General features: G+C 40.0%; 3 protein-coding genes and 1 pseudogene across 8 annotated transcripts; 3 read left to right on the forward strand and 1 right to left on the reverse strand.

The window, feature by feature from the left end:
* Positions 1-33,340: 33,340 nt before the first annotated feature.
* Positions 33,341-43,978, forward strand: ASDURF (ASNSD1 upstream open reading frame; the record flags this gene model as incomplete). Its single annotated transcript, XM_084779535.1, has 6 exons — positions 33,341-33,424; positions 35,445-35,567; positions 39,017-39,265; positions 41,010-41,063; positions 41,744-41,819; positions 43,839-43,978. 6 exons carry the CDS (start codon positions 33,341-33,343, stop codon positions 43,916-43,918), a joined length of 666 nt encoding a protein of 221 aa, XP_084635661.1. The 3' UTR covers positions 43,919-43,978.
* ASNSD1 (asparagine synthetase domain containing 1) lies at positions 43,931-47,990 on the forward strand (the record flags this gene model as incomplete). Its single annotated transcript, XM_084780755.1, has 3 exons — positions 43,931-45,382; positions 45,599-45,780; positions 47,649-47,990. 3 exons carry the CDS (start codon positions 43,931-43,933, stop codon positions 47,896-47,898), a joined length of 1,884 nt encoding a protein of 627 aa, XP_084636881.1. The 3' UTR covers positions 47,899-47,990.
* Positions 47,929-101,532, forward strand: ANKAR (ankyrin and armadillo repeat containing). Of its 5 annotated transcripts, none has more exons than XM_084780748.1 (24): positions 47,929-48,066; positions 52,224-52,859; positions 60,990-61,427; positions 64,053-64,216; positions 65,047-65,150; positions 71,637-71,817; positions 73,341-73,560; positions 74,023-74,061; positions 75,192-75,393; positions 76,674-76,882; positions 80,570-80,674; positions 83,058-83,299; positions 84,464-84,632; positions 87,924-88,165; positions 88,340-88,493; positions 88,571-88,732; positions 90,577-90,683; positions 92,572-92,694; positions 93,337-93,495; positions 94,113-94,230; positions 94,948-95,057; positions 97,258-97,454; positions 99,540-99,586; positions 101,210-101,532. In XM_084780748.1, the coding sequence occupies exons 2-24, from the start codon at positions 52,259-52,261 to the stop codon at positions 101,455-101,457; spliced, it is 4,341 nt and encodes a 1,446-aa protein (XP_084636874.1). In that variant the 5' UTR covers positions 47,929-48,066; positions 52,224-52,258; the 3' UTR covers positions 101,458-101,532. The 5 variants fall into 5 exon arrangements, with proteins under 5 accessions (XP_084636874.1, XP_084636876.1, XP_084636873.1 ...); XM_084780747.1 differs by lacking the exon at positions 47,929-48,066 and adding an exon at positions 48,150-50,959; XM_084780749.1 differs by lacking the exon at positions 47,929-48,066 and adding an exon at positions 48,150-50,959 and having other exon boundaries at positions 74,026-74,061.
* On the reverse strand, positions 68,037-70,479 carry LOC311595762 (histone-lysine N-methyltransferase SUV39H2-like; annotated as a pseudogene). Its single transcript has 2 exons — positions 70,408-70,479; positions 68,037-68,646 (listed from the first exon to the last, which is right to left on the reverse strand). The product of its transcript is annotated as a histone-lysine N-methyltransferase SUV39H2-like (transcript).
* Positions 101,533-103,113: the final 1,581 nt, after the last annotated feature.

The raw sequence follows: 103,113 nt of genomic DNA on the forward strand, positions 1-103,113 counted from the left end.
AGGCAGACTTTTACAATCCACCAATATTTAACATTTTTAAAAATGTGTGATGGTTCATTGTCAAAAACTTTGGTAATACTGCAGCTTCCCAAACTAACTTAAGTATCTTAAGAAGTGGCCTTCTATCAGGTTAGCCAAAAGCAAGGTGCATTTGTATTTTTTGAGACAGAGTTTTACATGTAGTTCAAACTGGTTTCTGACACACCCTGTAGCCAAGGCTGTTCTTTTTGTTTGTTTGTTTGTTTGGTTTGTTGGTTGGTTGGTTTTTTTGTTTTGTTTTGTTTTTTTGGGGTTGGTTTTTTTTTTTTTTTTTTTTTGGTTTTTTGAGACAGGGTCTCTCTGTGTAGCCTTGGCTGTCCTAGACTCACTTTGTAGACCAGGCTGGCCTCGAACTCACAGCGATCCGCCTGTCTCTGCCTCCCGAGTGCTGGGATTAAAGGCATGCACTACCACGCCCGGCTGCCAAGGCTGTTCTTGAATTCTGGATCCTTCAGTCTCTACCTCCCATATGCTGGAGGCCACTTCACCTAGTTTTGACACCTTTTTTCAATTTATAAATCATTTAATTTAATTTAGTATATCCAAAACATTAGCATTTCAATGTACAATCAATATAAAACCATTAGGAAGGTATTTTTGTAATATTTTCAACACATATTCATGGTACAAAATGATGGGTTTCACTATGGCATTTTCCTACGCATATATTATGTACTTTGCTCATGGTCAACCACCCATTACTCTTCCTTTTCCCTTCTCTCCTGTCCTTCAGGCCTCTTCTACACTAATAATATGATGCTTCTTTCTCTTTTCCAATGCCCTGAGCTCTGAGCTCTGAGCTCTGAGACGACCTCACACATTTTGTGTAGTATCTACTCAAAAGAAATTATTTTAGCTTTTATATATACTATAAAATAGCACTTCTTTTTATTTTATTTTTAGTGCATTTATTGATATTTTGTGTGACTACGGTACCTGTGGGTGTGTTCATGTCACAGTACGGTGTGGAGGTCAGAGGACCACTATGTGGCCTAGGTTCTCTCATTCCCTTTTGCATGGGTTTGGTGACTCAAACTCAGGTCATTTGGCCTCTCACTAGTTGAAGCACCTTGCCAGTTCTTCAGAACAAGATCTAAGGTAGTTTTCTACTCTGAGCACAATGTTGACTGAGGTTTTGACTTAGATGATGGTGACAGCTTTGTGGAAGGAACAAATGCAGCCTTGCACACAGGAAAGCTGCACGAGTTACTCATCTCTATCTCTAATTTACATGTTAGGTATTCTTATTTAATATTCTGTATTTCTACAATTTAATTTTAATTTCTTATGATTTAGGTATTCCTAGAATTTTATATTATTTTTGGTTCATCTTGAAGTCTATTAATTTTTAATTGTTTCATTAATGAAGTCTTTAACCAATATGCCATGTGTTTAATCTCAAATATATAAAGAGACACACATATTAACATATGTAAATACACATAAGTACACACACCACACATTTTTAGCATCCATTTCTGACTCTTCTCAATATAACAAATATACTTCATAATGATAATAAATTCTTTACTTGTTTATATATATTTTTTAATTTAGTCACTGTACAGCCTCTCCTCCCGGTCCCACCCTCATATTCCACTACCCCATTCCCCCATCTCTTTTTTAGTGAAAGGGGAGTCCTAAGGGTACCAACTCAGCCTGGCCTCTCTAGTCACAGCATCCTCTCCCACTGAGGCCTGACAAGGCAGCCAGCCAGGGGAAAGTGATTCACACGCAGGCAACAGAGTCCTTGTCAGAGGCAGCCCTTGCTCCACTTGCTGGGGGACCCACATGAAGAACAAGCTGCCCATCAGCTACATATGTGCAGGGGGCCTAGGTCCAGTGCATGAATGATCCTTGATTGGTGCTTCAGTCTCTGTGAACCCCCATGGATTTACGTTAGTTGACTTTTTTGAATTAAAAAGCCCTGTCGCTACTTCAGAACAGTTTGAAGAGAAGAAAAGATTTAATAATTTAATCAATTTCTTATGTATTAAAGTAAATAGTTAACAGTAGCTTTTTAAAATTTTATAAATTCAAGTGTCAGTTTGGAAATCAAAGTTTTATTTCTCAAAACATAATAGTTGTTCTCAAATTGTCAGATTCAGTTTTTGTTGTTTTATATGAAAAAGATTTTTTTAAGCAGAGAATAGAGTCCCTTGCTATTAATTGCTGCACCACCAATAAGTTTATTATTGGTACGATTAGAAGCCTATGGAATTTTCCATCCAGGTGGTGCTCTTATGTGGGTCTCAACTACAGTAAAATGTTGAAGCTTTTGTTGCTCTGTTTCATTGTTGTTGTTTTATAAAATAAAAAGAGAGAAAGAAAGAAAAAGAAAAGAAAAAGTACAGAATAAATAACTTCTAATCCTTTGGACACCACTAAAGTTCCTCACTTAAAATTATATGAGTTCTGTTTTGATGTGTTTTGGAGTTTGTGTCTTCTTCAGAGAGGAGGTGATAGTCATTTCCAAATTGATGAGCAAAAGATGAAGTTCTTTGTCTTCATCCCATGCAGCTGTTGGCACCCAATAGCGCCAAAGAAGTGGGAAGACTTCCGGCTAAGAGCAGCCTTCCAGAAAAACTTCTCCATTCTGTCAGGAATGGGTGTGGTGGTTGGTTTTAAAAGTGAACCTGACATCTGAGCAGGGAGCCTCAGCTGAGGACTTATCAGCATAAAGTTGAATGTCTGCTGGGAAGTCTTTTGTTCTGACGCAATCACAAGCAACTGTGCCTAAAGGTAACCGAGATAAAACCGCACAAAGAGGAAGGATGCCACAGGCGGTCCTCACCTGGCGCTCTCTCTCTCACTGCCGAGTTACCCCATAGACTCGCTTCTGACTCTTTTTTCAGTACAGGACAAGGCACTGATACATAGGGGATCCACACGCTTGACCTTCCCACGTTCCAGAGCCATAAGCAAACCAAACTGGCTCACTGTAAATCACCTGGGCTCTGGAGTTGTGCTACATAGAGCACAAGACGGGAAAAGCAACCCGAGGTTTTGTTTTGGTTTGTCATAGTTACTTTTTCACATGAAACTGTGATCATTTGAATAGTCGCTTAACTACAGCTCGTAGCTTATCATACTTCCCTGTTAGCTTTTCTATTCTGGACGACAGGGCTGGACTCTCACGGAACTCAATCTACTCCAAGCGTAACTGCATCAGTTCACTTAGGAGATGATCATCTCTCATCAGTCCCCACCACTGAGCATTGGTGATCAAAGCAAGTCAATTAAAACAATCCCAGACACCCCTAACCTCTATCCTCCTGTAAGCCAATCGCACACACTCCTGCTGTCTGCCCTCCACTAAGGCAGTCCGAGACACTCCTCCCCTCTGACATCCATTTACAGAAACTATCTCCTAGATTCAGAACCAAAGCCCAGACAGTCCCCTGTAGAGACTAAGGTCTCGGCTACCACCTTCTGTTGTCACTTCCATAGTGTGTGCTTTACACATTTCTTCACTCCCCAACATCTCAAATCCCTCAGTCCCTAACCCCCCACACCCCAATGAACTTATTATAATTATTCATCATGCCTGTGTAAGGCAGTGTCTTATGTCTGGAACCTTATGAGTCTGGCATTTTATCCCACTTGCAGGTTACAAGTTAGTCATGGATTATGACAGAAGGACATGAGGCACCTGAGTCAGAGCAAAGTATAGGTTACCGCAGCAGTGGCCAGGGCATCAAGCATTACTTCTCTCAATTCTCATTCCACAGTGGGATACGACGAAGGCAGCTGAGATCAGTTGCTAACTATTCGAGCAGAGACAGCTGTGCTAAAGGAACCTACCCTGAGCAGAAAGAACCTGGCATATCCTTAGGGGCACTGAGCAAACCTTGACCATTGTTCTACAGGAAAACATGTTCCCTTTCTTAGCCTAGACAGAAACAAATGGGATGTATACTCAGGTTTTTGTATGAGCATTTGTTTGTTCCTCTTGGGTTAACGCCTAGGAGGAGGACTTCTGGGTCCTTGAGGAGAGCCATCACCAATGGCCAGAAATGTCTCTTCTTGCAAGACATGGAGAAATTAGAGAGATCTATTAATACTTGTCCCCAGCATCTGAGGCCAATACATAGCAAATGGTAAGTATTCAAGCAGACAATAATTATCATTTCATGAACACTGCTGCCTGTGGCTAGTGCTGGGCAAGGTATGAGAACAAGAAACAGATCTTGATGAATGCTAATTCCTCTTGTCATTCCTCTACATTTAATGTTCCTCTCTAATGGGGGATGTCCATTTCTACTGGAAATTTTCAGTCTTCTAGGAGATGTTGGTATAGAGTAAGATATGTTTGCCAGGTTGTGAGTGCCTGCTTGCTTGAGACTTGATGCTATCATGTTCCTTAGCTAGGAACACCCAGTCAGTCATACTGGGCAAAGCTGGGGATGTCTCTGTTTAAACAGTGTCACGATTTGAGTTTTCTCAGAAGAACACATGCTGTTTATTTTGTTTATTTGGGAATCTATTTAGTTTTTTGAAGTATTACTGGTCAGCAATACTAATCATTTCTCAGAATTTTCTCCTGGCTCTTGCTTTCTCATAGATTATCTTCATTTCAGCCTCTACATTTTTGTTGTAAGTAAGTTTGGTTGAGGTATCATTTAGATAATTGAAATTTTTTATGTTTATGTGTTCAATTTCATTTTTTTGATAAACACAAAGTATAGCTATGATCACTATCATAATACAGATTGATGTATGTAACACAAGTTTGCTCTTTTCATTGCTAAGTACTGACTACTCAATCACATTAATAGGCCACCATCTATTTAGTTGATAATCAATTAATAAATATTTGTGTTGTGTTTTGTAGCTTAAGTAAACTCCCAAAGGCTTCAATAAAAACGAATACTAACTACTCAATAAAATGTGCTTAAAGATGTTATTAAAATACCAAATCAGTTGATTTCAAATTAAACAAAGGAAAGGTTATTAAATCCATGTTTGACTTAATAGAAAAAGCATGATGGAAGAGTATCAGTGAGTCCCGTGAGCGTGGGCCATATCTGTGTCTGGAGCGCCCTCCTTTCTCCTCTGAATCTGCCTTTCTGGTTGCTGCTTGTGGACAGGAAGCTTTGGTTCAAGCTGTGTGGAGGAATGTCTTGAATGGTTGTAACAACTGTCAATAAAGCGCTGTTCAGCCAATAAGCTGGGCAGAAGGACAGGAAGGGGAAGGTGGGACTTCCTGGAGAGGGTGGCGACTCCAAGATTGACAATTGAGAAGTAGGAGTCAGTTTACTGTTAAGGAGGAGGGAGGGAGCCGGGCGTGGTGGCGCACGCCTTTAATCCCAGCACTCGGGAGGCAGAGGCAGGCAGATCGCTGTGAGTTCGAGGCCAGCCTGGTCTACAAAGCGAGTCCAGGACAGCCAAGGCTACACAGAGAAACCCTGTCTCAAAAAACCAAAAAAAAAAAAAAAGGAGGAGGGAGGGAGAGAATTGGCCTGAGGATCACCATAGGGGCAAGTGCTTGGGGTATATGTATGTTATGAGGTTTAGAGTAGTTTGTTTATGTTAGTTTTAGGAGTAGATTTGTATCAGTTTTGATTCTGCCCAGTGTGGCGCTGGCAGGTTTAAGTTACTCTTAAGACTGTCATTTATTAGCCATCTTAGGCTGAACCGATACATTTTAATGTTACAAAGCTGTACAGTGTTTCCTCCTAATATCCTGTCAGTGGCAAGCTTCTCCTGGTAACTTCAGAACTCTTCTGTTCAGATGTCTTTGTGTGTGCTCTACAGGTTTTTTTAAATGTATGTAAGCTAATTTCTGTGGACACTTATATCCATATCCACACATAAAAGCACTAATAGTAAAGGAGTTCTACTCCAGTCCGAAATGATGCATATTTAGTAGTATAGATTCGGCATAAAATTTATGTGTGCGTGGTCCTAAAGGTGAGGAGTCAACATCAGGCTTTGTCTATTGGCGGAACAATAGCTGTCTATCTTGTTTTCTTCCCCCAGGTCTCCCAATGGGAGACAAGCCCCATGTCCTCGCTCCTCCTGCGCAGGAATTACAAGTATGTACCCACTACACCCAGCTTACTGTGTTTGCTACCGATATCAAACTTGGGTCCTCATGCTCGTGTGACAAGCACTTTAATGACTGAGCCCCTTCCCCAGCTCAGGTTTAATATACAATTCAACTACAGGTGTTCAGAGTCAGCTTGGCATTTTTAGAAATTCATTACTTAATCTAATATGGTAGGTTGAAAACCAGGAACGGGTGTGATTGCATACACTTTCAGCTAGTTCCTCCAAGATGTGATTTGCTCCTTGGATCCAGACAGCTGACACTGTGTCAGTTATGAGTCCTTAGATGTCAGCTTTTTATAACCCATGAACTTGGAAATGTATTTTGGAACATAATAAAAGATGAAAGCATGTCGTCTACCAACAATATTTAACTAGAGTGCCAGCTCCTTTAGACGTGTCAGAACTACAGGCGTGTTCTCATCTGTGCTGGAGACCAAGTGCGTAGACATGTGAGAGTAAGCACATTTACAGTTGCGTTATGTTTTTGTATACTGCTGTTACACCGCGTGGTCATTCTTGGCAGATGACTTCCTTATATGTGATATGCCAGGTGTGTTTTCAAATAACACTTCAAAACTGGCCAGAGAGCAATTCAAACCCAGCCTGGGCTTCAGAATTCACTGAGTGCCAGGCAGTATTGGAAACAGGAGGTGGGAAGTGTACCCTTGAGGAATGAAGGCGACAGGATGAAAAACTCCAGAGGCTGGGAGGTCTTTGCCCAAGGGAATTTACACGGCTTCTAAAAGCTGGAAGACACAATGGATCCTCTCTACTTTGGAATGTAGTCTAGGCTCCAATGACAATGACATTTTAACAGGTAATAATATATTTTTTTCTCTCAATGTGCATATTCCTGATACTTTATTTTCATAAAAGTTAAGATAGCACATGTTGCATAAAGGACATCTGAAGAATATCAAACCTTGAAAAAGTTGCATAAATTCATGTGCATTACACTTGGCCCCTCTTCATTTGGACTCTCTTGCTCAGCCATATTGTATCTAGATGGCAGAGAAATGGTTTTTTCTAACATCTAAGGGTAAGTTACATACAACCTTTCCCCCTAAAGGCACAGAATGCTACAGTTTTATAGTGTGTGTGTGTGTGTGTGTGTGTGTGTGTGTGTGTGTGTGTGTGCACTTGTCCTAGTATTTACAGGAGCTAGAGGTTGGTATCAGTTGTCTCCTCCTTGTTTTCCATCTTCTTTTTGAGGGGACAAGGTCTCTCTGTTAACCTGAAGAATCACTGTTTCAGCTAGTCTGGGTGGCCCCTCCCTCGCCCTGCCTGTCTCTAGCACTGGGGTTACAAGTACAAGCTACTGTGCCTGACTTGTTGTTTTATATACATTGGGGCTGAGAACCTGAACAGTTGTCCTCATAGCTTTACAGCAACCACTTTATCAAGCTATTTCCAAAGGCTCTAGTTTGGGTTTTTTGTTTTTTGTTTTTTGTTTTGGTTGTTGTTGTTTTTAAAAGGTATTTATTTATATATATAGCACATATAAGCTACAATAAATTTATCACTGATAAAAGTGTTAACTCTTGGTAATTTTGCACAGTAACATTGGTTTGCTCTTCTGTTTGGATGGGTTTGGGACTGGCTTTTAGGGTTTTTATTTGTTTAGATTTGGATTTTGGTTATCCAGAGTATGATCTAAAAGAGCAGTTTTTTTTTTTTTCATGTCTCTGGACATCACTATGCTTGTCTGATTCACAGATCAGCACTATATGTAGGTCAAATGGAAAAGTTGCAGTGAGTCTGTGTTCTCAACAGGACCGTCTACCACCCGGGGAGGCTCCATAGGCTTCCTCCTCACTGCAAGGACAATTAGCAAAGAAGTAATACCCAAGAAAGGAAATTTCCTGTACAAAAAAAAATGTTCTTACATAATTAGAGAATATTAATTAGCCATATGATATCACATCCTTTGAAGAAGACTCTCTTATATTGCCCATAGCCAATGAAAATAGTATTATCATACTATTATAATATTATTGGTGTTAATAGTATATTAATATATAATATGTGACTACTCTCTGACCAGCTGATCAAGCCAGCCAGTATCTTCACCCATAATAATAAGCAGATTCTTTGAATTTAAAACAGTACATAGACAAAGAAATTAATTTCATTTTAATTTATTCCCCCTGATAGCAAGGATAAACATTACTTTATATAATAATAAATACTATAATAATTGATGTATTACAATATCAACACTTTATCTTTTACTAATGATGTACTATCTTCCCGGTGTGCTGTTTGGATTGTCAGCTAGGGAATTCACAAAGGCGTGCTTAGAGGAAGGACCACTTAGCTCTTCCTGAGGAGGGCTGCTTCGGCTTCTCAAATGTAGCACTGGGTTGAAAAAAAGAAAACATTGACAGGTGCTTTCTCCACTCTGCTAGCTTGGTGATACATAAAAGGGTGTGAGGGAGGTCAGGTCTCTCTCTCTCAATTATATGAAAAGTCGCTCATTCCCAGCAGACCTTTCTACATGTATGCACCGTAAGGTTGCCTCATGATAACAGGGTGGAAGAAAGGTGCAGAGCAAGGTCTGTTATCTCTTGTGCCCCTCTATATCCAAAAGACCAGGAAGGGCAGGAAGGTACCCCAATGCAAAGAAAACCTGAAACGACCAATCACTCTATATTTTTCTGTAGCACTCTGATCATTTTCCACAGCTGGAGTTGGCCTGGATGCCAAGCTTGTTAAATAGCCTCCTCCTCATGACTTTGGCCCATTTCCTCTCCTTTCACCCACTTCCATTTCAAGAGAACCCAGGTCCACAGTGATACAGGGCAGAAAACATTCCTGAAAACAATGGGGCTTTTCCACATTCAAGAGGCTCCCCAGCATAGGGCTGTGCATGACTGGGTGGAGCTGTCTGGAGAGTTAGAAAGTCGAGTTAACAAGCTCATAATGTCAATACATTGCCAAATGTGTCTCCAAATAGTCTTGTCTTGTTTTTTTTTCCAATACCATTAACCTTGGTAGGATACAGTTATTGTGAAATAGCATGGAAGTTTAAAACAGGTTCTTGTTGGCTTGCATGCAAATTAGTTATATGGGGGTATAGGTTCTTTTTTTTCCACTTGCTGATCCCTCTCATGTGCCTTAATGAAGTAATTGTTCTGCTAGCTTAAGTTCTGTTAACATTCTGAATGTCTACAAGTAAATATACTTTTAAAATTAATATCATTAAAAACAATGGTTTTGAGTAGTACATTTGGTTTTTTGTTTTTGTTTATTTTGTTTTTGTTTTTTTGAGACAGGGTTTCTCTGTGTAGCCTTGGCCGCCCTTGAGTTGTTTCGTAGACCAGGCTGATCTCCAACTCACAGCAATCTGCCAGCTTCTGCCTCCCTGAATGCTGGGATTACAGGCGTGCGCCAGCACACTCGGCTGAGTAATACAATTCTTTAAAATAAATCTATCTATGTATTTTTATTTAGTTGGTTTATTTTTATAAAATACACAAAAAACTATTTATTTAAAATAAATAAAATTTAAAAATAAATAATTAAATTAGGTACACCAATAAGTTAATATAATTTAATGTGTAGAGTAGCATAGTATTGATTTTAATTGATATTTGTATTTTTCCAACTTTTAAAAATAGTAAACAGGTGTTCCCTAGTTGAATAAAGGTAACAGTCCCCTCAGTTATGGATTTGCTTAATTGGCCTTCCTGAGGTGGAAGCATCTGGCTAAGGTGCTGTAGGAATTCACAGGAGCATGCACACAGGTAGGGTGAGCATTGAGGTGATGGGGAACATGCTGTGAAGTCCTGAGAGGAAACGCTAATGACTGAATATTAGAGTCTGTAGCTTCTTTCTCCATTGGGAAATAGTCAACTCCATACACAGCCATGCTGTGTTCAGCCACTTTTATAACATGGGATTGGTGCATGGGATAGCAGGTGCACAGCGCTATGGTGGTTCATCGATAATTCCTAGAAACTGAGAACATGCACTGAAGTCTGTTCATGTAGGCAGGCCAACTCTTTTACTCTTTATGTAGACAACTAATATTTCTTCCAGTCTCATTTAAGATTTTTCCCATAAATCTTCTCTGATTAGACTCTCTCGCTGCATCTGGCTTAGGGCTCCTCCAACATTCTCCCACATCACACTGTGTCCTCCATGCCACTTAAGAAAATCATTCTCTGGTCACCTGTCTCCCTGGCTACATCACATGCTACTTGAGGCAAAAACCTCAAGTCCTTTTCTGTCCTTCTCAAAATTACTTTCCCAGCACCTAGTTTAACACAAAGTGGAAGCCAAAACTCACTTGTGGAATAAGTGAATGCTATGTACATGCTCTATAAGAAATAGCACACCGGTCTCATGTTTTCATTCACATTAGAGTTAGAAAAGTGCAAACAGTATATGTCTCCAACATAAATATAGAGATCTACAAAGATAAACATGTAGGCTTTTGAATCTATTTCACCATGAGCTGGGAGATTTTAATTTTCATTCCAGTATCCATGCTACTAGTATTGATTTTGTTTTTGTTGGGGAGCGATTGTACTGAAATTTTAAAAGGAGTCAGAATGCTAATACAGAACACAGCTGGCAAACAGCATAATCAGGGCAGGGAGTAAGAGAGGGATATAGAAAAAGGTCCTGAAAACAAATTGAACAAAACAGCATCCCAACACATTCTTAGACAACAGCTACCACCTCCAGAGAAAAACAAATGATTTAAAGCCACTCTTTGTCTGAATTTTAACTTTTTCTAAGAAATCAAGTAGCAAAATAATATTTGTTTTTCTTTGGCAGATATTTTAACAAAAAAAATAGAAAAGAAAAGAATAAAGAAACATGAAGGCACAGGCTCAGTAGAAACAACTGTAAAAAGGTAAAATAAAGTAAAAGAATAAACTCCAAAAGTAACAAAAATAAATAAGAAAAGCAAATTTTGATATGTAGATGCGATGGGTATAGAGAAGCCAAACAGAAATACCAGGAAAGGAAAAGATTAAATGAGCTGAACATCAGGTATAGAGTGGAGAAAAATGCCTTTAGTTATTAATCTTGATTTTGAAAAAAAAATAAAATGGTTTTAATATTTAATAGTCTTAGGAGAGCGTGACCCTTCACTATTCCAACTGGGTAGTTACAAGAAGAGCTTTAGGTAGTAACTGTCTCTTCCTAAAGCTCACCTGTCTTAATTACTTTCTATTCTTATGAAAAGGTACTATGTCCAAGGCAATTTACAGAAGAAAGAATTTATTTGGGGCCTGAAGTTTCTAAGCATTAGAGTCCATGATAGCAGAACAAAGGGACGGTGACAGGAATAACTGAGAACTTATATTTTAATACAAAAGCAAGAAGCAGAGAGCACACTGGGAATGATGTAATTCTTTTGCAAGTTCGAAACTGACATCCAGAGACCCAGCTCCTCCAACAAGGCCACACCTTCTAATCACTCCCAAATAGTTCCACCAACTGTAGAACAAGTACTCACGCATATGAGTCTATGGAGACAATTCTCTTTCGAACCACCACGTTCTACCCCCTGGCCCCCATAGGCCTGTGGCCAATTTGTATGCAAAATGCATTCAGCCCAACTTCACAAGTCCCCATAGTCTGTCTTTAAATCTCCTCAGTCAAAGAAATTTGTTCATTGATTTTCAATTTAGCCTCAGGCAGATTCTTCAGATAAAGGCCAAAGGTGGCCACATTCTTTGCCAAAGTACGGTCTCTAGGTTCCGCTCTGAGGACTCCTGAGCTGGGCCTCCATAGTCTGCATTGTTCTCAGCACTACCAGTTTCCAATCTCCTACAAAGATGGCCCATTAAGCTCTGCTTACAGTGTTCAACTGCTTTCCCAATCCAAAGCCTAAAAGTCTTCCACATTATTCCAAAACTCAGTATGGTCGTGCCTATAATAATAATAATAATGTACCCCATTATACAGACTTTTGTCTTAGTTACTTTTCTATTGCTGTGATTAGAGACATGACCAAGACAACTTATGTAAGAAAGAGTTCATTTAGGGCTTAGAGTTCTAGGGTCAAGGTTAGAGTTTTAGGGTCTGGGTTAGAGCTTATGGTGGAGCAAAGGCACAGCAACAGGGAAAAGCTGGGAGCTCACATCTTGATCTTCCAGTAGGAGGGAGGCAGGGAGACAGAGAGACAGAGACAGACAAAGAGAGACTGAGCATGACACCAGACTTTTGAAACTTCAAAGCTACCTCCAGTGACACACATCCTCCAACAAAGCCACATCTCCTAATTTTTCCCAAATAGTTCCAGCTGGAGCCTATGTATTCAAACATATAAGCCTATGGGGGCTATTCTCATTTAAGCCAGTCCTGACCCTGGCTATCATACTCACTTTTGTAGACCAGGCTGGCTTTGAACTCACAATGATCCAACAGCCTTTGCCTCCCAACTTGGGATTAAAGGCATGCACCACCTCACCCAGTTGTGATAGCTATTCTTGATTGTCAACTTAAATAGATATGAAATTAACTAAACCCCAAGTGGCTAGGTATACCTGTGAGAATTGTTTTCTTAAATTATTTGAAGTAGAAAGACCCACCCTAATTTAGTTCTTTTGAGGTGTGAAGATACACCTTAAGTCTGGGCCACAGCTTCTGGTGGGGGCCTATATAAAGAACATAGAATAGTGATTCTTTACCTGTGACCCCTTTGAGAGTTGTACAACCCTTTCACAGGATTGCCTAAGAAAACACAGATATTAACATTAAGACTCATAACAGTAGCAAGATTACAGTTTTGTAGTAATAACAAAAGTAATTTTATGGTCAGGAGTCACTACAACAAGAGGAACTGTATTAAAAGGTTGCAGCATTAAGAAGGTTGAGAACCTCTGACATAAAAGAAGGCATCTCTTCAGTCTTTGCCTGCTTGCCATCTCTCTCCCTGGCAATTTCATTTCTTCACCTACTTCTTTGGTGTTCCAGTGTATACTGAAGAGCAGCCTCATGGACTGAGCAAGTACTGAACTCTTGGACTTTCTGTTAGTAGACAGCCATTGCTGAACTAGCTAAACCACGGCCTGCAATCTATTTTAAGAAAGTGTGTGTGTGTGTGTGTGTGTGTGTGTGTGTGTGTGTGTGTGTGTGTGTGTGTTTCTAACAATTTTGTTCCTCTTGAGAATCCTGACTAATACAGCCCTCAAGGGAAAGGTATCCAGTCTCTGAATTCAAAGCAACAGATAGTGAGATTAATTCTGTTTAAATTCATCCCCCTTGACAGCAAGAACAAATTCCTGCTGTTCACTGTTCAATTGCAACATGGTAAGAAAAATAATTATTAAGGAAGAGAGGGAAAAAAGGAGAAAATAAATACCTAATATATACAAAGCATCAAGTAAATGCCCACTGATCCTAGATGTGTTCTCACACGATTCGACATATCTGACCTAGTGAACGTGTAGTCCTGTCATTGATAGTGAGCTTTTATAAATATGTAGCAATTTATTAGTCTTGAGATCTCCAAAAGGAGTTTTGCTAGTCCAATTAAGAACTTTTGTTGAGGCTGGTGGCTCATGCCTTTAATCTCACTTCAGAGGCAGAGGCAGGCAGGTCTTTGAATTCAAGGCCAGCTTGGTCTACAAAGCAATAGTGGCCTTCCTCTCTTCCCTTTTCGGGACCCCTGTCCTCTAGTCTTCCTTCTTCCCAGGATTCTCTGTCCAGCTAGGAATCCTAGCCACACCTATCTCAGTTGCCCTGCCCAGGTGGGATGACTTTTTATCAATTAGCATCAAAATACATCAGACCATCCCCCAACAATTCCCCTTTTCTGTCTAAATAAAAAAGGCCATTCCTTTTTTATATACAGTAAGTACATTTATGAAAAACTATGAAAACCAATAGGTAATATTTACACACATAATGTCTAATCAAAAGATATTTGGCAACTTGCAAAAAATATTATCTATTCTATCTCGGTAAGTCTGAAGTTTTGAACCTAATCAATATCTATCAAAGCTCAAATCTATCAATCTAAAAATATCTATATAGATTTAAAAGTATCTTCTTAACTGCTAAACAACTAAGCTTAATTTAAAAACAACTATCTGGTCTTCAACCCCATCAGAGACTTGAGAAGAAATAAATTTAACTAACTGAGTAAACAGGAAGTGCAAGTTGGCAGCTTCCAAAATGAAAAAAAAATGGCAGAGACAGTTTACTACCTGACAGGTCACCCAAAACTCTATATAACATTGGAGCATCATCTTCAGCCTTCTGGCCCAGTATATCTGACAGACATTTTTGTGAAGCAGGAACCATTGAGGACTTGCTTACCCTGTCTTGGCAGAGCTTGGCTGTCGACTCTGCCTGCATCCAAGCTTGCCCATTTTCAGGCAGAATTCTGTCTGTGGGAGAAACAAGGACATTTTTGTCCTATGGCTGTTTTGCCACACTCAAAGCCATCTCCATAAGGAGATTCTTCTATGCTCATCATATTCTTTGTGGTAGACTTGGTGCTGCCAGAAGTTAACCTGCCTTAGTGTCAAAGAATCCTTAAAACAATAAAAACATTTTTAAATGCCATATTCTGTAGGTCTCTGAGGTTTTTGAACACCTTATCTAATATTTTACCTTATCTATTTATAGAATTATATCTGTTAAACCTAGCATGTTTATTTTTATACTTGATATAACCATGAATTGATCAACAATTGACTTATATTACTTAATTATCCTAAACAGCCTGCAACAGCACTATCAGAGTATTGGAAGTAAACCATTTATTGATTGAGTTGTATACGTATAATACCTCATATTAAAGTAGAAATATGATGTGTGAAGAATATTAAATGTGAATTATGTTTGAATGTATCAAAATTAAACTTATTTTGTATCAATATACAAAATTCTATATCAATGAATTAAAATTAACCTTATTTGTGAGTAACAATTAAGGCCTAAGTTGAGGAGTAGATTGAATAATCTACTTTCTGTCCTATCATCCCTACATATCTCTATGCTCCCCTTTCTTTCTTTGCAACCCCTATCTCCATACCTTTTAATGACAATATCTATAGCCCAAGAAAGCAACCAAAAACCTACCCAACCCCCCTTAAGGGAAACGGGGCATCTTTTTTTTTTTTAAGTTTCTTCAATCTAATTTGGGGTGGGGAATACCTATATAGGGGACCCAAATAAAACTGGAAAAAATGGTTAAACAAGCTAGGAACAGTATTTGTTGTCTTGGTTATAAAATGCATTGCACTGCAGCATTTACTGGCTTGTCTGATTCTCCAGTTGATGGAGAATTATCTGTGGGTTGTATTTGTTTTGTTTTGTTTTGTTTTGTTTTGTTTTTGAGAGAGAGGGGGTTGTCACTACCTGGCCTAGATTGGCTTTTATCCTTACAACTCACCTTCTTTTATACTGTGATTACATGTGCCACCATGCCCTACTTGGGAAGTTCCTGGAAAGTAAAGAATGGGTCTGTAGCCTCGATGAGGAGGAATGGTGCCAAGCATAGAGTAGTTACCTAAGAAGTCTCAGCCAAATAGGTTCTAAGTACTTACTTAGGAAAATTCAGTGAGATGCTTACCAAATGCAAGTCTCCTGTGTACTTTTTTCTATGTATCACACCGCAGGTTGGATGAATAGCTCATTCTGTAAAAGCATACAGTTGTTAAATAATTACATCACATGTAAGGAGCAACAATCTTGGAAGCCCTTGGTGAAGAAACATGTATGTCAAGTGCTCTCACTCCATGTGGGTTTAAAATCAGTGATGAGATGGTTAAGTGGCTTTCATTTGGGAATTATTTTCTCACTTGGTGACATATGCCAATGTCCAGGACCACTTTGAGTTGTAATAACTTGGAGGAGGAGGCTACTACTGGCATCTTGTGGGTACAGATCATGGATGCAGCAGTGCATCTACAAACCACAGCGCAGCCACCACAACAGAGAATGTTGACAGACAATATTCAAAAGCACTCCAACCACACAGCAAATCTGAAGCCAGCCTGGTCATCATAGTGAATTCTAGATCAGCCAGGGGCCACATAAACCCTGCTGAAGGTGGGGGAGAGGGACTCTTAACCTATCTGTTTACCTCAAGAATGGTGTTTTACCAGTCCACGTAATGACATTGAAAGATGGTAGGTTGTGCTAGGCTCTGAGGTAGACATGACCAACCCACTAGTCACCTTCTAGGAATGTATGGCTTCTAAAAGAACTATAAAGAGCTGAACTCTGATCTAAGGGAAACAGCAATCTCAAGAAACAAAGGTTGGGTTTTTTCTGTCTGCTTTGATCCCTAACAGTTTAAGCTCTGCTAAACCAATCAGAGGATAATAAACATAATCTCAGAAACATTGGATGAATTATTAGAAAGTATTAATCAAAGTATTAGCCCTGATAGAGTGGATAATTGCTTTACAGTAGTCACCGAGCTACTTGAGCAGTCAGCTTGCCAACCTTTGTGACATTTAGGACTGCATGTAAGAGTCAGCCTGTTTAGCCACTCCCAAGTTTGTATTAAGACTGTGGTGGGAACAGCAGTATTCCAAGACTGTCCACCTACTCCTATGCTGTGGCATCATGGCACAGGCAAGTGTCTACTCCCACCTTTAGCAGCTGAATGACAATACTGCTCTGATCTACAAGCAACCATGGCTTTTCATTTCCTTTCATCCCTGATTTTTGTCATTGTTTGGTTGGTTTTAGGCTATTGTTGCTCTTGATGGTGTTTTTTATTTTATTTTAATAATTTTCATTGTGTACTTTAGTCATTGTACATAGCACTGTTCCAGACACCTTCATCCAAGTTCATAGTGTGTGTTGGACACATTTTCCCTCACATTCCTGTGCTCTGGACTAACCACAAAACTCATGAGCCTCCTGACTCAGCCCCTCAAGTGCTGGGATTATGGGTTTGTAGCACTTTGCTCTGCTTCTAAAGCCACTACCTTAATGAAGGTTCTTAGCATTTCAGCCTGGATTACTGTAACCTGGTGGGGGCGGGGGAAGGGGGGAGTCCTTTTATCTTTAGTATCTCCTTAAGTCACGCATGTTTTTACATGATGATGTAATAACCAAAGCCACATAATAATGACGATGATATCAATTCCAGGCTGGTACAGCTTGAGAGCTGATGGCTCCAGTTTAGAGGCTAGATTGACAGGATTTCAAGCACTTAAGTACGCTAAGGCATTTAATCCTTCCAACAACTCTGTCTCTCTCCCTACTCTATAGGTGAGAAAACTCAAGTGAATAGGTCAGAAGCCATTTGTACCAGGTCATGATTTGGTCTCAGTCTGGCTCTGTTGTCACTCGGCACTTGGTGTGTCCTACATCTATACCTGCAGGCATAACTGAGCCTAACACACCAAACTCATGTTTTCAGAGTCCCTTTTGCATGTAAGAGCTAATTGCCTGCATTTTACTTTGGGTTTGGCAGTGAGGTTTGTACAATTCTTCTCAGGTAGTCCAATTGGTTTATATTTTATCTCTTCACTAACACAATGTTTAAGCTTGACTTTTCCATGTGCAGAAGGGAGAAGGAATAGACTTAAATTATCAATGAAAAAGTTCAGCTTTGTTCATTACTGTTTATGATTTGCCTGTCTTAATTAGCTAGAACAGATGCAGCTTGTATCAGCAAGTCAATTGGCTTAGGCAATGAATGGATGCAGGAATGTGCATCCATTTGCCCAGGAATAATGACTCAGCATTATATGCTGTATTCATCGAGTTGCCAATATAGTATGGTAGTTAAAAAATAACTCTCTGGATTTAAACTGCTTGGATCCATGTCCACTATTTATGCTTAGGAGAATTAACTTCTCAGATTCCCAGTTATTGACCGGTGATGTGTACATAATGAAAGAGACCATCTTCTATCAGACTTCTGAAGGGATTAAAGAAGAAATTAAATGTAACTTAATTAGTAAAATATACATATTATGTGGTCTAAAAACCATAGCTATTTTTGAGTGCCCTACTGTATGCCCAGGAGGTCTTCATTGGTATCTTTAGACTACTTCTTGCTGGGTAGGGGTGTTGAATTCCTTGGGGAAATTTTGATCTTCATCATCAGGATATCTCCAACCAGTAACCAGCAACAGCAACCAGGGCAACAGCAGGGGTGCATGAGCTACCTCACTTCTTGGGGCTCTGGCATTTATATACCCTCTGAAGAGTTCCCAGAATTCCAAACATAAATTATCTGCAGCTGAAAAATCACACCCCTGCCAGAGCACAAGACAAATTATATTCTGCTGTTGTGGACAGTCTGAAGCAGCCCCATATCCCACATCTGAAATTAAAACAAAAACATACTCTCATAACATTTCTATGTTTTTTAAAGAAGAATAATTGTCACTACAAGGATAATTGTCACTATACCTTGATATAAGTATCAGTATGACATCTTGAAAAATGCCACCTGGAAGAGTAGGTGAACAAAAAATGTAGTATCACAAAAATAAACCACAGAATGGGAATTTGAAATATATGAAGTCCCAATTTATTGACTACCTTGTCCCCACTTTCTCTGCCAAGCCCCTCACGCAACACTGTGGAAGCTGTTCAGCTGTGACTCTTTACCTTTTTACTAACACCTTAACCTTATTTTTCACAAAAGCTTATTCCGGAAAAACTGTAATGTTACTCCTTAGATGATGTTCCAATAAAAGCACAAATAAATCCTTACTTCTGAAGGGACATGTTTAAATTTCACGATTTGACATTCAAGGTGCTTCAAGCCTCATTTCCCTCTGGTCCTTGTTTCTCCCTCCTCTACTAAATTCCTCACTATCCCACATCTTTGCTGATTAGAAGCCGTCTTTCTCATGCCTCTCACCCTGTTGTTTGTTCATGTCTCCTTTCTTTGTGTCTGTCTAGCTCCTGGCCACTCTGAGGCCTAGGCCTGTCAAGACCACCCTGTAAAAGCATTTTCTAACTGCTGTGGCCTCATCAAGGTTGATGTTCACAGTTCTGATGGTCTGTCATAAAGCCACCTTTTATTTCCGTTTGAACTCTGGTGTCTTCTGCCAGGGTCTCTGTTTTTCACACAGGCTGTCATTGTGTGCATGGTGCCTACATGTCTCCTTACTAATGGGCTGCAGAAGAACCTTTACCACTGCAGCAGTAGTCAGAACAATTCAGAGAAATACGTGCCTCTGATCTTATCTTTATGTCTGGGGCTCCACCCAATGTGAGATCACTGTTTGAAGACACCATTAACAACACACTGCTATTTGCCAACTCATTTCTAGTTGGGCCCTTTACTGGCCCTTGCCTTTCAAGTCTTCAGTCTCCTTGACTTATCAGCACACCTTGACTTACTTCTGCATCACTGGCCTTTGACACTGGCCTCCTTCCTTGGGTGTGAATGCAAATCACTTTGCTGAGGTAAGCTCTTTATGGCCTTTTTACTGGCACCTGAAGATGGAAATTATGACATCATTTAAGCCAATGATCCCCAAACCTAACAGGATAAGATCACTTATGTGCTTATTAAACCAGGGCCTGGGTCCTGTTCCAAGCCTTTTACAGCAGAATCAGAAAAATTAATAAGCATCCCATTTTTTCTAAAACATCCCAATAGGATTCCCCTAATCAGATGAGACAGGGAGACTCATCTATGGCACTGGGCAATGTTCACCAGCTAATGTGATAAAAAACAGTTTCTATTGTCCATCACAAAGCCAGTGTTTGGAGAAAAAAGAGCATTGATTTCAGAGACTTAGCATTATAATTCCTTAACTTCTATTTGTAGCTGTCAACATAAGTACCGACAGACCACTAATACAGAGCAACCTCCCTAGGACCTCTGAAGTTTAATTTCTCCATATTGAAAAAGAAGAAGAGAATGAGAATGGCCCCCATACACTCATGTATTTGAAGTCTTGGTCAACAGTTGATGAAAGTGTTCGGGGAGGATTAGGATGTGTGTGTCACTTCAGGTGGGCTTTGGGGTTTCAAAGGTGCATGCCATTTTTAGTTAGCTTCGTGTCTCTGTGTCTCTGTCTCTGTCTCTGTCTCTGTCTCTGTCTCTGTGTCTCTGTGTCTGTGTCTGTCTCTGTCTCTGTCTCTGTCTCTCTCTCTCTCTCTCTCTGTCTCTCTCTCTCTCTCTGTCTCTCTCTGTCTCTCTGTCTCTCTCTCTCTCTCTCTCTCTCTGTCTCTCTCTCTCTCTCTCTCTCCTCTCAGCTGCTGCTTCAGTGCTGTGTCTAACTGCTGTCATGCACCCCCCCCCCACCATGATGGTCATGGACTAACCCTCTGAAACTGTAAGCAAGCACACAAACACTTTCTTACATAAGTTGCTTTGTTCATGATCTTCTCATGAACAAAAAAGTAGCTAAGACAGAAAATAAGAAAAGGGAAGAGGAAGGAAGGGAGAGGGAGGAGCTGTAACTCATCATTAGCTCTCCTTCATGGATTCTCACCAGAATAACTTGAAGGATGTACTGGAATATTACCTCTATTAGTTACTCTTTCAGTGCTGTGATAAAATGCCTGGCAGATACAACTTAAATGGAACAATTTTATTTAGGCTAATGGTTTCAGAGGGTACAAGCCCCTTGGAGTGAGCAAGGCATGGACGAATGGCTCCACAGCAGCAGGACCAGGAAGCAGAGGAGACCAGGAGCAGAGTTGTGAGCTGACATGTCAGCCGCCGTGGATCTGATAGCCTGGACTCCCAACCTCCTCCCGATCTCATCCCGATTTCCTTGCTACCTCCCCAGAGGGCACACGGGATAAGATGCTCAAACACAAGAGCACGAGGAACACTACCACAACCATAACATTCCCAAAGATATTAGTTAGGTTAAGGCAGATATACTATTGAAGTTAAAGTAAAGTAAAGTAAAGTAAAATGCCTCCAATTTGATATGTCTTTGATTTAATATTATATAATTTAAAATTTTTGTGCCAATGATAGGCCTTTTGTGTGTGTGTGTGTGTGTGTGTGTGTGTGTGTGTGTGTGTGTGTGTAGAATTATAGAAACATATAAAGGACATAACCTCTTCTGTTCCAGAAGACATATAGGAAGAAGTAATGGTAACGATGAAACACGAAGAATGAATTGGAATTAAGTAGGTATAGAGGGCGTGCGGCCCTGGTGCTCACTGATAGCACTAGGAAATCCAGATATTAAACACGGAGGCTATTCTCTTCAACAGAAGCAATTTATGCCACTCTTTGCCCTGAAATCTAGGAATGTATGTAGCTAATAACCTGGTGATTTTTGCTATCTGTAGCACAGGCTTCACTTGGATCCTCCAGACTATTATGTTTATCCAAGATCCTTTTCCCCTAGACCTTTATCCTGAGCATTGCTTCTCAGTCAGTAGAGCCTACTTACCACTGAAACGTGTGGCAACTGAGACCCTTAAATAGAGCAAATCTGAGCCGTGACATGCTAGAATTGTAAAATGCCTAACGGATCTCGGAGGCAGTATTAAGGCACGTGAAGCACCCCTGGGAGGCACCACTAGGGAGTTTTCTAAGAAGTACATGAAGAAACACAATGCTTTGGATATATTAGCTGAAGTGAAGAAGCATATTATTTAACTTCACCTTTTAAATTCAGCCACTAGAAATGTTTATATTAAATATGTGGCTCATAGTTTTTTAGACAAGAAAGATAAACCACATAAATTCATTCCTTATGTATGACTTGATCATTATTTTAAACTATTAGCTAGTACAGAGAAACTAAAGCAACCACAATCACCATTCTTTGTGATAGATAGATATATGTATATATATATATATATATGTGATTGGAGAAATTATATGTATATATATAATTTTAAATAAATATCTATCATGTTATATAATATATAAATATATAATCTTACTGGACATTTAAAATCTTATTTGGTTTTTTGAAAAACAGAGACACAATAGTCTTCAGGGATGAGCCTTTTAGCTGCTCATTTTCTATAAATTGGTATCAATTATTTATATTCAAATATGTGTGTGTGTTTTTGTATGTGTGTTCCTAATGTGGAAGTAAGTGTAAATGTTGTCAGAATATTGCTGAGTGCACATACTCCAGAGAGCTATGGACCACAATGTCCAAGGGAAACTTTTAAAAGTGGTGGCAGCAATATCAGCAGCTGTCACTTGTCATTTAACAAGATTTCTAGAAACAAGGCAAAAGTGTGAGAGAATGTGCCTTTGTGTGTGTGCAATAACCATCAGTCTCTAAAGATTCCTTTTTTTATACAAGGTTTTAAAGTGTGAGCATGTCTAGAACATTGCAAATCTGCATTGGCTTCACTTCTGTGTTTCCTGGCTCTGGTTTCTTTCCTTTGCTGACTGGGCACACAGCAACTCTGTTGGCCTGCTCAAAGAACGAACTGTTGTTTCTCTGACTGTTCTCTACCTTTACCTGTATTGTTTTCTACCTTCTGTGCTCTTTAACTTAATTTGCTTTCCTAGTTCAAAGGATAGGCTAAAAGTTGTAGACATGCTCTTTCATCTTTCTCTTACGTGTATTTAGTACTATAAATTGTCCTCTACTGTTCCCGTTCTTGATTCTGCAGTAGAGATGGGCACATGGGAACTGAGCATAGCTTTGAGTAGGTGGAGGAGGCTGGCAATGAGCATCCAGCCACTGAGCAGTGCGTTCTGGCCTTCCTCACTGCATCCATCAGAGGCAGCAGTGCTCCTCTCTGCTCAGCTCCTCTCTGCAGTCTCCTTTTGCCTCTGGCCCAGCACGTTCAGCTTCTGGCCTACAGTACACAGAAGTAAGGAGAATCCTTATTTCTTGTAAAAATTGCAAGACCCTGTTTAGTTCTGTACCCCACTTTCTAATTGGATTATTTGGTTTGATGGTGTCCAATTTCTTGAATTCTTTATATTTTGTATATTAGCCCTTTGTTGGATGTAGGGTTGGTGAAGACCTTTTCTCAGTCTGTAGACTGTTGGTTTTGTTCTGTTAACAGTGTCCTTTGCCTTACAGAAGTTTCATGAGGTCCCATTTATTAATTGTTGATCTTAGAGCCTGAGCTGTTGGAGTTCTGTTTAGGAAGTTGTCTCCTGTGCCAGTGAGCTCATGGCTCTTCCCCACTTTTTCTTCTAACAGATTTAGTGTGTCTGGTTTTATATTGAGATCTTTAATCCATTTCTCAACAGAGGAATATTGAATGGGCATGAAGCAGTTAAAGAAATGTTCAACATCCCTCATCATCAGGGAGATGAAAATGAAAACAACTCCAAGATTCCATCTTACACCTGACAGAATGGTTAAGATCAAAAACTCGAGTGTCAGCACAATCATGTGAGGAACACTCCTCCATTGCTGGTGGGAGTGCAAACTTGGACAACCACTTTGGAAATCAATCTGGCGCTTTCTCAGAAATTTAGGAACAGACCTACCTCAAGACCCAGCCACACCACTCCTGGCCATATACTCAAAAGATGCTGTACGATACAATAAGGACATTTGCTCAGTTATGTTCATAGCTTTATTGGTAATAGCCAGAATCTGGAAACAACCTATATGTCCCTCAGTTGAAGAATGGGTAAAAGAAACTGTGGTACATTTACACAATGAAATACTACTCAGCTATTAAAAACAAGGAAATATTGAAATTTGCGGGCAAATGGATGGAACTAGAAACAGATCATCCTGAGCGAGGTGACCCAGACCCAGAAAGACATGCATGGTATATGCTCACTTATAAGTGGATATTACCCAAATAATACAGGATAACCACAGACCTAAAGAAACTAATAACAAGGAGGACCCTAGGGAAGATGCTTAATTCTCATTCAGAAGGAGAAATAGAACAGACACCAGAAGAAGTTGAAGAGAAGGAACAGGAAGGGAGTCTATCATAGAGGTCCTCTGAAAGACTCCACCCAGCAGGGGATCCAAGTGGGTGCTAAAACACACAGCCAAACTTCGAGGTGGGGAGCATTTTATTTATTGTTTATTATTCTTTGACAATTTCATACATATATATAACATACTTGGGTTATTTTCATCACTGTTAGTATCTCTCATCCCCCTCCCGCTCCCAGAGAACTTCTTTTCTTTTTTCTTCCCAGGAAATCTCCCTCCTATTTCCCTGCCTTGGTTTTATGACCCGCTCAGTTCTCGAGTGATGCTTACATGAGCACAGGAGGGGATTATTTACTGTAGAGTGGGCAAATTATTTCTCCTCCTCCAGCAACCATCAACTACCATAGCTCCTCAGGGAGGGTGGGCATGTGTGCCCCTCTTTTGGTTTACAATTCTGTTTCACCTTACCTATCTGTTGAACAGATCTTTTTCAAATTGATAATGTACATCTCATAAGATTTCTGTTAGTTAGCTAACATTCCAAGTATTTTCACATTCTTTATCTAATGTTTACAAAGTAGAATGAGCTGGGCAGTGGTGGTGCACACATTTAATTCCAGCCCTGAGGAGGCAGAGGCAGGCAGATCCCTGTGAGTTCAAGACCAGCCTGGTCTATAAATCGAGTCCAAAGGTGCTTCACCTTTGACCATGTCCCCTGGAGGGGGAGGCCTGGTGGCACTCAGAGGAAGGACAGCAGGTTACCAAGAAGAGACTTGATACCCTATGAGCATATACAGGGGGAGGTAATCCCCCTCAGGAACAGTCATAGGGGAGGGGAATAAGGGGAAAATGGGAGGGAGGGAAGAATAGGAGGATACAAGGGATGGGATAACCATTGAGATGTAACAAGAATAAATTAATAAAGGAGAAAAATGGAAAAAAACCAACAACAACAACAAAAAACACACACACACACAAAATAAATAAATAAATAAATAAATAAATAAATAAATAAATAAATCGAGTCCAGGAAACCCAGGGCTCCATTAAGCAGAGAAACCTTGTCTCAAAAAAAATCAAAAAAGAAAAACAGTAGAACAAGCCAGGTGTGGTGGCACAAGCCTTTCTTTAACCTCAGCACTTGGAAGGAGATGGATGTCTGAGTTTGGGCCAAGCCTGGTCTAAAGAGCAAGTTCCAGGACAGCCAAGGCTACACAGAGAAACCCTATCTAAAAAACAAAACTAACAAAAACTTCTCTCAGTGCTGACAGTGAACTGCCTCCAAATTAATGATTTGTCCAAGGTCACCTAGCTTGCTATTGCAGAGATGGTACTGGTGTACAGGACTATCTGTTTGCTTCCTGACCTTTTATCAGGAGAAAATCCCATGAGCAAAATTGTGAAATGGTTTGTAATGGCTGCAAAACTGAATTCAGTGGGATTCAACAAATATTTGAAGACCTAAGAACAGGTGCCAGGCATTTTTTCTAGACAGTAGTGGCTGCAGAGCATAGGTCTCATCACTTTAATGTCTAGGGAACACCCTTGAGTTCTAACTGAACAAAATAACTTTGATCCAACTTTTCTTATATTCAATAATTTACAGTGACAGTTTCAGTATGACACTGCACTTGTGCATAAACCTGCTAATTTCATGTGTCAGCTTCCTCAGCAAAGAAATTGCTAGTATCTGCTACCATATCTGCCTGTTTCCTTCATTTTTAAAACATGAAACAGCATAAAAAAAAACAGCATATCTGATTAATGTAACAAGTTGTTAAATCCTACTAAAAACTGTAACATTAACATGAAATATTATCTTAACACTAAGTATATGCATTGACATAATTACCAAAAAATTATCAGTTGTCATGCTTCTTAAAATTTAATGTATAAAGTAGAATTATACTATATTAATGTGCCATTATATTATTTCATTACAGAACCAGATTTTTATGTCAACTGATGTTGTTTTATGATTATGTAACTCATTTGTTACTAAACAGAAATTTTATTTCTATTTTACTATAACCATCTTTATAAATTTTCTCTGTACATTTAGAGTAATTGTATTTTACCCAATATTATTTTTGGATGCAAATATATTCAAGGAGTTACTTTGATTGTTTTTGGTCCCTGGAAAGTTTTGCTATTAAATAAATTCTATTATTTCTATTAACTAGAAAATAAATTTTCTACTAAATAAACTTCTATTAAATAAAATTCGGATTTATTTGTTTGCCATTTAGATCATCAAGGAAATGTATTCTTGTGCCTTGGAACAAATTCCACTTTGTTGTAGCTCTCCAGCCAGTTTGATAATGAAGTCAAGAGTCTAAGTTTTTACTTGAATATTTTCACACATAATCACCTGTTTGGGGAAGTTTCTTAGGTACTTTTCAGCACCATGAGAAAATACCATGACAAAGGCAACTTATATTAAAGAAACTGTTTATTGGGACTCACAGTTACAGAGGGTTAGTGTCCATGATCATCGCAGCAGGGAGCCTGCTGGCAAGCTGGCATGGCTCCGGAGCATAGCTGAGTGCGGGCATACTGATCCACAGATGGTAGGCAGAGAGGGAGGGAGGGCGGGGGAGAGGGAGGAGAGGGAGAGGGGGAAGTGGGAATGGTGTGAGCTTTTGAAATCTCAAAGCACATGCCCAGTGACACACACTCCTCCACCGTGGCCGTACCACCTAATCCTTTCCAAACAGTTCCGCTAACTGAGGACCAAGCACTCAAACAGATGAGCCTACGGGGCCATTCCCATTCAAAGCACATTTTGGGATGAAAGTCGTGCTGGCTTCATAAATTAGATTTTTCCACAAGTTAATAGTAAAACAAAAATGATGCAGATTAGTGTCTTTTAAATATAATATCTCCAATTATCTTTTAAATCTTTCCATTTTCATTCATTTTATCTATTTACTACTTCTTGAGTCATTCTTTTCCTGCATAATTTTTCAAACACAGAATTTATTAATTCAATTTATTTATTTATTTATTAATAGATAAGTTCATTTTACATAACATTGTCACTTGAAAGTTTTCTTTCCACCAGGTACAGTGGCACATGCCTGTACTCCCAGCACTCAGTGTTGGGGACAATAGGCCATATGACCAATGTTCAGCCATCTTGTCCAAGTCTGCATCTTTAAGTCTCTGTCTTTCCCAAGGCTTGCCTTTCACCAGAAACTAGCTGACCCTGTTGTGAGTCAGCAGTTAGACTAAAGACAGATAGAGATGGAGCGACCCTGTTGTGAGTCAGCAGTTAGACTAAAGACAGATGAAGACAGAGCAAGATGCCCTGTGTGGCAGGACATTATGACCCTGCTTGGAATTCCCTATTTTTGAGAAAGGCCTGCAGTTCGATTGCTATAGCAATATGCTCCCCTGCCTTCTGACTTATAAAAGCTGCTGCCTGACTAATAGTTTGAGAGTTTGATCAATCAGACTTGTTCTCCTTCTTTGTGTCTTGGATTTTCAACAGGTGAACTCCATCCCAAGTTTTAGTCAAACACCACAGGCTGGGGCAATTCAGGAGGCAGAAGCAGGCAGATCTCTATGAGTTCGAGGCCAGCCTGGTCTCTACAAAGTGAGTCCAGAACAGCCAAGGCTACACAGAGAAACCCTGTCTCAAAATAAAAACAAAAAACAAAACAATCTTTTTTCCCAATCTTTTCTTTTTTTTTTTCTTTTTTTTCCCCCAATCTTTTCTATATGGATTTAGTCTTCCTTAATCCTAAACTTATACCCTTAGTAAGGTAAATTAGTATTTTCTAAGAACTCAATTTTTTATTTTACTTGCTTTTCTATTTATTCTATTTCTTGCCCAATTTCAATTTTTATCTCCTTTAACTTCTGTTCCTAATTCATTATGGCTCATTGTTCTATTTTTCAGTCTCTTAAATTATTTGAATTTTTAAGTTGAAAAACAATATATCATTTTCCACATTCTCTTTCTTCCCTCTAACCTTTTCATATCAACTTGCTTCCTCTCAAATTCATTGCTTCTTTTTCTTTCATTATTATTGTTAATATGTGTTTATAAATGTATAAATCCAACTTGCTCAGTACATTTAGTACTTCTATATGGATATGATTTCACAGTTAACCACTTTGTATCAAGTAACTCAATCAGTTAGGAGTCTCATCACTGAAGACAACTATTTTGTTTCTATTTTGCAAATAAACAAATAAGGCTTTAAATGCCATTAGGTAAGGAAGGAAAAAGATGAAAGATGATTTTGTTGATGAGTTTCTTCTCCTTTTTTCCCTTCTTTGCTCTCTTCTATGTCTTTTGGCTTCCGGAGAAAATATAACCCTGTGACTTGGCATTGCCCACTGCTCACTGCCCAGAGAACTGCTCTTGCTCTTGCTTCTCAGCCCACTCTGCCCAGCCTAGGCCTGCCTCAGAACAGGCCTAGGCTTGCAGGTCCTTGCGCACCATTGCGGCTGGGAGATTGGGATGCCTGTGCAATAGGCCAGACATTCTAGAAGAACTGAAAAACACGCCGGAATCCCATTTGGCAAGCTATCTGATGTGGAAAGAAAAAAGTGTCCGCATGCTTCGTGCGAGGGGTCGGGGTAGAGACGACAGAGAACATATCACCACACCTTCAGAAGCCAGACACTGGGGGAGTCACCTGAGCTTTGAAGTCTTCTGCATGCCACCGCAGCATAGCTCATGGGCTCCGTGAGAAATGGGATTCAGGTCAGCATTCTCTACTTAAAGAGATCACTATGTTCTGCATTCTATGGAAGTCGTCCTTGTGCCAGAAAAATATGCTGTATTACAATGGGATCTTTGGAGAAGACGGTGATCCAATTCTTAAATTATTCCGAAGAACTTGAAGAGAAGGAATTATCCTCCTAAACTCATTCTATAAGGACAGAATTACAAGGATATCAAAATAAGATACAACAACAAACAAAAGCTGCAGTCCAGAACCTTAATCAACTCAGACACAAAATTCCCTAACAATAATATATCAAACCAAATTCAATGGCACATTAAAAAGGTCACTCAGTATTGTCCATCCTAGGGGTCCAAGGATCATTCAGTATATATGAACAGATAAAATTACTATACAAATCAACACAATAAAGCATAAAAATCATATGATCATCTTAATGGATACAGAAAATGCATTTGATAACACATTCAGCTAGAGATGTGGCTCAGTACAGAACCACTTGTAATAGCATGTGAAAGCAGGATAATAAATAATTAGAATATAACCCACTGCCACTTTATGATTAAAAAAAAACCACTCTGGGAAAAATGGCTATAGAAAGAATGAATGAGCCTCAGCAAATTAAAAGTATGTATAACGTGGCAAAGGCCGAGAGCTGTCTTCTCTGAAGTGTGGCACAGGATCAGGACGCCACTTTCAACACTTTTACTCAGCATGGTACTAGAAGTCCTAGCCAGAGCTCTTAGGTAAGAGGAGGAAATGAAGGGCATTCAAGTTGGAAAGGAGGAAGTCAAAAAGAGTGTTTGCAGATAGTAAGATGTTACATTCAAACCCCAAGGAACCCACTAAAAACTTTCAGAACGAATGAATTCAGCAACATTTTAGAACACAAAGCTGACTAACAAAAATCAGTAGTGATTTATCTGAAAAATCAATAAAGAAACCTCATTTACAGTAGCTGCATTGTGTTAAACATTAACTATCTAGAAATAAATTTAACAAAAGTGAAGCTTCTAGACAATAAAGCTCTATAAAATGTTGATGAAAGAAGAGAGGAAAAAGGGAAAGACACCTATGTTCAAGTAATATAGTTAAAATGTCCATAGTACCTAAAATAACCTATAGATTCAATGAAATACATATCAAAACACCAAAGGCATTATTTCTAAAGGTAGAAAGAAATGTATGGAAACACACACACGTGCACATACACACACACACACACACACACACACACACACACATGCACACATACACACACACACACATACACACAGAGGCATACACATTTGAATAACTAAAGTTATGTTAAGCAAACAGAACAAAACCAGAAGAATAATGCTACCAACTTCAAAACGTACCACAAACCTGCAGTGACAAAACACCATGGTTTTGGCACAGAAACAAACACAAAAAACAATGAAGCAACAGATAATCTAAAAATAAACTCTCAAGTCTCCAGCCAACTGCTTTTTGACAAAGATATTAAAAACACACAATGAAAGGGGATTTTTTTTTTTTAACTAGCAGCTTTGGCAAAACTGGATACTCACATGGAGAAGAAGTAAGCTAGACCCCTACCTTTCACTAAATGTTTAAAGAATGAATTGAATGTAAGATCTGAAAGTACAGAAGAATACAGGGAAGCACACCAGAGCATTGGAATGGACAGGAGATTTGTAGACACCCCCTCCCCCAAAGCACAGGAGATAAACATGCATAAATGGCACGCACCTTTAATCTCAGCACTGCAGCCGGATCTCTGTAAGTTCCAGGTCAGTCTGGTCTACAAAGTGAGTCCAGAACAGCCAGGGCTGTTGTACAGAGAAACCCTGTCTCAAAAAGAAAAACAAAACAAAAAATTTAAAAATGCACAAACGAGATGACTTTAAAGTGACAAACTTCTGGACAGCAAAAGAAACAGCTCTCAGAGGGAAGAGGCTAATTTAGAATAGGGGAAAGTATTTGCAAACTATATATTTGACAAAGGATTAGTATCTAGACCATATAAGGATATCAACAAATTTGGTGGCAAAACCCCAAATAATCCAATTTTTAAAATAGACAATACACTTAAGTTGACATTTCTCAAAAGAAGACATGAAAAAGGCCTGTGTGTCCCTCCCCTCCCCTGGTGGTCATTGGCCACTGGTCCCCAGAGACAAAGGAAACAGAAGCAGTGAACACTGAGTTAGGAGTAGACTTCCAGGATCAGATTCAGGGACACTATTCAACCTTACTCAGGGCGAACAAAGGTTATATAGTTCTTGGGGGATGGGTGAGGGGTTCGCAAGGTAGGTATACACTCTTGGCTCGGAGTTAAGGTGCCAGGAAAGCTTTACATTCCAGGAATTACAGAAATGCTTAGAGACATTCTCCAGATAAATTCAGGAAGAGAGAAACAAGACCCCTGCTGAGAAAAGGAATCCAGAATCCTCCATTCTGTGTGAGTTTGGAAGAGCTGTCGGGGACTGTGACTTCAAACAGCAGGGTCTTCTATCATGCCAGGAGAAGTAAAAATCATGTCCAATATCCCCAGTCACCAGGGAAATGCAGATCCAACCACAGGAAGATGGTAGCTCACTTCACTAAGGATGATTACAATCAACGGGCACAGTGGCTGACATCCCAGTACTCAGAGTGGTAGAGGCAGGCGGATCTCTATGAGTTTGAGACCAGACTGCTCTACAAATCCAGTCCAGGACAGCCATGTTTTGCAGAGAAAGTCTGTCTCAAAAACAAACAAACAAACAAACAAACAAACAAGTATGACTACTGTTAGGATACTGCCCCAGTCTGCCTAGCAACCTATGACTTTACTGTCTACCCTGTCACTGGGCATCCCCTGCCCAGGAGTTTATACAAACTTACCTACCTCTCTTTCTTCTCTGTCTCTGTCTCTGTCTCTGTCTCTGTCTCTGTCTCTGTCTCTGTCTCTGTCTCTGTCTCTGTCTCTGTCTCCCTCCCTCCCTCCCTGCCTCCTTCCCTCCCTTCTCTCTCTCTCTCTCTCTCTCTCTCTCTCTCTCTCTCTCTCTCTCTCTCTCTCTCTCTCTCTCGGGCACTCTCCCCTTCCTTCTCCCCCCCCATGCTCATATAATAAACCTATCCATATACTCTGTTGTGTGGTACATATCTCATATTTCATATCTTATTTTTTATATTTAAAATTAGTATCCCTGTACATGAAAAGCAACCCCATTGTCTTTACCACAGGAACTTTCTCCACCAGCACACAACAGATCTACTTTCTCTAAACTCATTCCTTGCTGCTACACTCTGAAGCTGGCTGACTGTAGCTCCTGTGTGCACCATCTCATCCAAAGCTCGTATCCTGCCAGATTTCCTACGTTCAAGACAGCACCGAAACAGTCATCCATAGCTGCTCTAGTCCAACCACACAGATGGTGTCAGCTGGACCTGCATTTCCCCTCCTAGCCACAGATGTCCTCAGACCCTGGACAGCAAATGTAATAGCCTACTCTCTGGGACCTGGCCTTTTAGCCCCCTGTCGCCACCTACTGTCAGCAGGAAGCAATTAAAGACACTGATTACTTCATGCCTTATCCATTTACAAAAGGCTGAAATGGTGTCTTCCAAACCCCGGGACAAACAGCTCCAGGTTTTCCCAGAACTCCTCAGACCCTACCTGCTTCAGGACATGGCTGACATACCCTACCCTTTACCCTGAACTTTCAGGAAAGAGCTTTTCCTTCCCCTTCACCATATAATCTGGACTTTTTTTTTTTCCTTTTGCTTTTCTTTCGCCCTCTTTCCCCTTTACATAGCAGCCAAAAGCTGCTTCCAATGAACCGACGTATATATATTTTAACTTACCTTACATAAAAGCAACCCAACGTTCCTCATTTTTTAATTATAGGAAAAGGGAGGGATGTTAGGATTCTGTTTTAGTCTGCCTACCTGTGATGTCATTGCCTACCTGCCACCGGGTGTGGTCCTACCCAGGGCCATATAAAAGAACAGACTCTCTCTCTCTCTCTCTCTCTCTCTCTCTCTCTCTCTCTCTCTCTCTCCTCCCTCCCTCCCTCTCTGTCCCCCCCCTCTCTCTTTCTCTTCCCCCTCTCTTTCTCCCTCTTACCTTTTCTCTCCCTCCTCCTCTCTCTTCCTCTTTTTCTCTGTCTCTGTCTCTCTGTTTCTCCCTGGGGTACCCCTCCTCCCTTCTTTTCCTTTTCTCCCCCTGCCCATTTAATAAACTTCTTCATTTAATATCTGTGCCTGGCATCTTATTTTTTAATAATTAAAACTACTATCAACAGATAAAGAAAACAAGTGCTGACAAGGATGTTGAGAAAATGGAGCCCTTACACACTTCTAGTGTAAATATAATTTACCACAGCTATTGTTCAAGAAAGTAGTGAGTTTTCTCAAAAAAATTAAAGCCAGAAACTATTATATGATCCCAGATAGGCCGCTACTAGACATATATCCAAACAAGCGGAAATGACTATGTTGAAGAGACACACTTCTTCGTTTATTGTAGCACTATTCATAATAACACATAACTAGATGTTCTTATCCTTTAGCTGATGAATGGTTAAAGAAATTATGGTATGTAAATCTGTATAATACTACTCATCCATTAAGAAGAACGAAAAGAAAAGAAGGAAAAGTTGTTACTTGTGACATGGATGAAAGCGCAGGATATGATGTTAAGTGAAGTAAGCCCAGAGCAGGAAGACAGGCACCAATAGTCTCATGTTTGACGTAGCTCTCACTCATAGAAAAGTTAACTGATTTCTTTTCTGTTCCCTTATTTAAAAAAGCACCTTATCTCCCTGGATGCAGCACCACATACTGGTAATTCCAGACCATGGAAGGCTATGGAAGGAAGATTTCTATATCAAGTTCTCCATGGGCCAGACAGTAAGTTTTTGTGCAACCTGAACTACATAGCAAGACTCTGTCCCATCGAAGAAAAAAAAACTTTTTAAAAAATGGCATTCCTTATCTCTGCCATTCTCTTTTTCTCTCCCCATTGTACGTAGTTTTTCTTAGATTTCTGTACAAGTTGGGAGCAGGAGATCATCAGGCCTTTCTGCCACAGTTGGAGACTGGAAGCCATGAGTAGATTTTGTTGTATGTATGTATTTACTCCTTGCTCCATTGGCTGATTCGCGTCTCTGACATTTTACAGGCCTTTTTCAACTAGTTTACTTGAGCCAAGTAGACTTTGCTCATTGTTGGAGTTTGACCCTCTTCTCTCCTTTAGGCGTGGAGTGTGTTCTGGTGGAAAATCCGACTGTGTGTAAAATGAATATGCAGACTGTGTATTCCCCATGAAAAAAAATAAGAAACACCTCAGAGTTGTGTATATCGAGTGCTTAGTATTGCTGGAGTGTCCAGGGCTCTGGCTCCACCTACCTACTGTCTACCATTCCCTGCAATTTTCCCAATTAATGAACTGTCTTTACCTATTGGCCTTGTTATTCCGCGATTAATCACATTTCTTCCCGATTCCAGGCTGCACAGGCTGTCCTCTCAGAATGCTTGCTCCTCCTCTAAGCCCGCCTGCCTTGCTACCCCACATGTGGTTTAAGCTCCACCACCATTCTTAGAATGACCAGAAAGTTTTCCTGCCTTTTAAAGCCTGTGTATCCCTCCTCTTTGAAGGTAGTTTCTCTTTCTCCATACCTTTCACCCCTCGGCAATCCAGCCAAGTTTCTATAATATTCACAAAATTCTGGTAAGAAGTAATGACTGAGAGCTTTGCATTTTTCTTATAAATGAACTAGCTGTAACAGGTTCTAGGACAACAACTAAAAGTAAATACATAGATGTGAGTCTTTCAGAAGCTTCCCAGGTTTGTATGGGCAGCTGTCTTTATTCTTTTAAAAAAATATTTATTTATTTATTTATTTATTATGTATACAGTGTCCTCCCTGCATATATGGTTACACAGCAGAAGAGGGTGCCAGCCAGATCTCATCATAGATGGTTGTGAGCCACCATGTGGTTGCTGGGAATTGAACTCAGGACCTCTGGAAGAGCAGACAGTGCTCTTAACCTCCGAGCCATCTCTCCAGCCCCTGTCTTTATTCTTAAAGCAATGTCACTCTGTGTTTATAAATATATTGAATATCTGTCCAGATTACTATCTTGTTGCCCTTTGTGAATTTCTTGCTTGTTCTCTCAAACAAAATGTACTTTTTAGGTTATTTCAGAAACAAGTCTGCATGTGAAATCTCAAACTACTATACTTCTAGATGTGCAAGATAAAAGGTGCTGTGATCATGTTTTAACAATTTCTTAGATTTAATGCCAAAAGTACTCATATCCTATAAACCTCTGCTCACTGAAAAGAATAGGAAAAGATCCTCTGCCTCTGCCTCCCGGCTGCTGTGGTCACATGAGCATGCCACAGTGCTCAGCCACATCGCCAGGGTTTTTATTAAGACTGTGTTCAACTGGGCAGGAAACTGACTGCATGAATGATTGTGATTCCCAGCAAGAATAGTTCTTTCCTAATGGGCTCCTTTCTGGTTAGTCATATAGTATATGCTTTTCCTTATATTTCTTTTCTCCCTTGTATTTCTTAAATAGCATAATATTTTCATTATTAGAATTATAAAAAGAAAATTTATTAATGAAAATTACTGAATTCAATAAAAAGGGGGTGAGGATCTTCTGACTCTTGTGACACAAATACTTAAGTCCAGATAAAAGTTTCTTTAAATAATTGAACTAAACTCTTTTGTTTTAAAGCCCCATGACTGATATAAACCACACAGACTCCATTTAGTTGTTCTCAGCTTTATTCATTTGTCTCCAAGTAAAATCACAACTAGCTTAAATATTAGTGCCAATGGAAAAACTATATTAAATTTTCAAAGTTTCCCATGTTCTATTTGTCCAAATTCCCTCCCTCTTCCACTGCTCTCTGTAGATCGCACTCCTGCAAAAGCCACCCTACAACTGTTTTCCCAGGTCTCCGCAGCATAAGTGCAAGTGCAGTGGCAGCCACATCGATGATAAGAACATGACGCTAGCACTAAGTACAGCTTCTGTCGTACAGAATTCAACCTTAGCCTTGCACACCAAGCTTCAGCTATAAAGTCATTTGGAGCTCAGGTACATAGTCATGTGCTGTTTTATTTTGTATTTCTAGGTCAAACTAACAGTTATTAAATAATGATTTTTTTCTTTTTTAGTCAAACAGAATGTGCCAGCAAACCCAGGTAAACTGAGGTAGCTTGCTTACTTACACTGTTACCAATACAGTAGAATTTTCCTACCTAGTTGCTTCACACACACACAAGAAATTAAGACTCCCCCAAAGGCAGTATTATATTTGGTTATAAATACATTTCGACTGATGATTTGATAAAAACTTAATTACTACAAACAGTCAGAACTAGGCTAAAATTGCCCTAGCTATAATTAATTCTGCCTGAGAATGACACACTCTACGAAGAAAAATACCACTTGAATTTGTAGGGTTATCACCATGCATCACATAGACTTTGTCTTTGTTAGTTCGTTCAGGAGAACACATTCTACATGCTCTAAAGGCATCAAAATGCCAGCTTGGTATTTGTAACTCCTCTAGCAGTAAACATTTCATAGCCATTTTTAGTGACAGCCAACTTGTAGAGATGACTGCATCTACTTCACTCACACAGACCTACACATGTGAACCTCGACCTTTATCTTTGGGAAGGTAAGTAGACAGTGGTAGTAATGTAACAGAAACATAAAAGAAGCTAATTTTGATCAATCTTTCTGTAGCTGTCTGGGATGCTGAGGTATATCAGTCACGGGCAGCTTGCATGACTTACGCTGGTATTATTCACAAGCGACTCTGACCACTAGATTGTGAGATAGAATCACCAACAATGAAATCTGTCGCATTACCCTGACAGGAGAGCAGAGTGGCGATAAGGGCAAAGCATGGGGCATCCAGGGTGAGAATTTGAGGAGGTGTACACACTGTCAGGACCCTGCGAGCAAGGGCAGCTTTCTGTTTCATCTCTGACATTCACTCACTTCATACTCAACCCTTCTGCATGAGAGCTTCAAGAGACAATGGCAGCAGGAAGTGGGGTACTTGAGCTTCATACCCTACTACTGAAGTGAGGCTCCAGCAGTAATATTATTACCTCAAGAAGAAAAGATGTGATCATCTCTCACCTAGTACTTGCACATTTCCCTCTTTGCAGTGGAAAATTGAAGTGCTTTGCTCCTAGGCAAAGTCCCTGCACCCCTCCCCCTATGCCTCTGGTGAGGATGCAGTGATTCCTTTCACAGGTCCTAGAGCTCCTCTGGTCAACAACAGTTCAGTATATTGAGCTCAGTTACCTTCGGATAGAACTCTTAACCCTATGTCTTACCTGTCCCCACTTTTACACTCCTACTCCTATGTCTGCCCCACTCCTACCCTATACAATGGCCAACACTATCTCCTACTCCTGTGTCTGCCCCACTCCTACCCTATACAATGCCTGACACTATCTCCTACTCCTATGTCTGCCCCACTCCTACCCTATACAATGACCGACACTATCTCCTACTCCTATGTCTGCCCCACTCCTACCCTATACAATGCCTGACACTATCTCCTACTCCTATGTCTGCCCCACTCCTACCCTATACAATGACCGACACTATCTCCTACTCCTATGTCTGCCCCACTCCTACCCTATACAATGCCTGACACTATCTCCTTACTTTGATTGCACTGTGGTCTGCTAGTTCTCTACCTTAAAAATATCCACTCAGCAGAATGTGGTTCAGTCTGTCACCTTACAAGTGGCTCCCACTTTACCTTACTAAATTTTATCAGAATTAATTAAAAACCTCCCATCATTGTGGCAACCAAAAATGCCCTCATATGTTTGTAAACCATTAGCTATGGACACTCTAACCATGTTGAAAATTACTGGGGAAAAAAATGTATCTTTAATATGAAATAAACCAAAGCAATTCACACCCCCAGTATCTTTCTGTTTTATCATTGAGTTGCTCTTTCACACACTTCTATGGACCTTAGTTTGCGCCTGAGACTAATAATTGGCACTACACAGATATTTTTGATCTTCAAAATAATCCTTTGAATGTGAGACAGATCTGTGGAGAGCAGAACGGGTACACAGGGTGGTATACACATGCAAAAAATGTCAAACGATGAATTTAATTAATAAAATATCAATGAATAACAATTACTAATAAGCTCCAAAGTAGGAAATTGTTTGACATTCACATAGTGAGATGTAGTGTGCATTCTAACATATAGACACACAGACACACAGACACACAGACACAGAGACCTGAGTGCTTCAGTTCAGAACTTCAGTCGCAGGCTGAGAGTAAACGTGGAAACACACAGAACCAGTAGCCCCGATTTCCAGGAACTGGTTTCCTATAATGGGCCCAAAGTAGTTGACAACTGAATTATCTACCATAGCTCTTCTAAAAGATATCTGCCATCCTGCAGCTGTCAGTAGATGGTTAAAATGTTAAACTCAATTCTCTATCATCATTGTTTCCAGTGTGAAATAGTTTAGCGGGGATGTGCAAATCAGAAACAAAAACAAAGGTCTAAATAACAAACAAAGAAACAAAAAAAACCAGAGACAGAAAAAAAAATTACATTTAGTTCTATAACCATTTGAGATATACTGGGAAGCACCAGTGAGGGGCATGCATATGGGCTTAACTCACGATGTACACGCCTTTAGCCATATAGGTTGTCTCCATTACCAGTTCACCTGGGCATTTCAAAACTTGTAGTCAATTCACTAAAGAATAAGAGATGTTACAACACAATCAAAGGGTACCCAAGAATTCTATCAATAAAGAAATGCCAAAACCACAGTGCTAGACACACTACTGATTATTGACTTACAGTACAAGTGATCGTAACCTGTGAAGGTTTCTAGTTTATCAAATTATCCATATCTGAACAAAAAGAAAATCCACAAGTTAGTCTCTGCTGCCCTCTTACACCTCTGTGGACACCCAGTCAGCAGAATGTCAAAGCTAGATCAGCTGAAAGAGCTCATTAATTTCTCTTGCCTATTCTCAAACTAGAGATATTGCATGGAACAAATAATACAAAATTCATGTTTAGCTTCATATAAAGCTGTATTTCACAAGTTGCCAAAAAACCTTGACAACTCTGCACAGCACTGTTGTCACAGAGTATCTGAACTCCGTTCCTCAGATTCTTATCTTGTCTGTTATTTTTACTTTCATAGTTTATTTGGATGTGAGAACGCGTTATTATTATTATTGTTGTTGTTGTTGTTGTTGTTATTATTGTTGTTGTTGTTATTATTATTATTATTATTATTATTATTATTATTATTATTATTATTATTATTATTATTATTAACAACACCAGATCCGCTAGGGGACGACACAGAACATTGATAAACTCCGCAGACGCTCAATTCGGCGTCAATTTGCGCATGCGTACAACTACGCTACCCTTAGCCTTTTTAACCCCTACCCGCCTAGCGCGCTCGCCCGCCACTGCGCAGGCGTCAATGTCGGAACTCCATTGGCCGGCGTGACGGAAGGGGCGAGGTCCAGTGCAGAGGCCTCGCGTCAGTTCCGGTCCTGCTGACGGCCGTTTCCTCCTCGGCGCAGCCTCCCGCCATACATCGCTGGGTGGAGATGCCCGGCCGCGGCGTGTGCCCCGACGACCGCGCCGCTTCGGTTCCCGCCCCTACGTCGGCTGCGCAGACCGCGGCCCTTAACAACAAGGTGCGGTGGGACGCCGGGGAGCGCCTTGGGCCGGGCCCGGGACGGTGGGCGGCGGTTCCGGGGCCGCAGCTGCCCAGTTGCCTCCTCCCGACTGTTCTCAGCACCCGGCAGCTGGTGTTCACTCTTTCCTGCAGACTTGCGATCAGGGAGGCATAGACGCTTGCCCCGTGAGAGTAACAGAGATGACGCTGGGGCAGAGGTTTTCGTTACGCTTTTGCACCGCTGTCCCCTCTTCAAACATAGGTCCGTTGCTCAGTGGTTATGCTTCATCCAGTTAGCCATGCACCCGCCTGGGCGCCATCCTTGACGTCCATCACGAAAGTTTAAAAATCTGCCTGGATTCTTCCAGATACAATGACCCAGGCAGAAGCTGCTGAACTGGTTGCCCTCAGCTGCCTGCTACCCAGCTTTGAGTGATTCTAAAAGCACTCATCTGCTCTTCACTCAGCGAGGGCAAATAGGACCCTAGTAAATTAATCTTTTCTTTCCCTTGTTCCTATGGAATGAGTCTCGTAAGTAGCTCAGATCCCTTATGCCCTTGCCTAATAGCCAAGATTTTAGGGATGCGCCCCCATGCCTGAACTATCCCATTAATTTTAACGTACAGTTACAGACAAAATCTTTAAACATGTATAGTGGAGGGGTGTGGGTATAGGCTTTTCAGGTATCACATGTCCTGATTTCTACATCCCCCCCCCCCCAAAAGGACATCTTCGGTAAGTGGCCTTATTGCCGCTGTATCAGTGTTGTGTGGTGCCAACTAAAGTGAGATGAATACCTGTCGTTCCTGTAATGAGCATAAAAACCCTGTACACGCAAACTTGGATCTCAAGGAGGATGCACCCATGTAGCTTGGTAGTTCATTAGTACACCTCTCCCCTCTGCAGTGTGGAGACATAGGAGTGCACACTCATCGGGTAGGCGTGAGTTTCCAGAATACTCTGGCCAACACTATAAGAAGTCTCTTAAGACTTATGTGTGAGCACTTCATAGAGTTAGTGCCTAGGCAGACATTCATCTGATGGCCAGGAACAAACCTAGCTTAATGAGAGCAGCAGAATGCAGTCCTTGGTATGCAGTAAGAGCGATACAGGGCGGAAAACCGATGTTTTATCACCCAGGTAGGGGCATTCAGTACCATTTGTTTTATCTGAATGGCTGGCTGTCATCTAGTATATACATAAAAACCACTGGTTGTTGGGAAAGGGAGAAAGCAACATTCATTTTATTTCTCTTTTAATCTACAGCAAGACTCCACAAAATTAAGTAAAGGAGTGGTGTTAGTTTGAGTAGACAGTGTCTTACTTTGGTTAAAGGTGTGAGCCATATGGTAACTGGCCCCTGGCAAGTTTGTCAGTTTTCCTTCTCCAGCTGTTTTCTACTGAGCCCAGACTGAGTGCATTGCATCTTTACAGTGTTCATTTATACAGGCAGTCCATGACCAACCCAAGCCCATATCTAGGTTTAAAGCAGTGACTTAAAATGTCCTCACTAGGGGCTGGTGAGATGGCTCAGTGGTTTAGAGCACTGACTGCTCTTCCAGAGGTCCTGAGTTCAATTCCCAGCAACCACATGGTGGCTCACAACCATCTGTAATGTGATCTGATGCCCTCTTCTGGTGTGCAGGTGTATATGTAGGTAGAGTACTGTATACATACTACTAAATAAATCTTTTTTTTAAAAAAATGTCCTCACTAAACATACTTCGAAAACTTACGCTTTAGGTTTTTCTTTATTTTAATAGATTAAAGAACAAAAAATTATTGTGGATGAACTTTCTAACCTGAAGAAGAATCGGGTAAGTTACTATAGGAATCGAATAGTATACTATATATTAAAATTACAGGTTAGATCATTTATGCTAAATACAAAATTCTAACATCCTAGTTTATTTTTCTGTATATGTCAATATACAGATCTCAGTAGGCACATATAGATCTCAAAGTTGAAAAACCCTTCCCTCTTAAAGTTTAACAAAAAGAACAAATTAGTTCCTTTTCCACAGAAAACTTTAATATTCCAAATACTTACCCTGTTTAATGCCCTTTTAATGAATGTGTTCATAAACTAGCTACTGTTTCATGCTTAGGTTTAATGTGAAAAATTACATCTTAAATGAAGAAATGATTTTGAATATAGTAAATATCTAAAGACAGCAACGAACTATAGTGTTGTGCCCATGTGGTAATGAAAAAGAATCGTCATTAGTCAGAAAAGGTCCCCATGTATTATTCATTTATAAAGTAAATCATAAACCTGTAGCTAGGATCGCCTTTGTTGCTGAAAGTAAAGTGGTATAATGCACATGCTATCCAAGCAATCATTCCTGGGTGGCAGACTATTGAGTGACTTTGTATTTGTCTATAGTTGAAAAATTATTCTTCTGAATATTCCTGAAGTTGAAGAATAAGTGATAATAGGATTCTATTCAGCATCACTCTGCAAGTCACATCCTGATAATGTAAATTTCTTTTGCAGAAAGTATACAAGCAGCAACAGAACAGCAACATATTCTTTCTTGCAGATCGAACAAAAATGTTTTCTGAGAGCAAAAGTGAGTAGTCATCTTTTTGGTTCTCTTTTGAGTTATATATGGAATGCTATAGAAAAACCTTTTGTAGGCTTTTTGTGAGAATTCGTAATGGTTCCTCAGTTAAACCCTATCTGAGTGTGTGTGTGTGTGTGTGTGTGTGTGAGTGTGTGTGTGTGTGTGTGTGTGTGTGTGTGTGTGTGTAACAGTGATCTGTTTCCATTTAGCCTTCAGAACTTGTGTACAGTTTTTTTTTAAAAAGGCTCTTCAGCTGGGGTGGAGTTGGGGTTTTGATTGGTTTGATCTTGGGCAACCAGCCACAGCTGCCGAGAGCTCACAGTCATAGCAGCTCCCGCAGGTCTGAAGACAGTGTTTTGCAGCTGTCCCTCGTTGCTGCTGTGATGGTCTTCTTGGCTCCCCGTCCCCCTTGTGCTGTGATCCCCGAGGTGTGATGTAGATGTCCGATTTACAATCGAGCACTCCGCCGTCACGCATTCTCTGCACTCGCACTAGTTGTGGCTTTCTGTGTTAGCTGCCATCCACTGTCAAATGAGATTTCTCTGAGGAAGGTTGAGAGCTGAACTGATACGGAGCTGTTGGCAGTTGACGGCTGCGAGGAGAGGGTATTCTCCCAGGAATGTGGCTCCTGGTAGAATGCCATGGCCCAGTGGAAGGAGATGGGTAGGGTGGTCTAACAGGAACTTTTGTTCAACTGCTTCAGTTGGTGTCTGGGAGGCTTACTTACTGCCTCTTTCTGCTAACCTAAGCCTAGTCTTGGAAGCTTCTAGCCTCTGTATAATCTAACCTAGGCCTAGAACATTTTCAGCCTCTGAGACTTACTGCTTAGTAAGCTCACCCTTTCTTGTTCTTACTGAGCTCTGGGCTGGTTCAACTCAGCTCTTCTGGCTGTAACTGCTTTCCTAGCTGACTTACTCAGTCTGGCTTCTCTCGGCCCCTGAATTGCGCTGCTTGGCCTCAAACTAACTCAGCAATCTGTTTTAATCTTCTGACTTGTTCTGTCTTCACAAGCTCGTGTCCAGCTTGTTTTCCCATTCAACCTCCCAGTAAAACTCTGTCCTCTGTCCTCATCTCTGTGCTGCTCCCTTCCTTTTCTTCTCTCGTCTCATGAGAGTTGGGCGTATCCTATTCTGTCAAATCTTCTCTGATTTGCCACCTTTTCTGCCACTCAGTTAAACATCACTTTCAAACATGGGTGCTTCCTTCTAAAAACTAACTTTACCTTCACTGTCTGGGATTAAAGGCTTGCACCACCGTGCCTGGACCTAAGTTTTTCTTTACCTGAAACTTGCTCTATACCAGGCTGGCCTTGAGCTCAGATCTGCTTGCCTCCGTCTCCTGTATTAAAGTTGTGTTTGTATTCCAGCTGGATCACACAGACCTAGAAGGTCTTTGGATGTGATCTCTTGACAGAGCTGCCATGTTCTGAATTAAAATTCCTCTAAAGGGTGGAGTACGAGGTGGCTGTGACCAAAAAATATCATAAACATGTATTAAAGTTGAAGAAATAGAAAAATTACTTCTAACTTTAAGATGTGTTTGTTATAGTGGCTAAGTAAGATAGACATGTATTTTTAAGAGCTTGACAAAAGTTTGAAAAAACTGAACTTGTGGGTCAAGACCCCTTTGGGGGTAACATATCAGATAATCCTGCATATCAGATATTTAGATTATGATTCAAAACAGCAAAATCACAGCTATGAAGTTCCAGGAAATAATTTATGGTTGGGGTCACACAACAGAAGGAAATGTATTAAAGGACTCAGCATTAGGATGGTTGAGGAATACTGCTCTAAGGTCTTGAAGAGTTTAAAAATTGTGTATGTAAAGTGCTTTGCCAAATGCTTGGCCCAAAATACTCAGTGAAAAGAAACTATTACCAAAATACCAGCATTCTTTGTCACTAAAGCATTGTGAGTTATTACTCATATGGTTTAATGTTGAGAAGTAGCCTGTTTTGTCTATGACTTAATAGGTAAACATTTCTGAATTTTTCAATATTTTTTTCTCACTTCCTCCTAACAGATACCTTAGATGAATTAAGAAAAGAGTACCAAGCATTAGAAAACAGTGAGACAACCAAAGTTAAGACACAGTCACCTTGACTTCACATAACCATGTGTGGCATTTGCTGTTCCGTAAGCTTCTCTGTTGAGCACTCCAGTAAAGATTTAAAGGAGGATGTACTGTATAATCTTAGACGACGGGGCCCCAATAGTAGTAAACAGCTGATAAAATCTGATGTTAACTATCAGTGCTTATTTTCTGGTCATGTTCTTCATTTGAGAGGTGTTCTGACACCCCAACCTGTGGAAGATGAAAGTGGCAATGTGTTCTTATGGAATGGAGAAGTTTTCAATGGAGTCAAAGTTGAAGCGGAAGACAGTGACACTCAGGTTATGTTTAATAGCCTTTCTGCCTGTAGCAGTGAGTCTGATATTTTGTCGCTCTTCTCTAAGGTCCAAGGTCCTTGGTCTTTTATATATTATCAAGCCTCTAGCCATTCCTTATGGTTTGGTAGGGACTTTTTTGGACGGCGTAGCTTGCTTTGGCATTTTAGTAATCTGGGCAAGAGTTTCTGCCTTTCTTCAGTTGGTGCCCAGATATCTGGAGTTGCAGACCAGTGGCAAGAAGTCCCAGCATGTGGGATTTTCCAAATCGATCTTAATTCTGCTGCTGTTTCCGGATGTGTGATTTTAAAATTATACCCTTGGAAATACGTTTCTAAGGAGAATGTTGTTGAAGAATGTGCTAATGATCTGACTCGGACTCTAGCAGGATTGCCAGCATGTGTATCAGTGGTAGCAAACGAAGGCAAGCTGTACCTTTCAAAACCTATTGTTCCCTTAAATAAGAAGCTGCCTCAGGTTCCATTGAAAACTCACTGTAGGAACAGTTCCAGCGTTCCAGTTACAAGAGAGATGCTTGATGCATTTCTTAAAGATGAACATATGAAAAAAGTAGTCCAGCAGTTCATTGAGGTCCTGAATGTTGCAGTCAAGAGACGAGTCTTATGTTTAGCTAGGGAAGAAAACCTGACATCAAAGGAAGTTTTGAAATCTTGTAGTAAAAGAGCAAACGTTGCAATCCTGTTTTCTGGAGGCGTTGATTCAATGGTGATCGCAGCCCTTGCTGATCGTCATGTTCCTTCAGAGGAGCCAGTTGATCTTCTGAATGTGGCTTTTGTGACTAAACGAAAGACCAAGCCACCTATTCCTAAAGTAGAAAGAAAACAGCAAAACTCCCACAACATCCCTTCTGAAGAGCCCTATCAGAATACTGCTGTGGCTCAGGATCCCGATGACGCTGAGGTGCCCGACCGAGTGACAGGAAAAGCAGGACTAAAGGAACTACAGTCTGTCAACCCTTCTCGAACTTGGAATTTTGTTGAAATTAATGTTTCTCTTGAAGAACTACAAGAACTAAGAAGAGCTCGAATATGTCACTTAGTTCAGCCATTGGACACAGTTCTGGATGATAGCATTGGCTGTGCTGTCTGGTTTGCTTCCAGAGGAATCGGTTGCTTGGTGACCCAGGATGCTGTGAGATCTTATAAGAGCAGTGCAAAGGTATGCTCCAGGACTGTTGCTCTGAGTTTCTGAGACCTAATTTTGACTGAATACCCTTTCTAATTCAGTGTTTATTATATGTTTTTTGATATTTTCTGACGTGTGGTTTTCCTCCTAAAATGTTAGGACTGTAACTTTTTAGGCATTATGAGAAAAATAGAACTTATTTTCTTTATCCTCTTTGTCGTGTTCCTGGCTTTCTTTAATCTTCTGTAGGTGATTCTCACTGGGATTGGTGCAGACGAGCAGCTGGCAGGTTACTCCCGTCATCGGGTCCGCTTTCAGTCTCTTGGTCTAGAAGGGTTGAATGAGGAAATGGAAATGGAACTGGGTCGCATTTCTTCTAGAAACCTTGGTCGTGATGACAGAGTTATTGGTGATCACGGAAAGGAAGCAAGGTAACTCATTACTGAATGCTTTTTAGTGAAAGTGTGAAAGGAGACATCACATTCCTTTTCCTTGGAAACTGGTCCAAAACAGGATTACCAACACTCCTGTTACATGTTTAACATTTACATTACTTTACATTATAACCAAGTCCAGAACAAAGCTGAAGGAGCCAGGGAGCAGTTGCTTCCTAATAAGCAACTTTGCAGTCATGTTCTAAGATGATAGAATGACTAATTCTTTTTAGGACCATGATGAAAACAAGACTATAGAAGTGAAAGTAGTATGGTGTGTTTCCAAGCTCAGGCAGTTGAAGGCTTTGGTTTTTGCTGTACAAACCCACCATGAGTTTCTCCTCCCACATTGAAACATTTGGTTTGTCTGTGTAGGCATGTCTACTGTGGTGCTCTGTGGAGGTTTTGTGTGTGTGGGCATGTCTACTGTGGTGCTCTGTAGAGGTTTTGTGTGTGTGGACATGTCTACTGTGGTGCTCTGTGGAGGTTTTGTGTGTGTGGGCATGTCTACTGTGGTGCTCTGTGGAGGTTTTGTGTGTGTAGGCATGTCTACTGTGGTGCTCTGTGGAGGTTTTGTGTGTGTAGGCATGTCTACTGTGGTGCTCTGTGGAGGTTTTGTGTGTGTAGGCATGTCTACTGTGGTGCTCTGTGGAGGTTTTGTGTGTGTGGGCATGTCTACTGTGGTGCTCTGTGGAGGTATTGTGTGTGGGGGCATGTCTACTGTGATGCTCTGTGGAAGTTTTGTGTGTGTAGGCATGCCTACTGTGGTGCTCTGTGGAGGTTTTGTGTGTGTGGGCATGTCTACTGTGGTGCTCTGTAGAGGTTTTGTGTGTGTGGACATGTCTACTGTGGTGCTCTGTGGAGGTTTTGTGTGTGGGGGCATGTCTACTGTGGTGCTCTGTGGAGGTTTTGTGTGTGTAGGCATGTCTACTGTGGTGCTCTGTGGAGGTTTTGTGTGTGTGGGCATGTCTACTGTGGTGCTCTGTGGAGGTATTGTGTGTGTGGGCATGTCTACTGTAGTGCTCTGTGGAGGTTTTGTGTGTGTAGGCATGTCTACTGTGGTGCTCTGTGGAGGTTTTGTGTGTGTGGGCATGTCTACTGTAGTGCTCTGTGGAGGTTTTGTGTGTGTAGGCATGTCTACTGTGGTGCTCTGTGGAAGTTTTGTGTGTGTGGACATGTCTACTGTGGTGCTCTGTGGAGGTTTTGTGTGTGTGGGCATGTCTACTGTGGTGCTCTGTGGAGGTTTTGTGTGTGTAGGCGTGTCTACTGTGGTGCTCTGTGGAGGTTTTGTGTGTGTGGGCATGTCTACTGTGGTGCTCTGTGGAGGTTTTGTGTGTGTGGGCATGTCTACTGTGGTGCTCTGTGGAGGCCCCAGGCCCGGATTTGAGTCCTTTGCATGTTTTCTGAGCATGGTTTAATACTGTTGTAGATGGCCTAAAGTCTTCAGAGACCAAGCCACTTTCATAGATGCTTTTTAAATCTTTAGTTTATTTTTACCTACAGCATAATTCTAATGATAGTAAAGGCATACTTAAATGCAACATCTTTAAACATTAAGGAGACAGGAAGATGTAATGGTATGAAGAGTAGAACTATGGAGCTAGATATGGCAGTTTACATCCAGTAGGCAGAGTCTGGAAACTCATGGGTTCAAGACCTGGCCTACATAGCAAGGCCCTTTGTCAAAAGTAAAAAGTGAGCGAAACTGTTAAGTGGCATTTTCCTAAAAGGATTTGGCAGGCAGGCAGGAGCTCACATAAGCCTCATGAGAACAGGGACACGACAATGCACACAGTTCTCTCTGTCTGTCTGAGAATTGTCTCCAATCTTTATTTCATGCTTTTTTTTTTTTTTATGAATTTTAGATTTCCTTTCCTGGATGAGAATGTTGTGTCTTTCCTAAATTCCTTGCCAGTCTGGGAAAAGGTAGACCTGTCTTTGCCCCGTGGAATTGGTGAGAAGCTTATTTTACGCCTTGCAGCTATGGAACTTGGTCTCCCAGTCTCTGCCCTTCTGCCAAAACGGGCCATACAGTTTGGATCTAGAATTGCAAAACTGGAAAAAACTAACGAGAAAGCATCTGATAAATGTGGAAGACTCCAGATCCTACCTTAGAAACCTCTCAAAATTACATCATAATATGATTCCACCATATAACAACATTTTGTGACAGTTAACTAAAAATAAACAACTGCTGTTTCATTTTGGGTTGTAGTGCTTTCACAGTTCATTATGTAAATTTTTACTTTTCCCATCAAAGCTCCTTTTGACCAAACACATGAGGTAAGTTAGGTGGGGTTCCCTAGATGGCCTCAGCATTGCGGTTCTTAGAAGAAAGCCCAGATATCTGCAAGGTTACAATTGGCCTTTCTGGAAGTTTCACCCAAGAAATGGGGTGAAGTAGGCTGGAGATGAAACAGCATCCAGCTCTTTAAAGACTTGAGTTCTGCTTTGCGAATGCATGATGGGGCTTTTAGATGGAATTGTAAAGAGGGCATGGAAGGTTGCTTTCCCACCCTAGTACCTTGCCTTACCCATCTCTTCATCTGGCTATTCCTGTGTTACCTCCTTTTGGATGTAAATTCCTGAGTTCTGTAAGCAGGCTGTTAACACTGTTAAGAGGAGGCTTGGGAGAGTTCAGTTCACATGTGGCTAGAGAGAAGGAGCAGGGGCCCTGACTTGCACAGGGCCTTTGAAGTGCCAATCTTGAAGGACTGAGCTCTTAACCTGGCACCTGGCACTGACTCCTGGTTGACAGTGTCAGAATTGAGTTAGATTATAAAACACCCAAGTGATGCTCAGAGAGAGGGGGTGGAGTCGGGGTAGGATTAGACACGTCATCGTGTAAAAGCATGGATAGATTGTTCTCCTATGGCCTTCATTGGAGCCATATCTGCAAATAACTCAATTTGCTCTTATCTTCAGGAGCCTTGGCTTGGGCTTTGATGTTTCCAAACCAAAATTTTGAGTAGCTAAACAGTTTGAGATTCATATTTCTGAGTCTTAATTCACGTATCAGCTCATTTTCCTACTTGACCTTTTAAGACATCTTAAACGTTCTCTGGGTCCCCAAATCTACTTGTCATGTCCCATTCTTAAACATTCACAGAAAGATCAGTTAATTCATCCAAGACTTGTCCCCTTCACAGCATCAGAACTCTTAAACAAGTTTATTTCTCAAGAGTTCTGGTGAGTGGAACCCAGGAGCAAAGGTAGAAGTGGTTTCCTGGAGTCATAGCCTGGTGTATATTTGCATCATGATTTCCAGATGACTATAGGTATACCATCATTTTCTTTCTTGCCACTAAAAATGGAAATGACCATCTACCCATCGAAAGGCCATTCTCTGTCACTCACTGTATGGTATAGCAAACTAAAAGCTAACTGACCAGCTCCTGCCTAACCCCTATCAAGATCTCACCACAGGTCAGTATCACTCCTACACTCTTGAACTGTTAATCACTTTGTAACGTTACTGTTGACTATCTCGGGCTGAATACCTTTCTGACCCTTTGATTTGGAGTAAAGAATTGTTATGAGGCTGACAGACTAGTCTGACAAAGCCTTTCCTGTGCCCTGAGTTCCTGGTAAATGCAGTTTCACGCATAATGCCTGAATGAATAGGAGTTCTGCTCTAGTCACTAGGAATTTCATTGCTCAATGTCAAGTTCAGAGAGAGTTAAACTCCCCTGACCTGGCAGCAGCAGCTAACAAAGTTGGCCATCCTCCTCCCTTATTCATCAAACAGATTCCTTAGCTTCTGACAGTTGTGGCTCTCCTGCTGATCCTAACATCTCTCTCTCTAACTGCATTTTCTCTCTCCCTTTCTCTCTCTCTCTCTCTCTCCCTCCCTCCCTCCCTCCTTCCCTCCTTCCTTCCTTCCCTCCCCTGTCCCTTCCTTTTCTTCACCCCATCCCTCCACTCTTCTTTTGAGACAGGATCCTATTATATAGCCCTGACCTTTAAATGTTAAATTCCCTAGGCTTCTGTCCTGGATGTCAACAGTATACCCTCCCTTGGTGATTTCAACCACCCTTCTGGCTCCAGTTACTTTACGCTTACATGAATTGGTATGTCTCACCTCAGCTGCCATGTTTAAACCCCTTCTGATACCGAAGAGATGTGCCTGACATACCTTTGTTTCTCTAGTACTTTAAGGTGAATTACGTTCACAGCTGAACTTAATCTTGTTTTGACACTCTGTAGCTCCTGATAGAAACTCAGGCGTCACCCTAACACTTTTTTCAGTACATTGAAACCCCATAATGTGTTACCAGTAGCCTACCTCCCTCAAATTTCCCACCTAGCCTGCACTGACCACCATTGTTACTATCTTAGCCCCGTTATCTGTATAAACTCAGGAGCACACACTGTCCCACCCAATTTTACATACTCATTTTGTGCCCATGTCCCTTGATTTCAGTGCAATGGTTTGTTTTCCTCAAACTTTCAACAACACTACCCTGCCCCGGAAGAGCCATTTCAGCCACTCTTTGTATGGATAACTTATATCCCAGACTTGTTTTTTAAAGTCACTCCACAGGCATCTGAATGAACGTTTCTTTTTGGTGCTGTCAACATCTTACACCACATTGGCAAGCCCTTGGGGTTTTACTGTGGTCTCTATCCTCTGGCCTGGTGGTTTGCTCATAATTGATGTTCAGTAAACGTTTGTTGCGCAATAGGGTTCCAGACTGGGACCCTCAGAGCCCGGCACTTCCCCGTGCCACTCAAGGGTTTCTGTTTTTGTTTTTTGTTTTTTTTATAAGCAAATGCACAGTAGCAGAGACAGCGTGGGGCTGGGCTGAGATCTAGAGAGAGGTTAGAGGACTTGTTCTCATGGGATCAAGCATAAGGCTGTGGCCTTGGGACAACATGTACAGAGGTCGCAAAGCGCAGACCACACTCGCGCTTCAACTGAGGCACAGCCTGCGCGCAGGAGGCCCTAGGACAGCTTTACCAGGCTCAAGAGCTTTCCAGGAGTTCTCGCCAGCTTTGGCCCTCAGTACAGGAAGGGCCCTCCCCCAGCTTCTCTGAACGCCTCGAGCTCTGGGGTTCTGGTAGGGAGGTTGAGAACAATTGAGAAGCCATCCCTAGCAACGGCTGTCTGCTCCGCAAATACCTTAGAGGACCATCGCGGAAGCAGCTCCTCTCTCCTAGACAAAATCACTTCCAAGTAGGCCTTCTCTTTTCCCTGTCCCTTTCCATCTCCTGCGCGGTCGCTGCTAACAATATGATCACAAGTCTTGGAGCGGGATTGTGGTTCTGAAAACTGTGAGCCCCCGTCATGCCCTGTAATCTCCTAAATTTACATGTTGGCATCTAGGAAGTAGAAAAATACCCCCATAAACTGGATTCTGTACGCAGTGTCAGAATTAACTACAAAATACAATTTTTCTGCCTCAACTCGGATCCAGAAACAGGTATTTTTAAAAGGTCTAAGTGACTTTGGTGCTGGCTGCAATTTAAAAAAAATCTCTATAATGGAGACTGATGGCATTAAACAAGTAAAATAAGTACTGTGTTTTACTTGTGCAACATCAAAGATATGCAAAAAAGGGTAATAGTTATTATTGTGAAAGCAGCATTTATTTGCTCCGACCCTAAGGAGTAGGTGGGAGGACAGCTCAGCGGAGGAGGGGAAGAGACGGGAGGCATGCGGCTCTCAGGAGTTTCTAAGAAGGGAAGGAAAGGGGAGGGAGGTAGTTAAAAATCTTTTCGATGAAAAATGAAGTATACATTCTCAAACACAAACCGTGTCTTTCTAAAATAATGCCATATGCTATGTAATGATGAAGTTCTGGTTTTTATTCCAAGTGACACAAGTTAAGGTCATTTAAGGGCCCAGCCTCCTGTGGGTGCTGCCATCCCTGGGCAGATGGACATGTGTGTATAAAAAAAGCAAAGTGAGAAAGCTGAAGTAGCGAGCCAGTAAGCAGTTATGATCTCTGCTCAATTCCTCCCTCCAAGTGCCTGCTTTGGCTTCCTCTGCCAAATAAACCTGTTCCTCTACAAATTCCTTTGGTTATGGTGTTTATCATAGCAATACAAAGGTAAATAGGACAGATGGAAGTGTGTCAAGCTATTTCATCAGTGTATAAACACTGAAGAATGTTCTTGCACAAACAAAACATGTTATAATCTTATAAGACCACCATCTGTGTGGTTAGTTGGCAGAATGCTATATAGCACCGAAGATTTCTCAGTAAATTTTCACTGAAAATTGGAGCTTTAAAGTCATTTAGCATGATTGATCTTTAAGATTTTACAACCTTAAGTACTTTAATTCAAATTTAAGTTTTTGTGATGCAATTAATTGGAAGTTGAAAAAAGTATAGATTGAGATGATTAACTTCAAAAAGATGAATGGTACATATACTAGAAAAATCCGTCTCCATTGCCATGACAAGTATTATTGCTTGTCTTTTCCTTTGTTGCAGAAACTTCAAAAAGGACAAACTAGATTTAATTCAAAATGTTAAGAATATCAAAAAAAGGAATATCTAGATTTGAACAAGTTCAAGATGAAGAAACCTTCCTGGAAAATTTAGCAGTGCACAGAAATGCCTCTGCTTTCTTTGAAAAATACGATCGCAGTGAAGTGCAAGAGTTATTAACAACAACACTCGTCAGCTGGCTGGCTGCCAAGGATGATGTCCGTTCTCAACTAGACATCCCATGTGGACTCATGAGCCAAATAAACAATGTAAGCTTCTCCACGGCCATCCTGTTGACTCCTGTGGACCCCACTGCCCACTTGGACTACAGGGAGGTTCATCAGATCTTAAGGGAGTTAGCCGTTGGAATTTATTGCTTAAATCAAATCCCTTCAATCAGTTTAGAAGCTAATTATGATCAGAGTTCTTCTTGTCAATTACCTCCAGCTTATTATGATACCAGAATTGGACAAATCTTGATCCATATTGATTATATGTTAAAAGCACTGTGGCATGGAATATACATGCCCAAAGAGAAACGAACCAGATTCTCTGAGTTGTGGCGTACAATCATGGACATTGATCCAGATGGGAAGCCTCAAACAACTAAAGACATATTTTCTGAGTTTAGTTCAGCAGGTAAGAGAGTTTAGCACTTCTTAACTATATTTATTATAAGCCACTTTCTTTTTTATTGAAAATAAACTTTTCATAAAATATATTTTCTGATCATACTTTTTCCCTTCTCCAACGCCTCCCAGATTGTCCTCACTCCCTAACTCCACCCCTTTTCTTGCTCTCTCTTTAAAAAAAAATCAAACTGTGTGTGGTGGTGCACGCCTTTAATCACAGCACTCAGGAGGCAGAGGTAGATGGATCGCTGTAAGTTCAAGGCCAGCCTGGTCTACAAGTCCAGGACAGCTAAGGCTAACACAGAGAGACCCTGTCTCGGGAAAGAAAAAAAGAAAGAAAGAAAGAAAGAAAAAAGAAACAATGAAATAAACAAAACAAATGACAAAAAGCTTAAGAAACTCCCCTCTCCCCCCCTCCCACACACACACATACACACATACACACAATACAACCCTACAAAAATGCAAAATCAGAAACAGTAATATGTAAGCAAAAGACCAATAGGCAAAAATGACCAAGCAAAGCAATATAATAGAAAGCCTACAACAATACTATTGACTTCATTATGTGCTGGGCATGGGGCCTACCCTGAAGTCTGGAAATACATTCAGTGTGACTTCATTGGAGAAAAGTAATTTATTCTTTGCAAGTGGATATCAGTTACAGATATCTTCTTAGTTATAAGATAGAGCCCATGTCCACTTCCCTGTCTCAGAGATGGGACCCCATCGGGTTTGAACATGTAGGCCCTGTGCATGCTGCATATGTGCATAAGTCCTATTCTGATTATGCATGGTTCTTAGAGGAAGTATTAATCACCTCATGTGGTATAACTCAAAAAAGACATATACATGCATATGCCCCCATACATATGCACACATGTATATATAGTACATACTGCAAGCTTATAAAATATGTTGCCCTGCGGCTTTTTAAGATAGTCTTAGGGTTATTTGTCTATCTCTTCTCCAGTTAAGCCCCTGCCCCATGGGCGTGCACACACACACACACACACACACACACACACACACACACACACACACACCATTGTACCTCTCTGCTACTATTCCCCTCTGGAACTCTTTTTCCCTACTGCCCTCCCATAGTACTTTTGTACTTTCCTGACTTTTTCTAATACCGCGGGTTATATACTCAGATCAAAAGATTCGAGGCTAGGATCCACAGATAAGAGAGAAAATAGCGCTTTGCTTTCTGTGTCTGGATTACCCACACACAGTAGTTACCAGTACCATTTATCTGTCAATTTCATTTTTCTTTACAGCTGAACAGAATGTTACTGTAACAGATGTACCGTGTTTATTACTATCCATTCATCAACTGAAAGGCCCTTTTCCCTCCGAGCCTTCCCCGAGTAGGGGGTCCCAGCTTGGCAAGTAAAGATAAAGAAGGGGGTCCAGTCCTAAGGCTGCAAACAGGTCCGGAAGGCACCCACCGCAGCTCCAACTTCCTTTGATCTCTTTAGTTCACCTCTTTGCTGAGGGGATTGCCCTGTTTGGGTTTTCAGATGAATGCCCCATCCTGTGCTAATTGGCTGTTGCTAGGGGAGCGAATCGATCTTGAGGCGGGGCAGGGGCCCTTTGATCTGGTTTTCCAGTGACCATATCTCTGGTGGGCAGGGAGGGAACGTGGCTTGGTCGGCCCTCCCTGCAGGCGTTCCCGGCTCTTTAAGCCTATTTCTTGAAACCTTGCCTCAGTGACCCTGAGATATGGATTTTAATTCTTTTTGGTCTCTCAGATGGTGATTTTAAAAGACCTTTTCTGTATCTATCAAACGTAATTTTTTTTTTCCTTTGAGCCCATTCACGTGATTTATTACATTTATTTACTTACAAGTTTTGAACCATCTCTGATTAGTGGTGGGTGATCTTTTTAGTATATGATTGTATATTGGTACAGTGGTGGGTAATAGGGTGTGTGTGTGTGTGTGTGTGTGTATGCCTGAATATTTCATGGAAGATTTTTGAATTTATGTTCATTAGGGATATTGCCTGTAGATTTTTGTTGTTGTTGTTGTTGTTGTGTCTGTACCTGGTTTGGGTATTAGAGTGACACTGGCTTTGGAGGAGTGTGGTGGGAGTGCTTCTGTTTCTATTTCTGGAATCATTTCAGAAGTGTTGGTTGTAGGTCTTTAAAAGTCTGATAGAATACTGCTGTGATTCCAGCTGTTCCTGCATGATCTTTTTTTTTTTTAACTATTTCAATCTGTTTGTTTGTAATAAACATTTGTTTAAGTTGTTCATACCTTTTGGTTTAACCCTAGTGGTTTGCATGAATCTAGAATTCAGTTGTTTTTTCCAGATTTTTTTTTTTAATTTAATGGAGTAGAGGTTTGTTTTGGCTTTTAGGTTTGGTTTTTTCCTCCTCCTCCTCCTCCTCCTCCTCCTCCTCCTCCTCCTCCTCCTCCTCCTCCTCCTCCTCCTCCTCCTCCTCTCTCCTCCTCCTCCTCTTCCTCCTTCAGTTTTTTGAGACAAGGTTTCTCTGTGTAATAGCCCTGGCTGTCCTGGACTCACTTTGTAGACCTGGCTGGCCTCAAACTCACAGACATCCTCCTGCCTCTGCCTCTCAAGTGCTGGGATTAAAGGTGTGCCACCACGCCTGGCTGGAGTAGAGGTTTTTAAAGTATTCCCTTACAATGTCCTGGATTTCTTTGTTATATGTTGTAAGATTTCCCTGTTCACCCTTGATTCTATTAATCTGGGTCTCCTCTTTCTTTTATTTGGTTGTGTCTGTTGATCATGATTAACCTTTCAAAGAACTAGATCTTAGATTTGTTGATTTTTTTACATTGTTTCTTTTGCTTTTGTTCACTTATTTCTGCTCTGATTTTTAAAAATTATTTCTTGCCATCTATTGGATTTGGGCTTGGTTTGTTCTTGTTTTTACCAAACTCATGAGTTGCATCTATAAGTCATTTATTTCTGGTTTTCCCTACCCTGAATTTCTTAATGTAGGAGTTTAGAGCCATAATCTTACTTTCATTTCTCTTAGTTCCAGTAATTAAAAAGAACACAAACTTTAAAAAATAATTTCTTCAAAAGACTAGGTTTGTTTATTATTTAATGTGTGAGTGTTTTGCCTGCATGTATTTATGTGACCACATTGTGGCTGATACCTACAAAGGTAAGAAAAAGTTGAGAGATCCCCTAGGAGTGGATCATGAGCTGCCACAGGGGTCCTGGGAACTGAACCCAGGTCCTCTGCAAGAACAACTGGTTCTCTTACCTACTGAGCCAGCTCTTTAGTCCTATTTCTTTATTTTTTTCTTTGACACATTCACAATTTAGTAATCTTTTCTTTAATGTCCATGCATTTGTGTAATTACTGGAGATTCATTTGCTGTTGATATCAGTATCACTGAATTGGGATCAGATAAAATAGAGTGATTTCAGCTTTTCTAAATTGGACTTGTCCTAAGGAACCCAAGGACCCCAGCCAGCAGGAAGCAGCAGAAGAGAACTATGCGCCCTCTCCCCACCAACCTTTTCTGTATCCTACCCAGTCTTGAGAGCTTGGAAAGTATTAGGAGGGATTTGGAATGGAAAAGAAAAGAAAGAGATATAAGAAACCCCAATAAAATAAAATAGATTATAAAAAAATACATGCCTAAAAAATATTAAAAAATAAATAAATAAAAATACATGCCTATAGAAGTGGGGTATTGAAATCAACTTCCTATTTTTGAGTTGGAGTTAGTCTGTGTCTTTAATTTCAGTAATACACCTTTTTTTTTATAAAATTGGATTCACTATAGTTTGTTGTATATATGTTTAGGATTATAATTTATTCTTTATTAATTATTACTTGATTAGAATGACAAGTCTCTTTATATCTTCTGATAAGTTTCCATTTTAAATCTACTTTGTCAGACACTGGGACCTGGTCCCATTTGCTTGAAATACTTTTAATTAATCCTTCCACATTAATGTGGTGACTGTACTTAAATCTAAGGTGAGTTTCTTGTAGACAATAGAAAATGGATTTTCTTTGTTTTTAAAGCTTGTTTTACTTTAGTGACTGATCCACATGAGGCCATAAAGCCAGGTCACTATATACAGATGTGAGGGAAGCTTCACTTCTTGGTCTCCTCCTCCTTGGACAGGGTCTTGGCCTGGAGGCGCTCCTCCGGGCATTCACTGTTTCCTCAGCCTGGTCAGGCAGGAGCTTCTTGCGGCCTTGTGTGCCTTCAGCTTGGGTATGTGCTCCGTTTTTGAACACATTCCCTCTGACCTTCAGGTACAGGCTGTGGGACACATGGTGGTCAATCTTCTTAGATTCACAGTGTCTCCTCATGAGTCAGTGCAGGATCCTCATCCTTCTCATCCAGGGGACCGTCTCAGGCGTGTGCAGTAGTTGGCAGGACCCTTCCCCTTCCCTATGCCCATATGCCTGCCCTTCCATCAAGCCAAGGTGTTTTTCTGGCATCGAGGCCAAGAATGGACAGTCACAGGCTTCTGGATGATCATCCATCTTTGATCAGCCTCTGGATCTGCTGGCAAGAGTAGGCATTAGAGATTTTTATTTCTCATATTTCATTGGGGTCCAACCAGAACTTCACTTTACCACAGCGGAGGACACAGAGGCAAGCCTCTTCTGAAGCCTAAGCATACTCATGCCTGTGGACACAGCAGCGAAAGGAAAGCAGACTTTATTTCTCTATCCTTTCAACTAACCTGTGTTGGCTCTGTTTCTAAACAATTAAACTTTATTATACAACCCAATTATCTTACACAAGAGGGGAAAAAGGTTAAAGGGAAACAAGAGTGAACCTTTTGGTATCCGTTCCACAGGACGGGTCCCGTGGTGTCTCTGGCCTGTGTGCTGGTCTGGCCTGTTCGCCGATCCTTTTCCCGATCCACGTGCACTCAAGCTCGGTCCGAACCTGCTGCTCCTCTTGTCCTCCCTGTCTGTCTCTCATGTGCAAGGGCTGGTCTCCTCTTCCCATGGAGGGTCGATTATAAACACAATAGTCCAGGTGGAGTCCCCAGATCCACTTCCTGAATTCCGGGCCCAGGATGGCTCCACCCAGTTTATCTCAAGGTTAATCTCAGGGAGTATCCGTGGTGTGTCCAAGAGCAAAGCCCGCCAAGACTGCTTTCACCTGTGACAAAGCTTACAGTCCTTCCCACAAACCTGTGCCATTGGGGAATTGAGAACGTTGACTTTTAAAGCTGTTATTGAAAGCTGTGTGTTGATTGCAGTCATTTTATTGTGGGCTTTGTTTGTTTTGTTGTTTTTATTCTTACTCATAGTTTATGTTGTAGTAATTATAGTCTCATCTGTCTTTTTTATAGAACCTTTCAGATCCACTTATTACTCCATCTGCTTCCACTATTTGTTGTAGGGCTGTTTTGGTAGACATGAGTTCTTTTAGCCTGTTTATCCACTGGAAAGTTTTTCTTTCTCCTTCAGTGATGGCTGATAGTTTTGCCAGGTAAGTGTCTGGGTTTGCATCTGTGTTCTGTTAGAACTTACAGTACATTAGCCTAAGCTGCCCTTGCCTTTAGAGTTTCCATCGGGAAGTTAGCTGTTCTTCTGATGGGCTTTCCTTTGTATATGACTTGTGGTTTTTCTTTCAATACGTTTTCTTTGTTCTGTACATTTAGATCTTCAGCTATAATATGCTATGACGAGTTTCTTTCCTGGTCTGGTCTGTATTCTTACGTGGATATGTCTCTTTATTTTGGGGAAGTGTTTTTCTGTGATGCTGTTGAGGATTCTGCCCCTTCGTTTTTGCCTACAATTCAGAGATTTTATCATTTTTGGTGCCCTAGCTTCCTGTTACTTCTTTCATGTGACTTTAAATGTTTTCTGTGTTGTTGGTTAGGGTTAGGGTTGGGGTATGATTCCTCTGCTTTATGTTTAAGTCCTAATATTCTGTCTTCTACTTTGTCCATTCTATTGGCAAGGATTTCCCCTAAGTTTTTAAGTTTAACTTGAATTTTTTCAGTATTTCTATTTTATCGTTATTGAACTCAATTTTTAGAGTTTGATCTTTCTTTGTCATCTCGGAAATGATAGAAGTTTTTCCCTATCCTCTTTAAGTTCATTAAGCTATTTCTGTCTGCTTTAAACTCCCTAGAATCTCTGATCATGTTTAAGATTTTTCTTTTAAATTCTATGCCCTGAGGGTTCATTTGGATAATTTCCATTGGAGAACATTTCTATAAGGGTTGGTATGTCTTCTCCAAGACCTACTGTATTGATCTTTTGTACTGTTTATATTTTTGTGATGTGACCTGGGAATGTGGACTTCTTTTTTGGGCTGTATGTCTGATGTGAGATTCCAGGCTCTCTCTGTTGAGTTGAAGTTGGTTTTGTTTCTGTTGTTGCCCAGTTTCAGTTGATTTCAGGTCAGAAGAATTGAGTAAGTAGTAGGTCAAACCCTTCAGGTAGTGCTGATTTCAGATTGGCAAAATAGGGGTGATTCCAATTCAATGACAACCAAGTAAGTGTACAAATGGGACAATGACCGCATCTGTTCAAACTGGTGTGCAAAGTACATTACCTGAGATGTGCTTGGAAGATGGCATGGATACGCTGAGTTATTGGGTATTTATCAGGTGAGACAAACACACAGGCAGTTCAGTTGAGTCTGAGCCTGAAAATTGTGGGCCATGAGAGAAGGTTAGAGTTCATGGAACTGTCAGGTTGGGCCAGCACCTGGGATGTGCAAGTAGGGATCAGCCGGAGGTTTGCAATAGTGTAGTCAAAAAGAGGCCTGAGAGACTTACTAGGCTAGGAAGGTGCATAGGATGTGTTGTCAGGGATAGGCCTGGTTCAGAGGCCACCCATTCCTTGACAATTTTATATTTGTATACCATGCCCTCACATTTACTTCCGTACACCTTAATTCCCTCTCAACCTATCAATAGCCCCTTCGCTACCATGTCCTTTCCCAGATTCATGAGTTTTGGGTTTGCTTTGTGATTCATTTTGTTGAACCAGGGCCATTTGTGTGATAACCGAGCCTTGGTTAAATCAGCGTGGGTACACTAGTAAAGGCCATGACTCCCCTTTTCCACGAATCTATTACTAGCTATGAGTTTGGCAGTTAGAAGTAGGTCACCCCCAAACCCCTCACCTTTGCCTGACTACCAAGGGGCACAATTTTGTGTAAACCCAATGGCGGTATCTACAACTGGAGTTTATGATTGCAACAGCTACTATTTCTTGCCTGGAAATTTTCATAGCACATTTCCTCATCTCTTGTTTCTTACTATTTATTTTTCTCTTCTTTTCTCTTCTCTTCTTTTCTCTTCTTCTTTCTTCCTCCTTTCTTTTTCTTTCTCTTTTTCTCTCTTTCTTTTTTCCTGTTGAGGTTGACCTGGGGCTACTATGTATTCAAATGTGCCTCCCCAAGATCCTTACTATCCTACAAGCAAATTCTCATGTATCCAAATGGCATTGTGTGACCCTTGCCTGCCAAATCATCTCTGATTAGCTAATAAAATTGCCTACAGCCTGGGCTGGACAGAAGAGAGGTAAGCAAAGCATAAGCTCCCAGGCGTGGAGTCCAAGAGAGACCACAAGGAGAAGAGAGAGTGAGGAAGCAGAAAGTGTAGCAGCAGGAGGGGAAGGTGAGGAGGTCACCATGAAGTAACCAGGAGCATGTGACCAAACGCAGCTTGCTCTGAGGACTGGCTTAGTGGAGCAGAAGCAGCCAAAATGGAACATGTACAAGTATTTGGGAATTTGGATGGGAAGTAGAGAAGGTAGCTTAGAGGGCTGATTACCTGCCCAGCTGTAGAGCTTTAAGACTTAAATTTAATCTGATAGGTCTCTGTTGCCTTTTATTTATAAAATAGCAGGTTAAGGGGGCTGGAAAGATGGCTCAGAGGTTAAGAGCACCACCTGCTCTTCCTGAAGTCCTGAGTTCAATTCCCAGTAACCACATGGTGGCTCATAACCATCTAAATTGAGATCTGGTGTTCTCTTCTGGCATAGAGGCACAATGCAGGCAGAACAGTATGATAAATAAATCTTTATTAAAAAAAATAAATAGCAGGTTAAGGAGTAACTGTCACTGTATTAATAACCAGCATTAATAAATATTTACATAATAATTAATTCCATTTACATATTTATTTATTTCTTTAATTTTTTTTTTCTGTGAAGGTTTGGTTGATATTACAAATGATCCAGACTTTAATGGAATCTATGATGAAGACATGAATGAAGATCCAACATATGAGCCCAATAGCCCCGAAGAAAAAGCTGTATTTATGAAATATGCTGAGAATATTATGCTAAAATTGACATTCAGTACGACACAAATTCAACAGCATGAAAACATCTTTATTTTTGAGACATCCTATTGGCTTACTAATGGTATAGAGTACAATCAGGATTATCTTGATATTTGTACTTACCAGAGACTACAACAAAGACTGTATCTTCAAAAAAAGGTTATTCAAAAGCACTTTGAGAAAAAAAAAGAAATCCGAAGGGGGATAGCCTATCTGAAGTTAATATGTTTTCTGATTCCATTCTTACTCGGTTTAAAAAAGAAGATGAAAGTCCCATATTTAAATAGTCTCCTCCCACCTTTCTCAGGTAAGAGGATAAGCAAAAATAGGCCTTATCATTGGTGGGATTTTAGAAAATTATTATTATTATTTTTTTTTTGGTTTTTGGTTTTTTGTTTTGTTTTTTTGAGGCAGGGTTTCTCTGTGTAGCCTTGGCTGTCCTGGACTCGCTTTGTAGACCAGGCTGGCCTCGAACTCACAGCGATCCGCCTGCCTCTGCCTCCCGAGTGCTGGGATTAAAGGCGTGCGCCACCATGCCCGGCTTAGAAAATTATTTTTAAAATAAGTAGTATATATGTTCTCATTACTTTCCAGTACGAGAAGCTGATTATTGTTGTCAAAAGGTGTGGTGGCTTGAATGACGCCTGCGCACCCGACAGGCTTGTGTATTTGAATGCTTGTTCCTCTGTGAGTGGCCCTGCTTGAGAGGGATTAGATGTCACCCTGCTGGAGGAAGTGTGTCACTAGGGTGGGCGTGGGGGTTTCAAAGCTCAAGCCAGGCTCAGTGTCTCTTCCTGCTGCTTGTGGGTATGGATGGATGTAGAACTCTCAGCTACTTCCCTAGGACCATGTCTGCTGTGTGCCTCCGTCCCCGTGTGCCCACATGCCTCCGTGCCCGTATGCCTGTGTACCCATGTGCCTGTGTGCCCGTGTGCCTGCGTTCCTTCGTGCCTGTGTGCCTCCGTGCCTGTGTGCCTGTGTGCCCGCGTGCCCGTGTGCCTCCGTGCCTGTGTGCCCGCGTGCCTGTGTGCCTCCGTGCCCGTGTGCCTGTGTGCCTCCGTGCCTGTGTGCCCGCGTGCCCGTGTGCCTCCGTGCCTGTGTGCCCGCGTGCCTGTGTGCCCCCGTGCCTGTGTGCCTCCGTGCCCGTGTGCCTGTGTGCCTGCGTGCCTGTGTGCCTGTGTGACCGTGTGCCTGTGGGCCCGTGTACCTGTGTGCCTCCATGCCTGTGTGCCTCCGTTCCCCTGTGCCTCCGTGCCCGCGTGCCTGTGTGCCCACCTGCCTGTGTGCATCCGTGCCCGTGTGCCTCCGTGCCCACCTGCCTGTGTGCCTCCGTGCCCACCTGCCTGTGTGCCTCCGTGCCCGTGTGCCTCCGTGCCCACCTGCCTGTGTGCCTCCGTGCCCGTGTGCCTCCGTGCCCACCTGCCTGTGTGCCTCCGTGCCCGTGTGCCTCCGTGCCCGTGTGCCTGTGTGCCCGCGTGCCTGTGTGCCTCCGTGCCCGTGTGCCTCCGTGCCTGTGTGCCTGTGTGCCCGCGTGCCTGTGTGCCTCCGTGCCCGCGTGCCTCCGTGCCCACCTGCCTGTGTGCCTCCGTGCCCGTGTGCCTCCGTGCCCACCTGCCTGTGTGCCTCCGTGCCCGTGTGCCTCCGTGCCCGTGTGCCTCCGTGCCTGTGTGCCCGCGTGCCTGTGTGCCCGCGTGCCTGTGTGCCCGCGTGCCTGTGTGCCTCCGTGCCCGCGTGCCTGTGTGCCCGTGTGCCTGTGTGCCCTGCCCGTGTGCCTCCGTGCCTGTGTGCCTCCATGCCTGTGTGTGTGCCTCCGTGCCTGTGTGTGTGCCTCCGAGCCTGTGTGTGTGTCTCCGTGCCTGTGTGTGTGCCTCCGTGCCTGTGTGTGTGCCTCCATGCCTGTGTGTGTGCCTCCATGCCTGTGTGTGTGCCTCCTTGCCTGTGTGCCTCTGTGCCTCTGTGCCCGTGTGCCTCTGAGCCTGTGTGCCTTCTTGCTTTTGGCAATGCTGATAATGGACTAAACCTCTGAAACTTTAAGCCAGCCCCAATTAAATGCTTTCTTTTATAAGAGTTGCTGTGGTCATGATGTCTCTGTATAACACAGAACACTGACTAAGATAAATGTGAATACCTACTTAGTTCTTTATAGTCTCTCTTGCCTAAAGTAGTTCAAGGGGGTTTTTGTTGTCATTGATAAAAGTTATAAAAAAAAAACAAAACATAGAATTTTAGTCCCAATAACTGAGGGATTATATGTTAATGTTTACCCATAGATATCAATCAGAGTATTTTGACAATGCTTTCAAAATGTTTATGTAGTAAAACCATAAAAAATGTTCAAAATGCATAACAAATATATTTTATTGTTAAAAATGAAATACATAGCTGTGTCTGTCTGCCTGCCTGCCTGCCTTCCTTTTGTTTTTGCTCCTTTCTTTCTTTCTTTCTTTCTTTCTTTCTTTCTTTCTTCCTTCCTTTCTTTCTTTCTTGTTAGTGGATATGATGGCACAGGCCTCTACTCCCAGCTACTCACGACAGAGGCAGAAGGATAACAAAGTCAAGTCTAGCCTAAATCAAAGTTATCCTAAGTGGCAAAATGAAATAGGGCTCAAAATGAAAAGTACAAGAGGGCTGGGGATAGAGCTCAGTGACAAGCCACTTGTGTATGCAAGGCCCTGAGTTCAATCTCTAGTATCACAAATAAGTTGTGTGTGTGTGTGTGTGTGTGTGTGTGTGTGTGTAGTGTCTGTGTAGTGTGTGTGTGTGTGTGTGTAGAGTGAGAAAGAGAAAACAAATAATTTTATAGTCAGTAGTTGTCAAGTTTTAATTTCATATGGATTTTCCACTTTGTTTACATGAATGATAATTAGATATTTAAAATGCAGTCATCTATGTGTTCCAGACTTTAAATTAAAATTTGTTTTTATTTCTGGAGATGACAAGGTCAAGACAGAGAGAGAACTGCCTCCATTTATTTATGGACGAGATTTTAAATGCCAGAATTTTGACTACAAAGAACATCAATATTTCCATGTTCACGGAGGAATTGAATTTGATATCAGCACGAATCCAGTTGTGAATGCTTTGGATGATTTTAAGGTTTTTGAATTATTAGTATTTCTGAGATGTTTTGTTCTTTCAGCTGTTTTGTAAGTGTTCCCCGAGAAAGAGCTTCTGTTGTTACAGACACCATCCAAATATCTAGACAATGTTCTCACAGGTCACTATCTTTTCTCACACTTTATTGAAACAAACATGAATTAAGTAACAGCTACCCTAAACAACTATGTTAGAGAATCAGATGAGAAATAAAATGGATACAGTTACTTTCTTTCTGTTTCTCCCTCTTCAGTGTCCCTTTCTCACCTCCAGCTGTATGAGTTGTCTCTGTTCTATCACGCTCCTTGGCAGGAACTCCCAAGTTATTTTTGGTTCAGCTGTCACTAATTCTTGTTGCCTCATCCCTGGTAACAGCTGATACAGTTACTTTCATCACAGAGTTTTTGGATTTCAAATAAGCAATCTTTGTCCTTGGATAGTTATCTAAAGTATACAATAGAAATCCATGAATAAATAAATAGATTCCTTTGCACATATGCTAATCCATCCACATTTTTCAAAGATTAAGAGAAGAAATAAGACAGTCTTGAGTTTTTGAGAAGAGTGACCCCTCACCAAGGAACCTGGTGGCACTGCATGCATCAGTGCCCTTAACTTGTCTGTCTTGTTTACATTATATACTCTCATATCTATTATATATTTCATATTTATTTTTGTTATTTATTCTCAAAGTAGGAATTGGATACATACAGTTATCAGATTTCTCTGGAGCATTATTTTCATTTGCATGTATAAAATTTCATATAAAGAATCTTATAATTATTAAGTTTGCATAAGTTTTTTTTTTTAATGTGTGATTTGTATTTTAGCAAAATGCTGAAAAAATACGGGAGTGTGCTGCTAATACCTTTACAGAAGATTCAGGATACAAAGAATTTTACTCAGTACCAGTTATGAAGTTTCAAGGAAAGAGGTGAGGAGCTTTCTATTCATACCAGCCATGGATTGCTGAATGTCAGCAGAAACCATTGTCAAATGCAAAGGCTAGCTTAAAACCTCAGAATGGTGATCCTAGAACAGTGATAAGTTTGAAGGTGACAAACTCAAGAGTGCTGGCCAGTTATTACTTCACACATTTTGATCCATCCTGTAGAGTTGGAGTTTGGACTTAATTCTTACATGAAGCACGGCTGTTACGTAGGGATGGAGTCAGGAGCTAATTCTGAGGGGCAGCTGAAAGCAGTAGGTACAACACACACCATTCCATTTCCATAAGGAGTATATTAGCAGCTCCGAACCTTCTCTGGCAAACCTTGCTATGCCTTTTATCTTTTGAAATGATATAGTTCCTCCAGTGCTGGTAGGTAGGCTCTTTCACATACTGTGTTTCTGTATTTTACTGTGAATACTGCAGTGTGAAAACATGGACTATAGAGCCCAGAGAAAATGTTTGGACTAGAAGCAGAGAAAAGCACATTGGAAGATTTGTTTCCTTGTTTACTTCCCCTGGTAGCATGGAGTTAGTTGAGAGACTCAGACCAAGTCTGGAATTCTGGAGAATAGAAATTTCAAAGATGGAATAGCAGAGACACGGGAGAGAGAACAAAGGAGACTGAGCGGGTATAACTCACAGGGGAGGGAACCAGGAGCCTATGACAGTGTAGCAGCCAAAAGGGGCGTGTGTGTAAGAATCTGAAATAGTAAAGCGTCAGATACAACAGAAAATGACAACTCAATTTAAGAGTGAAGAGCTCTCTCTAAAGCTGACTGTCATTTCATAAGAGAATTTTAATGAAACTATGATTAATGGAGACTATTTGCAGCAAGTTAAAGGATAAGGGAGGGGGAGAGTTAATGAGATAGGAAGAGGTGGAAATAAAAATTATGCATTTGACAAAGCAAGTCCAGGACAGCCACTGCTACACAGAGAAACCCTGTCTCAATAAACAAACAAACAAAATTATACAATTTAAGATTCATGGGGATGGGAGAATGAGGGAGTATGAAGACAAAAAATGTGATTGATCTTTTGAGTACTGCCTCCTTAAGATGAAGCCACCGACCATGTGATCACAATTCTGAAGGAAGAAGAGCAATATGAAGATGCAAGTATGTGTGAAGGTGCCTCTTCCCCATGCAGAATCCATGGACACATCTTGTTCCATACATGGTTTGTTATCTCTATGGAAGAGGAAGCTCTTGCTCATAGATCCAGTACCTACTGACTATTCCGTAGACAGTACTTGCCAGGCAGTGTGGTGTCCTGAGACATCTATGAATGAACTTTTACGTTTTAGCTCCTGTCAGGCCAAACTACCTCGTTACCTTGCGGCCCCGCGTCCATGTCATTTGTTCTAATCATTCCTATCTGGGCTACTTCCCATCCGGAGTAATATAAATGCTTGGCCATGCTTTCCGTCTGGGCTGCTCCTCTCCACACCACACCATAGTGTTGACCTCCTTTTCCTATCCCAAGGCAGTTCTGTATCTCCATCTTCATCCTGTGATCCTCTCCTCCCTCCAAGCCCATGAACCTTGGCCATGCCTACTTCGTTTCTGCCCTGCCCAGGTGTGTAGGACACTTTATTCAGCCAATCGGAGATAATTTTGGAGGCAAGGTTACATAGCATCATTTTGTTATACTCGAGGGACTACTGCTTGTAGAACAGTAAGAATGAGAGGGTGGGGTGTCAGGCAATTAACATCTGAATACAAAGCACCAGACCACGCCATAACATCTCCCCCTTTCTGTCTAATTAAAAAACATATAGAGTAAGAACAATTGTGAAATAATTATAAAAACCAATAGAGAAGACTTACATATATGATGTCTAGTCCAACCCTGCTAGCTTCCAAAATAATTGACACAGAATATGATTTATTTTGTGAGCTTAAAGCACTGGATCTAAGCAGATATCAACCCTCTAAGCTATTTACCTATCTCTCTGCTACACAACCCAAGTTACTTGCCAATAAGTCGTCCTTTCTGGCCTGAATTTGCTCCATCAGGCCTTGTCTGCTTTCTTTATCCTCTCCTTTTCCTCCAGCTTCATGGTCCTCCGTCCACACCCTAGCTGGCAAACCTCCATTCCGCCTTCCTCAGTCCTGCCAAGTCCCAGGCTTCCACATTTTTTATTAACCAATCAACTTTAAATTAGGTAGAGCAAGGTTTACACAATGAAGACAGGTATACATAAGAATGTGCTCATCTGGGCAGCAACCAGATCTTGGGATCAGTAATTAGCATTAGAATACATAGCAACAGACCAACCCCAACATTTCCCCCTTTTTGTCTAAATAAAAAGGCTGTTTCTCTCTCTCTCTCCTTTTTTTTTTTTCATTTAAAAAAATATATATTTTCTTGACACCTTCTGAGATTTTTGGATGACAAACACTATGAGGCTTCAAATATGCAAACAGTGTATGTTATGTATTGTGAACAAACAGTCCTACGAAGGCAATATTCTGAATAACATTGTAGCTTCTCCCACAACAGGTTAGAAAGTTAAGATAAGGAAGTGCTGGATTCCTGAATTCAGTTCATTTTACTCAAGCTCATTAAAGTCAATTCACGCTTAGAGCACTGCACTGAGGTAAAATCTTAGTCAGGACACCAAAAGCTCAGGGTACTTGCTGCCTTTAGCTTTTGTCTTCACACTGGACATCATGATTGGTACTTCCAGGCCTAGAACAATGAAAGTAAGTTTCTTCTATTGGGTTTTGCTACACAGGGAAAAAAATATCCCATCTAATCCCTACAGGTTAATAAAAGTTCATTTTGATAACAGAAAGGAGTCCCAAATAATTTTTCATTTTTTACATGAAAAAACAAACATCATGAGCTCTGTTTCCTGAACTTTCAGTTGAGGTAACCTCTGCAAGTCTCAGCTCCATATTTACATTCAGTTCTGACCCTTTTTTTGGCAGGGCTTGTGGCCAATAGAATCTGAAGATAATTCTCCAGAACCTTTCATTTGATAGTCAAAAGTCAGCTCTTCTCCAGCATTTATGGTTCTCGTGGAAAATAGTGCTATTCTGGGAAGCCGAGTATCAAGATTATCGATGAAAACACTAAACACCTGAAGATTTGGGTCACAACTATGATTCACAAAATGAGACACATTTCCATATCGAGCTGCATCCACTGTGAACTCATCAGATTCATAATCTAGATCAAAAAGATATGTGATCCCCGTCTTTCAGCCTCTTCACTTGTGATTACCTCCTCAACGTATTCCATGAAAAAACTCATTATTTTAATCTTCACAAGTGTTTTTACCCCCCAACCACAGCCATTGCTAGTTCTAAAGATGCACAGCGAATACTGTGCCTTTCTGTACAATCCTATTGGGACAGTCAGGGCCATATCAACACCTTGAGTTGCATTTGTAGATGGCAGTGCCAGGTTGAATTTTAATTTGTTGGTTCTTATTATAAGCCCAAACCACCCCAGCTTCAGCAGGACAATGCTAGGTAAGCTAGGAGTGCTGCCAGGAGTTGACATGTCTTGTCTAAGAATCTTTAAAATAATAATGATAATAAAAATCTTTAAAAGCTATATTCTGTAGGTCTCTGAGGTTTTTGAAGACCTCTATCTACTTTATTTTTATATATCTACCTATAAAATCACATCTCTCTACCTACCTACCTATATCTATCTATCTATCTATCTATCTATCTATCTATCTATCTATCTATCTGTACAGGCAATGTTGCTTATTTTTAGCCATTTACTATCTGTTTAAGCTAGAGTGTTTATTTTGTGATAGATTATACTAACAACTGACATGATCATGAGTTGATCAACTATTAACTTGCATCGTTTTATTATCCTAAATAGTTTGTAATTGCAGCTTTAAAGTAATGGAAGTAAACCTAGTATTTATAAATGAGTTTTATGGGTACAATACCTCATACCAGAGTTAACACATATATAGGTGTGTGTATGAGTGTCAATATACCAATATTTATACCAATATCTTAAAATGACCTTATTTAAATATAACAAAATATCTAAGTATCAAAATAACCTTAAGTAGAATACCTCTAAAATAATCTACCTTTTGTCCAATTATTCCTGTAAGATAGTTCCATATTCTCCCTCCTTTCTTTTCAACCCATTTCTTTTCACCTAAGAAAGAAAAATAGAGAAAAGGAAAAGAGAGAAATCCCTGAATCTAACCTTGCTTTCTCTCTGAATAAGATCGTTAATAACTTGTAACAAACTCCCTTAAATGACAACAAACATCCATAGCCCATTAGAAGAACCGAAATTTATCTGCCCTACTTTAAGGGACAGGGGACATTGTTCGTGTCAAGGTTGCTTTCTGATGATGTCGGGACATAGGAATCCTTTTGGGGGGCCCAAATAAACTTGTAAAAAAATGTTTAAGCAAGCTAGCAAAAACATTTGTGGTCTAGTCTCTAAATGCTGAGATATTTCAGGCTCAACTGAAATCAGCAGATTTCTTTGAAGCTGTCCTGGAAGCAGTCAACTGAATCATAGGAGGCAGGACATCCTGTGTCAGTGTTCTGGCATCCTTCAGGATGAATCTGTTACATCTGATCCAGTGTAACCAGTGTCTGGTTCTTTTGTTCTGAAAACATATAATTTCTCACAAGTAATATACACTCAAAAATTTTAAATGCATAAGATGTGCAGGATGCACAGATCAATTAAAGATGGTTTTCTGCTCTTTGTGTGAGTAGAATAAAGGCATTTGTCTTTCTCTAAGTCAGTTTGGATTGTATGCCAACCTGTAAACCAATTTATCTATGCCATTTAAAAGAATGGCACGATAAGTCATGAGGGTTTTGTAGCCAAGTATTGGCCATGTATAGTTGAAGTTCTGTGTGGAGACATTTATATGTCCTAGTCAGTCTCAGAGCTGTTCACATGTGGAGGGATCAGCAAATTATGTTACCTGCCCTGTTTGGTCTTCTTCATTTCTTTCTTCATGTGTTTGTAGTCAAAATCTTCTGGAGGTCTTCCTCTGTCAAACCTGATCCTCATTATTTTAGGTGGAATCCAAAGCCATTTTCTTTTTCATTGAAACAGAAAAATAAGGCTTCCCTCCCAAAATAACAAAGTCTTGGTTCTCTTGTTTGAGGCCATTGCAAGTATAGAATGATTTAGTTTAGCAGCCCTTCTCTTACTTAGCCCTGTTTTTTTGTTTTTTGTTTTTTTTTTTTTGACCTCTCTCAAAGAGGGTGTATAATATTACTACTACCATTTTCATGTTGATTATCAAAACAAGACTGCATGATGTGCAAATATCCTCTTCTGGGAGCTTGGGCCCCATTGTGCCAGGCCAAGCTGCCACCTGTCCCCCTTCAAGAGCCTTGTGCCTATGGGGACTGGCTGACTGCCCAGAGCAACAGGAAAAGTATTTAGGCCCCAGTTTCTGCATTCACTATGACTGTCTTCGCTCCGCTGCTTTCTCCACTTGGAATGAACGGTTTGCCTTTCAAACATAGGAATTGTTTTGGGACCTATCTTAGGCCCGTGTGTACTTCGCTGTCTGTATTGCCCGTGTTGTGTCTCTGCACGAGGCTGAACTGCCACCTATCCCCTACAACAGAGCCTCACATCTATAGAGATAAGCTGGCTGCCCAGAGCAGTGTGGCGTCTCACCTCAGTCAGCTCTCAATAGCTCTTGGCTGTGGCAGGCATGCAGCTTGCATGTTCATCTCCCAGCCAGACTTTGGGTCCTTACATTGATTAACCAAATATCCTTTTTTAGGCCAAAATGCCTTTTGGCACCAGTTCTCCCATGGGAGCCCACTTCCTAAGGAGACTGGCTGGCTAATGAGAGCAGCGTTACATTTTCCCCCTCCATCCCATACATAAACAAATGCAGAACTGCATGTTAGCTGTGAGAGTCTACATATCCACAGAACAAAAGGACCAACTGCCAATAGGATGAAGACAGACCTGACAGACTCTTCTACATCAGTAAGGACATTATTATCCATTATTAAGAAAAAACTTGTTTTTGTTTTTGTTTTTTTTGTTTTTCGAGACAGGGTTTCTCTGTGTAGCCTTGGCTGTCCTGGACTCACTTTGTAGACCAGGCTGGCCTCGAACTCAGAGAGATCCACCTGCCTCTGCCTCCCGAGTGCTGGGATTAAAGGCGTGCGCCACCACACCCGGTTTTGAGTTTATGGACACAATTAGGTCAAAACAGCAAGAGGAAAGAAAGCAGGTAGCAGATAAACTCTTCCCTAGAGTCTGGGCTTCTAGTGACAGAACCAACCCAAATGGTCAATAAAAGGATGATTATTAAGCAAAAGTCACAATAACAGTTGATAATAATGCTACTATTTTTACAATGAAGTATAGTTCAAACTATAGTTCTGAATGTAATTATTATGGAATAAACAAGTTTTGACAGGATATAAATAAGTAGCAAATTATTCAAAGCTATAAAACACACCCTTATCCTTTCTGTTTTTGCAGCTACTATGTGATCTATTTTGAGCTTGAAATTTTCTACCAGCAACTGTATAAGACTCAGTGGTGGGGAGCCATTAACGAAATTGTGAACAATCTGAGACTGAAGAGACTTCCATTGACTGAAGCTCAATTACACGAGCAATTTAAGAAAAAATTTGGCTTCAAAAAAGCTATGAAATGCAAGGTATTTCACTTACTATCACAAAATGTAAGAAGCTACATTAATTACCATGAGTTCATGTCTCACAGGTCCAGGCTGTGAGGCTCAAAGAGGACACTGAGATGGGTTGTTGGGGGTTTGGAGTTTCCTAGAAGGGTCATTAGTGGTCATGGACAGATAGACAGTAACACAGCAGGCAGGGCCTCTGAGTAGAGTTCAGGCCCTAGCACCAAACAGACAGTATGATGCAGGGCTGTGAGAGGAAATTGGGTCCCACGAGGCAGGAATATGTGTGTGTGTGTGTGTGTGTGTGTGTGTGTGTGTGAGCATGTGTGTTCATTCTTAGGACTTCTCTGAGAATAGGGTTGGTTTTAGAGCACAAGCTTGGAGGCAAGCTCTCTGATGCCCAGACAAAAGACAGGGAAATGAGTAGAGAGCAAGGCCTATGACCACCAACACTCCCTGATATGCACATTCTCTTCCCCAGGAGAGAGCCCTTAGGACCTGAAGTCTATTAGCCTGAAACTTGACAAAGTCTCAGTAGGGTGCCTTGGTGTCCCCCGAGAATGGAAGGGCTCCTATAGCTGTTCCAAGATTATACTCTTATACTAGGGATGAAATTATGCTTAAAGAAACACTTCGATATGAAATAAAAAAAGTCAATCCTTTATTTAGCTAATAATCTATATGGTTCTAGATTATACATTTTTTGGCAAAGTACAAATTGCCAATAAGCTGACTGTATTGTGGTTAGTCTGAATGGCAAATTTTTACTGATTTCTAATGTTTAAACCACTTTCAATGAAAAGCTCCTTTGAAGAACTGCTTGTATTGCTATCACTTCTATTACAACAATGAGAAATGGGAGGTGCAGGGAGTTAATGTAGTCACACAGTCAGTAAGTGGCACCAGCTGGTTTCACCCTGGCACACAGACTGAGGGACAGAGCTGGCACCCTGCGTCAGCCGTCCATCCGTTTTACAGACGTTGCCTTAGCTACTGCTGATCAATAGGCTCTCCAACTTGAAACGTTACACTTTCCATTTATCTGTTTCAAAAGCCATAGTTTTAAAACTTTGATAACTAGTCTAAATTAAAATGTTTATCAGAACATCTCAAAGAACAACACAATATTTTTACCTCTTTATCTGATAACTACAAAAAGAAGGAAAAGTCTCTTCAGCTATTATCTCAAGTTTCTTGAGTTTTCCTTAAGTCGGAGAGAAGCAGATAACTTTCATTTGCTTTTAAAGTAATTCAAGATGATATCTGTTCACTTTGCTGAAATTGTCTGCAAGGATGAAGTTACAGTTTACTCTAAAAGGAAGGAAACAATCTTTCCAAATATATTTTCCATATTCTCAATATTTCCTTGTAGCCTATGACTTACAGCATTGTTCAGGGAGCCGCCTGGCAAAAATCAAGCAGCACTCTTGTGACTCTGTTAATAAATTCTGTGTTCCTTTCTCCTTTTTAAATAAAACTTTAGATGTGTTTTTATTTAAAAAAATTTTAAAAACTAATGCTGACCTTTTAAATAATTTCAGAGTATCCCATTTGGTATGAAGTCAGCCGTTGAAAGAGGCTTGTCTGCTGTTTTCCACACATTTAGCCGTAAAACCTCAAGCTCAACAATCAATGTTTCTGATGAAGCAGGCTACACCATTTTCCACCATGCTGCCCTGCACAACCGGGTCTCCATCATATGTCAGCTGTGCAACGCCAACTTCAACGTCAACCAGAGGCGCTTCATCATGTTCAGCCAAGGTTCCATTTAGCTTTTAAACCTTGCTCAATACTGAATGAACCCAGCTAATGTAAAGCAGAATTTAAATGCAGTGTGTAGCCAGTTGTCCTTTAGGCACTTTTTAATGTGAAAAGAATCTTTAATAATGAAAAATCTGTTCATCCTTGTCCTTCTCAGATTCTATTTGATAAATAGCTATGGTTCACAGTGTGAGTGAATAGAAGTAGGCTCTGTTACTGCTAAAGCAGCACAGACTCCCAGCTGCAGGCTTCGATCAGCTTTTGAAAGGCAGAGTGTCAATGTCAGGTCTGACAAGGTGTTCTGTGCATGCAGCGTGTCTACATGTCTCGGCCAGACCCTGTACTCCACTTTGATGTAATTCTGCTCTCTGTATCAACATGTTGTCCGCTTCTTCTTTCTGACTCATTTAGGAAACTGCTATATATTAGTAATCATGTTTCTATGTGGATTTTCTTTTTAAGCAGAGTCATCTAAAGTGGATATGAAAAAAGAAAGAAACGGTAAGGCATAAGTGAAATATGTGTATATGTGTATGTATGTATGTGTATATCCTAAAACTGTTTTGCTGGGTGTGATGACACAAGCCTTTAATTCTAGCACATGGGAGATAGAAGCAGGAAACAGGGCTTAAGGTCATCCTTATATAGTAAGTTCAAAGACTACCCTGGACCGAATGAAATTTTTCGGCTCATGGTTATTGATATTCATAAATTAGGTGTTCCTTTCTAAATAATACTTAACTGGGAATTTCCTATTTTTCTACTTGCTTTAGAAGTTCACTTTTCAAAGTGGTTTTGGCCGTTTGTACATAAGCATTTTAGACCTGGGAATGCAGTTCAGCTATATGGTGCTTGCCCAGCCATGTGTAAGGCCCTACTTTTAATGCTGTTCTCACAAACAAGCTAATATAATTTAGACACTCTACCTTCTAGTGCCAGTAATGATACATGGGCTCTGAGGAAATACTTGCTTTTGCTGAGGTCATAGTTTTGAGATAAGCATGGGATATGAAAGCAAAACAAAAACAAAAAACCCTTGTCCCTAGGTTTCTATTTCCTTTTTATACATTTAAGAGCCTTACCATATATCTTCAGAGTCTATATAAGGTAATTAAAGGAGAGTTCTTTCCAAAAGCAAACAAACAAAAAACTACAACTACTTTTAAGGCCCACAACTGGCAAAGGCAGAGAGGGACTACCATATTTTTCATACTATAAGACACACCCAGTTTTTAGAGCAGTAAAACAAGAAAAATAATAAAAACCGCAATAGGACCATAAGGTGCACCCTAATTCTCACCCACTCCAACTTCTTTTGGGGAAAAGTGTGTCTTATGGTCTAAAAAATATGGCAGGTACTTGGAGTGGCCACCTTACTGTGGTGAAGGAACCTGAGAGTTCTCTGCAGAGGGAACCTGGCCGTATCTTTTTCTCTCTTCCAGTCATCTCCCAGGCTCCCCACCAGCAGGAACTGGACAAATAACTTTCTTAGTGTTTATTTTGGAGTATTTTTAAAAAATATTATATAGCATTAAGCTGTACGGTTGGCTTCATAAAGGCATGCTTATTTATTACTTATGTATTTTAGGAGTGCTAGCACTCTGACTACTGAACACTGTGATTGATCTCAGGTCCAACACCTCTACACCTGGCTGCACAAGCTTGTTCACTGGAAGCAACCATCTGTCTACTGTCCTTCAAAGCTGATTACACACTTACTGAGAAAAGAGGCTGGATGCCGATCCACTTCGCTGCCTTCTATGACAACATCTGCATCATCATTGCGCTCTGTAGGAAGGATCCCAGCTTGCTGGAGGCTGAGGCGACAGCAGAGTGAGTTATCGAGCATTTTTAAGGACTTCTGCCTTCCATACTACCTTACGGGCATAATTGGTGTGGGGGCTTGAAAGCTGTGCAAAGCATTGATGCCCTCTCTGGTGTTCATCCTCTCCTCTTGCCTTAGTATTTGTAAAGACCCAAGAGCTCCCATCTGCCTACATGCGTTTCCTAGAGGAATAAAGGGTGGATCCTGGGGATTTCTCTAACTTTTGTATCAATAATGTAGCTTCACAGATAGGTTTATTAGGCTAACGATGTGAGTGAGGAGGAGAAAGTTGCTCTTGTCTCCTATATAATCAGGAGGTAGTTTCAGGTTAAAGTAGATAGACCAGTATCACAGCAGAAGCAACTACATGTTTCTAGATGAGAAAACAAGCAAAAAGAAAAGTTGGAAGCAAGAAACATCTGCAGCTGTCTTCTGATTCATAACCCTGCTGAGGAGCCACTTTTAGAGTGCAGGAGTAAAGTCTTCCCAAGACTTGCCTAGGGACCTAAAGACCAGGCGATTATGGTGATTCCCTGAACCAACCTGCTGTGAGGATGCTGTAGTCTATGTCTTCCAATAGCCTAGCCACTGCTTGCATATGGGTTGTTTGAACGACACTAGGCTTCTCTTATTGCTCCTTATTACATGGCCCCCCTACCACAGTGCAAAATTGCAACTACTCCTGTGTCTATTCATGCCTACGTTATAGGCAGGAGTAGAAAGACAGAGGGAAGGTATCAGTACACTCCTTTCTCTTCACTTCCATGACCATCCTGTTGGCCACACTTATTGCACTGTTACATACCTACCTATGAGGGGTGGTGGGAGGTGGGACACTGGGCTGGATAACCATGCACACCACCCAAGTATCTTCACTATGTAAAACAACCCACAATTAGTTTCATACTGTTAGTTTAGACTACAATGAGGATACTAGTGTTTCGAATTGAATATAAAATATTAAAAAATGTGCTTGACAACTATCAAATCTATTTGATATTTGTAAAACAGTTGATAATACTCAGTTATGGGTCAAGTGATTTACAAGGCTACTGGAAAGATTAGATAGGATGATGTATTTTAATAATTTTGTGTAGTATGGACTTCTAAACCAGAGATGACTACGAAGGACTACTAAGGCAGGGAGGCAAATCTGTGGGATGCGCAGAGTGAGAACCTAAAGGAAGACAAAGTGATGGTATAAATTAGGGTTCTTGCATCAATATAAAAAGTCAATGTGATGCCGTATGTTTGCTCAGTACTGTTACAATGTGTGTTCGATTTTTAGGAACCAGTGTACTCCACTGTTACTTGCTGCCACTTCAGGAGCACTGGACACTATTCAGTACCTGTTTTCTCTTGGAGCTAACTGGAGAAAAACAGATACAAAAGGAAATAATATCATTCACTTGTCAGTGCTTACTTTTCATACAGAAGTACTCAAGTATATAATAGAATTGGATATCCCTGAACTTCCAGTTTGGAAAACGTTGGTAGGTGAGTATAGGACATATGATTTCATTATAAGTTTTGGTTATTCTATAATATGATCATTGATATGATGAAATGGAATAAATGAACAAAATAATATAGCATATATATCTTTAAAATTAAAGAAAATGAAATAAGTTTATGCATTGAAACCAACAATAGTACAGTTGATAAAGGGAATTATATTTTTATGTGCAAAAGTAGTTTGATTTCTAACTCAACAACTGGTAACCCAAATGAACTATCTCTTACACAATTATTTTTATTTTTATTTTCCAACGTTCTTAGAAGTCAGAACATCATTTTTCTACTAATAAACCAGATTCCAAAAATAAGAAATGAAAAAGGAAATCCAAGCTTAAGTAGCCAAGGTTCTCTCTTGTTTATTCCTTACTCCTAATTTTAGAAGAGTTTTCCTTCACATTTTGATGCATGGTTTATAGAAAATTGTGTGTTCAGTCTAGCCAGAAAAGCAAGGGTAAGGGTTACAGAGTCAGCTGAATGTACCCATCCTTCCTGAAACCCCGTTATATTTACATGAAGATTAAACAATGAAATAGTAGCAGCAGTTAAGATTAAAGAAAAAACAGGAGAGCACCTCTTAGACCTCGCCTCCCAGAGAATCCCAAGCCAGTGTTAGGAAGGCAGAAAAGGTCTCAGATTTAGAACTCTCAGTCCTGAGCAGGCTGGAGAACAGGCAGTGCCGCCAGGGCTCTCCACAGAGCCCAGCCAGGAGACTAGCAGGCGCTGAGGCTGCTGTTCCTTGGTGAACAGATGTGGGTAGGCCCAGGGAGCAGAGAGAAAGGCAACCAAGGGTGTTTCAAGGATGACAGCAAAGAGGTGTTCCAGAGTGGATTTGGCTTTAGGAAAAGGCAGAGGAAGTGCCAGGGAAAATTAAGAAGATGGATCTGAAATAAGGAGATTACACGCAGGAAAAATTATAGTGAGAAATGAAACACCACCAAAGATCTCTACAACACCCAGTGGAGAGTGACATTTGTATAGACATTGTACACACTAAGTATTTATTTAAGTAACAATAAATATAGGGAAAGGGAAACAAGAGGAAATGGCAGAGCAGCGTTGGGCTGGTTTTCCATTTCTTAGAACATGGAGCCACGAGCTAAGCCTAACACCAAGGCAGCAAGATGAAGCAGTATCAACCTACACAGGTCTGGGGAGGCCAAAGCACTGCTTTCCAGAGATTGGGGAGAAAGTCACAATATTTTTGCTGTAGGTATTTTAGTGGTATGTAATTTTGAATCATGAACCTAAAATAAAAATTAAAACAAAAAGAAAAGAGAACTGATGTTTTCCAATGGAGTTAGATACAGTTAATAGTCCAGCCTGATTCTTCTGGTTTAATATGTTTGGTTCTTTGGGCTAGCGAGATGGTACAGTAAAGCACCTGCCGGGCAAGCGTGAGGACCAGAATCCATACGCTAAGCGCACACGTGAACTCGGGCATGTTTGAAATCCTAGTGATCAGGTTTGCAAAATTGTTTGAGAATTGCCTCAACTTTGTATTTAATGTAGTTAGAACTATTATTAAAGATAAGGGTATCAGGTCAGTTTAATGTATACATGGAAATTTACTAATCTGCAAGACCCCAAAACAATTGCGTGAAGATTAAATAGTAACAGCTGCAGACAAGCACTCACGGGAGGACATGGAGGACATGACAGCAGTAAAAATGGGAGACAGGCTAATCCCTGGAGCTCACCGGCTAGTCAGTCTGGCCAACTGATAAGGTCCAGTTTCAATGGTAAACTGTCTCAAAAACTATGGGGGAGTCACTCCGGAGGCAGAGGCAGGTGGATTTCTGAGTTAGATGCCAGCCTGGTCTACAGAGTGAGTTCCAGGACAGCCAGGGCTATACAAAGAAACCCTGTCTCAACACCCCACCCCGCCTCCAAAAAGCAGAGAAGAAATAGTCAAAGAATAGAAGAAAATGTCAAAATACTCAGTGTTGACCTCTGGACTCCACACCCCAATACAAATGTACATTCATGCACGTAGAAAAACCACACATTCACACAAATACCAAACACACACACACTGCACATGAGTACACACACACAAAACACATATACACACAGATGCACATTTACTTAAATAGTACACACAAAAAGTGCACATGAATGCATACACACAAAATATACATTCTCACAAACGCTATATTTATACAAGCAAATGTTTATGAATGCACACACAAAACACACATTCACACTAACACTACACACACATTCACACATACACACACTTGAAAAATGATGTCCAACTCTTTGTTAAAAATAGCGTCGGTACCAATCTTGGCATTTGCTAAGTAGTGAGGATATTTTCTGAGTACATAAACCCAAGGAGATACTGGGAAATATCTTTGTGTTTATTTTTATGCACATCCGTTGTTGCACCTTAGTCTTTTAAAAGAGTAACTGTGAGGATCACCTTGACCTGTAACAGACAACCATTACAAATGCCTCTAATTTTGACCCCTGACAAGGATGACTTGAAGGCATAGATCAGTCTCAGTGGCCACTTTTATTGGAGCCATGGTTAGAAAATCCTGGTGATTACATGGTAATGACACCACCAGCGAACAATGAACAGTAAGCTTGCTGCCTGTTGCTCTGCCTCACGCCCTGCAATAGCTCTCTCTCTCTCCCATACTGCCCGTTTCCACTATAAGCAAAACTCAACAGATTAGAAGCAAATTAATCAGCCTTTGAAGAAGAAGTTGACATTTAACACAGAGCAGTCTCAGTGAGGATCAGGACAGCTCTGCAAACAGAAGCCAGAGAAAGAGATAAGAGATAAGCCCATGTTTCCTCACACCATAGACATTGTTTAAAAGTATGCATGATGTTTCATCTTTTGTTTGCAGTTCAAATTCATAACAGATTAAAAAATCATATTATTCATTTTCAGGAAATATGCAAAGCATCATATCCAATGTAATGCCTATTAAAATTGTGTTGGTAATGTAGTTTACTTTGCCATCCTTCAAATCTCCTACTCAGACTTTATTCAAAACCAGTCATAGGCACATATGAATATATTATTTTTCAAGTGAATTTGAACTGTATTTCTAGGCAAATATTAGCTATTCAGACAAAAGACAAATAATTTTAGGATGTTTTCAGTAATTATATATATTATAAACCTCAGAGACCTTCGATATACTATGTTAGCTTCTGTTACTGTCACAAATCCCAAGATAATCAAGATCTGCTGAGCAGCTTTATTTGTGCTCACAGGATTGGTTGTAATGAAATAACAACACTTATTACAGGAGCCTATGGCAGAGGCCAGTGACCTATTTGCCTCACGAGAAGTATAATAAAACAGACAGGAAGTGACAGAATCCCACAATCCCGTTCAAGAATATTTCCCCCAAAGATCTAAAACCTGCCACTAAGTCCCACCTCTTACAGCTCCCATCATCTTCCAATAGCTAGTGTCCAACCTATGAAGAGGGGCCTCAGAGGACCACTCCAGATCCAAGCTGTAGCTCAGGATAATCTGTTCAGCTCCTCCCAGAGGACCACAAACAAGGAACGTTTAGGCACATGCAGTTGGTGACGGGATGATTTCAACTCTTGTGTTCACTTTACCTATATAAAAACAAAACCAGTCATTCCGTTACCTCTCATGTGAATTACAGTTGTGTTTTCTTGTTGACTACTTATCAGAAATGTTGCAGTGTGAAAGTTTAAAGCGAAGGATGATGGCTGTCATGTCCTTAGAAGTAATTTGCTTAGCAAACGATCGATACTGGAAATGTATTTTGGATGCAGGTAATACAAAATATATTAACTATCTGTTTTTTGTTATATATTAAGTAGAGTCATGTTATATTTAGGTCAAACATTTTAATATTATATATAATACATTTATATTAACATAGGCATACATATTTAACACTTGGATCAGATGCAAAGCACATACTCTATCACTAAACTAATATATATATATATATATATATATATATATATATATCATATAATATTTATGTTTATATTTTGGGATAGGGTCTCACATATAGCCCATGCTAGCCTTGAACTTGTAATCCTCTTGCCTCACCCATTTTTAAATTTATAAACTTTGTATACATTATATTTGATCATGTTTTCCCCACCCCAACTCCTGCAAGACCGTTCTCTCCTCTATACCTACTCAAGTTTGCTTTTTTGGCTCCGTCACTAAACAAACAAACACAGAACAAAAACCCAAAAGAAAAAAAACAAAACAAGAAAGAAACCCCCATCACAACATAAATTAAAAAAAAAAAACAATAGGCAAAAGTCTGAAAGGACAAAAATGTTAAAACAAAGCAAAATGAAACAAAAAGTCTACAAAAATACCACAGAGTTTTTGTTCTTGTTGTTGCTGGCCAGCTCGTCCTGGGCCTCCGGTCTGCCTGGAGCGTGGTTGAGATGCCTAGTGAGAGTCCACTGCAGACATCTAGTTTTCCCTTTGCCAGTGGGTTCCAAATGCAGGTAGCCTCTTGCTCAGGGTGGGTGGTTCTTAGTGTCTTTCCACCTCCTCTTCTACATAGATCCCTGAACCTTTAAGGGAAGGGTTTGGTGAAGACATGCCATTTAGGACTGAGTGCTATAGTCTCTCACTCTCTGCGCATAAGCAAGAAGATGCTTCTCTGATGTGGCCATGTGAGGCGCTGATCTGTGAGTATAGCAGCACGTCACTAGTAGTCACTTCATTGTTATGGTCCCTTAGCAGAAGCATGATTTTCCATGACCTGTCTAGTCTCAGGGTCTTGGCCACTTCAGCAGCAGCAATTGTTGGTTCCATCACCTCGTAGCCTGTTGAGTGCTAGGTTTACAATATACGCTATCCAACTTTGCTTTAAAAGTATGTTTTTAACTATAGAGGACACTTTCTAGACCTACAGTCTAGAAGCCCCTGCTTAGGTCATGGTGTAGCCCACACCAGTTTTAGGTGAGGTCCCACATCAGTTGACATTAGGACTACAAGCAATCCCCTACATCTGTGCTCATGGGCTAATCTTGTCTAGACAGTCCGTCACTGAGACACTCTTCCCAGGTGATTTCAGGTGATGTCAAGGTGGCAGCTAAGTGCAGCCATCACAGAACTGCTGTCATTGCCTTCATTTGTAAGTTATTCCACACCCACATTTGCACAACTTATTTTTTAAATTGAAAAGTAAGAGAACATGTCAGGCCAGGTTTGTAAGTAGTTCTGCGTTTAGAAACTTCATCGATAGTGTGGCTTCTCTGGCCTGGTTTCTTCACCAATGAAATGGGCTTGTTCTGAGAGCAGCACTGTCCACTAGAACTTTCTAAAAGGATGGAATGTCTGAGCTACCAAGCAGGTGTCCACTTTCCTACGTGTGCATTCTGAGACATAGCTAGTGTTTGTTCCATGATAACTGATGAACGCATAAGCTTAAGTTTATTTAACTCATTAGAAACATGTTCAGAACTGCTCTATGTCCCCCCAAAAGTTCCATTTCAGGTAGATAAATAAACGAGCCTCCATTACACTCATATTTTTCAGGACTTTTGTTTCCTATGGTGTGGTTTCTTATCAACTAAACTGATATAAACATTACAAGTATTCAACTAAAGCCAAGTTTTCTTTCTTTCTTTTTTTTTATCCCATGCCCAATGGCTAATAATAAATGAGGCCAGTGTTACATTTTACTACCTCTCCATTTTTTCACTCTAGATAACATATTATAACAATTAAACAAATACTGCCACACAAAAAACAGTCCAGGACTCAGTGAAGACCTTTACCATGTGGTACGCAGGCGTGGTGATGCACACCTGTGATCCCAGCCTTTGAGAAGTTGAGACAGGAAAGGTGGTAAATGGGCTGCATACTGAGTTCCTGTCTACATAAGAAAAATTCTCACAGGCCAAAATTCAGTATTTTAAAGATGATTTAGATTTGCTAATACAAAGTGTATGATTATGTAGGTTATGTGAAACGAAATGTGCGAACAAAAGAAGCTACTTTTTTATACATAAGACAAAATCATTTTCACATCACTTCAAGTTATTATTCTATACTTTGTAGAACTGTCCATATTTATTTATATCACCATACTATGAACATTATTTTGATACTGTTAGGATAAACTGACTATAAATTATTTTAAATTGTCTATACTTATTTTAGTCTTTTTTTTTTCAGGCACCATTCCTGCCTTAGTCAATCTATTAAAATGTCCCAAAATAAAACTGCAGTGTAAAACTGTCGGGTTAATGAGCAATATCTCAACTCACGTGAGTGTGGTACATGCTATGGTGGAGGCAGGAGGCATCCCTGCTTTGATCAACCTGCTGGGGTCTGATGAACCAGAACTACATTCCCGCTGTGCTGTTGTTCTGTATGATATTGCTAAGTGTGAAAACAAGGATGTTATTGCCAAATATGTGAGTACCATTTTATAGAACATTTTTAGCCTGACAGGTATTGTCTCACATAGAAGACAGACAGTGAAACACAAGGACAATCCCCTAGGGATGGTGAGGGAAGGAGAGGGGAAACACTGCAGCACAGCAGGTGTTTCAGTGAGTGCTAGGGGCCTAATGCTCTGTACGACAGAGTGTAGACTGAGTGGCCCTGGGAGTATTTTTTATAGTATATACTGGTTGTTTCTTGTTTAAATGAAGATATTAGTTCTGTGTGAGAAATATATCCCAAATGTGTACCAGAAGGAACTAGACGAAAATTGCTTTTGGTTCACACCAAGCAATTGTTGCTATGCTTTATTCTCTCAAATAAAACCTACCCTCCTATGTCCACTAATAATTTAAACTCTGTCTTTAGATATTTACAAATGAAGTGAAGTTGCTTGATTTGATTCTTCAGCTGTTTCTTCATATAGCTGTTTCTTCAATATGAATTGGACCATCTGTTAGGCTTGATGCTGTTATTTGACTTCCTTATGGTAGAAAACAATTTCTGTCCCTTTTTCTTTGAACTTTTAAAAAAAATGTGCCTTTGTTCTCTTTTTAAAACTTCTCTGAAAAAGTTTGTGGTCTCCAGCATCAATCCATTAGAAAATAAATTAAAAATATAGTCACACCCAAGTCCAATTCCTGAGTTACTCAGTTTTATCTACTTACCTTTCTTGTTAATGGATTCTGGCAGTTACTAGGGTAAAATCTCTGTGTATGCAGTGTACTTAAGCTTTGCTGGCCACTCCATTTTATTGGGTCAGATAATGCATAGTTATGTGGTTATCTTAGTTCAGCAATAATATTGTATTTTTCTGCATAAGAATTATTCAGCTGCCGGGCGGTGGTGGCGCACGCCTCTAATCCCAGCACTTGGGAGGCAGAGGCAGGCGGATCGCTGTGAGTTTGAGGCCAGCCTGGTCTACAAAGTGAGTCTAGGAGAGCCAAGGCTACACAGAGAGACCCTGTCTCGAAAAACCAAAAAAAAAAAAAAATTATTCAGCTGTCTTACTGTTCTGTGTGACATCACTAGACACTAGACTCTTTTAAATAGGGATATATTTATAGAAAGATTACAGACTTTCAAACAAAAATGCATAAATGAATTCGAATGTCATCCCCTTTGCTTCTTTTTAGAATGGAATTCCAGCTCTGATCAATCTCTTGAGCCTCGACATAGAAAGTGTGCTGGTGAACGTGATGAACTGTATCCGGGTGCTATGTATGGGGAATGAAAGCAACCAGCGAGCAATGCGAGACTACAATGGCATCCGGTACCTCATCCAGTTCCTTAGTTCTGATTCAGGTGAGCCTCACCGATCTGCTGAAAGTGACCAGACTTGCCAAACAAAGCAAACAAAGAGCTGGATTTCCCTATGGACAAATATTTTGGGTTTATCTTTGAACAGATCTAGACACATAATATAATCTAAATATCTGGAAAACTTAAAACTACCAAGCTTGTAGAAATAATCGACTCTCTAAAGTATATTAAAATGTTTAGCTAGAAATTTCCATAAATAAAAATATTAGCATGAATAATGAAATAGATCATATAATATGTTTGGGGAGATTTCTTCCTGTATGAATATCTATTCGTTAGAAGATGTTTTGCAACGTACAGCAAGAACTTCAGATCTGCTTTTTTATATCTGATATCAAAATTCAAGGAAATCAGCAGGTACCTGCTTCTAAAGTGCACCTCAGTTCCAGGAACCCCAGGGGTCTCAGGCTGCTTCTGTAGCAGCTGAAAATGGTCCATCTAGGTCCCGCTAGAAAAGTGTCACCACCGTGAGTGTATGCAGTAGCATGAGCTTTCCGTTTTTGAGATCAAAAACAAGGGTAAAGACACGCCCATTTGGTCACGCGTCTTTCTGCCCCACTTCATCATATATAAATATGGAATAAACACAAAATAAAAACACTGGGAAAAGATAACCCAAGGTAAAGAATAGGAAGGAAGAATGCTGGAGAGAGCTTGCCTTTATTTTAGAATTTCAAATTTCAACAAGTGTCTTCTTGTAGGAATCTGTAAAGACATTAAAACCTCCCTTTGAACTCTTAGTTTTCTGCTATGAGTTTCTCTATACTTCTTACTGTACTCTCCTGGCTACTGGAGAGCAGCACAGGGGAACAGCTCTTATACACAGTTTAATCATATAAATTTTGTTTATAATTCTTTATCTTATTTGTGCCATTAATTAAAACTTAAAGAGACTAGCTCTTTTTCAGCTGGATTGTTCTAGATATTATAAAAAGCAGTACTTATAGCAGTAATTTTAATAAATGAGTTCATGAAAAATAAAAATAATTAAAAGAATTCCATGTAGCCTGGCAAGATTGCTCAGTGGTTAAGTATACACACTGCTCTTCTAGAAGATATGAGTTCAGTTCCCAGCATCCATATGAGACGGGTCACAGCCATCTGTAACCTCAGCTCCAGGGCATCCCCTGTCCTCTATGGAAGCCTGCTATCATGTGCACAGATACATACATATAACTAAAAATCATAAAAATATTAAAAAATAATTCCCTGTTAGGTCTTTGTCTGATCTAAAACCTAACTATAAGCACTGTTTTACCACCCTGTAATCTATACTAATGTCCTTAAGAAGTATAAATTTTTTTATTTAAAATAATTATTTTGCTTAAACTTTATATATAACTTTAGTATTTTAACAACCAATTCTTTTTACTGTGATCCAGCTTGCTAACCCATAGAGTATTAAGAAAATAGTCTTAAAGTGGGTTCACAGTTTTTATCTGTTTTGCTTTGCTTTTTGAGAAAATAAAGTTGATTTGGTAAACTAATCTTTCATAAATATTTTAAGATTGTTTTGGGGGGGAAATTACAATTTTTGCAGCAAATTTTGATTAATAATAATAATAATAATATTGCTATTATTATTATTATTATTATTATTATTATTATTATTATTATTACTGAGATGAGGTCTCACTGAGTAGAGCAGGCGAGCCTAGAACTTGCAGAGATCCCCATGACTCCCAAGTGCTAGGATTAAAGGCATATCCAGCTTACTTGCACAATACTAAAGTGCTGGGGTTTTTAAAATTAGAAGCAAGGCAATAATAGCAACTAAATGGTACAGAAACTGGGGAATCATAATTAATATCACTAATGAAAATAAATAAATACCATTTAACATTACATGAACTATCCTCAAAGAACATAATGCCACTTTTTAAGTGTTCTGAAGGGAGGTACATATCTTGAATCATGAGAAACATTTAATAAACCTAAACCAAGGTTTGAAATAGATGATTAATATTCATTTAAAAAGTCTAAGTCACAAAACATAAAGACTAAAGAACTGTTGTATATTATAAAAGATATAGAAATATCATAAATGGAATGCATGCTGTCAATCTGGATCCTATGCTGAGAGAAAAGTATGATACAGGACATTACAGGATAGAGGATAAAATAGGATTAAAGCATTGCATCTACTAATTGCTCTGTGCATCTATATGTCTTCAAATAGCCTCAAATGTGTGGGGAAGTCCCTGCAGGCATCACAGTCAACAGCATAGGTGCAAAGACCTTCGTGCTCCCTACACAAGTGTAGGAAACTAAACTGTAGCTTGGCATAGTGATACACACTCCTTCAGCTCCACAATGTGGGAGGCAGAGCCAGGATCTCCGTGAGTCTGAGGCCACTTTATCTTGTATAGTAATTTTCAAGCTAGCCAGGGAAGAATTAGGTAGATCGATAGATCGATCAATCAATAGATAGATAGATGGGTAGATAGCCAGGGAAGAATGAGATTGATCGATCAATCAATCGATCGATCGATAGATAGGTAAATAGACAGATAAATGATAGAACAAAACTAAGTTGGAGATAGATGCATATATAACAATGTATTCAATTTATAAATGCAGTTGAAGTGTATGAGTTCTCTCACTTATTATAACTGTTCTGTAAATAACAAGAACAAAATAAAACGAAGTACCATTTTTGTCTAGCAAGTTGGCAGGTTATATGTATTCATTTTTAATGATAAGAGTTATATTCAAGAAGAAAAAGTCAATTTGATATGCCTGAGTTCTGATTATGGAAGATAAAAATGCTACTAGTTCTTTTAGAAATAGATCTACTGAAATATACTGATTTACTACAGTAATTCATAACACTCTATGCTAAGGAAAAATGTATTGATAAATATCTACATGTTAAGAAAATTCCTCCTGGAATTATTTAAAACAGTGAAAAGTTTGAAGCAACATATAATTTCAAAGTGGATATGACCATTAATGCAATATTTAGAAGGCATTTGTTACAGTTATGTTCATAAAGGAATGGAGAAAATATTTAAACTATACACAAAATTATAGATATTATATTTATAGCACAATAACATTGAATATATCTATCATTTTCTAAATATGCCAAGTATCTCTCTAAGAAGTAGTCGACAAGATAGAATCTAAATGATGAATCTGAACAGTTTATTTAAATTCTGTTTCCTAAATTCTTTGAATTTATAACTTGGTTTTGTAATGTGCAGAGTTATTGTGCAGTGTGGTAGAGTTACATTTGCAGTGACTTGTTTGTTGCTCTTGACTCCTTTGAAGATGTGCTGAAGGCAGTGTCCTCGGCTACGATCGCAGAGGTTGGTCGGGACAACAAGGAGGTGCAGGATGCTATAGCAAGGGAAGGGGCGATCCCTCCCCTGGTCGACCTCTTTAAAGGGAAGCAGCTCAGTGTCCAGGTGAAAGGTGCAATGGCTGTGGAGTCGCTGGCGAGGTGCAACCCTTTAATCCAGAAGGCATTTCTGGAAAGAAAACTAACTAAAGACCTCTTAAAACTTCTAAAGGTAGAGATCTTATCATTACTCTTCCAATTGTTTAGATGATTTACTTTATTTTGAACTGTATTTGGAGATTGGAAAATCAAACCAAATTCTGGAATGCATGTTTTATGAAAATATACAACCCTAATGTGTTCAATACACATTCACTGAATGATTGGCACGTTTTTGTCTTAATAGGCCTTTCAAATAGATGTTAAGGAACAAGGAGCCATAGCACTTTGGGCGCTGGCAGGACAAACCCTGAAACAACAAAAGTTTATGGCAGAACAGATAGGATACAATTTCATAATAAACATGCTCTTGTCACCATCTGCTAAGATGCAGTATGTGGGTGAGTTATTTTCTATGCATAACTGCCGATGTGATACACACTGAAGTCCATACCCACCTCTTACGTTTTATTCCCAGGGGGTGAAGCAGTCATAGCTCTAAGTAAGGACAGCAGGATGCATCAGAATCAGATATGTGAAGGAAATGGCATTGCACCACTAGTTCGCCTGCTGAGGATTAATAAAATAGCAGAAGGCACACTCCTGAGCGTCATCAGAGCAGTGGGGTCCATCTGTGTTGGTTTGTATATAGTCTCAATTTATTTTATTTTATTTTATTAATTTATTCATATTACATAGTCTCAATTTCTTAATTACTATGAGAAAAATAAAAGGCCTAGGCAGAGAAGTAGAGATTGTTTCTTTATCATTATTCATGCTATAAAAGACCTCAAAGATTTATAAGTAGTTTCTCCAAGACTTTGGTGATTTAACGTGGTGACATTAAGAATTTCATGTCTGTCTTGCTCTTAAATTCTGAGTAGACTAGAAAATGAAGACAGTGAACACTGACTATTTTAAACTGAAAGAATCCCATTTATTTTAAGATAAGTTTAAAGTGTCAAGAGCCATAAATTTCTTAAGGTTAACTTTCAATTATATTTTTTCAATTCTTGTTTACTTATATAAACAAAGAATTATTTGATAAGGCAATCTTTGTGGCAATAGAATTGACATTTTAGGGTACATGAAAAAAGTGCAGAATGTTTAGTGACTGACCTACCAATAAAATCGGGGCTCTCAGTTGATCTTCATGAGTTCAGAGTAGAGTCTGCAGGTGCAAGAGGAAAGAAACTTTTTGTGCAAGCTTGGTTTTCCAGGTAATTGAATTTTCTCAAAAGGCCATAGTTGTTGAAGTTAGTAGCTCCACTTTCCTTCCTTGCCTATGAAAAATACCTGCAGAAACTCACTAACTATTATAAGAAATAAATAATCTAGAAAATAATGTTTCTTTCATAGCTGGAATCCATGATATATATTCAAGTTATAATCAAATTGTAGTAAATGAGGGTTGAAGAGAAGGTTCGGTGGTTAAAAGAGCTTGTTGCTCACCCAGAGGGCCTAGGCCAATTTGTAACACCCATGTTCTCAGCCTGTAACTCCAGCTGGCATGATGGGGTACCCAAACACGTAAACATACATAGACATAGTCACACAAATCAAACAATTCTAATAAATAATGATATACACATTATATAAGCAAATTATATGTAATCAAATAAATTAAATTATATTTTAGAATTATTTATAGTATATAAAATGCATATTACATATATAATATATATGTATGTATTTGTTTTATCATCTCACAACAACAACTGTCCTTAGATGAGGATGGTGAAAGAGGAAAAATAAAATGGGTGTTGCTCATTCTACTCCCCCTATTTAATTTAAACTTTCCAAGTAACAATATGTGGCTGGCTTTTTGTCACTGCTCAGAGAAGCCTAAGCTTGTATTTCTATTAAGTATATAATGTTACTATATGTATATAGTATACATATAAATATATTTATACTATATTTGAGTATATAAACCTACTATATATGTCATGGAATTCCTTGGCATTAAACAAAATTAAAATTTTTATGCAATGAGATTGAATTTTCTCCTGATATTAAGTTGCAACTGAAAGTATAGAAATGTTGTAAAGGAAGACAATACGTTTATGTTTTTAGTATATGAAATTTAAGAAAGCTAGAAATTTTAACTCTGATTAGTCAGTTTTTATAGATTAAAAAACTTTGAATAGAAAACAACAACTATAAACTTGAGTACCAGGGTATAGCATTTTAAACTAATGATGGTTGTTATTCTCTAGTATTGTAGCATTTTCAAATTTATGTGCTGTGTCTCTATTATGAAACCATCTATAATTCTAGTAATGAATTGTCCATGCTTATTCATTTTGCCCTTTAAAATTTTAATGCAGGGGTATTGAAATACTGTCAGTACATCATGTTTTAAAAGTTTGCTAGCCATATTACCTTAAGATAGTTTATCAACCAAAGTCAAGATAAGTTCAACTCTATAATTTACTAGATGGAACAAAAACATGACCCCATTGACCCATGAGGACTTTACAGGTGTGGCCCACACAAGCAATCCCTTGAGTCAACAGTATGTTGTGGAGGAGAATGCCTTTCCAGTGCTTATTCAGCTGCTAAGAAGTCACCCTTCACCTAACATTAAGGTATATATTAAGGTTTAAATGTTTCTGACACAGTAAATGAAATATATACAGCACCTTTAAGACTAATTTGTATCTTAGATTATGCAAGTTTACAAGCATAATAACTTTTAAAACAAAAATCTAAGAGTTTTAAGCAGAAAAGATTAATGTAGTAAATATTAATTTCTTCAAATATGACATGAAAGTCTTATATGCTTATTCTTTAGCTATTTTTTCTTAGCCATTCATTGTGTATTTACAGAATAGCTTCCTTTTTCCTCAGTTAGTGATTGTTAAAATTGGGTGGGAATAGTGGCACTGTTTCTCAAGAACAAGGAAACACCTATCAAAATAGAATGGGCTGGCTCTCAGCCAGGGCTCTCAAGGCTTCATTATAAAAACTTACTATAAGGTCTTTGAGTATTATTCACTCTTCTATCCACTAGTTAAATGTCCTTAATAACCCAGCATCAATTAAATTTTACCAAAGCCATAAAAATTCACAAGTTTCATAGGTGGCCAAGCAGGAAATTATAACAACAAAAAATACATTATCTTCTCATAATCTTCCTGGAGCTCAGTTAGTGATGAAGAAATAAAAATATATGGAATAATGTGTTAGTGAATAGTAACATTTCCTTTTATAGATAAATTGCAAAAAATATCCTGTTATTTGGCCAATCAGGATATGATGAGAAATAGAAAAATACAGGAGATTAATGGGCTAGTGAATTATAATATTTTCTTTTGTAGATATACTGTAAGAAAAAAATGTCATAAGGTATTTGGCCTTTCAGGATACAAAAGGGATGATTTAATTGCCAGAGTTCAGTGGGGGAAATAAAGAGAAGCATAAGCTACAAATAATTTTTGGCTTGACTTATAAATAAAAATTATAGACATTTAAGTTATAAGTATATTTCATAAGATTATGGAAGTGTTACAAAAATACATTTATGCTTAAATGTATTTTAATGGAAAAACTTCCATTTTATCCATCTGTAATTCAGTTTATTTTTCAATGGTTTTTGAAACTTGTTAAACTGTAACAAATACTTTCAGTCATTTTCCTGAAAATTAGGCTGTACAGCAGACAGAATATTTCAAAATAGGTATGTTTTTCAAATTCTTAACATTTTTCATAGAAAGGCATAGAACAGCCCTTTTAAAAGCTGTTAAGTCCAGCAATGTATGTCATTCTGCTTTCTGATGGGAGGTAAGTGAAAGTTAAACAACTCTAAAAACCAGAAGGAAAAGACTGTGCCTCAATTCTACTTTTATAAAGTTTTGCTTAAATTCTTAGGCAGTCTTAGACTTTGACAGCTCTGTGGTCATTATCAAATTAAAACAGCCTTTAAGCCCATGCCAGCGAGCATTTCCAAACTATGGCTGGAGGTGGGAGGGATACAACTGCACACGTAGGGTTAGGACTGTGTCTCTGCATGCGCTCCGCTATCCCTGGTGACACCTGTCCCGACCGCGGTACCCTCAGAAGGAATGCATGATGGTCTCTGGTCACCAAGGAAATGGGTATTTCCTGTCCACTAAAACTTATGAAGACTAATCCTCCAGAGCCGTGTTACTCTTTAAACGGTAGTCAGAAAACTGTAATCAATACATGGTACTTTAAAGAGATGGCTTAGAAGCTAAGAGCACCGTCTGCTCTTCTGAAGGTCCCGAGTTCAATTCCCAGGAACCACATGGTGACTCACAACCACCTGTAATGAGATCTGGTGCCTTCTTGTGGTGGGCAGGCACACGTGTGGGCAGAATACTGTATAAATAATAAATACATCTTTAAAAAAAAGAAAAAAATATATTTCCACAATCTAGTCTGTATATTTCTGTAATGAAATATATTCTCCAGTCATGTGTGAGTGAAAGTTAATTTCTGAAAACACATATTTAGGTTGAAGTGGCATTTTCATTGGCATGCATCGTCCTAGGGAATGCTTTTCTACAGAAAGAATTACAAGAAAGCGAAGGATTTGAGTATTCTGATGTACTTTATCTTCTTCACTCAAAAGATAAGGTAGGGACTTCACAACACCTCTGTGTGCTCTGTGTGCCTAGGGGAGGATGGTTCTAAGCAGATGCTGTCAGTTATGACCAGGTGTCCTTCATGGCAACATCTGAGTGTATTGCTTAAGAGAGTAAATAACATGACGAGTCTGTAATGGTGTGATAATGTGTTCCAAATTTTTCATAGTTGCCACACATCTTCCTTGACATCCTTGCATCCTTTTAATGCTTGAGAAGAAGTCTCTGTCCTTAATTGAAGCGTTGACTTAATTTCATGCTTTTTTGTCCCAGCCATCCTCTTCTCATACACTACTGCAGTGAAGCCTTAAAATGCTTTATGGTGAAGAGGGAGTTTTCCCCAAGACAGCTAATATGATGCAATTATTTTTCTTTAAAGAAATTTCCCTCAATAATGTCCTATTTCTCTTTTTGTTAAGAATAAAATGTGGTAATAAAAAGAAAAAAAAAGAATAAAAGAATAAAATACGGGAGGGTGGGAACAAGAAGATAAGAGCAAGGGGATTCCAATCAAGATGTAATGTAAATAAATTATAATAAAATATGTATTAAAAGAACAAAATGCATTTTAATAGTCAGTATCTCAAAATCCAGTGAGTACCATATAAATGATTGGTATTTCCTCCTTTTCTAGGACATCTGCTTGCGAGCAGGTTATGCACTAACCCTTTTTGCCTTCAATAATCGTTTTCAACAGTATTTAATATTGGAAACTGGAATGATAACCTTATCTATTTTTGAGCCTTTTCTTCAATCCAAAGTTGAAACAGAGAGGGCAATGGCAGCATTTCAGGTACATGGGTACAAACATTTTATATTGGCAAGTTTGTCATCTTAGTGAACACTTCTTTGTTTGGGATCCAGAAAAATGTTTAATTTATGAAACTTAGTATTTTGCACATCAGCTCCTCTACGTCACGAAAAGTACATTATCAGGACTGCTTTATGTGCACAGAATTTTTTTAGGTTATATCTGATATCTGTAACAAGCCTGTGAGGTCAGCAGGCACCATGTTTAAAGGCGCTATGGAAAGAGACATGGCTGAGCGGGAAACAGGTCTAATTGCCCACTGTGAGTGACTGCACAGCTCCTCCTATCCCGCTTAGGCTCCTCGCTGGCTTATGCTTACTCTTCAGAGCTTTTTCATCCCACAGCCTTGGGAAGTATTTCTCTTCTAATTCAAAGACCAATGTTGCAAAAATTGGAGAAAGAGCAATGTGTGGCCTGGCATAGTCATGGCTAGCACCATTTGGGGGAGTGCTTTAACTCTTTCTTTCCACCTCTCGGATCCCTTCTATTGGGAGTCCATGAGATGTTTCCTTTACACCCTAAAAAGGCCCCAAATCATAAATGATTGAGAGAATCTCAGTAGCAAATGTTCACCAGTTCTGTGTTTTGTTTTGTTTTAGATTATTGTATTAGCTAAAGTCATTATAGACGTGGACCACATTACTTTGACTGCAAGAGGTGTTACTATTTTAGTTGACAGTTTGTATTCAGTCCACATTCCTACTATTGTCCTGACAGGTAAGAAATAGCTAACAATCAAACAAACAAACACAAAAATATCTAATGACAGCGACACAAAGGAACACGCTGTGTCCAACACAGATTATTAAAATGTTTTAGATTGGAATCACAGCAGTACTAAAACATGCCTGATTCTCTGTTGCATAGTTTCAAGTTAGGCTACCTGAAAACTCTGAAGATACATATCTGGATGGAATAGTGAGCATCCATGCCGAATAGAAATGCTGTAACGCTTAACACAGTTTTTTTTTTTTTTGCTTTCCTAATTATTATTTCAAATTTCTAATGATTTTCTAGACTATAAAGTGAAACTTCAATTATACACCAACCTTTGTGTATATGGTTGGAATGCATATGGTATACAATCATACATACATACAGTCATACATTATTTATGTACATAAAATGAAAGAATCTTAACTGGAAAACGGTGAATATATTTTGAAGTTTTGGATGGCAGAAAGCTTTCAAGTTTAAAATTTTCTCCTTTTTTTTTTTATTTAAATAAACCTGTGTAAGTTTTAGTATGTGTCACAGAAAATCAATCAACTAAAAGGAACTGTAATTCCACATTTACACAAAAATATTTTTTCTTCTTTTTAATTTAACAGAGAGGTAGCTTGAAAAAATTTAAATGCTATGCACAAAGGAACAAAAACCACATATCAGCTATCAATTCTATATAATATAAGAATTTTCTTTGTTTAATTCTAGGTAATTTAATAGCTAGCCTGGTTCATTCTAGAGCTGGTATTCCAGAAGCTTTTCTCACACAAGGGACAATCCAGCGGCTCTGCTACCACTTGTACTCAGGAAGGGAAGAGGTAAAAACTGAAAGCTATTTATAAAATGCAATGTGCTGCAAATAATAAAATCTGCTTCTTTCACACAAGGATATACCTTTTTCTTTAGGATATCACATAATTCATAATAACTCAAAACTTTCCAGTATTAGTCACATCTGATATCTACAATTCTGAGTCCCACAAAAGGCACACATTTATTTTAACCCCAACATTTAAACAGAATATTACAAAGCTATAATTTTACAACAAGTATAATTAAGTATTTTAAAACTATGGGGCTGAAAAGAAGGTTCTAGAGCATGTACTGCTCTTGCAGAGGACTCTGGTTTGGCTCCCAGCACCTATATTGGATGGCTCACTACTGCCTATTACTCCAGTTTCTGGGGATCCAATACCCTTTCTTAGTTTTCATGGGGATGGACACACACACACACACACACACAATCAATCTTTGAATAACTTACAGAAAGTCATCATGGAAAAAGAAAATTGATAGATAACTGCTTGTAAATGTGTGGAAAGTCTCTCAATAAAGCTATATACATGACTTTATATGTGCTTTATAATCAATTGCCTCACAGAAGAAAGCAGGGTGAGTTTAAAAAGAGGACACACTTTAGTATCATGTTTATTAAGATGTTTAAAAATGTTTAAAATCTAATACTGGTTCAAGTTCATCTCTGAACTAAAATAAAAAATGAAACTGTGAAATGAGTTATTTTGATTCTTAAAATTAAGATTTACTCTACAAAACCTCATGTCAGAGTTCATGCCAGTAATCTCAGCACTCAGCAGGATGAGACAGGAGGATTTCTCCTACTTCAAAGCCAGTCTGGGTTACACAGAAATTTAGAATGTGCCCTGTGAAAGAATGACATGCAAAATTGTGAAGGGCACCATATTTTAAGAACAAAGTATGGCATGGATATAAGAAAGTGCCATAATGAAACCATTGCTTTGTATAACTGAAAATTTAAAAACTCAATGTATAAATAAAAACACTGTGATGAAACAGAAATTTATAACTAAATGTTTAGACAGTATCTCAAAATACTGGTTACTTAGCCAGTGGGTGAGCCTTTTAGCTTCGTTTTTTTGTTTTGTTTTGTTTTGTTTTTTAATACTCTCAGTAATTCAAAAAGGAAGCCAAGTATGCTCATATTGTGAGCAATGACTAGAAACCAATGTAAAATAGCAGTATTCTTAGAAATAGGGCAGAGAATGTGCCCAGGAAGTGGAATTAGTGACCTGGCTTGCATGAGCTATTATGCTTCTACCTGGTGACTGATGTCTGTTTACATCCATATTTGAGACTCATGTTTACAGAAATAATAATAGTTTTAGAAATAAGGCTTTTCTGTATAACAGCCTTTACTGTCCTGGAACTTGCTTTGTAGACCAGGCTGGCCTCATACTCAGAGAGCCATCTGCCTCAGCCTCCCTAGTGCTGGGATTAAAGGCATGCATCTCCACACTTGGCTTACAAAATTATCTTAATATTTATCTTATTTTTTTAATACTGTGTATGTGTGTGTCTATAGGTATGTGTATGTGAATACAAGTGCCCAAGGAGGCCAGAAGAGGGTATTGGATCCCCCTGGATTTGGAGTTCCAGGTGTTTTGAGCTTCCTGACGTGGGTGCTGTGATCCAAACTTTCATAAGAAGTGGCTAATTAGTGCTCTGGGCTAGATAATTTTTATTAGATTTTTGGGACAATTATACCAAGTGTTTCCTCCTGTTCTCCTCTCCTGCTTTTCCTTTACCCTTCCCCACTCCCCAACCCATCAACACCAAGTTGTGCTGCTCCAACGATCCTGAATGTATGGTCTTCCACAGGAGTGTAGCTGATTTTGCAGGCACTATGCTCTGAAGAGAAGACTATCTCTCCCTATCCCAGCAGGGGTCAGGCTTGCATGGGTTTTGTGCATGCTATTGAACATACCCTGAGTTCCCATAGAGCTGCCTTGCTGCGCGCAGAAGACCAGTTCCTGTAGTCAGCCACTGCTTCTGGCTATTGAACTCTTCCTGTCAAAGCCGTCACAGCCCAGTGCTTATCAAGTTTTTTCTTATAAAATAATGTTCAAAAGTGTATATGAATATATTTAGCTCTGGCTAAACTGTATAATTTAAAATGGTCAAATATCAAATTTCATGTTAGTTATATTTTGTCATAATAAAATATTAGGAAAATATGTAAAAAATTTCTTTGCATTTTAGGTTCGCACAGCATGTTCCTGTGCCCTTGGCTACCTAACTTACAACGCACATGCCTTCCGCATCCTGTTAAGTGAGTGCAGGAATAAGCCAAACCAATTCCTGCGCATAACAAATAACATCAGCAGAGATGCAAAAATTAACCCTGCGTTCCTAAAGGAGTTTGAAATTCAGCAAAGTGTGGGGCTTCCATCCCTAAGGTACTGTGACCTTATATGGAGTTGCAGAAGTGTTGTTATTAGTAAAGATCTCAGGAGATCTTTGGGAGTCCAGCACATAAAACTCCCCTTGAAATGCAAATCCTCTGTATGCCGACATAGAAGCCTAGCCTTGAATGAATGTTCATTGCTGAAGGCTGTTTTTACTTATTTTTGAATGCCAAGTGTCTACTGCTTGTCAACCACTGTGTCAAATACATTGCAGCAGGTTTCTGTTTGAGCTCGGTATAAAGTATTAAGTGTCTGCCCTCACTTTAAGTGTGTTATCCACCAAGGAAAAAGAGTAAAATTTATTTTATTTCAGCCTTGACACACTGCCATGATTAGCTGGGCCTATGTAAAAGCTGCCACATTTATTCTTCTGTGTGTAAGCAGGTCTAGGCCCAGGAAAGATGGGATTTCCTTATAATTGTTTCTTACAAGTATGCCACAAAGTAGAAGGCCCTGTTTCAAAGTTAAGATGAAAACAAGGGGGAGTTTCCCTCAGAAAAACAAAAGCAACAACCAGAATTTCTGAAACTTTGTCTCTATTTCCCCCCCCTAAAATTGTCCAAGGAGGGGGTAAAATCTAACCTAAGCATCAAAGCATTGCTCCTGTCCAGGGGCTCAGAGGTGAGCCCTCACCTTGCTATTGGCACATTGCTGTGGAGTGGAAACAGAAGGTGTTGCCTCATGGTGGGAAGAGTGAGCTATGAAGCTTGACCAGATCTGAGTTTTCTGAGAGGTTTCTTCCAGAAAGAGAAAAAAACAGGCTCTTCTTCTCACTTTATCAAACTAACTAAATAAATGCACTATCCCTAGGGTTGGTGACACTTGCTCCCAATCCTAGTACTGGGGAGGAAACAAAGTGGCCCCCCAGAGCTTCCCAGCTGGCTAGCCCATCCTATTGCATGAGTTCTGGACCCATGGCATTCCTCAACAGCACAGCCACTTCAAAGGCTGCAAGACTTACTGAGGTTGGAGATCCTATAGAAATGGGCCAGAGCTGATGCTACCCCTGGGTGTAGAAAGTCTGATAAGACTGGACCCACATTTTCTTGGAGAGAAGTGCTTAGAAATAAGAAACAAGCAGCATAATGTGTAGTTTTGGTGATATACGAGAGGCATATGGTCTGCCACATGATCCCAACAAAGCCATTGGCAACAATGAAGCAGAGGGTGAGCAAACCACTTCTCAAAGCAAATCCTAGGAATCCTGAAGGCCAGTGCTGAAGGAGTGGCAGGCCAGCCCTGTTCAGTCCCACAGTGAAGAAAGAAGTGCTCAGGACCAGATGATGGGGAGGTGGATGAACAGAGGCTATGGGGACTGACGGAGTGATGGCTTTCCATGACCTTCTGGTAGCACAGCCACTGGATAGCTGAGTTCAGAAGTGTGGGGCTTTCTGCAGCTCCTAAGTGTTCAGAAGTGAGAAGCTGAAACAGAACCCTGCACTCACAAAGAATATCCCTTAAACCACCTTCTTGTGAATAGGGGTCATGAATTACATATTTGTTCTGGCATAGTCAAACTTTCCCCAAAGTTTAACCAAGTAGATCCCAAAAATATCGCCAGTCTCTACGTGGATAAAGGTGCTTTAAACTAAGCATGAAAGGAGGCACAGGGGTCCATATTCCATGTAACAGGCAGTCACTGTCTTTCACTTCCAACTGCCTGTGGATCAAGATGTAGCTTTCAGCTCCTTCTCCAGCACCATGTCTGCCTGGATGCTGCCATGCTTCCCACCATGATGATAATGGACTAAACCTATAAACTGTAAGGCAACCCCATTTAAATGTCTCCACAGTGACTCACTTCCTCCCACAAGGCCACACTTCCTAACAGTACCACTCCCTATGGGCCAAGTCCCTTCTTCCCATCACTTCAAACATAATGTTCCACATTAGTTATATTTAATATGTGAAATTAGTTAAATAAATGATCAAATATAAGGTAGTATGTGTGCCATTTTCTACATGTATGAGATAGATCATTAGGCCCCTATAACCTGGAACCTTTATTTATTCCTGGGTTTCTGAGTCTACTATGCCTTCATTTATTTTATTATCTGATTTGTTTTTCCTTTTTAGCTTGGAAAAGAATGGAGGACCATCCGTAATTCCTATCTTTAAAAAAGGTAATCATTTTTTCTTTTATTTATTTACTGCCTGCTAGTAGTGGCACTTTCTAATTCCATTTTAGCGTTTCTATTGCTGTAATAAAATAAAGGCATGACCAAAGGCAATTTGGGGAGAAAAGGGCTTATTTCATGTAACAGCTTGTAGCCATCAGCCAGAAAAACAGGGCAGACACTGATGCAGAAGCCACAGACAAGAGCTGGTTGCAGGCATTCTCAGTTTCCTTTCCTATACTTTCCTGTAAGCTTCTGTTTTGTAATTCTATATATGGAAGACACATTCTCTTTATAAGCCTATATTAACCATTTAAGGTCTTTCTTGCTATTATCAATTGTTAAAGATTTCTCTGGCAAGATGGCACCATTGGTAAAAGCACTTGCCAACAAGCCCAATGACCCAAGTGTGATCCTCAGAGCCTATCTACTAGGAAAGAACTAATTCCCACAACTTGTCAACTCTGATCTCCACATATGTGCTGCGTCACACACACATGCACGCATGCACACAAGTAAAACTTTTAAAAAGATCTTTCTCTATTTCCAAGTAAAACAGGAACAAGCCAACATCTAAGCATGTCTTAAACAATTTTTCTCTTGTAAAATTTCTTGTACATTTATCTAAAAACTGTTAGACCAAAGCAACATTGTTTCACTGACACTTGACAGTTTTGACTCAGTTGGTAGTTGACAATTGGGTAGTCTAGGTATGAGGAAATCAGACTCTAGATCTGAAAATATTACTTATTCTATTTTATTTTTATTATTTTTTAATTTTATGTTCATTCACGCTTTGCCTACATGTGTATCTGAGTGAGGTGTTGGATCCCCTGGAAGAGACAGTTACAGACAGTTGTGAGCTGCCGTGTGGGTGCTGGGAACTGAACTCAGGTCTTCTGGATAAGCAGCCAGTGCTTTTAACTGTATTTTATTTTTTAAAAAGCCTTTAATTCTGTGTTCTCTGTGTGTGTCTTTATGGGGGCATGTACCCAAGTGCAGATGCCCAGGCCAGGTGTCAAATTCCAGTGGAAATAAATTTACAGGAGGCTGTGGATTCTCTGCAAGAGTACTACATGCTATTGTTAACTGCTAAGCCATCACTTCAAGATCTTATTAGGGATTTAACAGGGAATAAGCATGGATTACTTATTTTCATGAACATGCTTATTAATCGATTAGCCTTAGAAAATGTCAAATGACAGTGTACACTGCCCCATGATAAATATCTTTGACCTAACCTGTCAGAAAGAGAGCAGAAACGTAAAAAGGGGAACGAAGCACTGGAGGATGGCCCAGTGGTAAAAGCAAATGCTGCTCTTCTAGAAGACAAGTTTAATTCTCAGCACTCATGTACAGCTCACAGTCACCTGTGATTCCAGCTCTGAGGGATGTGACATCCTCAGTGGGTGCGCGCGCGCACACACACACACACACACACACACACACACACACACACACACACACAGAGTTCCTTTAAAAAGGGAGAAAAGGAACATTTATTTACTCAGGAATATTTGCAGAAAGCTGTTAACACATTTTACTTGGGCAGAGAAAATAAGGAGTAGTCAGATTATACTTAGAGCCCATGACTTGAGAGACATGTAATTGTGACCTTCTTACCTCCAGGAAAAGAGCACCGAAGAAAATCAAGACCTAAGATCCAACCAAAAGATTCTCTGACTTTAATACCTCCTGTAACTAACTTCATGGGGCTCTTTAGGACACCAAAGAAGGCCAATGTTTACCATAACATCTTCTCCTTCTCATCTGGAATTTCATCAGACATAATAAATGTATCAAGACCAAGAATAGTGTGTTTGAACAAGCTTGGGAAACGTGAACAAAAAGCCAACCCAGAGCCCACAGAAAGCTAAGAACTAAAACTGTCCTTTCTCAAAACAGATAATTGTTTATTGCAATAAAATACACAGCATTTTCAGGGGATGGAATTTGTGTTGTTTGAATATTCTTCATATTAATACTGAATAGCTTTTCTTTCCAGCGTTTCACATGGCATTTAATATTAGGTCAGTTATTGCCTCAAAAAATAAATAGAATTTCTGTATAGAATGTCTGTACTTATACCTATAAGACATATCAACTGTCACGAGTAGAATCATGTGTGTGTGTGTGTGTGTCCTTATACCTACACTACCTCTCAAGAGTTAGAAACATTTTTGAGTTGGTATGCTGAGTTAGAGAGTCCATATGTTAACACATACCACAACACTCAAGCTGTCAATAAGTATTACCAATGTGTGAGGCTTCTGAACACCTTGATATTCACAGTGGCATCTGGAAGCTACGTCCCTCAGGTATAAAAGGGAGTGTGGTTAAAATGTGTGGCCACTGGAGTTATCTCATCATCTACATAAATTTCCTTTACTTTGCATCTGGACATAAACAAAATCCCCAAACCAACCAGAATTGAAAAAAACAAAAACAGGAAACATAAACACATACATGCACACCATAAAAATACAAAATTCGACACTACAATATATAAGCAAAAGACCAGTATGACAAAAATTCCCAAACAAAGCAATATGAAACAAAAAGTCTACGAAAATGCCGTTGGGGGCTAGAGAGATGGCTCACGGATTAAGAGCACTGGCTGATTTTCCAAAGGTCCTGAGTTCAATTCCCACCAACCACATGGTAGCTCACAACCATCTATAATGAGATCTGGTGCCTGTATACATAATGAATAAATCTTTTTAAAAATGCCAGAGTTCACTCTGGGTTGGCTATAAACTGCTGGGCATGGGGCCTATCCTTGCGTGTGGTTTATATACCCCATCATACTCCATTGGAGAAAGAAGAACTTTCTTTGCAAGTGGATGTCATGTTGTGGGCTGTAAGTTCATGTCCTCTTTCCTCTCTCATGGCTGGGACCCCATCTCATGCGAGCCTGTGCAATCCCTTCGTGTGCTGCCACACATCTGAGTGTGCATCAGTCCTGCTTCTGCCTCATCTCTGCACAGCTCCTCAACCTCAAAGGGAAGACGCCCTACACTCTTAAAGATTTTCATTTCTCTATCATTTCCTTATAAAAATTACAGACAAGAAGAGCCTCAAAAGAACATACTGAGTTTTACCAGGTGTGCTGGGCCATATCTGTAACCAAGGACCTGGGAGGTCCATGCAAGAGTTAAGAGTTCAAGACCAGTGCTGGAGAGATGGCTCAGTGGTAAAGAGCACTGCCTGCTCTTCCAAAGGACCCAGGTTCAATTCCCTGCACCCACATGACAGCTCCTAACTGTCTATAACTCCAAGATCTGACAATCTCACACCAATGCACATAAATTAATATTTTAAAAAAGTTCAAGACCAGTGTGAACTATCCAGTGAGTCCCAGACACATGTCTAGACCACAGAGTAAGGCTCTATCTCAAAACAAAAGGCTACCAAGAAGAGACTTGATACCCTATGAACATATACAGGGGGAGGAGGTCCCCCTCAGTCACAGTCATAGAGGAGGGGAGTAAGGGGAAAATGGGAGGGAGGGAGGGAGGAATGGGAAGATACAA

The sequence above is a fragment of the Acomys minous genome (assembly GCF_964271855.1).
Source record: "Acomys minous genome assembly, chromosome: 4".
NCBI classification, from domain to species: Eukaryota; Metazoa; Chordata; class Mammalia; order Rodentia; family Muridae; genus Acomys; species Acomys minous.

What these genes read in the sequence shown, in the direction of transcription:
- ANKAR (XM_084780748.1), top strand. Translation starts at nt 52,259, where the DNA reads ATGTTAAGAATATCAAAAAAAGGAATATCTAGATTTGAACAAGTTCAA. An exon ending in TTCTGAGTTTAGTTCAGCAG is followed by an intron (nt 52,860 to 60,989) that starts GTAAGAGAGTTT and finishes TTTTCTGTGAAG; the next exon opens with GTTTGGTTGATATTACAAAT. An exon ending in AATTCCTATCTTTAAAAAAG is followed by an intron (nt 99,587 to 101,209) that starts GTAATCATTTTT and finishes TCTTACCTCCAG; the next exon opens with GAAAAGAGCACCGAAGAAAA.